General features: G+C 40.7%; 1 protein-coding gene across 1 annotated transcript; it reads right to left on the bottom strand.

Moving 5' to 3' along the window:
• Window positions 1-53,519: 53,519 nt before the first annotated feature.
• On the bottom strand, window positions 53,520-118,765 carry MACC1 (MET transcriptional regulator MACC1). The gene is made up of 5 exons (XM_082259642.1): window positions 118,675-118,765; window positions 74,942-75,051; window positions 57,935-59,976; window positions 56,501-56,689; window positions 53,520-54,431 (listed from the first exon to the last, which is right to left on the bottom strand). The coding sequence occupies exons 2-5, from the start codon at window positions 75,045-75,047 to the stop codon at window positions 54,216-54,218; spliced, it is 2,553 nt and encodes an 850-aa protein (XP_082115768.1). The 5' UTR covers window positions 75,048-75,051; window positions 118,675-118,765; the 3' UTR covers window positions 53,520-54,215.
• Window positions 118,766-144,179: the final 25,414 nt, after the last annotated feature.

Below are 144,179 nucleotides of genomic sequence, written 5' to 3'. Positions count from 1 at the left end.
TGTAGGGTACAGATCCTAGGTGGCATATTTGCGTTCCCGACTATCCTGAAGGATAAGCCTCTAGTTCCGGCTACCCTTTCCTGGTCCAAGTTTTCCATCGATACCCAGGCACTAATCAATTCTGGGGCTGCAAGCTTGTTCATAGATAGTGCTTTCGTGTCAAAGCACTCGATACTGCTGCAGCCTTGTGCCTCCTCAGTTGCTATTGAGGCTATAGATGGGAGACCTCTACAGCCTGCCCATCTGACCTAAAAAAAATGCTCCGTTGACCATGGCTGTAGGGGCTCTTCACCATGAGATAATCCAGTTCCAAGTAATTCCCTCACCTCATTACCCGGTTTTTATTGGTTATTCTTGGTTACAGAGGCACAATCCCTTTTTTGATTGGCATAGTGCCGAGGTTCTGTCATGGTCACCACTATGCATGTTTTCAGAAAGTTATTAAGGTCATGTGCACACCTTCACTCTCTTCATTGCCAGAGGAGTACCATGTATTCAGTGATGTCTTTGACAAACATCGGCCTTAAGATTGCCCAATTGACCTCCAACCTGGTGGCATTCCCCCTCCTGGCTGGGTTTACCCTTTGTCTGTCTCGGAAGATAAGGCTATGGAGGAGTATGTTACAGATTCACTTTCCCAGAGGTTCATCCACAAATCCTCTTCTCCTGCTGGTGCTGAACTCAGACCCGTATTGAATAAAGAGGTCTCAATCGCATTACAGTTAAGAATGTGTATCCGATCTCATTGATTGCAGAATTATTTGATCGCCTCAAGGGAGCAACGGTCTAACTAAGCTCAATTTTAGAGGGGCAAACAATCTCATGAGGATTAAACAGGGTGATGAATGGAAAACAGTGGGATTGGACACTGCGAATACCTCATAATGCCCTTTGGGATATGCTGCAGCAGTGTGTGGTAGCTTACCTTGATGATTTTCTCATATATTCTAAATCCCTAGAAAACCACCACACAGATGTCTTCCCTGTGCTAAATATGTTGAGAGAGAACAACCTGTATTGCAAGTTGGAGAAGTGCAAATTCCATCGTGAACAGGTTAAATTTTTGGGTTATGTAATTTCTACTGCCAGGTTTTCGATGGACCCAGAGAAACTATCTTCAGTTTTACAGTGGCCTAGACCTGTAGGTCTACGTCCTCTACGACGTTCTCCTGGCTTTGTCAATTATTATTGGAAATAATTTCTCTTCTCTGATCAATCCCCTGACTGATGTGACCAGGGAGGATCACAACCCACAGAATTGGTCCCTCTGATTCCATTAAAGCCTTTGAATCTCTCAAAGCTGCTTTTGCTACAGCTCCTGTGCTGGCACATCCTGATCCTACATTACCCTTCATTCTTGAGGTTGATGCGACTGAGACTGGTGTAGGTGCTCTCCTGTCTCAACATCCTACCTCTAAGAGCTCTATGCAACCCTGTGGCTATTTTTCTAAAAATTGTCTCCTGCAGAATTCAATTATGAGATTGGGGACAGAGAATTATTAGCCATCGTTTTAGCTCCTAAAGAATGGAGGCATCTCCTCAAGGGTACTTTGGTGTGGGTCCTCATTTTGACAGACCATAGGAATCTCACATTTTTTGTCTGAGGCAAAATGCTTATCTCCCAGAAGGGCACTGTGTGCCCTTTTTCTATCAAGTTTCAATTAAATAGTCTCATTCTTACCCAGTACGAAGAATATAAGGGCTGATGCATTGTTGCGGCAATTTTTCTCCTCTTCCAAGATGGAGTCTGTTCCTACTCCTGTCATACCTCCCCAGACCACATTTTGGCCACTATTCACACTAGTCTCACTTCACCTTTTGGGTGAGAGAATTCTGGCCTCTCAGATTCATTCTCCTCCAGAAAAACCTCATGACTACTGCTTTGTCCCCGAAAATCTCTGCACTCCTTTTCTCATGGCCTACCGGCCACCTAAAGCAGCTGGGCGCCCAGGGAAGAACAAACTCATATGGTCTGTGTCTCAATTATTCCGGTGGCATGATCCCTGCACTGACGTAACTGCCTTTGTAGCCGCTTGTCCCGTGGGTGCTTAGAGACGGGTCATTGAGGAGGGGGTACTGTCAGGGCTCCTGCTATTTATTGCAGCTTTTTTCTTTCAGGCTGCTTAGTTTTGGTTTATTACCAGCCATTCCTTGTTTCCACAGTGACTCCCCTGGTTACCATTACCTGCCTCTTTAGTCCAGCCTACAACCAGTCTCTTTTGGCTATTTAACCACTTCTGGACCAGAAGGTTTTACCCCCTTAATGACCAGGTCATTTTTTGCAATTTGGCACTGCAATACTTTACTGGACAATTGCACGGTTGTGCGACACTTTACCCAAATAAATTTGATGTCCTTTTTCCCCACAAATAGAGCTTTCTTTTGGTGGTATTTGATCACCTGTGCGATTTTTATTTTTTGCGCTATAAACAAAAAAAGAGCGACAATTCTGAAAAAAAATAAAAAACAATATTTTTTACTTTCTGCTATAGAAGTATTCCCAAAAAAATATAAATAAATAAATAAATCAAATGTTTTCATCATTTTGGGCCAATTTGTATTCTGCTACATATTTTTGGTAAAAAAAAAAATTCCAATAGGTGTATTTTGATTGGTTTGTGCAAAAGTTATTGCGCCTACAAACTAGGAGAAAGATTTATGTCATTATTATTATTTTGTTTTATACTAATGGTGGCGATCAGCAATTTTTAGCGGGACTGTGGCATTGCGGCGGAAAGATCAAACCCTTAACTGACATTTTTGACACTTTTTGGGGGACCAGTGACATTACTACAGTAATTAGTGTTAAAAATATGCACTGTTACTGTAATAATGACACTGGCATTGTTAATGTTAATTGTTAACTGGCATGGGTTAACCCAGGGGCAATAAAAGGGTTAAATGTCTCCCCAAGGAGTGCTTTCTAACTGTGTGGGGAATGGACTTATGGAATGAACACAGGGACCTGTGTTCCTAAATAGGAGGAACACAGGAGCCCTCTGTTCATTGCTCACAGAACAGCGGTCTGCCGTGTTCTGTCCACCGCAATGTCGCAGATCGCCTCCATTACTAGTAAAAAAAATAAATAAATAAAAATGACATAGAACAGTAGGGGGCGTGTCCTGGCCGCTGAGCAGTATGGCCGCTTAACTTACTGCTCCGTAGCCTCTCAGGGGGAAAAGCTTTGATCGCAGCGCCGCAGCCCGACAATCCCGCCCTGTCATCAGAGAGAAAGAAAGCCGCACTTACCCGGAGTATGACCCGCCGGCGATTGCCGTCCTCGGGTCCCTGCCGTCTCACGGAATTCTTCAAGATGCAGACGCAGCGCTCTGACAAAGATGGTGCTGGGGGGGCCGGGAGTCAAGGAGCAGAAAGGTCTGCTCAAGCAGTTTACCTCACAGACCCGGAGTCTGACATGGAGGAATCCTCCTCAGATACTAACCTCTCATCTTCGGCTGATAGATGTAAGAGAGCAGCGGTATCTCCAGCTTCCTCCCCCACTAAGACTCCCTCAGTGAAAAAACAACACGGAGCTAACAGCAATGAACAGGCCGCAGACTTATCAGAGCCCTGCATTAACCCTCTCTCTGCCTTTCCTGCGGGAGACGTCCCAGCCACTGAAGCTACACTGAAGGCAATGCTCCTCTCCCTTCAATCAGGCTTCCAAAGAGAGCTCCACTTATCTACAAACAAATTGTCAGTTAGAGTGGACAGCCTGGAGGAACGGGCACACAATATGGAGTTACAGTTCTCAGACATGGCAGCAGCGCACAATGAGGTGGTAGACATACATGAGTTTCAGGCTGAAGCGATTCAGAAATTGCAATTAAAAGTCGCAGACCTAGAGGATAGGTCGCGACGAAATAATATTAAATTTAGGGGTGTCCCTGAGACCGTTAAGCCACAGGAAATCGTCCCCTATTTGAAACAACTTATGCTGAAACTATCCCCAGACATATCGCCTAGAGACCTACTTATAGACCGTGCGCATAGAATCTCAAAACCACCACACCTCCCAGACTCAGTTCCGAGGGACATTCTGGCGAGAGTACACTACTATCATATCAAGGATCTCATTCTCAGGGCTGCCAGGAATGCCCGAGTGCTGCCGTCCCCGTACGCAGGTGTTTCCCTTTACCAAGATATATCGCCTGCAACAGCTCAGAGGAGGAGGGAATTTGGGCCGGTGACGAAAATACTGCAGGATAACAACCTAACAACCTTTGTGGGGTTTCCCCACAAAGCTTTTGGTCATGTATCAAGGCCAACAAGTTGCTATGACAACCCCAAAAGAGGGATACAAACAGCTGCACAACTGGGGATTGGTCCCCACCCCGGCATCGCACATGGGCGAGCAACAAGGTTCACATTCATCAAAGGACACCCGTGGGCCACCGGAGCGTGGTAAACAACTACCATTCCCCCCGTGATGAACCTAAATCCCATATTTTATCGGGCTTCCCCCAAGGGGGAAATAAGCCACACAATCCCCTCTGGAGGCTCGGTCACTCTCCTTTGTTTACACACCCCGTGTAAGAAGTGTGCCACGCACACTTGAAAACATTCCTACCTGTTTTCTTTTGTCTTTTTATTTTTATTTTATTTATTTTTTTTATTCTTATATCTGCCACCTACTACTCACACTTGTTGTTGTTTAGGCACGTTATACAATTTCTTGATTGTATTGGTTATCAGCGGGTACTACTTGTATATTGATACGAAAGATATCCTTTGTTGTCAGAATATAACTCTCTCCTACTCAACTCAGAGAACTCCTATCAGGGGCCACACAGGCAACGCCAGCTACTTCAGATATGTCCCTTAATATTACCACCATCAACGCGAAGGGGCTTAATAGCCCCTTCAAGGGTTCCAGACTATGGAGGGAGGCATTATCTCTCAACACGGACATATTATGCGTCCAGGAAACACATTTTGCACAGGATAAAGCCCCCTCATGCACTCACAGACTCTTCCCACACCAATTCTTTGCCTGTGCACCCAATAAGACGAAAGGTGTGATGATAGCTATACGTAATACTGTATACTCAACATGTAGAAACTGATCCCTTAGGCAGATATATTATTCTCTCTGCCTCGGTTAACAATTCTCCGTTGGTGATCGCTACTGTCTATGCTCCCAACACGAGACGTAAATCTTTTTTCAAAACTCTGCTATACAAATTACAGCCATTCCTCAAGGAACAAGTGATCCTTTGCGGAGATTTTAATGACATTCCTGACAACACTCTAGATACCTCTAATCCAACAAGACCTAGATCCTCGGCTCTCTCCAACATGATACATACAGAAAATTTTTATGACCCTTGGCGTTGCCTTCATGGCACTGAAAGAGACTATACTTATTTTTCAGCAGCACAAAAATCCTATTCCAGAATTGATCTCTTCCTGGTACATGCCCTCGCACTACAGTCTGTTTCCAAAGTGTCCATCGGATCCATCACATGGTCTGACCATGCACCGGTCACTTTAACCCTGGCACAGGGACACCATATCACGAGAAACTCTTTGTGGCATATGAATACCACCATTTTATCTAACCCACAGTACCAGGCGGAGATCAAGACGGCAATAGAGACCTATTTTGAAGTAAATGCTGGGTCGGTAGATGATGATTCATTATTATGGATGCGCATAAGGCCTTTATTCGAGGTTTGTTTATGAAGCTGGGAGCCCAGGAGAAACGTAAGAGATCGGAAAAGATCGTTGCCCTAATGGCACAGATTAAACAGGTAGAATGCTCTAATAAGATCAGCCCCTCTGACCACAATATTAATACACTGCGTCACCTTAGAGAAGACCTTAGCACCTTTTTACATGCGACATTTGATCACCATATTAAAAAACTCAGACTTGACTGGTACGTTCACAATAATAAACCGGGTGCCCTTTTAGCTAGGCAAGTCAAGCGAAAGGAAGCCCTTCACCGGATTCCCTATATGACTTCTTCCCAAGGACACAGACTGAGTAACCCTAAAGACATAGCGGATTGCTTTAGCGATTTTTACTCTAAATTATATAATTTAAAAGACGACCCTGCTGAACCTTCACCTACTGTAGACCGAATTAATGACTTTTTACAGTCCTTGCACTTGCCGACATTGACACTAGACCAAATCTCACAACTCAACACTCCCTTCTCGGAAGCAGAGGTATGTGAAGTGATACGTGACCTTCCCCTACATAAAGCCCCTGGCCCGGATGGATTCTGTAATGAATACTATCGTACCTTCTTCCCCCTCCTCAGCCCACATCTATGCAACATATTTAATTCCTATGTAGCATCGGGACATATGCCCAAGGAATCTCTTGAGGCATTGATTGTAACCATACCCAAACCCGGAAAACCCCAGGAGGATCCTGCAAATTATAGACCCATATCACTGCTCAATACGGACACCAAATTATATGCAAAAATCTTGGCCACGTGGTTGTCGCGCTACATCGCTGATCTGGTGCATCCGGACCAGGTTGGCTTCATACCACAGAGGCAGGCTCCGGATGGCACTAGGCGGATTATTAACCTCATACAGTGGGCTGAGCATCACCGAACGCCTTCTCTGCTCCTATCTTTGGACGCAGAGAAGGCGTTTGATAGGGTGCATTGGGGGTACCTCTCAACAGTTCTTCAAAGATTCGGTATACAGGGTCCCTTCTACGATGCAGTCATGAATCTATACTCCTGCCCCTCTGCCAGGGTTCGGACTTCAGGGCTTACTTCCAAACCATTTGGAATCACCAATGGGACCAGACAGGGTTGTCCATTGTCCCCCCTACTTTTCGCCTTAATAATGGAACCGTTAGCGACAGCAATTAGATCGCACCCCAATATCGAAGGGTTAACAGTTGGGAAATCCGTTCATAAAATCGGTCTTTACGCCGACGACACTATTATAGCACTTACAAATCCTACCCAATCACTCCCAGCACTCACTGACTTACTGACCCAATTTGGCATGGTTTCCATGTACAAACTCAATTGCTCCAAGTCTGTTATGTTAGGCATTTGCCTTGAAAACAGTTTAAAAAAACAAATTTCTGAGATCTCCCCTTTCCCTTGGGCCCCAGCTTCATCTCTGAAATACTTAGGAATTGACCTTACAGTGCCTTCAACCACCCAGGTGAGGTTCAATCTGGAAAGAGTACTTAAGAAGCTAGTGGAATTATCTCTGAGCCTCCGTACTGTCAAAGCATCCTGGGCAGGGAGAATTGCACTTGCTAAAATGTTTCTCATGCCACATATACTTTATTTATTTAGAGCTATCCCGCTGGCTTTTAGTCAAGATCAATTGAACAGATTCCAAAAAGCACTTAACTCATTTATATGGAATGGTAAACACCCGAGAGTCCACCGATCCACTTTGTATGCTCCAACGTCCTCAGCTGGTTTGGGTGCTCCTGACATAAAAAGGTATTACAAGGCCACTATTCTAGACCAATCCAAATATTGGTGGACTCATTCAAAGCAACATAGGTGGCTTCAGATCGAGCAAGAAGTACTGGATTGCCCACCCAAGCACATGCTTGCAGCTCTATAGCTACAATTACAGCGGTCAAAAGTTCCCCTATCCTCAGATAATGCGACTATCTGAGTCTGGCAATCCATTTCACAAATGTCTCAGGGCATCTCAGCAACAACTCTTAACCTACTACCACTGCAAGCTTTAACCTTATTGTGTCAGGACCTAGGGATCGACTCTTGGGTGACTATCGGTCTAACCTCGATTGGAGACTTATACAACCAAGGCCAGCTATTCACCTTCTCTGCACTACAAACCAGGTCTCATATACCAAATAAAGACTTCTTTAAATATCTGCGTATTCGGCACTCTTTGGAAAAAAACCTGTGGTCTTCCTCGCCACTTCCACTACAGATTATTCAAAATCATCTACAGCCGTCTAAATCCTGCAGAGGGATCTCCTTTTTTTATAAGCTGTTGGCAAATGGATCAGATCAGCAAAAGCTTCCTTCCATGGACAAATGGGAACACCATCTACATTTCACGGAAGACACCAAAGGGTGGCACCAAGCTATGAGATACCCTCTAAAATTCTCCAAATGTTTGTCACATTGGGAATCGGCTCTTAAAATTCTCAATTTTTGGTACTACACACCAGAAAAATTGTCACGCATCTTCCCAACACAATCGAATCGCTGCTGGAGGGAGTGTGGACAATTCGGCTCGGCATCGCATATTTGGTGGTACTGCCACGAGATCACTGCATTCTGGAGAGCAATTGACTCGCTCATCAAACAAATTACGGGACGACAGATTTCATTGGAGCCGCAGACTGCCCTACTGGGAGTGGGGCTTCATAACTGGCACATAGACTTCCACCCTGTCATCACACACATCTTGATAGCGGCACGATTGGCGATAGCCAGAAATTGGAAATCCCGCCACACGCCTACATTGCGACAGTGTATACTTATTCTAAACCAGAACATGCATATGGAATACATGTTTGCGAAAGCTCACTACAGCCTAACAAAATTCTTCACATGGTGGAGCCATTGGCTTATAAATCCTGATAGTAGTTTGGACATTACATAAACTTTATGGCTCTCCCTCCTGGCCCCTTGAACGGCAGGCACATGTAACTCATTAACCAATGCTCCCTACCTTCCCACTGTAGTTGTTTCCGAATCTATTGAGAATATAACAATCTTTATAACAAAGCTCCTGCCTATGATTTACTCATACCATACAAAGGATACCCTCGTCTGGGAGTGCTCTAACTTATCTTTTTTGGAGCTCATATGTGACTCTTCCATTACACCCACCGCTGAGACCATATTTTTCTTTTTTCCTTTTTCTGGTTTCTAGTTTAAACCAACACGCTTGCCAATGTATGTTATTATTCAATTGTTGTTGTACATGATCTTTATTGGACATGCTATGTAATTGTTTTATGCAGTCATGTTGACTTCTTGTTATACTCAGTTGTTATATGCTACTGAACTGATAAACAAAATAAAAATTACAAGTTGAAAAAAAAAAATGACATAGAACTTTCCCCTAGTTTGTAGACACGATAACTTTTGTGCAAACCAATCAATATACTCTTATTGGAATTTTTTTGTTCCAAAAATATGTAGCAGAATACAAATTGGCCTAAAATGATGAAAAAATGTGATTTTGATTTTTTTTTTTATTGGGAATGTTATATAGCAGAAATTAAAAAATATTGTTTTGTTTTCAGAATTGTCGCTATTTTTTTGTTTATAGCGCAAAAAATAAAAATTGCAGAGTTGATCAAATACCACCAAAAGAAAGCTCTATTTGTGGGGAAAAAAGGACATCAATTTTATTTGGGTACAGCGTCGCACAATGGCACAATTGTTAGTTAACCACTTGCCGACCGGTCACGTTGACCGTACTGCGGCAAAGTGCTTCGTTATCGTCCAGCGATGTAGTACTAAGTCGCTGGACTCCTCCCCCTGTAGGTGGCGCTCCCGCTGTTTTCAGTCACAGCGGGAGTCGGGCCAGGGGAGGAGCGGCGGCGATCGCCGCTGCTCTTCCCTGATCGTCTGGGAATCTAGTTTGGAGATCCGCCCGCTTATATAAACAGAGCGGGCGGATCTCCTAAGTGACAAGGAGTGACAGATTGCAGTGTTCAGCATAGCTGAACATGCGATCTGTCTCTGACTCACTCAGTCACCTCCCCCCACACACATTAGTAAGCACCAGGCATACATTAACCCCTCCCTCTCCAATAAAATGAACCCCTTCCCTGCCAGTGTCATTTTTACAGTAACAGTGCATATATATAGCACTGATTACTGCAGTAATGTCACTGGTACCCCCAAAAGTGTCAAAAATGTCAGTCAAGGGTCCGATCTGTCCGCCGCAATGTCGCAGTCCCGCAAAAAAAAACGCAGATCGCCGCCATTACTCGTTAAAAAAAAAACACCAAAAATTACAGAAATCTTTCCCTTAGTTAGTAAACGCAATAACTTTTGCGCAAACCGATCAAAATACACTTATTGTGATTTTTTTAACAAACATAGGTAGCAGAAAACAAATTGGCCAAAAATTTTAAAAAAATTCGATTTTTACATTTTGGGGGGGGGGGGGGGATTTCATATAAAAAATGTTAAAAATATTGTTATTTTTTCAAAATAAACGCTCTTTTTTTGTTTATAGCGCAAAAAGTAAAAAACGCACAGGTGATCAAATACCTTCAAAAGAAAGCTCTGTTTGTGGGAAAAAAGGACGTAAATTTTGTTTGGGTACGGTGTCGCACGGCCGCACAATTGTCATTCAAAGTCGCACAGTGCCGAATCGCAAAAAGTGGCCTGGACGTAAGACAGCAAAATCCTCCGGTGGTAAAGTGGTGGAATGGAGGATCAAGAATAGATTTTTTTTTCCCCACTGGAGCAAATAGGATCATGCTTTATTGGGGTTTTTTTTTGCCTTCCTCTCGATCAAGTGTGACTATATGGTAGCGTATATAGAGATTTTCTGTTTGTGTGTGGGTTTTATTTTTTTATTGGTTGCACGAGGTGGATTCTTTTTCAACCTAAATATGTAATTATTTAACTATGTAACTATGTAAGAGGTTGTTTTTTATATTTCTGTTCCAGTGACAACTCAGAATATTTGATGTTCTCACACTTTTAGTCCTGACAAAGGTAACAAGGAAAAAGACAGAGTGAAGCACCATAATGGGGAGACAGATACCAATTAAAATTGTACTCGTTCCTACTCTATGCAAAATGAAAAAAAAATAGCTTTAGATACACTAAGCTTTTCTCACAATGGAATCATATTTAGATTGTTTAAATTCTTTGCTCGTCAGGCATATCTTCTGGACTGACACTTCCTTTAGAAAACTGAGGTTTCCAAAAATTACAACCTGATCCATTGTGACGTAAAAAAGGACTAGTGATTGTAGAGTAGATGATCAAACTGAACATTACTAATCTACTGGGTGGAAATTAATCCTAAGGAATATGCAAAGTGCCCATCCTTCTTACAAAATCTGACAATAAATGACTAAGAGTATCAATCACAAATCAGTTTTGGTGAACGTTATGTGCTGTAATGAATGAATCATGCAAAAGTGGTTCATTAACTTTCTAATGACTACACTTCATTACTCATGCATGATAAATAACTATGGGATTTTGATCTTTTCCAGGTAAATGCGGAAAAGCTAAAGTAAAACTCCAGCTCTGTTAAAAAAAAAAAAAACCCTATTTAAAGTTTACTACCTATACTGTAAAGACTTTAAAGTGTAACTCCAGACTAAACATTTTTTTTTTTAAGATTCTCCTCAATTTCTGTCCAGGGAAAGCAGATGCGGAGAATTATCCAAACAGGAAGGTAGACATCACTTAGGCTCCTTTCACATAACAGAAGTGCAACCAAGCTTGTGTGCTTTTTTATATGTTTGTGCGCATTCTCTTGCTTCACATTTAGGGCAGCTTATTAATTTAAGAAACATGCAAAAAAGCTGCCTGCACCATCTTGTATGTTTGCAAGATGTGTGGGATGGGAAAGCGTGTTATTTTGTGCAATAACGCAAAGGTGTGAACAAAGCTGACCTTGTTTTTAATCATTACCCATTATATTAAAAATATGTGATTTTATTTTTTTGTTGTTAAGTACATCTCCAAAGAAGAGATATCCAGTCACTGGTCATATAACATCCATTCCATGCCTCACTATGTCCTCTGTGTTTGATCACAAATGTGTGAGTGCTAATGTGTTACTGTGTTTATTGCTCTGCCTGTGTCAGATCTACTTAAAGTGGAGTTCCAGCCTCAAAATAGAAAAAAACTATTTTGGGCCATCCGCTTGCTGAGGGTCACCTGAAAAAGAAATGGATGCTCCCGAATTTTTTTTTTTGTTCAATTACCTTATTTTTAAAGAAAATATACTCACCTTCCTTCCACGTCCTCCCTCTGCGGCCGCGGCCCGTGTCGTCACTTCCAGCTTGCGATGACTCCTGGGAGCTGAACGTCATCGCTACCAGGAGTCAATGCGCCTGCACCGGCCCCGCTCTTCACTTCCGGGGCAGGCGCGGCATTCCCTGCTAAACAGCTTCTGGGCATGCCCAGAAGCTGTGCAGGGATGCCAGTCCTGCACCGGAAGTGATGAGCGGGGCCGGTGCAGCGCATTTTGGGACTCCAACGTCACCGAAGAGGAGGCAGAAGAGGATGTGCTGGCTTCAGCTGCCCACACCTGAGATGGCAGCGCTGGAGAATAAATTTTAAAGGTAAGTATTTCTTCTAAAAGGTAAGTGCAACCCGGGACAGTACAGAAGCTATCCATTATGAAATGCACTAGCCCTGACTATCCCGGGGTATTTTTATCTAAAATTCACCCCCAAGGCCGGAATTCCGCCTAATTAGTTCTCACTGCCACAAGACTGAGAGACCCAGGGATTGTGATAAGGGATGGGCTTTATGTTTGATTCGAACGTACGTTTGACTTGAACATTGGGTGTTTGTGTGTTCACTGAACACACGAACACTCAGAGATCTCAGCGGCAAGTTCGCCAGGCTACAAGCACCCCATAATGCACTGCGATCTCGCAGTGCATTAATTGCTGGTAAATGGCCAAAGCATGCGACACAATGTACTGTCAAAGCCAAAACTGGCCAAAGGCAGAGTGTTTTTGGCCAATCGTGGCTCAAGGGTTAAGTCCATGCCCCACACTATATAAGGCTGCTTACATAGAAACCTGTGTAGTGTGTTAGTGGAGATTAGGCAGTCAGTGTAGTGTATTTCCGTGCTGTGATTTTTGTGTAACAAAAGTGTAGTGGTGCCACTGAAGTGTTGGTGTATACAACATGTCTGTGTCTTCTCACTGATCCCATTTTTCTTTCATTGATATTTTATTTTTATTTTGCTGCATCAGGTTCTGTTGCTGCATTATTAGTACTCCCCCTTCTGTGTTGCAGGTGCTATTCCTTCTGCGTCAGCAGGGATTGTCTTTTTTTTTTTCTTTGTGGCGCAGCAGCACTAATATTATTTAGAGCATACATTCTGTCCCCACTTCTGCGTTGCAGGTAATATTACTTCTGCATCAGCAGTGGTTTTATTTTTTGTGGCACAGCAGCACTAGTAACATGTAGGGCATAATTTCTGCCCCCTCCCCTTCTGCATCGCGGGTGCTATTCCTTCTGCGTCAGCAGCGTTTATTTTTGCCATGCAGTCCGTTGGCAAAAGCACCTGAAAGACCCACATTAACAGAAAATGCTGACTTCTCCTTGCTCCTCATCTGGGATTTCTACCCCTACTTTACCTCAAGTCTTCTCAAAAACCTGCACTGAGAGGGATAATGGTATAGCAATGGGGGCCACAGGCACTTGCACCCAATCTGCTAGCAGTACACCACCTGTTGATTTTGCCAGGCAAATTTCGCCACCCCAGTTGCTAAACCATAAAACAAAACAATATTGTCCCAGCCAACCACATGCTCAGCATCTAAATGCTAGCTTGCCCAAATTGGTAGCACTACAACTGCTGCCATTTCATCTGGTAGACTCTGCCCCCTTTTGTGAATTTGCAGAATAAGCTGTACAACAGTGGAAGGTTCCAAAAATAAATTTATTTTCACGTATTCCAGCTCTGTACCATCATGTGGAAGGCAATGTTTTGGCCTTCTTAGATAGAGCAGTCAGCAGCAAGGTTCACATTACTGCTGACTTGTGGTCCAGCAGGCATGGTCAGGGATGTTACATTTCCTTCACGGCACAATGGTTAACTCTGCTGGCAGCTGGGAAAGATGCAGGACAGGGTTTAGTGCTGGAGCTTGTACCCCCTCCACATCTCCAAAAAGCTGGTGGTGCTGTCTGCTCTACCCCTCCTCTTATTATTCCTATATGGCCTCTTCTGTTAAATTGTCCTCTGAACCAACAGTGCTCCCTAAGTGTTCAAGGGGCTACGCAAGCAGTCAGGCTAAAATATGCCATGCAGTGCTTCAGTTGGTCTGTCCAGGGAACAGGAGCCACACTGGGCCAGAAATTCTGTCAGCTCTGCAGGGGCAGGCTCAGAGGTAGTTGACGCCATGGCAGCTTGAGCCAGAAATGGTTGTATGCGACAATGGCACCAACCTTCTCTCTGCCCTCCAACAAGGACAATTGACACATGTTACATGGTTGCTAAGTGTCCTGAATTTGGTGATGCAGCATTTCTTGAACAGGTACCCGGGCTTACAAGATCTTCTGAGGCAGGCCAGAAAAGTCTGTGGCTATTTCTGGCGGTCATACAATGCCATTGCTCGGCTGGCTGACATTCAACCTGCCCAACACGTGACACGCCCCACTAAGTGGAACTCAACATTGGCAATCCTGCAGTGGCTGCACAGGCAGCAGAGGGCCATCAATGAGTACCTGTGTGAGTATGGCATAAAAACAGGCTCAGGGGAGCTTGGCTTCAATTCACCACGCCAGTGACTGCTGATAAAGGATGCATGCACTGTCCTGTCTCCATTTGAGGAGGCCACAAGAATTATGAACCCAGACAATGCATGCATCAGTGACACTATCCCTCTAGTCTTCCTGCTGGAGCTCACGCTTCATGGAATCATGGACTAGGCACTTGAGGCAGAACAGCAGGAGGAAGATACCGTTCCTGCAGGGTCGCAAAACACACAGGAGGAAGAGGAGGAGGATTGTGGCAGCATGGATGTAGACGATAACATACAGCAGTCTTCAAGGGATGGTTTTCATTCCCCAGAAACCCCAGAAGGTGTACGTGGCTTGGGAGAGGTAGTTTCTGACAATGTCATCCTTCGTGACCCAGAGGACTCAGAAACTCATGCCTCCTCAAACTTACGCTGCATTGGCTCCCTGATTCTGCAAAGCCTGTGAAAGGACCCAAGGATTCAAGGTATCAAGGAGAGGGATCATTATTGGTTGGCAACCCTTCTTGATCCACGTTACAAGGGTAAAGTTGCAGAACTCATCCTGCCTTCGCAGAGGGAGCAGAGGATGAAACATCCTGTGGACGCCTTAAAGAAAAATTTGTTTAACACCTTTCTTGACACTGGGAGGTTACCATTTCCTGGACAACGTGTTTCTGAGGCTTCGTTCAGGAGAGCAATGGAGAAGGCAGCCGGCTGACCGATGCCTTTAAACAATGTTTTAGTCCTCAACGCTGTTAGGTTTAAGCAACCATCGGCAGCGTCTGCATCATATGGTGCAGGATTATCTAGGGGCAAGAGCGGACTTGGAGACCTTTCCAACTGAGCATCCCCTGGGTTACTGGGTCTTGAGGATGGACCACTGGCAAGAACTTGCTCAATATGCAATCGAGCTCATGGCCTGTCCTGCTTCCAGCTTGCTTTTTCCGAATGGACATTTTTGAGGTTTTGTGACGGATAAAAGAGTGCGTCTGTTCACAGACTCTGTTGACCGGCTTACATTTATCAAAATGAGTCAGTCCTGGATCAGCAGCAGCTATCAAGCCTCTGATGCATATGTAACTGATTGAATTTGCTAGGGATTTGGGATCCCTTGAAGACTGGCTATGCTGCCAATCCTACTCATGAACCTTGATTATGCTAGCTTCCAATAATGTTTTTGATTTAGGGCACCACCAACACCCAAGGCCCAATTTTTCTGCACCTGTATCACAGGTGCATGTCATTTAAATTTTTCTTTCTTTTTTTTAACAGCAGGGCCGTTCCTGCACCCAGCAAGAGAAACTGTAAAGGGGTTATAGTGTTTAGGCACCACCAACACCCAAGGCCCAATTTTTCTGCACCTGTTTGAGAGGTGCATGTAATTTATATATTTTTTAAAACATTTTTTAACAGCAGTGCCCATTCCTGTGCCTAGCAAAAGTAACTGAGGGGTTACAGTGTTCAGGCACCACTAGGGATGGGCGAACGGTTTGGGCTGATCATAAGTTTGGCCTAAACATTGCCCATTCAGGTACTTACCTAACACCTGAACTTTCTCTGCACTTAGTGGGATGTTCGCCCGCCGAGTGCACAGTCAATAGGTTGTTAAGGATTCCCTGCTGAGAGTTGAATTTAAAAAATAATTGTAAAAAAAAAAATGTAAATTAAAGAAAATTGGGCTAAAACAGCTTGGGAGGGGGGACCCTTTGGGTCTGGTATAGATTTTAAAGGAACTCCATGCCAAAATTTAAAAAAAAAACGGCCCCCCCCAAAATCCATACCAGACCCTTATCTGAGCATGCAGCCTGGCAAGCCAGAAAAGGTGGGGACGAGTGAGTGCCCCCCTTCTGAACCATTGCCCTCAACATGGGGAGAGTGCTTTGGGGTACACCTCTTCCCAACAAACCTGGGCTGTGTTGTTGAGTTCTACAGGTGGGGGGCTTATCGAAATCTGGAAGCCCCCTTCAACATGGAGGCCCCCAGATCCTGCCCCCCCATGCGAATGGGTATTTCCCTACCCACTGCCAATACCGCTGGATCCCGAGTGCCAGTACCTTTTTGCTTTTTCATCCCAGGGTCAACAACTTACTTGGACACGTCTCCATCAGGGGTCAGTGACTAGTCCCTTGGAATACAGTTGCAAACTTAAGATCTTGTTAGATCAGTGGACCCCGATGGATCCAGGGGTGGTACTGCTGCAGTATGTGGATGATTTGCTGCTTTGTTGTCCCACGCGGGAAGCTTGTTATCAGCATACTGTATCATTGCTTAACCACCTGGCGTATACGGGTGATAAGGCTAGCAAGGAAAAATTGCAGTTCTGTAAGGAAAAGGTTATCTTTTTAGGACATTGCATATCTCAGGGTACCCAACATCTAACCACCCAGAGAGTATAGACCTTGAAATACATCCAGAGACCTTGGAACACTCGGCAATTGAGAGCCATTCTCAGACTTGTCAATTACTGCCTGATAGGCGAACCATCTGATCCATGGAACCTGGTTTATGCTGCCACGGAGATTCAGGATCACGTAAGGGTTATTTGTCTGATATGGGCAATGTATGGTTGTTCGTCAGTGGATGATGGAATTTTCATGGTCCGTATATAATGGTTTTACTGGTTTAGTTTAAATGTTTCTTATCTGGATGCTACTCTTGGTAGTTTACTGTGTATCTGATTTGTTTAAATCTATTTAAAAAAAATTAGTTTTTTCAATATGTAGGTTTCTATTGTTATTACTTATATTTTTGAAGACCTCTCCCCTTCCCCCCCCACCCCCTTTTTTTTTTTTTTTTTGACTTCTTGGGAAATTTTGTACTTGATGTTTTGATAATAATATCACAACGAGAGACCCTGTCTTTTTTTTTTCTCACAAGCTTTTCCTTCACAATAATCTTTTGACTTCTTGGGAAATTACTCACTTAATGTTTTTGATAATAATATCACAATGAGAAACCCTCTTTTTTTTTTTTTGTTTTTTTTTCTCTCACAAGTTTCTCCTTAACGATAATTTTTTGGGTTTCACTTAATGTTTTGATATTAACATCACAATGAGAGACCTCCTTACCCCCCCCCTTTTTTTTTTTCCTCTTTTACAAGTTTTTCCTTCACAATAATTTTTTGACTTCTTGGGAGATTCTTCATAAAATGTTTTGATAATAATATCACAAGAGAGACCCTCTTGGGGCCTTTTTTTTTCTTCCCTTTGGTTTAGGAACTATTAAGGTGCAGTAAAGCTGGTATTTGACACAGATGTATAGAGGTATAAACCTAATTTTACTTGTTATTTGTTGTTTCTTTTTTTTTTTCATTTCATGTATTGTCGAAAAAAATGTAATAAACAAAAAAATTACTACAGAGACTGGGTCCCTAATATATCATCGAAACTGTGACCCATTTACGAATTAACATCACAAACACCTTTTCAATTTTCTGATGACAATTGGTCAATACTACGGGATGTGACCCAGGAACTCTCCAAAACACCTGTTTTAGGTCTTACTAACTATGACCTCCCCTTTTATCTTTTTTGTCATGAAAGCAAGGGCCATGAAACTGGAGTATTGACCCAACTACACGAGTCTAGGTACCGACCCATCATGTACCTGTCAACTGACCTAGATCCAGTCATCCGAGGTGAGATGTTTACGAGCTGTGGCCACCAGCGCTGTATTGTTACAGAAAGTAGGTGACATCGTTTTCGATTCCTCATTGATTCTCTATACTTCCCATTCAGTGCAGGAGATCCTAAATCAAGCCCAGACAAAACCCCTTTCTGCTGCCAGATTAACTAAGTACAAAGTGGCTCTCCTAACAGGTTCTCTGACAGGTTCTTATTTTTTCTAATTTGATTCCTCCGCTTACAAGGTAATTCCTCCTAATGCGAGAGGTTTATATGTTTTAGTGAAGCTTGTACCAGCATCCTACATTGCAGCCGATTCTGAGGATCTGCTGGTGTGAAGGAAGGCAAGGATGTCAGGGAGAGATTGCAGGGAACTGTTCTCCAACCACGACCAGGCCTGGGCATGGTTCCCAGCTTGGACCGGGTGGGGGATTGAACTTATAAAATGATTGAACAATTTCTTGTCCATTGTGGATGAGATGTTCAATGAGACTGTTGAAGCAGTAAGGGAGATTACTCAGGAACAACGAAAAATGAAGACTCTCCTATTGCAGGAAAATATGGCACTTGATTATCTGTTAGCTTCCAAGGTGGGTTTCTGTGACATCCTAGGAGAAGACTGTTGTACCTGAAAGGCAGATACCAGTGACAAGCCTTGGGCCCATATGGATAAGGTTACTTACCTGCAAGACAGAGCCAGAGCTATAGCTAGTGAAGGTTGCAATCCTTTTAAGGCTTTGGGAAGTTTTGGGGATTTCTTGTTCTCCATTGGATCTTGGTTGAAGGAAATAGGAGCATATACAGTGGGTATGGAAAGTATTCAGACCCCCTTAAATGTTTCACTCTTTGTTATATTGCAGCCATTTGCTAAAATCATTTAAGTTCATTCTTCTTCCTCATGAATGTACACATAGCACCCCATACTGACAGAAAAACACAGAATTGTTGACATTGTTGCAGATTTATTAAAAAAGAAAAACTGAAATATCACATGGTCCTAAGTATTCAGACCCTTTGCTCAGTATTAATAGAAGCCCCCTTTTGATCTAATACAGCCAGGAGTCTTTTTGGGAAAGATGCAACAAGTCTTTCACACCTGGATTTGGGGATCCTCTGCCATTCCTCCTTGCAGATCCTCTCCATTTCTGTCAGGTTGGATGGTAAACGTTGGTGGACAGCCATTTTCCGGTCTCTCCAGAGATGCTCAATTGGGTTTAAGTCAGGGCTCTGGCTGGGCCATTCAAGATTAGTCACGGAGTTGTTGTGAAGCCACTCCTTCGTTATTTTAGCTGTGTGCTTAGGGTCATTGTCTTGTTGGAAGGTAAACCTTTGGCCCAGTCTAAGGTCCAGAGCACTCTGGAGAAGGTTTTTGTCCAGGATATCCCTGTACTTGGCCGCATTCATCTTTCCCTCGATTGCAACCAGTCGTCCTGTCCCTGCAGCTGAAAAACACCCCCACAGTATGATGCTGCCACCACCATGCTTCACTGTTGGGACTGTATTGGACAGGTGATGAGCAGTGCCTGGTTTTCTCCACACATACCGCTTAGAATTAAGGCCAAAAAGTTATATTTTGGTCTCATCAGACCAGAGAATCTTATTTATCACCATACTGGAGTCCTTCAGGTGTTTTTTTAGCAAACTCCATGCAGGCTTTCATGTGTCTTACACTGAGGAGAGGCTTCCGTCGGGCCACTCTGCCATAAAGCCCTGACTGGTGGAGGGCTGCAGTGATGGTTGACTTTCTACAACTTTCTCCCATCTCCTGACTGCATCTCTGGAGCTCAGCCACAGTGATCTTTGGGTTCTTCTTTACCTCTCTCACCAAGGCTCTTCTCCCCCGATAGCTCAGTTTGGCCGGACGGCCAGCTCTAGGAAGGGTTCTGGTTGTCCCAAACGTCTTCCATTTGAGGATTATGGAGGCCACTGTGCTCTTAGGAACCTTAAGTGCAGCAGAAATCTTTTTGTAACCTTGGCCAGATCTGTGCCTTGCCACAATTCTGTCTCTGAGCTCTTCAGGCAGTTCCTTTGACCTCATGATTCTCATTTGCTCTGACATGCATTGTGATCTGGAAGGTCTTATATAGACAGGTGTGTGGCTTTCCTAATCAAGTCCAATCAGTATAATCAAAAACAGCTGTACTCAAATGAAGGTGTAGAACCATCTCAAGGATGATCAGAAGAAATGGAAAGCACCTGAGTTAAATATATGAGTGTCACAGCAAAGGGTCTGAATACTTAGGACCATGTGATTTTTCAGTTTTTCTTTTTTAATAAATCTGCAACAATGTCAACAATTCTGTGTTTTTCTGTCAGTATGGGGTGCTATGTGTACATTCATGAGGAAGAAGAATGAACTTAAATTATTTTAGCAAATGGCTGCAATATAACAAAGAGTGAAAAATTTAAGGGGGTCTGAATACTTTCCGTACCCACTGTATACTTATGCTGTTTTTGTTTTTATTCCTTCTATACGCTGTGGTGAGATTTTCATTTTGTCTGATCGATCGAGTCACCAAAGCCCGAGCAGATGACCACATTGCTGAGACGAGACTCCCTGAAATCTAAACCACGCAGCAGATGCTGAGGATTCCAAACCGACCGGCAATCAATACGACCCACCACCTCATGTCTTCCCTCTGAGTCACCTCCTGTAAAACGTAACCTACATGTCAACATTCATTTTCTTTTGAGTCTACGTGTCAACACTGATTCCGTTATCTTTCTTTTTAACTTTTTGAAATGGATTGTTGTATGAGTAGAACTGTTCTGTTTTTTTTGGAAGAAGAAGATCAAGATTTATCGAGGGACACATGGGAGCATATGACAAAAAGGAGGGCCTGTTGTGGAAATTTTATTAGGACTAATGTGGACATTTTTCAGTATGTGTTTTATTTAGCTTGTCATTATGGATCCTGTTGTCGGTTTGCTTGGATTACACTTATTATAGCGTGTACGGGTGAACCAGCATTGAGAAAAGATTACTGACAGTGAAAATCTTCATTTAGATGTGTAGACGCGCTCGCTCTACAAATACATCTCCGCCAGTGAACACTCCATGTGCTATGCGCAGGTCTGTTTGCCGGTAGAAATCTATGTGTATTGTGGTGAGGAGTTCAAGGATCAAGCAGCAAGGATATGACCACCAGCAGGGGCCCCTGGATAATGTGCAGATTTGTTCGCTCGGCGGGGATATGCGTGCTCTGTGAAGTCAATATAGTTTTGATATCTATCTGCCTTTATGAAGGGATACACGTTCATGTCTTTCTACTGTGCCCGATCACCATAGTGGAAACAGCATGGCTCTTTCCCTCCAGATAGCCTCACGTCTATGGGAACAATAGTATAATCCTATTAGGCATTGTTCCCTGAGCCTTGCTGAGTGAGATTCATGCTAGTAGTAGTGGCGGGAGTGCATGCACGAGTTTGATCAGAGCAGCGTTCATGGTTCCACACATGGTTTCATTGTGTAGTGTTAGGCGTGAATTCCGTTACACGTGGGTTTTATTGTTAACTGTGGAGCGTGGATTTCCATGCACCAATGGCGGGAAGCCGTGCACACTGTTCTGCTCGTTCACAACGTATACTCCCCCTTTCTATTCTATTGTATATTAGAATTTATACAGGTGTAGTATGGATCAGGAGGGGGGGCACTCACTCATCCCCCTATTTCCAGACCTTTCAGGCTGCACGCTTGGATAATGGTCTGGTGTGCATTTTGGGGGGGCCCTATGCCATTTTTTTTTTGTTTTTGTTTTTTTGGAGTGGGGGCGACCCTACGCCTTTTTCTTTTATTTTATTTTTTTGTATTGCCAGGAGCCGGCAATACATTACAGCCACAAGTATGTTTAAATTAAATTTTTTCCTTTAGAAATGTCAGTACTGCTGCAGCAGGCTCTATACATCGTACAGATGTGCCAATTTACAGGCAGATTAAGAGGACTCCCCAGGCATTATATTTAAATGAATTTTTATTTTTTATTGTTTCACTTTAAGTATCATTAACCACTTAAGCCCCAGAGAATTTGGCTGCTCAAAGACCAGGCCCTATTTTGCGATTCGGCACTGCGTGAATTTAACGGACAATTGCGCGGTCGTGCGACGCTGTACCCAAATGAAATTGACGTCCTTTTTTCCCACAAATAAAGCTTTCTTTTGGTGGTATTTGATCACCTGTGTGATTTTCACTTTTTGCGCTATAAACAAAAACAGAGCGACAGTTTTGAAAAAAATAACAATATTTGAAATTCTCAAAAAAAATGTAAAAATCTAAATTTTTTAACATTTTATGCCAATTTGTTTTCTGCTACATTTTTTTGGTAAAAAAAATTGCAATAAGCGTATTTTGATTGGTTTGTGCAAAAGTTATTGCATTTACTAACTACGGGAAAGATTTATGTAATTTTTATTGTTTTTTTTTTAAACTAGTAATGGCGGCGATCTGCGATTTTTTTTCGGGACTGCGACATTGCGGTGGACAGATCAGACCCCTGACTGACCTTTTTGATACTTTTGAGAGTACCAGTGACATTACTACAGTAATCAGTGCTATAAATATGCACTGTTACTGTAAAAATGACACTGGCAGGGAAGGGGTTAACTTTATTGGCGATCAGTGGGTTAAATGTATCCCTAGGGGCGTGTTTACATCAGCCATCTGCCTTTCTCCCTCTCCTGTGGGAGATCGCGAGTGACCAGCGGACATCGGAGCCCTACGCCGGTTTGCCCAGGACTGACTGCCGCAGTAAATAGTCGTGCGGCGGTCGGCAATTGGTTAAAATAACTGCTCCTTTAAAATGATTGTTTTAAAAGCATTTTTTGCAATAATACATGTCCCCCAGGGTAGTACCCAGGTCTCCATACACTTTTCATGGCAATAACTTGTGTATAAGCCTTTAAAATGAGGACTTTTGATTTTTCATGTTCGTGTCCCATAAACTTTAATAGAGTTTGCATGTTCACTAGAACTTTTTCCCTGTTTGAGATATTCTGGCGCGAACCGAATAGGGGGGTGTTCGGCCCATCCCTAATTGTGAGATATACAGTTTCTTCGTGGGAAGTTTCAGTTACAAATAGTCATTAACCTGTGCAGTGTCAGCTTCTGACACTAGAATCTGAAGATTTACTCTACTATAAGCTGTGCATATAGGGCAAAAATAACACCTCCAAACTACTTAATCAATGCACATCTTGCACAGGTGAAAAAGAGACAAGGTTCAGGTACAAAGGTTTTTAATGCCTTTAAGAAATGTATACTAGACTCAGTCTGGAATCTGATGCTATTTAAATCCACTTACCTATTTAGTCCAGTAGAAAAGAACATTCATGCAAAGATGAGTGCACAAAATATTTGCATTTTTTGTTACATTTCCTGAAAGGTTACATTCTTGTGTTCTCTAATTATAATACATATTGTCAGCTATAAATCATACATTGTGGGTCATTAATGTGTTCAGAAACCTTTTATAGTGACTCAACAAGGAGACCCATAAAGTAACAAACAATGAAAGAAAGTAGTTTGTATTTTTGCATACAATTCCTACTAATGAAAGGTTGCTCATATAGTTTCCACTTGTTGAAAAGGGCATACATATTAGCAAATTTCAAATAATCCCAACTAAACTGTTCTAAGGGTGAAAATTGTTAAAGGTCAATGACAATATATAAGTCACATGGAAATTTTTTTCTATATAGATGCTTGAACTCTGAATAACGTAGCTCTTAGATTTGCTGGGTGGGGAGTGAGTTGTTGCCATAATGTGCATATATATATATATATATATATATATATATATATACACAGTATCTCACAAAAGGGAGTACACCCCTCACATTTTTGTAAATATTTTATCATATCTTTTCATGTGACAACACTGAAGAAATGACAATTTTCTACAATGTAAAGTAGTCAGGTGTACAGCTTGTACAACAGTGTAAATTAGCTGTCCCCTCAAAATAACTCAACACACAGCCATTAATGTCCAAATCACTGGCAACAAAAGTAGGTGCACCCCTAAGTGCAAATGTCCAAAATGGGCCCAAAGTGTCAATATTTTGTGTGGCCACCATTGTTTTCCAGAATTGCCTTGACCCTCTTGGGCATGGAGTTCACCAGAGCTTCACAGGTTGCCACTGGAGTCCTCTTCCACTCCTCCATGATGACATCACGGAGCTGGTGGATGTTAGAGACCTTGTGCTCCTCCACCTTACGTTTGAGGATGCCCCACAGATGCTCACTACAGTTTAGGTCTGGAGACATGCTTGGCCAGTCCATCACCTTTACCCTCAGCTTCTTTAGCAAGGCAGTGGTCATCTTGGAGGTGTGTTTGTGGTCGTTATCATGATGCAATACTGCTCTGCGGCCCAGTCTCTGAAGGGAGGGGATAATGCTCTGCTTCAGTATGTTACAGAACATGTTGGCATTCATGGTTCCCTCAATTAACTGTAGCTCCCCAGTGCCGGCAGCACTCATGCAGCCCCAGACCATGACACTCCCACCACCATGCTTGACTGTAGGCAAGACACACGTGTCTTTGCATGCCTCACCTGGTTGCCGCCACACAAGCTTGACACCATCTGAACCAAATAAGTTTATCTTGGACTCATCAGACTATGATTCCAGTAATCCATGTCCTTAGTCTGCTTGTCTTCAGCAAACTGTTTGCAGGCTTTCTTGTGCATCATCTTTAGATCTGGGATGACAGACATGCAGACCAATTTGATGCAGTGTGCGGCGTATGGTCTGAGCACAGACAGGCTGGCCCCCCCCATCTTTATGTAGAGCAGCAACTCTTTTTTTCAAATCCTCAGAGAGTTATTTGCCATGAGGTGCCATATTTAACTTCCAGTGACCAGTATGAGAGAGTGAGAGCCATAACACCAAGTTTAACACACCTGCTTCCCATTCACACCTGAGACCTTGTAACATTAACGTGTCACATGACACCAGGGAGAGAAAATGGCTAATTTGGCCCAATTTGGACATTTTCACCAGCGGTTTAAACATTAATGGCTTTGATTTGAGTTATTTTGAAGGGACAGCAAATTTACACTGTTATAGAAGCTGTACACTCACTACTTTACATTGTAGCAAAGTGTCATTTCTATCACATGAAAAGATAATTAAATATTTACAAAAATGTGAGGGGTGTACTCACTTTTGTGAGACACTGTATATATATATATATATATATATATATATATATATATATATATACTGTATATGTTATATGTTCATTATGTTATATGTTCATTACAACATACTTATCTCACACAGTGCCCTCCTTCTGCAATGGTGGGTCCAGGCTTCATCCTCCCCTGCCTCTATTTTCTCTGCCATTGCTTCTGGGTCTCACAACACTCTTCTTTAGCCACTGGGCAGTCACTGATGATTTAACTCTTGCATGTGCACAGTACTAACATGCCAGCATTGACATCTTGCTCCATTACCGGCATCTGACAGATGCTTAGCATGTGCCAAAATTGTAGAATGTATTGCACATGTGCCTCAGGCAGTGTACACATAATGAAAAATTGCTAGAAGTCAGTCACCCAAAGATCTGATAATAAGTATAAAACTCCCCACACATGTCACAATCTGATTGTACAATATTCTTTAGATCTACTAAAAACTGCAAGGACCTGCCTGGCTAGATACAATTTGATTGCTTAGATTAGGTAGGTGCTCATTTTATATATTTTTTTTTGGTAAATCTAAAGTTGATTGTACAAGGATTGTATGATCAGATTGTAACTTGTAAGCTGACGCTGAATGAGGGTTCGCATTACTGCTATGCAGGTGTGTAGTCTGTAGATTTACAGTTACCTCAAATGAGCCCCATTCTTCAAAAGGGCAAATCCATGGAGCTGTTGTTTACATTATGGCAGAGCCTATGGTCTGTCATTTAGGGGTGATAGTGCAGTGGGGCAATGTCTGGGAGGCAGGGCAACATCATCGGGTGGCTGGTCATTGTGACAGTAGAGAAAATATTGTTGGGTGTCTGGTAATCCCTATTGATGAAGGATCTACATTGCTGGACAATTAACAGCATGTGGAGACACTTGTTTACTTTTTATTTTGGCAAGAAAGGACTTTCTCATGATGTGGATGTCTGTATATTTTTCAAATTTTTGGGGAAATAGTAATACCAGGTTCTAATGTACCCTATGCTAATTGATCTAGATAGAGGGGTATCTGGGGGTTCCTTATTATAAAAGAGCCTTCCAGATTCCTATAGGTCATCACCTACATCCTCTTGGTGACCAGATGTGGAGAAGAGGCTATTGTCCCTAAACACTGGGACAAGGTGGGGAAGAGGCTTTGCCACTTTCCCTTGAAAGGTATCCCCCAAAAAGCCATGGGGTTCACCTGAGTATTCCAAGCAGACTCTTGTCTAAGCATGCAGCTTGGGAGTCAATAAAGGGAGGACAGTAAGTGTGTCCCTTCTGCCTTCCTGTGACATACCAAGCCAAATGCCTTTAAGCATTGGGAGAGTACCTTTATTGCCCCCCCCCCCCCCAACCTGCATGGAAGCTTGACCTCATGTTAAGGAACAGGGACCTTTTTCCCAGATTTGGGGGCTGATATTATAGCCATCTGGAAGCCCTCTTTTAAATAAGACTGTCCCCAGACCCACGGCCCCTCCCCTGGTCCCCCACTCACCACCACAGGGGAATGAGTACAGTGTACATTAAATACATTGTTCAGCATTGTAAATCCATTGTCAATCTCAACAATCTGCTGGCCAAAGATCTTTCCCCTCTACCACGATGACCCACTGTACAATAATTCCCTGTGCACTGTCTTTACAGGGAATCCTGGATGATATCTTTGATAAAACACGGCCATGATTTGGTCCATGATATCACCTGGGATCCTTGGCTGCTTTATTTACATTTTAGCAGCTGAGATTCAGGAGGGCAAACTAGCCAAATATGGCCAGGCTGAGTTTGGGTTGAGGTCAGAAACATCTCGAACTGATGTAAAATGCAAGCGGAATGTACCTGAATGCAAAATGCAAATGCCCATCCGCACCAGCCCTAAGCCCATTGACACAAAATCATAGCCTCATCGCTTCATAACAACCTTTGAATGTCAGTGAAGAGATGGCTTGCTCTGCTATTGTTTTATACCTTTACTGATATATATCAAGCATGACAAGTGTCCAGTTACACACCACATCAAATCAGAGGTGCCACAATTGCTACAGAAACAAACTAGTCTCATTTTTAACTTTTTAAACCCTAAACACCTTAAGAACCACACTGAGGCTGATCCACAGAAACACATCTGCGTGGAAAAAACTAAAATGTGTTGAAGAGACACCAACAACCAAGATGAAAAAAGCTCAATGCGCATTGTTCAGTGTTAGCTTGAGCTCAACATCACCTCACGGGACAGTCTCTTGATGTACAGTACGTCCATTCATAAACAGTGCAGTGCAGACACATGAAAAGAGAACTCATTATAAATAATTCAGCCCTTTAGGTACATTGTCAGCAGCATTTCCAAACACAGCAGCTCTTGTCAAAGTTAATCAAACACCTACAAGATTTCTTTGTTTATTTGAGATGTCAGCGTCCTACAGACATATTGACGTCACCAGCAACTGTGACAGTCCCTGAACTAAACTTTCACACAGAAAAGCACAATAAGGATGGAGGACAGCAATTTTTTTATATCACAGGGATGCTGAGCATACATGGCAGTGTATTCCAAAAAATATGTCCCAGTTTTACTCTCATGTCAATGACAGTGTCAGTCTTTTGTACAGCCAGCGTTCATTCATCATTTTGCTACAAATCCATTTCTGACCTATTAAAGTATAGATTTTTACCATGCATTTTTACCTATAATAAGTGCAAATAGAAGATGCCTTTTAAGTAAATGCTTTAAGCTGCCCTTTGCTAAATAATAGATCCGTAGCAAGTCTAGAACCCTAAGTTTAGATATGATTACATATATTTTCAAAAATTTATACACAGCACTTAGGCATATATTTCCTAGATTGTGCTTAAAGCGGTAGTATACTAAAAAAAAAAACCCCTGCAAGACAAAGGCATAATGAGCTAGTATGCATCGCAAATACTTACCTTAGAACGAAGCCCCGACACGGATCCCCGGACACCGCTGTGGGAGCTGACATGATCCCTCGGCGTCTCTTCCGGGTTCGGAGGCTCCGGCGCTGTGAGTGACCGGAGCCGCGATTACATCACTCCCACACATGCGCGCGGGAGTCATTTTCCGGCACTTCCCGGCAAGGAACTCTGAAGGTCCCCCCCAGACCTTCAGAGCGCATGCGCCACTCGCGTCAGCGGCTGCATGCAGTGCAAATATCTCCTAAACCGTGCAGGTTTAGGAGATATTAATTGTACCTACAGGTAAGCCTTATTATAGGCTTACCTGTAGTTAAAAGTCACAAAAAGCGGTATACTACCGCTTTAAAGTTATATGCAAGTAATTCTTCACTATTAGTAACTATGTTATCTAATCAAGTTAGTAATTTTGCATTATCAGTTGAATTGATGTTGAACTATTACTAAATATTAATATATACACTACAGTGCAAAATGTGTATGCAGGTGTGAAAAATGCTGTAAATTAGGAATGTTAATTTTAATAGTTTATTCTTATCAATTAACAAAATGGTAAGTAAATGAACAGAAGAGAAATCCAAATCAAATCAATATTTGTTGAAACCACCCTTTGCCATCAAAACAGCATCAATTCTTCTAGGTATACTTGCACACAGTTTTTGAAGGAACTTTGGCAGGTAGGTTGTTCCAAACATCTTCGAGAACTAACAACGGATCTTCTGCCGATGTAGGCGGCCCATAAATCCTTCAATCTCTTCATGTAATCCCAGACAGACTCAATGATTTTGTGATCAGGGCTCTGTGGGGGCCGAATCATCACTTCCAGAACTCCTTGTTTTTTTTTACAGTAATAGTTCCTAATGACATTGGCTGCAATTTGGGGCCAATCACACGCCACCCTGATGGTAAGAATGATGGATAAGTATCTGCCTATATTTCTTAGCATTGAGGACACAATTGATCCTGACCAAATCTCCAACTCCATTTGTAGAAATGCAGCCCCAACCTTTTTAAAGAACCCCAACCTTGCTCCACTTTTGCCTGCAGACAGACATTATTGTGCAGATCTCCATCCAGCAATGTGCATGAGAGCAGGGGCTCTCTCATCTCTCTCTCTCCTCATTGGCTTAGATACAGCAGCAATTGCCTGCTGCTGCTGTCAATTACAGCCACTGAAGAAGGAGCAGAAGCCGGGGCCCAAGCCCCACTCTGTGTGACTTATGGACACACAGAGCGGGGCTCGGGATCGAGCATACACAAGTGCCCCCATAGCATGTGGCTTGCTCTGGGAGCACTTAATAGGTGGGAGGAGCAAGGAGCGCCAGCAGGGGACCTGAGAAGAGGAGGATCAGGGCAAAACAATTGCACAGAGTAGGTAAGTAAGACATATTTGTTAGTTTAAAAAAAAAAAATGACCTTTAGACTGGGTTTGCATACAGTATATGCAAAATGAATGCGCTTTAGGCCACATCCAATTCGCATGATATGTGAATGTGACAAGCTCTCAATGAAGCCGGTTCACAAATGTCTGGGGCGGCCTCTGTGCAGTTTTTAAAAGGGTCCTGTGCAACTTCAGATGCCACTTTAGGGAAAAATTCAGCCGAGCACAAACGCACCTGAACCAGTGAACACAGACGCACCTGACTCCGGATTGCAACTCGCAGCCGGACATGTGTGAACCCAGCCTGAGTATCACTTTAGTGCAAAATGGTATTTGTTTTACTTTCCTAAATTCAGCTGAAAGAGTAAACAATTATAAACTGCCTGTACTTTTTCTAGTTTGTTTTAAACCACAGTACTTACTTCTCTATATCTACCATATGATTCCTTTGCAAAAAAAAAAAAAGTAAAATAAAATTTGAAGCAATCACTATTCTGTGACAACTAGTTCTGACTAGCTTTTCAAGAAAAACTGAAGCCAAAGATTGACTGCAATCACTTTACAGAATATCGTGTATCACTACAAGCATCAGGAAAATTCAGCAAATCTGAAAAAAAAAAGGGATTTGATCTAAATAGCCCCATTCCTTTCCACAGATAGAGTTACATATCCAGTTTATCATATATCTGAAAACAATGTTCTTTACAAAATATCACTGACTTTCCTTTACAATAATAACATATATATTACTTTGATGTAATACTACACAGTATGTTGTTGGCAAACAATTATAATCTATCTGGAGCTAATGTTTCATTTAGCTTTTTTTTTCGTTTGGTAAAAAAGAATTGACATTGACATTTACAACAGATGGAAATCAATATACAGTATATCATTTCCATAATAAACATTGTGGGGAATCAAGATATATGTTACAAATGAGACCAGTTGCACCATACGAACCAGTAATAGGGTCTTTGTTTCTGGACTCATTTATTAGTGGCTAAACAAGAACTGTCTGTGTTGCAATAACTATATAAAGCTTTAAAACCACTTTCAATCTACCTTTGTGTATATTAAAAATGTGAGAAAAAAATCTAATGGGATGGCACAAACAAAAATGGCACAGACACTTAGCTACCTTCTTCTGCAAGCTTTGTAATTATTTTGTGTCTAAAGGTTCAGATTAATCTAAGAGGTCTCCATATAAAACCTTGGTTGCACGAATGTCAGAAGCATTTGCGCAAATTGAATGTATTAAAGAAGTTGTAAACCCTGGGGAAACAAAAAAAAAAAAAACTGTAAGACAGGTATACATCGCATACTAGTTCATTATAAAATACTTACCTTATAACGAAGCCCACAAGCAGCCCCCCGCACAGCGCTGAGGTAGCTGAAATCTTTCCCGGTGTTTCTTCCGGGTTCGCAGGCTCCGGCTCTCTGAGTGGCTGGGGCCGCAATGACGTCATGGCACAGGGCTCTGAAGAAATGGTACAGGCGGTCGTTCCTTCAAAACGCATGCACCGATGACTTTATCAGCGGCGTATATAGTAAATATCGCCTAAACGGTGCAAGTTTAGAAGATATTTACAGTACCTATAGGTAAGCCTTATTATAGGCTTACCTACAGGTACAACCAAACCAGGGAAGTTTACTTCCTCTTTAATGCCTGATTAATGCCTGTATAGTCAGCTCCATATAGTCAGGCATTAATCTCTTAGAAAAAATAAAGAAAATTTCATTCAACTGGAACAAATGCTTCTGGCATTCATGCAACCAAGGTTTTATAAGGAGACCTCTTATATTAATCTGAACCTGTAGACTAAAAATAACTACAACATTTACAGCAGAAGGTAGCTGGCAGCTTTAGCCAGTATCACCTACCTGCCTGTTACTGTAGAAATGTTCACCCCCCAGCTTTATCATTTGCCCTCCCAACTTTGTTACACAAATAGCAGCTCTCTCAAAGTTATTATTTGTAAAGACATAGACTTACTCACTTCTGTTGTAACGCCTGTCCTGCATTTATATAGTTAAAGCACCAGCTATTGTATTGTGGAATGGAAGCTGGGATATAGGGGGTGGAGCCTACATGCTGACGTCACATCGTGGCCATCTCGATTGCAGATTCGAGAGCACTAGATTCTGTTGTTCTCTTGTTCCCTCATATACTGTTGATCGTTATCTAGGCTTACAGAGCTGACTGGAGGGAGAGTAAAGTCCCGTACACACGATAAGAAATTCGGCCGGGAAATTTCTTCCGACCTCCAATCTGCCAATTTTCGGCTTGTTAGTATGGTGCTTCTGACAACCGACTCTGACTTTTCGGCCGAAAAAATTCTGGTGTGCAGGCTATATAATTTTTGTTGTCCGTCAACACACGTCCGATTTTCGTATCATTAGTACAGATTTCAACGGGGAAAAATCTTATGAGCAAGACTAGGCATGCTCAGAGATGAAAGAACACATACAAAGCAATTCAACACATGACATCACTTCTAAAATAGAATTCTGTCGTATGGGAAAATTCGTGTGCAGTCTAGAGCACATTCCAACCAACAGACACGCAATCTGGACAAGATACGGACAACCGGTCGGCGGAAATTTGCTGCGTGTGTACGAGGCTTTAAGCTGGATACACACTGTACAATTGTCTTTAGATTTTTCAAAACCACATAATATGAGGTCAAATCTAAACACTTTCAATTTGTATGCAAGCAGGCAGGCCCTTGCACTACATAGTTGAAGGTAAATCTAAAGAAAATCCAACAACAAAAGTTGTATAGTGTGTATCCAGCTTAAGTTACAGAGGAATACCGGACCAATTACCAGTCCCCAGAGGGGAACTGCTGATTTTGACCTACTGGTAACACAGGGGTGAAAATATGAGATGAGCGGCCTGGTTACACAGGTGGAGACGAGCACCAACACAGTATTGTTTGTTTGCACTGCATGGTGGATCACTTTGCTGATTCACTCTATCAAGATACACCTATGTTATATGGACTTTTATTTTATTTTTTCACATGATTGTTTGATTTACATGGTTCTCACACTTTGAGTATCACTTTAATATCTAGATTGAGTATCATTGCACTATATGATATTTTTAGTTGTGACGCAGCACTGTTTTTAGTCGGATTTATAGAAGCTGGGATATACCTAAATTTCACAGCATGGGAGTACAGGTACTGCTGGATGCTAAAGGAGATAGCGGAGTAAAGGATTCTGCTGATATCTACCTTCCACTGCTATAAACTCTGTAATTCTCTTTTATTCATGAAATTGCTGGGAAGGATAGCTGTACCATCTAGACATACAACGTACATGGAAAATAGCCCCTGAAGTATAACTAAAGGCAAAACTTTTTTTTTTTTTATAGTTTTTGGATAGAGTAGAGAGGGGTTAGAATACTTGTCAGTTTTTTTATTGCTGTGCGTGCCCCTTCTATTTGTCCTGTTTACCATTATCATTGAAAGTGAAAGTAAAGGAAATTCCCAAATTTTGGGTTGTCCCCAGAAAAGTAATAGAGGGGAACTCTTCCAATGGGGACACTAGCTCTGCTGACCTGAGTGTCCCCAAGGAATTCCCTTAATTTGCAGGGATTTCCTCTCCCTTCCTGTTTGGCTATGGGACAGGAAGAGAAATCTCCACAATGATACACATATGGGGAAAAAAAATCTGACAGGAGTTATAACCAGAGATGTATAGTAACGAAGTAGAACTACTTAAGTACTGTACTTAAGTACCGAAATGCGGTATCTGTACTTTCCTAGAGTAGAATTTTTTTCTCCTACTTCTACTTTTACTTCACTACATTTTTTCGATGATTTTGATACTTCTACTCAAGTATTTTTTTTTTGTGCTGCATAGTTACTCGTTACTTTTAAAAAAATTACCACTGCCAGAACAGTAGATGGCAGGTTGCATAAAGCTCAAAAAAATGTGTATAATGTCATTTGTAAATCAGCGCATACGAAAATAAAGGCTGTGTATAATAAAAGCTGCTATACCAAATCTTTCTAATAAAAAGAAAATATGAAACAAACAAATAAATGGTGCTACAGCGCTTAAAGTGCATCAAGAAACTACTAACAAACACAGGTTAATCATTTGAATAAATCATTTGAAATAATAAAAAACAATATGATGTTCAAACTTTTGACTTCTTTCTTTAATAACTACATAACACAGTACTTGTACTTCTACTTTCAGTACTTGAGTATAATTTTTTTTTCAAAACTACTGGTACTTTTTACTTTTAGTACTTAAGTAGCAAATTTTTTGAAAAAACTACTTGCAATACTTAAGTAAAAAAAATGTTGAATACTTTAGTACTTCTACTTAAGTAACTTTTTCTGCGAGCACTTCCACTTCTACTCAAGTCTCTTTTTGATCGAGCACTTGTACTTTTACTCAAGTAGAAATTTCGAGTACTTTATACAAGTCTGGTTATAACCCTCCCTTACTCTATCCAAAATGAAAATAAAGTTTTTCCTATAGCTCTACTTAACCTCCCTGGCGGTATTCCCGAGTGTTGCTCGAGGTTAATATACAGTGCCAAAAGCGGTAACCCTGACCTCACTCGGGAATTACCCCACAATCAAACTTACCTTCCCCTGAGATCTCCCGCTGTCCTCCAGCCATCTTCCCGCAGTCCTTGCTATGTGATCTGGCCAATGCCGTCACCTGTCTTCCGGTTCCCTTCCCTGCAAGCACTGCGATGCAGGCGGGTGGAGCCTGCGGGAGATTAAAAAAATAAAAAAAACAAATGACATGATACAGTGTAATCTGTTAGGATTACAACTTTGTATCAAGCCATTTTACCACAGGTTTTCACCTAGTGGCTTTTCCAGTGCCCTGCCTGTACTTTTGTGGTTCTTTGTGCCTGGAAAATTGAGAACGTTCATGGCGTACAAAAGGCATTCTTTAAGCTCAAAAGCACTTTTAGACGAACTGAAAATTAGCGACAATGAATCAGAATTATTTGAAGAACTGAGCGAAAGTGATTAGTGGGAAAATTTGTCATCAGGTACTGAAAGTGAGGACAGCGACGATTCTGCGAATGAGCTCAGTAATGTCCGAACTTGGTGCTCTATTGACTGCTGTACGGATTAGGCGGCAACCCCAAGTTTCAATTTAATGGAGCATTTATTTTTGACCGATGAGGTTTTTGAAAAAAATAGTTACCGAGAAAAACCGGTACAAGAGCAACAATTGGCTACGCATTGGAAGTTTGCAAGATGCAGAAAGTGGGAACCAGTGACCAAAGATGACATTTGGAAATTTATGGGCCTAATAATTCTTCAGGGAGTGGTGGGGAAACCCCTGCAGAAGTGGTTTTGGACAACCAATACATTACTTGCCACTCAATTCTTTGGCACGGTCATGTCAGAGTACAGATTCTCCCTCATAATGAAATATCTCCACTTCGAAAACAATGAAGAATTTGATTAAATTTATTATTATTATATTATGATTTATAATTACGTGTTTCAAACTTTATCATACCCGGGTTGTCTACTAGACTCTAGTTTGGACAGAATTAAGTGAGTTATTCCTAAGAATTACAGGCCTAAAATATAAAACAACAGATTTTCATGCAAAACAATGTACCGCATTTAAATAAAAAATTCTGACCTAATCAGACCGCCAGGGAGGCTAACAAGTCTATGGGAGCCTACAACACAGGCAGAGTCAGTAGAAAAGATGATTGTGGCCTGGAAGGAATAAAACAAAAAAAAGATCAGGCTTTGGCTATCCTACTGACATAATCTGTGTCATCTGAGAATTTATGGTGGGGCAAATTCATAAATTATGTGAAATCAAGTACTTGAAAAACTTTTTGCTAATTGAGAGGCATGGATATCAAGCATGAATAATGGGTGGTTAAATGTAGAGCATTTCAGAATTAGAGGATAAAAATATCATATGGATCATAGGAATCTTAAGCCCCAAATACACAATCAGATTATCGAAAGATCGTCGTCCGTTTTTTGTGGCATGCTAGTCTGATGTGGAAAGTGAAGAGGTTTTTTTCATACGAATTTTCCCGTACGACAGAATTCTACTTTCGAAGTGATGTCATGTGTTGGATTGCTTTGTATGTGTTCTTTCGTCTCTGAGCATGCCTAGTCTTGCTCTTAAGATTTTTTTTCCGTCGAAATCTGTACTAATGAGATGAAAATCAGACGTTGTATTACGGACAACAAAAAATTTATAGCCTGCACATCAGCATTTTGTCAGCCAAAAAGTCGGAGCCGGCTGTCGAAAGCACCATACTAACAATCCGAAAATCGGCAGTTCGGTCGTCAGACGAAACTTCCCTTCAGATTTTCTTATCGTGTGTATGGGCCTTAAGGCTGGGTTCACACTAGAGCAAATTGGATGCGAGTTGCTGGCTGTTAATGGAGCCAGTTCACACATCTCGTGGCAGCTGGGGAGCAGATTGCACAGGGGTCCTGTGCGTCTTTGGCTCTTCAGGTCTGAATTTAGGCAATTTAGGGAAAAATTCGGCCCTGATTCATCCCTGAAACGGTGAACAGGGACGCACCAGACCCCTGCTGTGTGCCACGTCTGCAAGTGTGAATTCACTGCAAGCCCGGCAATGTGAAGCTTCTTATAATAAAATATTAAAATAAATATTAAAAGATGCTATAAATCTATTTTGTTGCAATTACCATTTTCTATGCAGGCTTTCACCATTTCCAGATTCTCTCTTGACTTTTAAAATGCTCTAATGTGTAAATGAAAAATGTGCTTGGAGGTTCCCCTGAGTACAATTTTTTCATAGGTAATAAACATATATAATGTGTTTACAATTATACTAAAGGAGAATCAATACATTATCAATACATTATCACACTAAGCAGAGATTTAACATTCTACACTATATAGTTATCTAATGGACATAGGTTACCAGAGAACCATATATGTGTCTCATGGCCATATTCCCAATAAATAATAAAAGGTGTAACCCTATTTTCAATGAAACCATGTCTATTATATAAATTACATTTTATTTATGTGTTGTCCTTTAAAGACTGTGTAAACCTGGAAGAAGACATCAGCACTGATAATGTTAAGAATGATTGCTGTGTCTGCTTATTCTTATTTCACTTTGTTAGTCTTCAGCATTAATAACAATAGCAATATGCTCAGTCTTGAAAACTTGCAAGCATATGGAATGTACCTACATAGCTTACAAAACTGAAATAAGCCTGACATTGTCGCTTTAGTTTGCAAATGAAGATGACACAATTATATGATAAAAGTTTTATATCTACTTTTTATAGTTATGAGGATCCAAGCCAAGACTGGTAAGAATCAGTGCCAGTGATCTGCCTGGGTTTGGGGTAAGTTCACTGAATGTTACTGAAGTTCAGGTGAAGAATTCAAATCCCTTTGAAAACAATGGAAATCAAATGTTTAAAAAAAATGGCCACTTTTTATGCTAATAGGGAATGGATTGTCAAACAAATGAAATGTGGGGGCTTGGCACTGCCCTGCGTGTGCAGAGGCCATAGACAGCCACAAAGGTGTGCTGGGATTAAGACTTTGAGGACCAGAATGCTGGAAAAAGCCTTTGAGGATGAGGGTACGGGGACTGAGAATTTGAGAGCCGGCTTGCTGAGGATTGAGCCACTGAGGATTGGGTTCTTGAAGACCAGAGACAGAAGAGGATCCAAGGGAAGGTTCACTGAGTGCTAGCACTGGTGAGCGGTTGAGGCTGTACTTACTTTACCACTGTTCAGCAGTTCAGGGCAGAAGGAGACCGCTTATTTGCCTAGTAGCTGCAAGAACATATCACTGCATGCAGATTTACAGGGATGGCACACCACTGTAAAGGCTGGATCCTACCGTTAGCCAGCTGAAGTTTGCTGATCAGGTGTCAGATACTGAACAACCGCCTCCCAGGTGTCCCCTTCTCATATGTAGACATATTCATACCCACACTCAGGGGGATATAGACAGAGTGGACTCTAAGACACATGTTGGTCATGTATTGCAGAGGAGCTACCTTGAGACTTGTCGTTACTGTTTACACTGTTCATTGCTTATATGGTTTACTATTTATAATGCTCATCACTAGTGCTGCTTTTACTAGTCGAATCACACTTGCCACTATAAAATAAACAAAATGATATGCTGTAACCTAGTATTTACATTAGTTATCTTACTGCATGCAAACAGATTATTTTACATGTTCATTAATATTTGTACATTGCCATTTACTTTACCTTGTGTCAATATACTTACTTTATTTACAATTAATTAGCAAGGTGCCTATTTCCTATACGCTAATATAATTGAGGGTAGGATACTAATACTTAACCAAGTTTGTCAGAGGCAGTTTCTTTTTAGCACATGGGACCATCTGTGGTAAGTCCTGTAGAACTAATTTGTGTTTGCAAGTTCAGGTCCAAGTTGCTCGGCATTGTAAACTTAGAACTCATACAAATTGAGTCAATAGACCCAGCGGTGGACAAATGGCTGGAAGGAAATCAAATATTCCATACTGCATCAGAATCCATAAAAACAAATCAGTTAGTCAAGTCATTTGAGTTTGAGTTACTGCAAAGACTTTGTACATGGATAAAGGTTTAATAGAAATGTGTCACCATCAGAAATAAATAAATGCTAATAAATCTTAGAAAGAAGATGAATGCTTAGCTATCCAGTGGGCTGTGTCTTAAAAGTTCCACTAGCCCCTACCTCACTACAGGACATAGGGGCTGGGGGGGTAATACCACTCAAGTACTTGAGCTGGCTATATGTGGCTACAAGTGCACGTTGAAAATCATTCCTTAGAACATTCTTTTTGCCAGCATTGAGTCAACTTTTATTTGAAAGCCTTTAAAATTTCATCCGGATCTTCTATTCGAATGGAATCCAAGGCATTTTAAACTGATTTCATTAAAATATATACCACATTTCCCAAACCAAAACTACATTCACAGTATGTGAAATTAATTTCCATTCTGCTCCTTTGAATTTTCTCACCACTATTGTTAAAAACAAATATCCATTTGACCCCACTAACTATTAGAATATTGAATAAATGTTCCAAAAAATATTTTTTTTTAGCAAAATGTTATTGGTGTATGGCAATGTATACTCCTTTTGGAAAGTGTTGCACACAACTTCTAGGAAGCATTGTCAGAAGTTTACAACTCTACCTACATGAAGTTTGGACTCCACATTATATCCTTGTAAGCACTGACTGGTTTACTGTAAAAAGAAAAATTAAAACTGCAATCACCACATTAAAGCAGCATCATCTTTTTTGCTCTAAGAAGGCATTAGTAAGCTTCCACCCAGCTGAACGCGGTGACAAGCTAAAGCAAACATAACACATAAGGTTTGCTATTTCATGCAAAGAGAAATCAAAATGAATCAGACCTAATAGTCACATAGTTCATATGTACAGACAATACATATCATATGACTATTTCCAGAAATATTTCTTGGTGACTATTCATAGTGCTATATCATATCAGGTGGCATAACCACTTCTTTAAATGTTAACTTCCTTCTGAGGGCAGCCAGAAGCCCTTTAACTGGTTTCTAGTGCTGGAAGGCAGAGTGGCTTTGTGATCACTTGACCACTATAATTGGTTCTCACAGCAGTCACATGATCAGGAGCTCTTCCTGCTGCCTCCCAATCAGAAGATGTCACCAAGATGTGTTGGAGACAGCTCAGTCAGTGTACTAGAAGCACAGAGTCAGCACACAACCTTAGACCACCATGGATACATACAGTATGTGCAGCAGTTGGGAGTTTAAGCCCACTTTTTATGCCGCTGCATATATGCTTTACACGGACAGGTTAAGAAGTCCTTTAGCCTTTAATCCAATAATCCAATTTAGTAAATAGTTAGTCAATAGAGTCCAGTTATAAATAGCCTCATTGATTTTATATTCTCATTCTATAGCCAAAAAATATGCATTTGATAACATATTCCTAAGTAAAAATGCCACTCTGTTCATCTGATTTCTGCATAGAAGTAATTACCAAGTCCAGTCCTCAGAGAAATGTAACTATACCTGTATCCCAAGGATTCAATAAAATCTCACAACCAAAGTTGAAAGAGCGTGATTTGTGAATATCAGGGTTCAGTGTATTACACTATTACCTATAGCATCTGTAGCACCCTACAGGTAGGTGCTAGGTAAATGTATAGTGGGTCTTGTCTGCCTAACAGCAGGGCTGTGATTTATTTAGCTAGGGTGTCAGGGCTTCCAGATGTGCCTGCTGAGGGGAGAAGTATCCCCACTGGCTCCTGTGAGAGGCTTCTCATAGGGCAGTGTGGGAAGCCCAATCAGTGGACACATCCCAGCTTGTAACTACCCCAGAAGGCAGATTTGGGGGAAAGTGCATGGCACAATGTCTTTGGCGGGAGCAGAGTCCCAGGAAGGAGAGTGCGGCTGTCTCTCCTCCTGTCAGAGGAAGGTAGATCTCGGGGTGTCGCCTGAGTATCCAGAGAGAGTGCTGAGTTGAGCTGAGGGGATCCGGTTTGCCGAGAGCCTGCGGAGAGCGAGAGGGGTCCAGTCTCAGGAAAGCCTACACAGGTTGTGAGTACTGTGGATTGCCCCTGGGGGTCTGCCTGAAGTTAGAGGGGACCACTCCGGAAGAGGTTCTGGGATCTGGTGTCAGCTAGCTGTAAAGGGGGTACCTAGGTTGAGGACCCTGAAGTTACAGAGAGGGTATATAGTTAGTGGACCCTGAAGAGTTCAAGGATAAAGGGGGCACCTGCAGTTGGGCCCTGAATTGTACAGAGAGTGTCAGTTAATGTTACAGCAATACAGAATTCTACATCATACTACCTCAAGCCGTGCCAGGCAGGGGAAAGTATTCAGTGACTTTTGCAGTACAGCAGTGTCAGAAGTTCTACAGTTCTCAGTCCTGGATCTTCTGGACTACAAGTCGAGGATTCAGCACTTCCATTGTTCTACAGAGAACACAGGAAAGATTCCCCTGGGTTCGGGATTTTTTAGGCACACCAATGTGAATGCAAAAGTTTATGCAAAAATTATAAAGTTTATTAACGTGTAGAACATATAAGTGTTGAAAAACATTAAAAACATTACAGGCATTTGAAAATCATCAAGAACATAACCAAGACCATGAGATGACTGGAACCAAATACCCAATATATTTCGGAAAATCAAGTTTCCTTCTTCAGGGGAGGTTCACACAGTAGAAAGTGTTCTAACAATAGAGAGTAACAAAAATGAAGTTATATCTCTGTACAATATGCAAATATATATATATACATACTGCAACATAAAGTCATTAGTACAGCACTACATGGGTATATTGTTGCTGTTTGTTTGTAAAGAAATTTTTGTATACCTATTTTGAGATAAACAACAAAGTAGAACACTTGCATGGTTGGTCTTGTGATAAATATAAAGCCTGTGGGGTGGCTAAAAACACAGCTGCTTCACCTCAGATGTGGGTTCACTATCATAGGCAGATATGTCCCAAAGGTTCAACCAAATCACTATAGTTAGATGGAATGTAGGATGATTCCGCATGCGGGCCCCCTATCTCCAAACATAGTGTGGCCACCTGAAGTCCCAACAGGAAGGCCGTGGTGCCAGGAGGCTGACCGTATGGACCAACTAGGGAAAGGAGATATATAATGTGGGAAGAATATGTTATTAAAAAGTAAATTTGTTTAGATGACTCCAAGGTCAGACAATTGGATTATCACAAGGATAAGGTCCAATATGTCTTAGGGGAAAGTTAATAAGAAATAGTACTACCTGTATGATGTTGAAAAGGTGAATGCCACACCTGGGGATCGGCCAGCGCAAAGCAAAGTAGCAGAGAAATAGCAAGTGTGGTAAATGGATTTATATATACCTACTAATGGGTCCAATGGTCATCAGCTGGCTTGAGGCCCGTGGGGCTTCCCGGACCGCGGACGCCAGGACCGCCCCGCCGTGTGTGGTGCGCATGACCGAAGCGTCATAGCGTCGGCGGAACTGGAGATGGCGTTCGCGCTCCACCGACACGGGTCGCGAAACCGGAAGCGGATGTCCGCATCCGGTTCACGTTTGGTCAGCCCAGCTTCTATTGTTCTACAGAGTGTTCTCAGTGTTAGTGAGCGTTGGCTGGCGCCGGCTGGCATCAAGCAAGCGCCAACGGGCATTTTCCAGAAGCAAAGTCCCAAATGTAATTAGTTGGAGCCTGAAGGAGTATCCCACTCATTCCCTTCTCCCATCCCCTTAAATTCAATAAAAACCACAAACAAAGATGCCTGAGTTGTCGCTGCTTCAGTTTTCACACCCAGGGTCACAGCTCACATGGGCTGGAGAGGTTACCGGTACTGATGGCAGACCCACATCAGGACATAGGCCTGGAAAACTTGCTACACATCATTTATACCTGGAGAGAAGGCAATGCATATCGACAAAAAGCAAACTAAAATATAGATTAACTGATGTCTTATTTCCCCAACCTGTACTAGAAATATAAAAGCTCGAATTTGATTGGTTAATGTGGACAACACATTCATTTTTAGTTTCTTCCAGTTCCTGTATTTTGCTGTAGCCCTTTGTTACTTATTGTAGTCTTTCTAGTGTCAGTGGGGTTGGTTTACCAAAGGAAAACTGAGTGTACACTTTGCAAGTGCAGTTGCTCCATAGCTTAGCGAATGAGGTGAAGCTCTGCTAACTTCCATTATTCAATCAGGTGCAAGCAATTATTTTCCTTACATGTGATTGGGTATTCTTTGCAAAGTGAAGCTTCCCCTCATTTGCTAAGCTCTGAAGCAACTGCATTTGCCAAAATTCACAGTCGATTTGCCTTTAGTACATCAACCTCAACACCCCAATGCATTTAGACTGGATCTGAAATTAACAAGTTAAGATTTGCTATCTAATAGGGAAGGTCTAAAAATGTTAATTGTGCCTAAGCAGTACCATGAACAATTTACTTTTTGAATGTAATTCCTCCTAAATAATAGCTGTGCATTTACTCGTATATGACAGGGCCTAGGCACGCCTGTGCCTTGAGTATTGTAGCTGTTTATCTGCAGTATTAGACCACATAAAGCACTGAGCCCCTGACTGCTAGTCTCAAGAGATTTGGAGTGAGATACAGTGATAATATTACTGTGATGCTTACTGTTCTCCTGAGAGCTTTTTGAAAGGAAGCTGTACATCAATACCTCCGGTACAAGTACAGTGTATCTGTCAGGACCTGGATCACATGCTGGTGGCTCTGTGGTTCCCAGAGTGGAAGGTTGTAGTTCTGGTGTCTACCAGCGGGTGTCTCTTCCACATTTCCCTCTTGTTTCAGTATTTTGCTTGATAGCCAGATTCATGCTTGCTGAGTTATCCTGAGTCTAAATCCTGCCTTTTTTGCTCCTGCCTTGCATCCTGTACCCTGCTGCCTCATATGCTTCTGTTGTTCATGATCTCAGTCTTGGTTCCCTCTTTCTGCCTGGTTCAGTTTCCTAAGTGCAGCTACATGGATTTGGTCATCCCTGCTGCTGGATGCCTGCATCTGTATCTCTGACACAACACTGTAGCCCACTAACAACCAGATCAGCTGTACTTGGGAACTGGGAGATATCTGCATTTAGTGTTTTTTCTCCTTTGTGTGAAGATGCATCCAGAGGAGGCTATTTGTCATGTGGGATCTGCATTAGAGAATAAAGATCTTTGCCACAATATTTTTCAAGATTGCACTGGTGAAAGACTATTGGAATATATAGTTACAGTACATAGTTAGTCTGTTAGAAAAAAGACACAGAGGAAGGCAAAAAAAACCCCAGCAAAGCATGCTCCAATTTGGTCCAATGGGGGAAAAAAATTCCTTCCTGATCCCCCGAGAGGCAATAGGATATTTCCTGGATCAACTTTACCTTAAAATGTTAGTATCCAATTATATTCAGGTAGTGCATACCTTAGTTGATCAGGGAAGATTTTCATGTAGCGAAATTGTCAGGACACCATGCAGGGCAGAGGTGGGCATGTGCTGAGAAAAAGACAGCAGAATAAAAATGAGCATGTGCTGAGGAAAAGAGCTGGCAAAGTTGCCAATACTATACATGGCCATGCTCATTTGCACAGAAATGCGTCGGGATTGGCACCAAACGCCCTTTATTAGGACAGTGGCTGCGCTCAGGGTTTGCTGGATGATCTTCAGCTACCAGTACTCCTTGCTCCTTGTATCCTGTATTCCTTGGACCTCCTGTTACCAACTTGGTTTATCTCTGGACGTTCCTGCAGCCTGATTCCTGGTTTGACCCTTGCTTGCTTTAAGGACTCTGCCTCTCCTGCCAAACTGTGCATGACACTGGTCTGTCACCTGATTACTCTTCTGCCTGCTCCTTTGGATTCCTGTGTATGACCTTGGCTATTGTTCCTGACTACATCCTGCCCTCTCTGGCTTGCCTCTTCGTGTATGACTTTGACTTCCATCCTGACAATGATTTTTCAGTTTGGTCCTGCCAGTCTGACGACGCCACCACCTTGGGTGCCGTCTTGCTTATGGCCGCTGCCTTGTTCCTGCTGCATCTCATAGGGCAACAGATTCCTGCCATCAGTCCTAACAGACCAGTTGACAATTATCCAGTGGACCCTTCTGCCAGCAACCACCATTAGAGCTACCATAAATGCACCAGTGCTTCTTTGGGCTTCGTACTCCCTGTTCTCACCTTCAGGGGTGTTCAGCACTCAGCCGCAAAGGGAAGCCCTCTCGCCAAGTTTGGTTCAGGTTTGATTTGAATTAGCTTCACCTGCTATATCTTCTGGCCATAATGTTTTACTCCTCCCTTTGTCTTTGGTATAGTTGCTGAAAGACGGCACAGCTTACTTAGTTGAGCACTACTCAACTTGTTCACAAAGGCTTCTGTTAGTTTGTATTACTGATGTGCTTTCCCTAGTCTAACAAGGGAACTGTAAACTAAATTTTGTTCAGTCTCTGCTCCAAGGCTGGTCAGAGATACTATCCCCAGTTTAATTTGATTAACACTAATTCAGACCTGCCTCTAAACATTATGAAATCTCTTCCTTCATTACCCTTAGCAACCACAGCTGCTACTAAGTGTTCCTTACCTCCTGTATATTAATAGGCCTTCTTCCATTTCCTGCACTGAGGGATCCCCCTACAGGTTACCCAGAGGCTGCTGCTTAATGGAGGGAACTGTCAGAACCTGGATCACCTGCAGGTGGTGCTGTGGTTTCTAGAACAGAAGGCTGTAGTTCTGGTCTCCCAGCAGTCAACAGATCCCAGAAATTAGTTTTCACCCGATGCTGGTTGCTGGAAGGGTATATAGTCCCTCCTCTACATTTCTCCCTTGCTCCAGTGTTTTGCTTGATAGCCATATTCATGCTTGCTGAGTTATTCTGAGACCAATTCCTGCCTGATCTTGCTCCTACCCTGCATCCTATACCCTGATGCCTCTTATCTGCTTCCCTTGTTCTTGTCCAAGCCCTGGTTTCCCCCTCCTGACTGTTCCTTACACCACCAGTTTTACCCTGTTCATCCATGTTCCCCATTTTGTATATAGTTAGTTTGCTAGTTAGTTATTTTGTCACTTATTGTTCACTTATATTTTCACATTTGCTGTGTATTCAGTTTGCTGGTGTTTGGATATGCTTTGCTTCACTTTTAATAAATTACCTTTATTATACAAAGTCTGCTTTCAGTTTTCTAAGTGCAGCTACATAGATCTGGTCATCCCTGCTGCCCGATGCCTGCTTTCCGTATCCCTTCCTTGACAGTATTTCTTTGTTTGTTTCATTCATCCTGTGGATCTTTGCTTCCTCCACCTCCCTTGATTCTTCTTGATCATTACCTCACCAGTCATAAGATCATTGGTTATCACAGGTGCGACTCTGAAATTAGGAAGTAAAGTCCTGCTCCTCCACCAGGATGCCTGATTTGATCCAGAGATGGTACAAAGCATGGTAAGTCAGAAGAAAGGAAAAAGATCACCTGCAGGGAGTCTACAGACAATAATGGCGACTAGTCCTTTGCCCTCTGCCTGCCTTTGTGGGTACACCTTTAGGCCCCGTTCACACTGGGGCGATCCGACTTCCCGGGGCGACCTCCGAGGCCGGTACGGACTTCATAACATTGAAGTCTATGACGGTCGCTCCGGGTCGCCCCAAAGAAGCTCCGGACCCTTTTTCTAAGTCGGAGTGACTTGTGTCGCTCCTATTAGAACGGGTCCGCAGCTTCCCTATGGAAGGCGACCTACGGCGACCTGTGAGGCGACCAGGTCGCTTCACAGGTCGCCCCAGTGTGAACGGGGACTTACACTACAGGTCCTCTTTAAAGAAATAAAATATTTTGCACTACCTATTTAAATATTGTAATCATAGATTCAAACACAAATAGAGATTACCAAAAATAATTATAGATGAAAATATATATATATAATTGTAATCATATTTATTTGTGAGTGTTCATAAAGAAACCTTTAAAAATTATACACTGTCATGTAAAATAGATCAAAGAATAAAATTGTCATTGACATGTTAACACAAGCCGACCTCACCCCTAGGAATTTGCAGTTTGAGAAGAACAACTAGGTGTGTCAGAGCCACCCATCCACAATATTTATACTGAATATTACCCAAGTATAATTTTCCGGTCTATAAATGTTTTTTTAACTTTGTGAAGGTTAAAAACAAATGTACAGCCTTGATATAAATATAAATATATAACATAATATAATATATGGTTTTAAATAACATAATTATATACAAATATGTACAGGAAATGTGTAAAACATATTAAGGCAGCTATGTATTATGACACTGATGGGATAAACCAAATATAAAAAACATTTATTGTAAAGATATAATTATGCAGAAAACATATGTCTTTTGTAAAGAAGTATGCAGAGAAAATAATAACATTAAAAGCACAGTAACACATTGAACCAATCTGATTTCAGGTTTCTCATTGCAGTGATAAATTATTTTTTGGTTGCGGTTAATGTACCCTGTATACATTCATTGCTCTTTACATGTCTTTTTTTGAATAAGCCCACAAGGTGACATTTGTATATCAAATGTGCCACCAGATACATGGCAATTACAAAGTAAATAGTGTTATGACCCCTATTTTCTGTGATTACTCACACAGCATTGATTTGATATACAATAGGAAAATCATTGTGCAGAAATTGCTGCAAGTAATACATTTATATTACAGTAGCTAATTTTTTGTAACAACATCATATTGACTGCAGTCAAATAATTGATGTTTATTTTCCACAAGAATGTAAGACCAGTTCACATTGTTTTACTAGCAGTCAAGATGCGCTTAAAAAAAAAAAAACCCTGTTGTATAGCTAGGACACTCTACTAACTTAAAGAGGAAGTAAACTCAAAAAAAAATCAGAGAAAAAAAAAGCCCTGTAAAGAGAAAGGCATAATGAGCTAGTATGCATCGCATACTAGCTCATTATGCAGTACTTACCTTAAAACGAAGCCCCCGCCTTGCCGCCACCTCAGCGACAGGACGGCGACATGTCCTGCCGTCCCGCTTCCGGGTTCGCGTCCTCCGGCCATCTGATTGGCCGGAGGCGCGATTACATCACTCCCGCGCATGCGCGCGGGAGCCGCCGTTCACGGCACTGAGCTCTGAAGGAACGGCACGGGTGGCCGTTCCCTCAGAGCGCCTGCGCCGATGACGTCATCGGCAGTTTGCGCTGTAAATATCTCCTAAACGGTGCTAGTTTGGGAGATATTTATAGCACCTATAGGTAAGCCTTAATATAGGCTTACCTATAGGTACAAGTTATACAAGAGGGTTTACAACCTCTTTAACTAAATAGCCTGATGACTAAATAGGCTGTTCGCTTTACAAACAAATTTGGACTTTGCAAGGACGTTTACCCTCAGCTTAGTGAATGAGAGGAAACTGCTGACTTTTATTATCCAATCATGTGCAAATAAAAATACATTTTTTTTCGTTATTCTTTTCCTTGCATGTAATTGGTTATTCTTTGCAAAGTGAATTTTTACCGCATTCACTAAGCTAGGGGAAAAATCCCTTGCAAAGCGGACCGCCTATTTGCCTTTAGCAAATCAACCCAATGGTCTCAATTTTCTTTCTGCATTCGTTAAATATAACTTAAATGAAAAGACCTTTTGAGGCAGGAAGCCTCCCTTATAATATTGAATATTTTTTTTCTACTGCATTCTCCAAGATATAAAGATAAAATTACATGTTAAGGGGGCCTTTAATATTCTGAATAAAATTTTAAACGCAACAATTGTTTTTGCCCACATTTTTCATGAGCTGAACTCAAAGATCTAAGAAAACTGGGATTCATCTGTGAAGAGAACACCTCTCCAAAGTGCCAGATGCCATTGAATGTGAGCATTTGCCCACTAAAGTCGGTTACGACAAACTGCAGTCAGGTCGAGACCCCGATAACAATGACGAGCATGCAGATGAGCTTCCCTGAGACAGTTTCTGACAGTTGTGCAGAAATTATTTGGTTAAGCAAACGGTTTGTTGCAGCAGCTTTCCGTGTGGCTGGTCTCAGATGATCTTGAAGGTGAAGATGCTGGATGTAGAGGTCCTGGGATGGTGTGGTTACACGTGGTCTGCGGTTGTGAGGCCGGTTGGATGTACTGCCAAATTCTCTGAAACGCCTTTGGAGACGGCTTATGGTAGAAAAATGAACATTCAATTTACTGGCAACAGCTCTGGTGGACATTCCTGCAGTCAGTATGCCAATTGCATGCTCCCTCAAAACTGGCGACATCTGTGGCATTGTGCTGTGTGATAAAACTGCACATTTTAGAGTGACCTTTTATTGTGGTCAGCCTAAGGCACACCTGTGCAATAATCATGCTGTCTAATCAGCATCTTGATATGCCACACCTGTGAGGTGTATGGATTATCTCGGCAAAGGAGAAGTGCTCACTAACACAGATTTAGACAGATTTGTGAACAATATTTGAGAGAAATAGGCCTTTTATGTGTATAGAAAAAGTCTTGGATCTTTGAGTTCAGCTCATGAAAACTGGGGGCAAAAACAAAAGTGTTGTGTTTATAATTTTGTTCAGTGTATATATATCACATATTCATAGGAACTACAGCATATTTAATGTGATGAAAGAATATGGAAATAAAGGCAGTTTAAGGTGAACCACCTTGGAATTTTAATCCTTACACAACATAACATGGAGATTCACATAGATTGTTCTTTAGATGCTGGAGGAAGTGATAATTAATGAATGGAGCCTTAAAAAATCATTTTATGATAATCTATAGCTAACCTCAGTCTATGTCAGTTTTCGGGATAGCTGGTGCTGTATGAGGATTCTAGGGGTCCATTAACGCAAACATTTACTCAAGCTGCGAATCCCAGCAGCAAGAATCTGCAGATACCTACAGCTGGGATTGACAGATGTGTGCAGATAGATGTGGCTGAGCCAGTAAAATGCAAGGGCTGTCAGCAGCCTCAGCTATTCGTGATTGTTTGCACAGGTAGCAATAACCTGTGTTGATCATGGCTGAATGCATACACAATGGGGTTGATTTACTAAAATGCCCCAGATTTTTCATTCCCTAGTTTTAGTAAATCAACCCTAATGTGTCTAGTCATGATTACCATAGGTATTGGCTGGCTGTGCGAACAGTCACAAAGAACTTCTGAAGTTCTGAGCCCACATGATGCAATTACAGGCTGTGGCGGCCACAGTTATCCACACTTAGCTTTTAATACTAGTCACAGGAATTCACAGATTAATCTGAGATTGACAGCATGTGTCTGTCTGGTGATAGGGTTATATTTGACAGAGCATCACTCAATACCAGCTGCAGCCTCCTTTTTAAAATGCACGCACAGTAAACCCTAACATTGAACTTCTCTTATTTGCTACATTTTGGTCTGTTTACACCAATTCACCATTGGAAGTGTTTTGTTATACAATACAATAAGCACAATAAAATATCCATTGATCCTGCTGCAAATCCTGTTAGCTGATCATTTTCTGTGCTCTCTGCTTGTGCTTACTGTTATCAGTTAGCATTGTTTCCAGCACTCTCTGTAAACTACAGAACATCCCACCCTTATGTATTGGAGCACCTAGGGCAGAGAGATGGCTGCTGTGAGGCCCAGGTACATCTAGCTGCAGGGTGTTGTGAAATTTAGGTGTGAACTGGGTCAAGTTCCCAGTGAATGCTGACTTGTCTGAGGCAGAGCATTCAGAGAAGATCAGTAATAAGAGATTTCCTTCTGCAAAGTGCTCTTGGCTGAGGTGGAGTGCTCTCTGCAGGTGTGCAAACATCTTGGTGCTACTCTGAAAGAGGTCTGAATGGAGATGGTGGGCAGCTTGCAGATTTACTAGTTGGGGGAGAGTGCTGCCTTTAGTGGGTCCAATTTGATAGAGTTCTAAAGTACAGTAGATACTATTGATTATGCTGGGACATGTAATTTCAGGGCATAGAAAATATGTATGGGTGTATGTAGGTATATGTATGTATAAACATGCCTGCACACACACACACACCTACCCTCTTTGCTTGTCGTTTATGGAGCTATATGTCCCATCATTTGCAGTTTATTATTATGTGAATTGCCAGATTCTGCCTACATATTGTCACCAGTTCCCTATTCATGCCCATGTATTGTTATGACAATTGTCTGGTTGTTGCCCACATATTGTCACAATTTCCCTGTTGCTGCCAACATTTTTTTTTTTTTTACACTTGGCTGTTTTTTTGCCCATAAACTATAACGATTGCCCACTTTTTACCCATGTATTGTATAAGAATGCTCATTTGTAGTCCATGGCATTCCAGGATTGCCATATTGTTCCTATGTATTGTCAAGTCACTGCTGTTAGGAGGCCATATTACTATAATCAAAAAGAGCTGTGGTGTTGGGAGACGAGCACTTGGAATTGTTTTGCATGCTACTACTACCACCAGCACTCGGGTTTCTTATTAGAGACTGCCCACACTGTCCTGTACCCTGCTATTGAAATTATCTTTTTCATATGGATATATGAACTATATTGGACATATGTGAAGTGTTTATGCACTACTATTTATTTCTAGAATATTAAAATTGCGCTGCACTTTGTTGTTTTATATTACTATAATCGCCTGTAGACCTGTCACTACCAAACCAGGTCACTCTCATCTCCATGTTGGAAGCAGTGCACTGCTATTACACCCTTAAAGCATTTGTAAAGATATATATATATATATATTTTTAAATTAAAATAACAAACATGTTATACTTACCTGCTCTGTGCAATGGTTTTGCACAGGGCGTCTCATCCCTGAGTCTCTTTTTCTAGGATACCCTGCCTGTTCTATCTGCTCTTCCTCTTATGTGTCTGCCCCTATTGCAAACCTTTTACTATGGGGGAAGACAAGTAAGCTCAATCCTGAGCCAGGCTTTGTCCATCTATTAACAAACAAAACATGGCTCAGCCCCACCTCCCGCCCTCTGCTAACAGGATTTGATTGACAGCAGCAGGAGCCACTATATATATATATATATAGATATATATATATATATATATCTATATATATTTATATATATAGATATAAAGATATATATATACTGTATAAATAAAAATCACCACCCCAGGGTATCAAATGTACTATGTGCGCCACTGCCCCTATGTAATAGGGATGAGGGGAGAGAAAGGTGTTGCTTGGTCCTAACACACTTCCTGTCCTAAGGTTGCAATGCTTTTCCTCTATAGGTACAGCATGGTGAGGCAGCGTTGGCACCCTAGGACATAAAGAGTACTACTGCCTGGATCATCAAATAAAAATAAAAGGGAAAGAACCTGAAAAAGAAATCTAATGCAGGTACCACATCTAAGGACTGACAAAATGCAATATATAAAATGTTTGTTCTTGGGTCTAAGTATATTTTTGATTCTGCACCATCAGTTATAAATACACACAGCCTCACTTATAACTGCCTATAAGAAGGCCACTTTGTGCTGCTCATAACAACCACCTATTATTCTGTCCAAATTAAAACCTGTTTTGGAGGTATAAAAATAAGAATGTGTATAAATGGTAGGCAATACAAAACATTTTGGAATAACGGGGCTTTTTGTTTTCAAAGCTCTTTTGCACTAACATATCAAATATCTGTATATGGCTGTACCCCAAAACTGTTCACCCTAAAACTATTTAAACCTGCAGGTTTCACACAATGAATACTGTACACACGGTCATATTGATTTAATCTGGAGCTCCAATATATTCCTTTTGTGCTGCATTAAACACACAATTCTTCTTTGGGCTGAATAACACAGATAGATATCCTTATTTACAATTCGTTCAGATTCTATCCCAAGAAACATAGACTTCTATTTACTTTCAATATACAATTTCTTGAACGGTTTGCAGAGACACTACCTGAATGCTGTAGCCACAAGAGAATTCAATTTTACAGCAATAAGTCATGTCCATTAACTTCTTCATCTGCTTACTGAAACTTTGGAGTCAATGCCACTGTGTTCTATATTTAGGTAACCTTTGGAAGTCTTGTGCTATGTTAGCACTCTTAAAATAAAAAAAAAATTAAAATTAAAAAAAAAAAAAAAGAATTATGTGAATAATTTTTAGCATTTTAGAATACAGCTGTGCATTGCAAATAATATCTGCAAATGTTAGCTCATAACAAATTCAAGAGATATATGAGATGTGTGAGATCAGCAGTCTATCTCCAGCGGTCTAATAAGCCCCCTGCATAGTTACAGCTATTGCTCTCCAACCAGCAACACTCTTGCTCCCTAAAAAGCAACCCCTATGCATTCTGTGTAACAAAAATTGAATACAAAAAACAAACAATGGGAGTCCCTCACAGTGATAATGCAGACCAGAGAACTTAAACCACAGATTTTATCAATAGAGGTATTTAAATGTAGCTTAAGGGGTAGCATTAAAAATACAAAATTACTTTAAATAACATGCTTGGGGCATGCCTTAAAGTAGAACTATAGGCAAAATGTTTTACATTTTGGATACAGTAAGGGAGGGTTATAACCCTTGTTGGTTTATTTTCCAGTCCATGCCCCATTGGGGAGATTTACCTTCACTTCCTGTCCCATAGCCAAAACAGAAAGTGAAAGGAAAATTCCTGCAAACTAAGGAAATTCCTTAAGGAGCCCCAGGCCGTCAGAATTAGTGTCCCCATTGGAAGATTTACCCTCTATTTCTATTCTAGGGACAACCCAAAATGTGGAATTTTCTTATACTTTCACTTTCAATGCTAATGGTAAACAGGACAAATAGAGAGGATGAATCTCCCTAATGGGGACACAAACATCAATAAAAAGTGACAGATGTTCTAATTCCTCTCCACGCTATCCAAAACTAAAGAAAACGTTTTGACTTTAGTTATACCTTAAACTCACATGTGAAGTCATACACCAGTACTATTTACTCCTATAAAAGTAAAAGAAAGAAAAAAAATATTTATTGTCAAACGTACTAGGTACACCTATGCCCCTATGTAATAGGAATCAGGAAGTGTTCTACAGTCCTGGCACACTTCCTGTCCTAGGGAAACAATGCTTATCCTCCATAGGTACAACATAATGAGTGAGCGTTGTTACCCTAGGACAGGAAGTGCTTTACTGGCAGGGCCTTTACCAGACCCATATCTAGTGACTTAGGGGGTAGTTTGGATCCTAAGGAAGAACAGGCACAAAAAAAAACATGGAGTCGCGAGAGGTTCATTTCGACTGGTGGGTGAACTGGCCAAATCTGGCCAATTAGACTCAATTAACTTATGGTCGACCTGAACCTGGAGCTCATCCCTAAAAAAAGCCAAGTCTAATAAATTTGGCCAATCAGGACCAATGTTCATCTGGCGAAGATAACAGGAGCAATAATTGCATATGCAACTGGAAAAACACACATACAGTACATGATAAATTACTATTGTCCTCAAATGTTGGCCAAACATTACCTAAATATCAGCACAGAGCTGCCCTGGTGTTAAAGTCAGAGCTGAGAATTACAATGCGATTTGAGAAGCAACACCAAACCCACCTCTAATTTACAATTTCTTTCTGTATTGATACTTATTTTCAGATAAAAAAAAAAAAAAAAAACACATGTATAATATGAATTATTACTGACACAGAACTTTTGATGAACATTTAAAGTCACTGAGGCAATACTAGCTGGACCGCATGTTATGTGCACGAGTAATCTCATAGTTCTGTAACAATAACTGGCTTCAAAAATAGAACAACTCATTTACAAGGGATTATCACAGTGTAAATGCTAAACATAAAATATAATGCACATGGTAACATCACAGTATCGATATCATTCAGGTATGTTGCAACTTTTAACTTTTGTAGTACATTATACATACTGACACAGAGCATATAAAAAGTTAAACATGATTAAAAACACTTTTCTTTAGAAACTAAAAATAAATATATAACTAGACAAAAGGACACTAAAAACATTGTGTACTTGGCATTCATATACAAAAGGCAAAGTATGTTGCCGCACTAGTCGCTCTGTAATTTTAGAACACTGTTTGAGTTGCTATGGCACCTGCCTGCTGGAATGTTGCTAATGACACTGATATTATACGGCAAAATCAAATTAGCCAAAACGCATATAGAAAAACCTAAGCAACTGCATAAATGACCAGTCTCACTGCACATGTATATAAAAATAAATGTACATATAAATCCAAAAAGGCCCATTTGTCTTTCAGGATAAATAAACATTAAATCGTCTGCATTCACAATTCATCTTCTAACTTGCTAAATGAAGTCATTCGGAATATCTCCAAACAGTTCACAAAGATGAGAACTCCTGTCAGCTCCCTCCACTGCCTGGTGATGGGATATTTCATCTTGTCCAATGCACAATGCAGGTCTTGTAGAACATCTCTGTAGCTCTCTCCATAGTGAGCTGCCCAGGTATAGAGAAAGTCAAAGGCAGGCTTCCACATCATCTGCAAATATATATCAAACTTAAAATAAGTGTCCAACATAGTAAACCTGTCATAAAAAAAAAAAATGCAAGAGCTGCCATTGCTGTTCTCCATGTAAAAAATCTGGTTTCCTTATTATGGCTTTTTACTATCTTAAGCCCCGTACACATGGGCCAAATATTGGGTGAAATCGGCTGGTTAAATGGAAACTGGTTGACATTCGGCCCGTGTGTACGGCAGTCGGTTCTATAGAAGCTGGCTGAACATCTGGCTTCTGTCGAAGGACTGAACATCTGGCTTCTGTCGAAGGACTGAACATCTGGCTTCTGTCGAAGGACTGAACATCTGGCTTCTGTCGAAGGAGCATGATCGCAAAAGGTCTGCCAATCAGCATCTGATCAGCGCTCTCAGCCAATGGCTGGAAGCTCCGCCCAGTGTGTTTTGGTGGGGTGACAGTTCCCCTGTCAGAACACAATAGCACAGCAGGGATGATTTCTGTACTAATATTGTATTACTAGTACAGGATCTCCTTCTGTGCTCTTTAGTTTTTTTTCGTTCAGTCCACTAGGTTGAACAAACAAAAAAAAACTAATAGTGTGTACTAGGCTTAAGTCACTGACCTGAAACAAGTAAACAGATCAGAAAAGTCAGAGGCAGTTTAATATGTCATATTTGTATGAGATCAGTGACTCAGACAGGGTCAGCATGGCAGCCAAGCAACTAGCAGTTTTAGGAGGTCAGTAGTTGCCCCTTGCATGACAAGTTTCCTTTAATAGAAAACATATTGCTCAATTCTACTTCACCTAACCATAGCTTTCTGCTGTACTATGTTGGTAGTAGGTGACGCAGTTGCAAAGTGTTTAAGAGCAGAAAGATTGAACCATTGTTAAAAGATTTTGTGAGCAATTCCTATCAAGCTGCCTTGTGTAGGAATTTATCTCCTCTCTCCTCTCTTTATCTCTTCTCAATGTAGGAACAGCCCTGCTGACTGGCAGGCCTCAAAAAATTTAGAACAAATGTAAAAGGTTTTGGTCAGTTTCATGAGATCATCATAGTTACAGCATTACACTCTCTCTGAGCCCACTGCAACTTTTCCCACAATGGTGATGGAGTGTGTGGGAGGATGGGCACAGGGAGCTGTTCATGCCAGGAGAACACTTTGATTATTTCTAGGGCCTATAGCTAAAAAATCAGACATGCTAGTGCTACCCAAGTCAATCTATGGATCAACTTGGGTACAATCAACCTGCCCATATGCCCATATATGGATCAAATGTTGGCCAGTCCCTGTTGAACTGGCCAAGATTCAAACTATGTATGGCTGGCTTTATTGAACTGTGCCATAAAATTCTTAGGTGTGAATAGGTGCTCCTGGTGATAGCAGTTTTACCAGACAGCAAGTATAGCCTAGGGGAAGACTAAAACCTTCATCCCTGTGTCCCTAGTGCAGATTTCCCTCACTGAAACCGTTGTCACCGTGACAGTAAGTGGGGGGAAAATCTCTCTAAAGGAGCCCCAAATAGCAGTAAAAATTCACAAGGGTGCTAGTCCTACCCTGCTATATCCAAGATAAAAATATTCGTTTTAGCTGGACTTACTGTACCCTGTAATGCAGATAGGCTGTACCATCTAAATTTAGTGCAGCTGCAATGTTTCCTGGACAATTCCCCAAAATAATTTAGTTATTACCTGGAATGTATTGCTATACCTTGTCCCTGTGCTTCCTAACACAGCACCATGTCCCTGTCTAATAGGGGAATTTCCATTAAAAGTGGAAATGTACTAAATGCTTATAGACAGGTCAGCAGTGAGGGGCCCTTGCTTTCTACAGCCCTACTGTGAGTATTAGTTTGAGCCCTGTACATTGCTTTACATCTTCCTGGAGTTCTTAGTTATGGTCATTAATAGGAGCTATGGGATGGGACTAGACTATGTTACCATGCAAATACGGAATCCACTCCAGTTAAAAACAGCAACCATGAGTTTCAGGTCACCCAATCTCTTCAATTCATGGATGTGAAAATGCAAACATTCCCTCTAATTACCTGCATAGTAAAAACATAAAACAGCATGCGATTTCCTTGGTGTACCTGTAAACTGACTTCTCCGCTTTTTCCTTGATGAGGGATTTCATAGGCTTCAATCTGTTGCTTTGTTAGTCGGGCTAGCTTCTCCGCCAGCTCCCTCCAACGTACGCCTAGCTGCACAGCGGCAGTCAGAATCACTGTGTCTTGTGTAAGACGAGCTACTAATGCTTGACAGTCCATCTTCAACAGACCCTACATACAGAATGTGAAAGTAAATATAACGTCAGCAGAAAGTAAATAGAGCCATGATGAATAGGATTACAGGATTGCAGAGCTGTGTATCACTAACATGTCTAGTAAATAAAAGCTATAGATCTCTTTTGCATGATGTAGAAAATCAGGCAGAAAACTAAAAGTGTGGGGGCAGTGTCATATTCTTGCTTTGATTTGCTAACTCCCAAAAAAATAACTAGTGTATTTCTTAGTAGCTATATATCCGAGTGCTTGTTGCTAGAGGATAGCTTTTGAAAATCCATCAAATGCAGATGTTAGGGATCGTATTGTTTTCCTGCACCTCTCCCCTGTGTGTGTAAAGGCTAGAGCAGTTGTCATATAAATAAGTCTGGGATGATACTGTATATAACTTACCGAATTGACAGCGGTTCAGTAAATAGCTTAGTTGCAACCAACAGCCAGGGAGTACACAGCTACCATCCCCAGTGGCTAATAGTCATAGTAGCCCATTGGCTACTATGGTGCCTGAGGGTGGAAGATGCCCTCTTGAGGTATTTAAAAAATAAAAAAAATATGTATGCATGTGAAGATAAACATATTCATTGCTTTTTTTTCTTTTTAGAGACTCCTACACAATCTTGCTGTGGTAGTGGAAAGGGGTTGGAATGATTAGCATTTACACTGAGTACCTGAGATCTGAAAAAGGTTAGGGTTATGTGGAAAGTAATGTTACAATAAAATTCCCTTTACTGATGCCCCCGCTTCCCTGACAACTCTGTCCACAGCTCTGGTCCCTACTAATGTACTGATGATGCTGGCAGCTTTTCTGCTACCTTTCCCTGATTTAGACTTAAAATCTCAAGAAATGTTATCTAATTTTCATATTCCTCCTATTACAGTCTGCCTGCAGAAAACTACACAGGGGAGACCAGTCAATTTGAAGAAGGACAGAAGCCAGCACTGACCGGTCTGTATTACCAGGATTTTCTTGCATAGAGGAAAATGCTGGAGTTGTTTCATGCTGGATTACTGCACAGATCAAGAAGAAATAAAGAAAGAATGCCAGAATGCAACTAAAACTACGCATATCTCATGTTTTCAGACAATATTTCTTTAGCTGCATCCTATTTTTTAGCCAAAAGTTCAACATGTGCAAGAGTGCAAGTTCTCCAAAGGGCATAGTTACTAATTTAATACATAAGCTGGAAATATTTTCAAATATCCAACTAATTTTACCTAAAATTGTAAGGCATGAAAACTTACCATAATAAGTTCATAATGAAATTTTCTCTTTTTAGAGTCAGCATGACAATCTTCTTTCAGCTTTTTCACCACAGCAGCAACTCTATCTGACTCTTTTGAAGGAAGAGTGTGAGCGATGTCATCTAGTGACAAATGGGAGTATCCAAGGGCTTCAGCTAAGTATCTCCAGTCATACACTTTGTCTGACACATTTGACAGAACTGATGAGTAGATGTATGTTAATTTTTTAAATGGCAGTGCTATCTGTTCCAAAAGCAACTTGGTTGAAAAATGAACATCTGAAAAGTCAATGACTTGCTCTTTGGAAATAATTTTTACATTTTTGCAATGAACAAGACCTACTTTCCCCCTTAAAACTCCAACGTACCACTCTTTGATTTTGGTCTGGCCAATGGCCTTAACTTTATCTTCACCAAGAAGTGCAATTGTGTCTCCTTTAAAATATTCCAAGAAGTAGTCAATCTTTTGCTGACGCAGAACAGTCTTTAAAGTCACTGCAAAGTTGTTGATCTTTAATGTTCTATCTTGGAACTTTGGATATTTGATAGTATGGATAGCTGGTAGAACAGGTGTAGACATTATTTCCTTTCGTTTTTGTATACGAGTCTGATTTTTTGGTGTGACGTGTATTTTGGGTGCAGGATTTGGAGTGCCAACTGTGAATTCTGATATAACCAATGACCTTTTAGAATCCTGGATCTGAACTAAAAAAACAAATGGGCAAACTTCTTGACCTCCTTCCAATGAAAAGGGAAATTGAGTCCGAACCATTTTGCCGGTCTTTAACTGTGGTTCCTTGATTTCGTTATTATTATCTACAGCTTTAACTGAAAAATTGGAACCGCTTGTATCAAGATTAATAAACATATCTTGCACAGGGTCAAGATGAAACTGATGTTTTCCCCAGAGCTGGAAAACTAGAGGTGGCATATTTTTTCCCCGTCTTTTGATGTCATCAACTTTAAGTTTTTCTGGAGTATAGTTGTGTCCAAAAACTGCTAAGACTGTAGTGAAGGCTGGATGGATATGTTTGGGCCCATACACTGCCACTGTTACACTTTTATGGATGTAATTAAATACAGATCTAGCTGGGCTCTGAGAAGATTTGACTACAGCTGCACATACTATGTATGTAACAGGACTCAGGATAGGTAACTTGTTTTGTAGCATGTTATTGTAAATGTAACCATTTGGAATTTTTTCAAATGGGCCATCTTTATTGTAGCTATAAAAGGTTGCAATCTCTGTCATGACTTGGCTGTACGGATCGTTCTTTACCTCAGCTGCAATTTTCATTTCCAGTAATAGAGCCTCAACTGTATTGATGTTGCTTAATGTTATTTCCAGAAAAGGACTAACAGTAGTTGACAGGTTACTGTTAAGAGAATCTGGTGGATCAAGAAAAGCTTTTAAGGAGATGTCCTGAAACTCACCAGGACCCACATGACCTTCAGGGACATGAATGGTAATGTCGGAGCTAGGAAGTTGCACAGAACCACCTTGGTGATCTACTTTGCAGACTATATGTGTGTCTGTAGCTTGTGTTTGTGCCCATCCTGGGCTTTGGCTTATAATGTCCAAATCAAGACATGATCGTGTCAGCTGCCTATGACTCAACCAGGCCATCTTATAGGCTTCCCGGTCATTTTGCAGCCATTCCAAGTCTGGAGCTAGAATCTGGTCATCAATTTTTGGTGCACTGAATTCCTTAGTATCTATGACATCCAAGTAGGAGACACTTTTAGATCTAACATATCTGATTGCTGGGGAATTTTCCAGGAAGTGATCTATATCAAGTTCATCCCCAGAACTTGATATTGAATGTTGTTTTCCTGAATGTCTAAACAGCATTAGTGGGTCCTCTTTAAGGATAGACACATTCGTTTTTGAAAATGTATTAGCTTGAACAACATCATCCAAGAAAGGGTTGGATTCAGAAAGTCCATTCCAAAAAGGGTTGGCATGCTTTGTTGTAGTCTGGGCATGGTCACTGAACACATCAGACCAGTCAATAAGAAGATCCAATTCCTTTCCTGGTTTTTCTGTACAATAAAAAATACAACAGTTAAATTACCAAACACAGAACTTTTTCAAAAATGAAAGTGTACATAAACAATGGACTCTCTTATTTGGTACTTTTTGGTCTGGTAAATATACCACTCAAAATATTGTGTTTGATAATTGCAATGAATTGATCTAGAAACCTATCAAGATAAGTTTCTGTGTTCTCTATCTATGCTGCAATGTTATCCGTCACATTGTTTCCAGGTTTCTCCTGGGAACTACAAAACACCTCTCTACTATGTTATTAGGAAGAAGATAGGGGGAGTTGTCCTTTAGTTCTGTCCTAGGATGACAACTCGTCTTCTCCATAGATACAGTATAATGAGTGAACATTGTTCCCTATGGACAGGAAGCTTGAAAAACAAACCAATGCAGCCACCACATCTAAGGACTGCTAAGCTAAATTATATTAGATTTTCTTCCTTTACTTAATTTTTAATTCATCATTTGTACTGTTTTCCTGGCATATAAATTGATCTTTATATTGGGATATACTGTATATGGGATATGCCACACCATTGTACCCTGCAAACAGTTTAAACCAAAATTACATTCCTAGGCACCAAGAGCTATTTCCCCCACATTCGAATTTCAATGTGGGCGTAGGTAGGTTGAGTTCAGAGCCAGATTATGACCAAACTGGGCCCTAGGCAGTATGACAATTCTGAGCGTGCTGCTTTAACCCTATATGCGGAAGTTTAAACTCTGTAAACCCAATTACTAAATCTTATATACTGTAAGATTTAAATATTTTTAAATCTAAAATTTTCTTCAAAGTAATGCTTGGGGATCCTGCATGAAGCTCCTTTTGCAGGCAGTTCCTGTTATGGGGCCAAACAAAGGAAAGCTGCTCAGGTGTGATGTTGAGCCTGGTGCAGGTCAAATCCATCATCCGTAGTAGTAAAACATCCAAAAGTAGGACCGCACTCAAGGCAAAATTTGAAATCAATAATATTCTTTATTCGTCATGGATAAATTCGTACAGACAGTGCATAACAGACATGTCAGGTTGACGTGTTTCACGATACAAATGATCGCTTACTCATATTGATTTCAAATTTTGCCTTGAGTGCGGTCCTACTTTTGGATATTTTTCCTGTTATGGGGCGCTCTGTCTCTGTCACACTGGCCTCAAGTGGAGATTGCAAGTGGCTGATGTGCAATATGCAGGAAAACCCTCCCTGACAAATGCAATGCAAGAATCACTGTAGTACAGGTAGACAGAAAGTGGCCACAGAACATCAGCAGGACTAAGATGCAACAAAGGATGAGAAAAAATAGAAGGCAGCAAGAATTGTATGAAAAAAGGCAGCTGTTTATAATTAACAGTGCTTTAGCCTACTTCATTAGGGTAATGCAGGAGGCAGCAGGTTGGAGTTATTGCAGAAAGAGTGACTGATAGGCTCATCAGCTATGTGCAGCGTCATTTCATGAAGGTAATTTCCTTCCATTGCGGCTTTCTTTTTGCAAGGCTCCTTTCTGCATGCTATATCATTCTGATGTTATTCCATGCTGACAGGTTGGTGTGATGAGTAGAGAATAAAACAGTGACTGCAGAGCCTCAGGTATCTAGCACTGATCTACCCAGCTACATCTTGGAGCTTCTGCACATTTATTTGAACATTCTCCTCTCAGCCTCCTCCAGAGCTTTGTCTGCATAGGTTTGAGATGTAGCATGTTCTATAGGTAATACTTAAGCCCCTTACCCACTGTTACATGCTATTACCCAATTGTACATAATATATTTTTTTGTCCCTACATTTTTAAAAAAGATGAACAATTAAAAGCTTTGGTATTTCAACAATGTTGTTATTTGTATTTACATATATATTCATCTCCAATGAAAGTATGGTGAATTCCTATTAACGACCAAATCAGTTCACCAGCTAATATTTTAAAATGTATATTTAATCAACATATTAGAGCTTTCCATTCCTATTAAACCCTAAATTGCACTTTAGATTCAATGTTCCTGACATCTTCGAGAGTTGAAGTGTGATTAGAATCTATTTTTATTGCCCCAAATGTCAGATTACCATTACAGCGGTTCCTAATCTTGGATGCCTGTACCCCCAGGGGTATGAACCAGGACATTTCGGGGTGCATGAAAAAATTAAGTAATGTTGGTAATGTGAATGTAAACAAATGTTGCTTGGATGCTAGGCCTCAAAGAGCAGGAACTGCAGTGACAACTGGACCAAGTAAAGTGGAACTTTAATCAAACCAATATGTCAGAGAACAATCCACAGAGGAACCGGCATATCTGCCAATAGCCATCAGAATCGCACATTGGTGAACATAAATTCGCCAATGCTAATGCGCATGTGCACACGGACAAGAACGGTAAAGAAGTTATAGATGCCAGTGCGCATTTAATGCGTGACAGATCCTGGTGCCCAGTGGCCTATTTAAAGCCAGCAGCAGCAACCAATAATTGTTGGATATCGTCAGCCCCCTGTGTTCCCTGTGCCTTGTATATTCGACCCAGATTGCCTTTGACCTGATTCATCTAGATTCCTGGCTCTGACCCTTGGCTTGAACTTCTGACTTGCCTCTGCTTCATCCACTGTGTTTGACCTCGGCTTGGCTCACCGACTCTATTACCAGCTTACCCTTGCATGACTTCAGCTTGTTCCAGTTCTGCTTCCTGTCTGTCTGGAACTGCTAAGGACACCTGCCCTACAGAGCATCCTACCTGTTCCTGTTGCCATCCGGTACTCAGTTCTGCAGACTATAACAACTGGTAACCTGTGCTTCTTTGGGCACTGCATCACCTGTACTAACTCCTGGGGTGTTCTGCACTTAGCCGCAAGGGGAGCCCTCTCAGCACTCTGGCCTCTGACCAGGTACGTGACACAATGAGCCGCAGAGTGTTCATTGGATCAAGTAACAAGGAACTTTACGTTAAGAAAAAAAAAAAAAGTTTGTGGCCAGGCAGGCTTAATGTACTATATGGGGTTTATTTACCAAGGGCAAATAGACTGCACTTTGCAAAGTGCAGCTGCGCTCTGCAAGTGTAGTTGCTTCAGAGCTTAGTATATTAGGTAAAGATTCTCTTTGCAAAGAATACCCAATTACATGCAAGGGAAATTTTAAAAATTGCATTTTTGCTTGCACATGATTGTATGATGGAAGTCAGTGGAGCCTCTGCTCATTTACTAAGATCAAGAGCAACTGCTCTTGCAGAGTGTAAATGCGCTTTGCAATGTGCACAGTCTATTTGCCCTTAGGAAATCAACCCTTATGTCTCTTCTGCATTTAAGTATTATTACTTGCCTGTTCATGCTGTACACTGCAGCTCAGTTCACACGTAGCTCATTGTATAACCTCAGCATCTGCCAAGATGGGTGAACTCATGAGTGCACATGTGCAAGAGTGACGTCATCTTGGCCAGGCCAAGTAGCAGAAGATTGTAACCTGGAAGAAGACCAGCCAGAGATGTCAGCTGCCATTTAGGGAGCTCCTACACTCTGCATCATCTACATCCTAACAAACAATGATCCTGGATTTCTGGCTGGAGGATAGAATTCTAATAGAACTGCTACTTATAATGATGAGAATACAGCAAGGTAAGAGGAAAGTAGGACAACATAGGTAACACTACCTTCATGGCAGCCTGATCACTCAGCCAGATGATCCCAGTGAAAGAATAAGAGATGAGGGTGGAGAGGAATGAAGAGGGAAAGAGTGGAACAGGGAAGGAGAAGGCTCACAGAAATGAGCGAGTAATGCCTCGTACACACGCATCAATAGTTGGCCGTGAATTTTCGGCCAACGTCCGATCGGCCGATTTTCGGCTTGTTAGTATGATGCTTTCGACAACCGACTCCAACTTTTCGGCCGAACAAAATCTGGTGTGCAGACTATAAAAGGCCGATTTTCCGTCAGTCAGTACAGTTTTCGGCAGACAAAAATCTGATGAGCAAGACTGGGCATGCTCAGAGAAGAAAAAACACACGGAAAGTAAACCATCACATGACATCACTTCTGAAGTTGGTTTTTGTTGGCCGAGAAAATTCGTGTGCAGTCTAGAGCACATTTCAACCAACAAAACAACACTGGACAAAAGACGGCCGATCGGTCGGCCGATAATCGTTGCGTGTGTACGAGGCATAAGAGTGCAGTTGAAGAAAAGGAGGAGATACATGCACATTGATGAGTGAGTGTAAGAGGCACATGCTCCAGATCACACACACTGGAGAAGGAATGGGACTCAGCATTAGTGCTGCACTCCAGTGCTGATCAGTACAGATTGCTTTCTCCTTCAGCCCATTAGCATGGTCAGCGTGCCACTATTAGCCATGCCCCCTACTCCACATTCTCAATGCAAATGTTTATAGCATTGTCAGTACGATACTGATTGTATATCTGTGGACATGTTTCTAGTGGTGTCAATAAGGTATTGACTTATTTGGAAGGAGAAGGGGTAAGATTTTTGTAAATGGGCTGCCAAGGGGTACGCAAGTGAAAAAAACAATGACCTAATACATTGTCAGTCTAAGAATTATCTATTTATAGTCTATTGCATTTTCTCTCTGTAATTGTGTTTCCTGCAGTTGTTCCAGTTTCCTCCCACATTTCAAAAATATTCTGGTAGGTTAATTGTCTCCTGTCTAAAGTGGCCCTAGCTTGTGTATGTATGCATGTGAGGTAGGGACCTTAGATTGTAAGCTCCATGATGGCAGGAACTGATGTGAATGTACAATATACGTATGTAAAGGACTGCAGAATTGTTGGCACTGTATAAACACCTATAATAAATAAATAAATATGCCTGGAACCTCCCCACTTTCATACCAGTGATTTTGCCCTGTGCATGCTCATCTCATCTGCCACTGACAGCAACCTGTGTTACTCTGTAGTAATCTACAAGCTTACAGAAACTTCAACGGTATAATTTAGAAGTTCATCTTTTTATCTTACTTACATTACAATATTCTTTGTTACCTGTGCTTTCCCACTATTGCAACAAGTAATAAAAATGGTTAGAAGATATTCCATAACAATATAAACATACTGTCCCAGAACAACAGGTGACATTTATTGTGGATGACCAGGTTCTATTCTGACAGATTTATAAAAAGGCCCCCTGCCATAGCCATGCCTTTACTGGCTTTATGGTGGCCCTCAATGCGGTAATAATGCTAGTTAATAGCTTTAATCTACTTTTCCAACCAAATAAATAGGCACTTTCATGAAAACCTGTAAAAGACATCTGTCTCTTAAAGTTTAAGGGGGTGAGGAAATTTGATTTGTGTGGCTTTTAATTATAAAAAAAATGGTGGAATTTATCAGTTCAGTAAATGCTATTTCGTATTCAGAAAAAAAAATGTTTCATTAAAAAGAGCAGAGTTCAAAATTGTATGCTTCCACAACTTGGCAGTCCCTACTATTCTGTACATGAAGCAATTACGTTTTGTTTCAAAGCAATTTTCTGCAAGTGTAGTTGACTTCCATGCACAAAAATTTGTCACTGACTGCAAGCTAAGCACAATCATTTTAGGCTCAATTAAGTAAACTTTAACGGTCATTAATTTCAGCAAAGAAAGCCAAAGAGATCTAAACATAACAATGATAAAGCTAAAAAAAAAAAAAAATAATCATTATGCCAAATAACACATTTTAACAAGGGGAATTCGATTTTCTGTCGGTGAAGTTGGTCATGGAAGCATGTAGAGTGATCCCTGTGTTGCCTAATTAAGACTGCTGATGAAGTTGTCTTGAGTGTAAAAATAGACCGTATATTAGGTGCCAGAAATGTATGTACTTTGTTGATTGTACTAGCACAGGAAGCCAGGCAATGCTGTGGGGTTCCTATGCCAATGCAAAAAAGATTTTTAAAAGTACAGCAGGGGGAGAAATTTTTCATAAAATGTCAAAGGAGCATGGAAAATACACAAAGTCCTTTAAAGTACAGTTTTTTTCTGGTGTGGTCTCAGATTCAGTGTATTTTTAATTTTGAATCTGTCTTTTAGACTAGGAGCATGGGTTCCTCAGACGTATTGTTAGATGCTGAACTACCACCATCGTGCTCGTTTTGTTCTTTTACAAAAAAAAAATAATAAATACGTAAAAATATCTTTTAATACCACCACGAAAGCACAAAAGCTCCAGCCCATTATTTTAGAAAAATGTCTTGCTGTGAAAAAAAAAAAAAAAAAATAACACATTAATTATTGACAGATCTGACAGCAAGTAGGGTCTGCTGCCCTCAAATCAAGACCCTAGTAATATAAAAAGTAATATGTATATAGTAATAGTAATATGAACATAACATATGGAGCACAAAAAATGTACCCCACCACTGCAGATCACAGAAATAAAGCATGGTTTTCTAACTGATCCTTTGACTACTCTCAACCCACTTTTTTATTTAGTCTCCTCCATCTCCCCATTATTGACTGTCATGTCCCTACTGGCCAGGGTTATAGAGTGCACGGAGCATTATGGGTGGGAGCAAAAAATTCACTCACTGCAAATTTACTCAAAATTCATGTTTGAGATGAATTTGAATACTGAAAATTCACAGCAAATGCATTTCCGGGGGAATTCAAATTTTATCCTTAATCACAAACATAAAAGTTTTTTTACAGTAAATACGAATAAATTAGATGCAAGAGCTCTGCATTGCAAGGGAACAAGTGACATCACACTCAAAAAAAAATAAAAATAAAATAGTACAGCAGTTCAGCTCAAGCTATTACTGCAAAGGTACCAAAGCTGTAACCTTGTATGTTGATTTCCTTACCAGTGTCCTTGAAGTGGTTACATATACCCAGAGAAGTGAATAGCCTCAGATGACGCACAGAGATTTATAAAATCCTCCTGCATATGTTGTACTTGTTTATCTGCAGTCTCCTCTTCTCTACATGGGTTCAAAGTGCAGAGGTCATAGAGTTTGTTTTAGATTTCAGAAAACAGGGAGGGGGGTGGGGTGTTAGTTACCCCGTGCAGAGCTCGGTGAGAAGAGATTAAAACTAGCTGGAGGGAAAACACATCCCCTTCACACAGCACACAGAGACAGAGCTAAGGCTGTCAATCACAGGCTGTATGCTGGAGCTCCCTCCCCTGTCACCTTTTTATCTCTTGGTGTCAGGAAAACGTGTCAGAAGTGACTCATGCTGAGGAACAAGGCATCAAAGACAAATGAGACTTATGGGGTTTATTTACTAAAGCTAGAGAGGGCAAAAATAGTCACCATTCTGCAGAGAAAACAACCAGGTTCCAGGTTTTACTGCTAAAGCTTCATTACACAAGGTGAGGTTAGAAGCTAATTGGTTTCTCTGCAGAATTGTGACACATTTTGCCCTCTCTAGCTTAAGAAAAAATAAACCCCTTAGCGTTCTGTATTTACAAAAGGAAAAGAAAATGTATAAAGGGGTATGCATTGTTCATATTTTATGTCTGAGGTTTACAACCACTTTAAAAAATGTAAGAAATCAACATATGATTGACTCCTACTCCTAGCTGCTACCCTTTAAAAATACTAAGCTGTAGTGAATGTCCTGTCAGCCATGTATCATGCTTAAAGAGATCCCATTGCCAGACCATTCATTTCAACAACAATTTTTGCATAAGTTTATATGTGCATTTAACATATTTTTGCATTTTATTGACCTGTAAAAGCCCAACAGCTATATAAAAGGCTATGCATGGAGGTGAAGGTAGGGGTGGAGAAGCTGGGCAAGCACAGAGAGTAATTTGTCACTCTCAAAGAGGAGAAGGCTATGACATGCAAGGAGAGATTATTCTGGATTTTTCTGGAGTAGTCATATTCCTTAGCAATTTCAACGTCACATTGCAAGCGAATAAAACCTATTTTATGGAAAGGAAAATGCTCAAATAAGCAATTAAAATACTCAAAGTTTCTATGTTTTTATCTGCACTTATTTTAAGTTGGTGACAGGCTGCCATTGAAACTCAACTCAAGTTTTAGAAACAATGGCACCATTGTTTTGTGACCACAGGGCAGGCATTTCACAGTTGTTTTTGTGTATATACCATGCTGATAGTAGAAGCCAAGATTAAACTGAAACTGCAGTGACACAACATAGCTTAAAAAACATCTGCATAGAACAGTAGGCACCATAAGGTGCCTGCATATTCATCTTATTTTACTAGCTGCTCCCCTAAATAATTTGAACATATGAATACCTTTTCACTTACCATGTGGCATTGACCAGGGCCTTTAATAGATCACAAATGCATCAAGAAGTTTACTGCAGGGTGTATGAGTAAATATAAACTCCTTCAACCAAAAAGCTGGTGCTTACTTTGGAGACACAATGGGGATCTAAAAGTTTTTCTTTGCAATGGTTGTCTATAGGGTGTCACTCCAAAACATGAAAAGTTTTATAAAAACATTCTTTAAAGGCAGCCTTTCTCAACCTTTTCAACACAGAGGAACTCTTGAAATAACTTTCTAGTTTCAGGGAACCCCTACTAAAATAATTTTATTTACTGTTCAACGCATGATACATTAGTGTGATAGTCATTGGGAAGAATTGCCCCCCTTACAGAGAGCTAAAAAGAACCATGGTGTCAGTGGGAACTTATTCGAGAGGCAAAAATTGCTCATTGCTCAAGGAACCCCTAGCAACCTCTGGAGAAACCATAGTTGAGAATCCCTGCCATAAAAGATTATTGGTGTAATGCCACCCCTAGCAACCTCTTGAGTAACCCTTGGTTTACACGGAACCCTGGTTGAGTAACTCTGTTTTAAGTTGTTACTAAAGCAAACATGGTTAAATTCAACTTTGTTGTTGACAGTAATAAATAACTACAGGCGGCTCCTGGGTTACAAAGAAGATAGGGTCTGTAGGTTGGTTAATATGTAAAATGTACAGTGCCTTGCGAAAGTATTCGGCCCCCTTAAACTTTGCGACCTTTTGCCACATTTCAGGCTTCAAACATAAAGATATAAAACTGTAATTTTTTTGTGAAGAATCAACAACAAGTGGGACACAATCATGAAGTGGAACGAAAATTATTGGATATTTCAAACTTTGTTAACAAATAAAAAACTGAAAAATTGGGCGTGCAAAATTATTCAGCCCCTTTACTTTCAGTGCAGAAAACTCTCTCCAGAAGTTCAGTGAGGATCTCTGAATGATCCAATGTTGACCTAAATGACTAATGATGATAAATAGAATCCACCTGTGTGTAATCAAGTCTCCGTATAAATGCACCTGCACTCTGATAGTCTCAGAGGTCTGTTTAAAGCGCAGAGAGCATCATGAAGAACAAGGAACACACCAGGCAGGTCCGAGATACTGTTGTGGAGAAGTTTAAAGCCAGGTTTGGATACAAAAAGATTTCCCAAGCTTTAAACATCCCATCTGTGGAAAGAACTGAAAACTGCTGTTCACAAACGCTCTCCATCCAACCTCACTGAGCTCGAGCTGTTTTGCAAGGAGGAATGGGCAAAAATTTCAGTCTCTCGATGTGCAAAACTGAAAGAGACATACCCCAAGCGACTTACTGCAGTAATCGCAGCAAAAGGTAGAGCTACAAAGTATTAACTTAAGGGGGCTGAATAATTTTGCACGCCCAATTTTTCCGTTTTTTATTTGTTAAAAAGTTTGAAATATCCAATAAATTTCGTTCCACTTCATGATTGTGTCCCACTTGTTTTATATCTTTATGTTTGAAGCCTGAAATGTGGCAAAAAGGTTGCAAAGTTCAAGGGGGTCAAATACTTTCGCAAGGCACTGTATATGTAAGTTGGAACAGGTAAATTTTTTAAGTATAACTCCAGCCAAAAAAAAATTTATATTTTTTTTTGGATAGCATATGGAAGGGTTAAATCCCTGTAACATGTGTTTTGCTATCTGAGCCCCTGTTCAGATTGCCCTTCACTTTCTGTCCCTGTGACAATTGGATTTTGAAAAATTTGGTTGTCGTGGAAACAAGGATTGGTGATAAAGCTTCAGAGGAGACACCTTTTTCCCATAATAACTCTTGCAGGAGTGAATTTCCCTTCCTAGGGGGAGATTTCCTCTCACTTCCTGTTGTCTCCCTCTGTTTGTATGTAGGAGTCATTTGAGGGTTGGATGTTTGTAACTCGGGGACTGCCTGTACACTGATTGTACCTGTATTTGTATATTACTTAACACATTATCCAATATAATGATTTGTTTCTTTAAAAGGAGCAAATCAGTTTTATAATATTACCAGCACTCTATTTTTACAAAGCTGCCAGTTGGTATAATTGTAAATGATGCATTTCCTACATTATGGTGAATTTTACGGCTGAGAACAGAACAGAACAGAACGGACAGAACCAATATAAAGGCAACTAATATAGAGTGGCATTGATGCAAGCAGTTTTCTATGTCACATTTTCACTAACTGTATCCAATCCATATTAAATTTTAGATTGTAGTATTATGGATGCTGGCAAAGAAAGAGCTGACAAAAGTTCTCTGCACTAAATAAATCATAAGGGCTGGAATGTTGTTATACTGCAGTGCAAATTCATTCCAACCTTTTTAGTTAATCATTTGTTAATAAGAACGCTCCAAGAAGAGGTTTGAAGTCCACTTACAAAAATATAATTGCGTTTAAATATATTTACTAAAAGAAGTTAATAATTAAAACACAGTGGGGAATGTTTATGAAACATAGGCTGTAGTTGGACATATTTGTACATTTAGACCCGGTCCACACCAGCGCGACTTATCAGGCGACTTGTCAGCCTGACAAGTCGCGCTTCCTCGCAGTCCATTGACCGCTACAGGACCCGTTCTAATAGGAGCAACACAAGTACTATTACTGTACTACTTCGGGGCGACTTCGGAGCGACTTGCATAGACTTCCATTATGTGAAGTCCATGCAAGTTGCTCCGAAGTCGTGGTGCATGGGTATGCACAAGTTGCCCCCGAAGTAGTACAGAGTCGTGTCGCCCCAGTGTGAACCGACTCTTAAAGTGAACATGTTGTCAAGTTATGGACAAAATGAAAAATCTCTACTTGACCACTGTAGCTGCAGGTACCTCTTCAGGTGGAGTGGGATGGTGGTTCATGCCGCCATGGGCTTTGGTATGGGATGTCTGATTATGTATGGTGGTTATGTAGTTTGGTCTGTGTGGGGGCATGGATCAGATGGTTTGGATTGTGTTGGGTATGTATATTGATTGTGGGGGTGACTCCTGGTTGGGGATGATTTATATGGGATGTGATTTAATGAGTTTTTGAAAGTTGGTATGCTAATTTTGATGGAGTTGGAGTGATGTGGAGGCTGTAGTTTGTGAGGTGGCCATTATTGGGCTGTATTAGATTGTGTTAGTGTGCTGCAAGGGAGGAGTAAAGTGGTGTGGATGTGAGTGTGAGTTTGTGCGTGTGTGGCTGTATGCATGGGGGTAGTTGTTGGGATATGGGATGCTATGGAAGGAGGGGTTTCAGGGTATGTATATTTGATGCAATGGCTGTGCAGATGCTTTATAGTGTTTAGTTAGTACACACTAGATACATATATATCTATATATGTGTATATTTTTCTATTTTAGTACTTTGGGTGTTGTAAATCATATCAGCCTGTTTCCTCGGGTGTGTGGTCCAATGTTCATCAGATTTGTCCTGCAACCTATACCGTGGGCCAAACGATAATTTCATAGTCCCTTTCTTTCCTCACACATTGGGAGGTCTAGACACCTGTACTGTGGTTGAAGTTGGTGAGCATATCCTTCTACTTGTTACAATGGTTGGAATATTATATGAAATTAGAAAAAAATTGTTGAGTGTATAATATTCTTTTTTTTCAAATCTGACAATCTTTTAGATATACAATGAAATTCCCTGAAGAAGCAGAGAAATAACAATATATTTACGCCAAAGGCGTTGGCCTGCAATGTACAAATGAAGCAAACTAATGTAGTCATTGTAACTCTGAATATGCAATAATACAAGCCGCTGTGCTATTGTCTGTATATTAGTGCAAGTTTTTATACTCAACCTTGGTTTTAAACTATTTTTGTGCAATAAAATTTGTCTTATATCTTAAATATTGTGTGCAGTATGTGCTCACCTTAGTCACAACTCCATATCCTTAAAAGTCCTGTTCTTTATGAAAGGGTTTCCCCTTTCTTGCATTTTCTTTGTCACTGAAGGTAATCAAATCTTCCCAGTGGCTCATTTCCCCTTGCCCCCAACTCCCAGAGTTTCTGACCTGTGTTTACATTGAAGATTGAATATCCATAGCCCGACCACAATTTTACTTTAAAGCTCAGAATTGCACCTTCTTAACCACTTCAGCTTCGGAAGGCTTACCCCCCCTCCCCCTTCATGACCAGGCCATTTTTTGCGATACAGCACTGAGTTACTTTAACTAACACTTGTGCAGTCATGCGACTCTGTACCCAAATATGAGCTATAAACAAATAAAGACCAACAATTATGGAAAAAAAAACTAATATTTCTTACTTTCTGCTATAAAAACATATACAATGAAAATGTAAAAAATCTATTTTCTTCATCAACATACATATTTTTGATAAAAAAAAAATCTCAATAAACGTATATTGATTGGTTTGTGCAAAAGTTATATTGTCTACAAACTATGGGATAGATTTATAGAATTTTATTTATTCACTAGTAATGGCAGCGATGAGCAACTTATAGCAGGACTCTGACATTGTGGTGGACTAATCAGACACTAGGTGACACTTTTTGGGGACCGGTGACATTATTACAGTGATCAGTGCTTAAAATATGCACTGTCACTGTACTAATGACACTGGCAGGGAAGGAATTAACATCAGAAGCTATCAAATGGTTAAATGTGTTCCTAGGGAGTGCTTGCTAATTGTGGGGGGTGCTATTACTGTGGGAAGGCAGAGATCCGTGTTCCTGCTTTTTAGGAACACAGGATCACAGCCTTCCCTTGTCCCAGAACAGCAATCTGCCTGTGTCCCGAATGATCACCGGGTGTCAGCGGACATCGAGTCTGCTGGACCCACTGATTGGCTCCCGCTGTGTCCAATCACAGCAGGAGTGGGTTGCCAGTGGCGTGCATGCCTGCCCCAGACCCAGAAGTGCAGAATATGTACAGGTATGTGATTCTGCGCACATTAGCCACTGCCTCGCAGTAAATGTACATGGTGTGGCCCACCACAGGTAAAATAATAAATCAACTTGTGTGATTTAACCACTTGCCCACTGCCAGCAGTACATACACTGTGGCAGGTCAGTTTTATTGTGCGAAACAATATATCTGTACGTCATTTCGTGGAATAGCCAGTAGGGGCGCAGACCACTGTTCTGTCACAGATGAACACAGGGATCTTGTGTTCCTGCTATTTAGGATTTTTAGGATATTTTCACAGATTTCTATGTTCATCTAGTGAGTCCATCCTCGACACAGTTAGAAAGCATCCCTAGAGACACACTTAACCCTTTGATCGCCCCTGGTGTTAACCCCTTCCCTGCCAGTGTCATTAGTACAGTACCAGTACATATTTTTAGCACTCATTACTGTAGTACTGTCGCTGGTCCCCTCAAAAGGGTCAAAAGTGTCAGTAGGTATATATTTTTTTTCAAAATTATCACTTTTTTTTTTTTTTTGCTTTATAGTGCAAAGAAAAAAAAAAAAAAAAACGCTGAGGTAATAAAATACCACCAAAAGAAAGCTCAATTTGTGGGAAAAAGAAGGACATCAATTTTATTTGGGTACAGTGTGGCAATTTGCAGTTAAAGTAACACAGTGCCGTATCCCCAAAAATGGCCTGTTCATTAAGGGGATAAAACCTTTTGGTCTAGAAGTGGTTAAATAAGATATAAATATACTCCTGAATGATCATTAAACATTTATAGAAGAAAATAGATTTAGCATTTTTCAGCATTAGAAAAGCCAAATAACCAGTGGCGGCCCGTCCATTGGGGGCGCAGGGGTGCCACCCCCCATCCAATCATCCGGCCCCCTAATCTACATTCAGGGCGCTGGATGCATGGGTTCCAGTTGTGTGACAATAGCGAATTAATATCCGCTATTGCCGCACTGATTCTCCTTCCAGCCAATCAGGAAGTGGGTCCTGAGACCTGTTTCCCGATTGGCCGAAAGGAGAAGGCATCCAATTGGCCAAGAAGGAGGGAGATTATGGCTGCTGAGAATGAACATGGAGACTGAGGGGGAAGCCGCCGCAGCCGCTGCCTGTCAGTCCTGCGGAGCAAGGTAAATAAACTGGTACGGGGGGTGATATGGTGGTGTGGGCTGGAGTGATTCTGGGTTTCCGTCTGCCAACCCCCCCCCCCCCCGACTGATGGAGCACTAGCCATCACTGCAAATAACACATCTCAAAAGCATAACAGTAACAGATCATGCAAGAGCTCATAAATAAACCTCACAAGGTTCTAAGCTACGAAAGAATTTAGGCAAAGGACACACTCCTACCAAGATCCCAATGACACAAACCACTATGGAAAATTAATTGATTAAACCAACAAGCTTGTAGGCAGGGGGTTAAGCCTCTGTATAATTTAGTACCACCTAGGGGTGTATCATGGGGGAGGGTCTCCCTGTAGTTCATATATTGTCCTCTAGGGAGCTAGTAAAATGTGTGGGAAGAGTTGGTCTCAGTTGGTGGCTACGTAGGGTGAAGGAAGATTAAGGAGAGGCCCATCCTGGGCAGGCCTGTGATCACTCCTGTGAGCAGGGACATACGGAAAGGATCAGTGAATAAATATAGTATTTATTAAAGACTAAACAAAGTAGTGTAGAACGGAACATTTTGGTATAGCTCAAGTAAAGAATTATAAAAGCAGCAGGTGTGAACAAACATTTATTTTGGTCTTTGGCCATGTGCTGATATGAAACAACTCTGAAATTATTTTACAAGGTCATTAAACTATGGTGCATTCAAAGTCAGCCTAACTTCTGATATGGAAAATGGCATAAATCTTCTGATATTTAAATATTAATTGGAAAAGATCATATAAAAGAGATTTCACCTGGTTTGCTTGTTGACACATTTTGTCCATCCAAATCAATTAATGTTCCCTCTGATTTACTTCTTGAAATGCCCGCAGAACGAAAAGAATGGAGTCGTCTTGACATAGTCCTGCTAAAATATAACAACAATTAGTATAAAAGCCACAGCTATTCTTATATATCAGTTTTGGTAAGATTGTCACCTCAAAGGAGCAAGGCTTATTATAATTATAGTGTGACTCCTTTAAATTAAGTGGCCTGTGGGCAAATTGGAATAGTGCTTACAATTGGCCCAAAGTTTACCTTTCGAGGTACCAACCACAAAATAACAATTAATAATCTTATATTTTTTCCAATGTTTACAGGTTAAAGATAAAATCATCATAATAAAACAGCAGCATAAACTGTTTATGTCTTTATATTCAAAGTCCCATCCATATAACTTCATCTACTGATTATTTAGATTGCTCAAAAATTATTACATGCAAAAAACATGCACACATTGCACATCCACAGTATGAGCCTGTATGGGGGGGGGGGGGGGGGGGTATGGTTGTCCTGAATGATATAAGAGAAATTCTGCATATAAGAGAAAGAAGATAAGTTTGGCCATATTTAGGAAATGTTTGTCCCTATGCTTGTTTTCTCCTAGTGTGCCCTACACTTCTCTATGGCATTATTAGCAGCTTGAAGCTTGGCAAAACTACGTATCAAATAAGCATTGGTATACATCTCTACTACACTCCTGCAAAATGCAATTTCTTTCCATATTACTGCATTCTCTGCACCTTACTGTGAAAATACTTCTATATCATATTATATGCATGCATTTTGCATCCAATAAGTTTTTAACATTTTAATTATTTAGTAGATAGTATATGGGATTATATGGATAGTGGGTTTGCCTATAATGGACCATTTATGCTACTGTAATTTTACAGTGGTTCTGTTTTTAACCTGTAAACACTGAATACATTATATACATTTTAATTATTATTATTTTATGGTGGGCATAGGGTAAGGGTAAGGCAGTTAAAATGTTTCACATGAAGTCTTCTGTACATTTGTATATGTAGTACCCTTAATTAGGAAATATTTTAGATACATAAATCTCAAAAATAACCTTACTGTTTTAAACCATTATTTATTTATTACAATCAACATAAATGGGTTACTTATTTAGCTTGTTTCTACTATTTAGCTTCCTTTTTCTTTCTCAGATTTTTTTTCCGGAATTCTCACACAGACTTCAATATCTACAAAGGTACATAGTTAATATATTGTAGTAAAAAAAAAAAAAGAGAAGTTCATCAAATCCCACTCCTCATAACTTCTGAAGCTCTGGTCCAGAGGGCGGTAAAACAAAAAGATGTGTAGCTGTTGCTAAATTTGGCAACATAAAAAAAAAAAAAAATCCTTTCTGACCCCAGTTCAAATTAATTCAATCAATTCAATTAATCAAAATTGTGCTCTCTTAGATGTAAAACACAAACCCAGTCATTTTTTTAAATTTCTTTATTGTTTTTGCCAGTAGTAATTTAAGCAGTGAAGAATTCTGCAGCTTAATGTGGAACCAAATTTGCAAACAAATGGCTAGCAGGTAGTGTTTTTGGTAGAAGTCTTCTTTCTTGCTACTGATTTTTAAAAATTGAACAGTGACTGACATACGTGCAGTGCCGTTTCACTTTTGGCCAGGTGGCATGAGTAAGAGCTGCCTGTACGATATTTATCGTTTTAGTGGCTATCCAACTACCAAAGAAAGAAGACACCAGGCCTGAAGAAGGATCTGAGAAGATGGCTATGGCGGCAATGGTACAGTGCAAACCTTGCATTGCCACAGGGGACCAGAATAAGAGGTACGTTAGCAAGAGCAAGTGCACTGTAAACTTGGACAATTTGGCAAATGTTCTTAGGCCCTCACATGACTTTACTTATGCTTTAACCACTCCTAGTTTTTTTTTTGCAAACTAAAAATACACTGCCTGGCCAAAAAAAAAAGTTGCCACCTGGAATTAACTAAGCAACTAGCTAAACTAAGCATGCAGTAACTATCCTATTGGATAGTTACTGCATGTGCCCCAAAGAATGAGGTCAGCTGACTACCTGACTGAATGACCAGGTTATTCCATCAATGGATTTTTTCTTCCCTGATGGCATGGGCATATTCCAAGATGACAATGCCAGGATTCATCGGGCTCAAATTGTGAAAGAGTGGTTCAGGGAGCATGGGACATCATTTTCACACATGGATTGGCCACCACAGAGTCCAGAACTTAACTCCATTGAGAATCTTTGGGATGTGCTGGAGAAGGCTTTGCACAGTGGTCTGACTCTCCCATCATCAATACAAGATCTTGGGGAAAAATGAATGAAACACTAGACGGAAATAAATCTTGTGACATTGCAGAAGCTTATCAAAACAATGCCACAGCAAATGCTGTGTGACCTTTTTCTGGTGGCAACTTTTTTTTTGGCCAGGCAGTGTAATTTTTTTTGTAATCTGTTGTTCCATATCTTAAATTCATTTAATTGTCCAGTCTCTCTGCAGTATTCAAATGTCCTTTTTACAATGTGGTGCCCAAAACTGTATTCCATAAGCTTTATATGGCTTTACACGTGATTTTTACAGAAGCAATACCATGCTGACATATGATCCTATCTCTGTTTTTGTACATTCCAAGAATTTGTTTTATCTAGCTCTAAATAATGCAGAGATCCATGATTACAAGCCCTTCAGTATACAGTAAAGGTACACTATAAATAATTATCAGATTTCCCAGAAGTCAGCTCTGCAGCATCTATAAGCAATCTATGCTATGGGATTGGCTGTAGTTTTAATGGCTTCCAGCATAGATGTACTCTCAAACAGCACAAATTCTGGGTTTTCAAAGCTTACCTTTGTGCTTTGCATCACAATATTCTTCCAGTGAACAGAAATGGTTACAGAATCCCTTGTAACTTTGAGGTAAATAGTTATTCATACTGTTTATGAGTTTTAAGTAGCGCAGTTATTAGGATGCAGTTGGGATGATCCATCAAATCCTAATTCATGCCACCGCTATGAAATTTAAATGAGAGTTTTTGCTGTAAAGGATGTATTAGTCACTATTTTAGGTACCTGAGAGAAATGATCATATGGTGGATCATATTAAATGGAAGCCAGAGAAAACATTACTCAGATTGATGTAAAAGGCAGCTATTAGAGCAGAGTTATATATTAAAAAAAATAACATCAGTTACCAAAGGCTTGTAAGCCTGAAGGTAAACCCTTATTGCACAAAACATTCACAGGTTTAAATAACTTTTTTTTTGTTTTGTGTTTTTGCGGGGCTAAACACTAATAGTGCTTGATCACAGATATAGTGATTGCAGTACTTTTATTGGCCACTAAAATATTGACAGAACTGTTATTAAAAACCATGCATAAAAGGATGAAGCTTTAGCCAGTACAAATATAAATTAGAAATCAAACTCGGGGCATGGCCAGAACAGGTATGTGAACGGACGTGTTTAACAGTGCTCCCACGATTGATCCTTAAATAATTCTCTCCCTAGCTGATATACTGCTGCCCAGAGGCTCAACATTGCCACACACCGTTGGCCAGCCCCCCTGGAGAGCTTTGGCAGCGTTATCCCACTCTGATAGCAGCGATGGTCTGGGGCACAAACCTAGAAGAGGCCGTGGCCGCAGATGGTCAAGATGGTGCCCAGACTCCTATGCCGCAGCGCGGTCCGAGGGACAAATCTAAAGACCCTGCAAGTAAGTCATCCACCAAGGCAGTGGGGAGAGAGCAACCGAGGGACATGTTATTCTATGCCCAAAAACTGTTAAGCTGTCCTGCTACCTCAGCAGACTCAGCTCCCTCACAGGCCACAGAGTTAGAAAATGAGAACAGCAATTCTTTAACACTTTTCCTCCAGCCCTCTGTGGATCTGAGGAGACAGAACAGGATATGAAGAAGGCATCACAGCCATCCCCAAGTATACCATTTAAAGCAGTACACGAGTGCACAGTATCTCTTGATAACCTTAAAGAACACATTGGGGGTCTGAAGGAGGAAGTATCACTGTTAAGACAGGATTTTAAAAATATCAAGGAACGGACCACTGCCACAGAGAGTCGCATTAGCGACCTGGAAGATTACCTCCCTCCTCTGACCAGGAACACTAAAATTGCAATCCAACAAGCAGTCACTTAGCAAGACAGATGACATTGAAAATAGGTTGCGTCGCAACAATGTGCGCATAGTGGGGATGCCGGAGAAAACTGAGGGTAGAGATCCCACTGCTTTTGTGGAATGCTGGCTACTGGACACCTTCGGGAAATAAAGTAATAAGCCTGAACTAACAATGAAGGAACTAAAAGATTTTTACTCTTCTCTTTACCAACTACAGAGGTTGCCCCTATCACCTTGGCGGAACTACAGAAGGTGGCCAATTCCTTTCCTACGTGTAAGACCCCTGGTGATGATGGCATCCCGATGGAACTATATATTAGATATGGAGAGCTGATTCTGCCACACCTGCTAAAGGTATTCAATGCTTTGTTGAAAGAGAGCCGGCAACCAACATCCATGTCCAGAGCCTCGCTCCAGGGCGATGCAAAACTTTTGGCAAAAGTTCTGGCCCTTAGGTTGAATGAGGTTGTACTGTCGATAGTACATCAGGATCAAGCAGGCTTCATGCCCCGAAAGTCAACAGCAGTTTACTTGCGAAGACTTTTTATCAATATTCAGATTTCAGCAGATAACATGGGTAACACAGCCTTACTATCCCTGGATGCCCACAAAGCATTTGATAGAGTTGCATGGGATTATCTCTGGTTGGTCCTGAATAAATTTGGTTTCGGACACAATTTATATCTTGGGTTTGGCTCTTATACAGCGCACCATCTGCATCCATAAGAGTTTTGGACAGGGTCTCCTATACATTTGCACTGGGCAGGGGTACTAGGCAGGGTTGTCCCCTGTTTCCTCTCCATAAGAGCCAACCCCCTAATCACAGGGTTTCATTACGACAAAATCCACTAAAAATTACTGCTACTAGGTGATACTAATTTATCTCTGCAAACTGTCATGACTACCATCCTTGACTTCGGCCAATACTCTGGCTTGACAATCAATTGGATCAAATTGGCGCTGCTCCTACTGGACGGTGATTCCACACAGTAAATAGCCCCCGCTTGTCCTATATACCCATCACAGATAATTTTAAGTATCTGGGGATGTATGTGACTATCTCTCCCTCAGATTATGGCTCACTAAATTTTGACCCAATAATAAACAAATTTTGAGATAAAATTTGAATTGGGAATAAACTGCCAATGTCGGTCGCAGGTAAGGCGAACCTAATCAAAATTATACTAATGCCCCAACTCTTTTATCCCTTACATAACTCCCCTATCGTTGTTCCTTTAAAAACATTTAGAACAGTGAACTCCATCTTTAGAACCCTTCTTTGGGGAAAACGCACACCAAAAATTAAATTGGACCAATTACAAAAGCCTAAGGATGGGGCGGGGGGGAGGGCTGGCCCTCCCTAATTCCTGGCTTTATTATGTAGCAGCACAATTGTAGCAGCTGATTGGCCCTAGATTTGATGCTGCACAGCCCATTGTGGATCATATTCCCTCCATGACCCGTATTATGCTTACCCATATCCAGAAAGACTCAGTCTCGTAGAGTCTTGAGGCCCTTAGCTTTGCCAAACCTAATAAACTCCTGCCAATGTACAGCCTCATTAAAAAATATGGAATAAGGCTAAATATCTGCAAAATGTCACTGGGTTTACGAATTATAGCCCAATTTTGAGTAATAATAATTACATAGAAATAGCCAAACTGGTGCATGGTGCTAAGTGGAAGGTATATGGAATTAAACAAATGTGCCAAATTTTTAGGGATAGGTTCCTGTTGCCTTTTTGCCTACCTGCAGGCTGAATACTTTTTACCTGATCATGTGCAGTTTTACTATCTACAACTAAGGCATGCAGTCAGGGCACAGGGGGACTTGCAGGAATGACATATAAATCCCACCCCTATTTTCAACCTCATACAAGTGGCTGAAAGCTCTAAAGGTTTTAGCTCCTGATGTTATAACATGTTACTGTCTGAATTTCTTAAAGGGAACCCTAATAAGGTAACTTCGAGCTGGGAGAGAGATCTGGGGCAGATGTTGGGTGACCAATGGGAGGAAGCATATCAGACTGTGGCAACCTGCTCTTTAAATACAGCCCAGAAGCTGTCTCTGCTTTTTATTCTTTTACCTTCTCATTACACTACTATGAAGCTTTATAATATGGTATAGTGGAAAATGCGCTACTTCTGGAACACCATAACTTTACAAGACGTGGCTGCCCGGGTAAATTTGAAAAGCCTTGGGGCTTGTGGTTAGATACCCCTGGACTCAGCTCCCGGGTATACCAAAGATTGTTTATGTGCCCAAATAGACCATAAAGATTTGAGGGTTATTTTAACCAGCTGTTTATAAACTACTATATCTTTAGTGGGATGGTGGCATGGCTGGACTGTGCTGGTATAATTTTTTTTTTATAGAACTGTATGGAAATGGAAATATATTGTTGGTATTGTCTCTGTCATCAAAAGTCTTGGATATGTAAATGAAAGCACTTTTTTATTTTACTGTATTGTGTTGGACTGCTATGTTACTTATTATTATTATTAGGACCTAGTTTCACCAATTCTTTACAATGTCTGGAAAGCTACATGTTTTTCCTTTACATGTACTGTATACTTAACTTCTCTGAGCAAGAGATTAGGAAAAATCTCCTTGCAAAGTTAACCACCGATTTGCTTTTAGTAAATCGACCCCCCATTAAATCAACTTGAGTAGGCTCTGCTGTGGCATGGTGTATGAACTCCCCCAGATGGATGATATCCCTGTCCCCACTCCCCTTGTGTCCTGCCAATTAGCTGATCAGGCCCAAGTACTGTCACATGGTGTAAGTCACATGGTTTCCTATTGCTCAAAGCCCACCCTAACAAACTCCTTTGGCAATCATAACTCTAAATGTGTGCTCCCTGAAAATATGCTTAGTTTCACTTTGAAGTTTATCTGTTATGATTGAAGTCCTGCTGCCATGTACACAATAGTAAGCAAGTTCAGAAAGCACACACCTTGCAGCTGTCCTATGACCATAAAAGTGCAGAAAATCAAGTCATTCCAGTTCATGGGCTAGACCAAATGATAGGAGGTCACACCTACCCTGCAAGGTGTCTTATCTTCAACAGATAAATGGCAAGACTGCCGGCATCTGTATTCTATATAATGATATGATCTACAAACTCATACCTTAATTCTACAATACTTATTAAAACAATATATCTTTACAGCCTCATAAAACTGAACAACAAATACAGGTACATATTTTACAGGGTCCACTTATATTTTATTGTTTTTAAAGCATTATTTTTAGTACAGGGACAGTACAGCAGATGCCATCCAAATGACATTTAAAGGAAATGTAAAGACTGTCATTTATAGGTAGAAAAATCAATGTGGGGAAGATCTTTGTTCAGTTCGAAAAGCTATTTACAAAACAGATTTGGCCAAGTAGTTTTTACATTCGTTGAGATGAAAATGGTCATAAAAGATTGCACCTGTAGTTTTATGCAGTCAGTGCGGAGAACACGTTCACTTTAAATTTTGGTTCTCAAAACAGGTTTACCTTAAAAACTTTCTACTTACTTTAACCTTACACAGCATAGGCCTGACTTCATATAGTACTTTCAAAGCATGACTTTAGGTTTAGCTAGAACTATAATTCATTTAACGTAAGTATCACACTTTATTGCTGTAAAAGCTTCTTTTTTTTTTTTTTAAGAAACTGGCATTGTATTTCTCAGCAGGAGGTTTGAAGACCATTTAACCAATCAGCTGGTGATAACTGAATATGCGTCACGATTTGCCTTCCATTTCACAAGTAGTAAGCACCGTACATCTGTTGCAGGGTAACATAAGTGTATCTGTGTGTAATTACTGAGAATGCTCATTTCCCCATTGTCAACCATAACATTCCAACTTTCAGACTCCAACTATTTTCTAGCGCAGATCTTATAACTGGCCGTACGCTATTAGAATTCTGTTCTAAATATTTTGTTTTAAGAAACTTCGCTTGAATTGTCTAATCCTTAGTGGGGTCAATTTGATATTTGGTTTCAAACACAGTAACAAGAAAAATCAAAGGAACAGTATAAAAATGATTTCTCTAATGAACACATTTCTAACAGTGTATGTGGTTTTCGTTATGAAAAAGTCCATCTGTTCCAAAGTCAAATGTCAAAAGCAAACAGAATTTTCAAGTGCTTTCAGATCGACATTTGTCAAAGAATAAAAACATATTAATGTATGTCCAGTTTAATCTGAATAGTGGTTGTGGGGATAGAATGACAGTTTTTGGCACTAACATTCATAATATTTCTCCAGTCTTATCAAAACCTTTCTACTCAGCTGTTTGGAATATAACGCATTAGCAATATTCTGAAACTGGAAGGGTAACATACAAAATGACACCCAGAAAAATTTGCCACCTATGTTCACCCTGCTTTACAGTGTATACAAGGTAAAAACTGTTGTTTAAGACTGGGTAAAGTAATGAGGGGTTAGAGTCATATCAGGTGTTTTTGATTCTTTTTTTGTAAATGTCTTTTTATTAATTATTCATTAAATAAAGAAGAAGAACAAAATTGTTTGTGACGCAGGGCTCAATACCAAGAAAAACACAAAGCATAATACAAATAATTCCCTGACTACTGAACAATGGCAAAAAAGTGTCCAAACGTAACTGGGGAGTGAGAGCAGTGTCAACACTCCGCGGAAATCACCGGGTGGATTCTAGCCAGTTTTGTCAGAATATAGTATATCCTATGTAGGAATTTGAAGTGAATTAACCTATCCCTCCCTGACACCAGATGAATAAAGGGGAAACTCCACATATCGTCCAAGACCTCCCCTTCTAGATCAGAACCCTCTTCCACCCATTGCTCTCTGCACTTGACTACCGAGGTGGGAGGAACAGGAAAGAGTTCTTTGTACAACTCGGAGAGCATTTTGTTCATGGACTCATCAGGTAAAATATTCTCTAAACTTGAGGGCTTGATTTCCACCTTGGTGGAGCCAAATAGGGAGATAAACGTGTTTTGCAATTGTAGATGTCTAAAGAAGTAAGGGTTGGGTAAAATAAATCCCTGTTTGAGGCCTGTGAAGGACAATAGTTCGCTCCCTCTAATGACATTCCCCATATGATGGGACCTGGAATAGTAAGGAAATTAGAGAAATGGGGGTTCATCCACAGCGGGGAGGTCAGTGAAAAGGTGTCAGAGGCAGACTTCAGCATGTCTTGAATACTCTCCCACACTTTGAGTGTGACTAGCATTGTTACCATCAGGGAAATAATAGCCTCTGATCCTCTATGTAAAAGAAGGTGCCATCTTTCATAAGAGCCCAAAATCGCTGTTTCCAACACCGTGGTGGAGTTCTCACCATCCCTAAGAAGCCATCTGCATGCAAATACACCCTGTCATGCCAAGAAATATTTGTACAGATGGGGGGCACTAAACCCTCTTTACCCCGTGGCTCTTGAAGGGCCCTAAGTCCAATTCCAGGAGGAAAAGACCCCCAAATGATTGAGCTGGAAAGGTTGTGTACCTTACGTAAAAAAGGAAAGTGGAACCTAAACAGGGGAATGGTTGAGAAAGTAAAGAAAAACCGGAAGGACTTTCATTTTAAGGAGGTTGATATGCACCAACACCAACAATGTAAGGTTCTTCCCCGCTTAAACCTTCCGTTTAAGGAAAGTCCAGCAGCGGTTGCAGATTTAGTGCGAAACTCTCGCTGACACTCGGACCCCAAATTGGGAGACCCACTGCAACTGCATTGTAGCGTCCGTGGTGACCTCAGTGCTAGGGTTTAATAGGAGAATAGTAGATTTGTCCCAATTCACCCGTAGGCCAGGGAAAACTGCAAATTTATCCAAAGTTTGGAAAACCGCTTGAAGGGACAGACCCAGATCTTTCAAAAATAACAATAAGTTATCCACACAGAGCGCTAGGCATTCTTTAACCCCTTCCATACCGGGTCATGTCAAATGACGTCGGCAGGAATCCTTTCTCGATCCGGGCGGACGTCATATGACGGCGCCCGGATCTCCCCGCTACTGCGCGCCCCTGGGGGTGAGGCTCGTCCCTCGGACTGAGCCCAACCCCGATCAAGGTAAACAGCCAATGAAATTGGCTGTTTACCACGTGATCGGCTGTGTCAATCACAGCCGATCACATGAGCGGCTCCAGCGCGAGCCGCTCGTTCCTTCCTTAATGCGTGCCTCCCTCGGACAGAGCCCATCCCCGATCTAGGTAAAGAGCCAATGAAATTGGCTCTTTACCACGTGACCGGCTGTGTCCAATCACAGCCGGTCACAAATGTCATCAGAGAACACGGTAACTAATTGTGGTAACAGCTAGTTACCAAGTACAGTGCACCCCAACCACACTGATTAACCCCCCCAATAAAAAGCACCTGTCACTAGCCCATCAAAGTACCCGAGTTCCTGTCATCAGCCCATCAGGTACTCTGATGACAGGTACTCGGGTACTCTGATGGGCTGATGACAGGTACTCTGATGGGCTGGTGACAGGTACTCGGGTACTCTGATGATGGGTACTTGGGTACTCTGATGACAGGTACTCGGGTACTCTGATGACAGGTACTCGGGTACTCTGATGATAGGTACTCGGGTACTCTGATGACAGGTACTCGGGTACTCTGATGACGGGTACTCGGGTACTCTGATGACAGGTACTCGGGTACTCTGATGACAGGTACTCTGGTACTTTGAGTACCCGTCACCGGAGTACCCGTCATCGGAGTACCCAAGTACCTGTCACCTACCCATCAGAGTACCCGAGTATCTGTCACCTACCCATCAGAGTACCCGAGTACCTTCCACCTGCTCATCAGTACCCATCACTACTCATCAGTACTCATCAGTACCCATCAGTACCTATCACCTATCAGTATCAGTACTGATCATCCGTACCCATCAGTACAGTATCAGTATCACCTATCAGTATCAGTACTACTCATCAGTACCTATCACCTGCCTGTCACCTGCCCATAAGAGTACCCGAGTACCTGTCACCTGCCTATCGGAGTACTCGAGTACCTGCCACTTGCTCATCAGTACCAGAGTACCTGTCACCTGCCCAGCAAAGTACCCGAGTACCTGTCATCCTTCATACAGCCACCATGTCTAAGTCCAAAAAGGTTTATATACGTCCTCCGTTTAAACCTAAATACCGGTGTTATGGCAGCAGATAGCTGCCATAACCCTGGTATTTTTTTAAACGGTGGATGGTTGGCTTTCCGATAAGGGTGGTCCCAGCGGCGGATTCGCCGCGGGATCACCCTTCCGGGGTGGCGGAAGAGGTGCCCCCCCCCCCTCCCGCCGCATTCTGGTCCTTTTCCCCGCTTACCGGACCCGTCGGCAGCGGGGAAAACGATCCGGTCCCGGATACTCACAGACAGGATGTCGAGTGAGGGCAAGCTTTTTTTTTTTTTTCTATCTTTTAGTGTACTTGTGAGATCTGAGGACTTTTTGACCCCAGATCTCACAAAAAAGAGGTCCTGTCGTGCCTTTTTCTATTACAAGTAATGTTTACATTTCTTGTAATAGAAATAAAAATGATCAATTTTTTTTTAAAAAAAACAGTGTAAAAATAAAAAATAATAAATAAAATAAATAGTAAAAAAAAAAAATTAAAGCGCCCTGTCCCCGTGAGCTCGCGCGCAGAAGCAAACGCATACAGAAACCCCGCCAACATATGTAAACAGTGTTCAAACTACACATGTGAGATATCATCGCAATCGTTAGAGCAAGAGCAATAATTTGAGCCCTAGACCTTCTCTGTAACTCTAAGATAGCAACCTGTAGAAATTTTTAAAATGTCGCCTATGGGGATTTTTAAGTACCAAAGTTTGTCACCATTCTGTGAGCGTGCGCAATTTTGAAGCATGACATGTTGGGTATCTATTTACTCGGCGTAACATTATCTTTCACATTATGGAAAACAATTGGGCTAACTTTACTGGTTTCTTATTTTTTTATTCAAAAAAGTGAATTTTTTCCCAAAAAATTGCGTTTGGAAGACCGCTGCGCAAATACGGTGTGATATAAAATATTGCAATAATCTCCATTTTATTCTCTAGGGTCTCTGCTAAAAAAAATATATAATGTTTTGGGGTTCTAAGTAGTTTTCTAGCAAAAACAACTGATTTTAGCGTGGAAAAAACACCAAATGTCAAAAATAGGCCTAGGCAAGTGGCTAGGATGCATGATGGTGCGCCTTGGATGTTGGGCCCCTCTATATGGCTAGGCTGTGAAAAAGTCTCACACATGTGGTATTGCCATACTCAGGAGGAGTGGCAGAATGTATTTTGGGGTGTCATTTTTGCTGTGTACATGCTATGTGTTAGGAATATCCTATAAATTGACAACTTTGTGTAAAAAAAAAAAAGTTTTCATTTTTTTCCCACATTTTCCAAAAACCTGTGGAAAAAAATGATATGTTCAAACGACCCATAATGCCTCATAGAATATACGTTGGAGTGTTTGCTTTCCAAAATGGGGTTATTTTGTGGACTTTTCCATTGTATTGGGCCTTGAAAAGTGTGATCGGTAGTAAGAAAGTTTTATGTGTATTTATGCTCCTAAAACGCCTTATGGTGCTACTTGGACGTGGAGTCTCTTTTTGTGGCCAGGCTGTGTAAAAGTCTCACACATGTGGTATCACCATACTCAGAAGGAGTAGCAGAATGAATTTTGGGGTGTCATTTTTGCTGTGTACATGCCATGTGTTAGAAATAGCTTATAAGTTGACAACGTTTTGGGAAAAAAAAGAAAAAAAAAATTTTTCTTCATTTTCCCAAGAATTGTGGGAAAAAATTATAACTTCAAAAAACTCACCATGCCTCTTACTAAATACCTTGGACTGTCTACTTTACAAAAAGGGGTCATTTGGGGGGTATTTGTACTGTCCTGACATTTCAGGGCCTCAAGAAAGGAGATAGGCCATCAGTACATCTGGTGTGATCAATTTTCAGTAATTGGTACCATAGCTTCTAGACTCAATAACTTTCACACAGACTAAATAATATATACACTAATTTGGGTTAATTTTACCAGAGATATGTAGCAGTATAAATTTTGGCCCAAATGTATGAAGAAAAATTATTTTTTTGCAAAATTTTATAATAGAAACTAAAAAAAAGTGTTTTTTTTGCAAAATTCTTGCTCTTTTTTTGCTTATATCACGGAAAAAAAAACCCAGTTGTGATCAAATACCACCAAAAGAAAGCTCTATTTGTGTGAAAAAAATGATAAAAATTTTGTTTGGTTACAGTGTAGCATGACTGAGCAATTGTCATTCAAAGTGTGAGAGTGCTGAAAGCTGAAAATTGGTCTGGGCAGGAAGGGGGTCTAACTGCTCTGTATGGAAGCGGTTAATGATGCCATCTTCTTAGGCACCCACTTTAGGAGATGAGCATAGCACCACTCAATCATCAGGGAGAACAAAAAGGAGGACAGCGGGCACCCCTGCCGTGTACCTCTGCCAATAGTAAAAAAGTGGGATATCGAGGACCCTATTTTTAACGCCATCCGGGGTTTAATGTACAATAGCAAGACCATTTGTGGTAGTGTGGCCCAAAACCCATATCCTCTAACTCTATTCTCATGTACCACTGCCTTGGTCTCAGTCATCTTATGGGAAATCTGTTGGTGTGTAAATAAATGACAGAGATTGGTATCAGTAGATTTCCCTGGCATGAAGCCAATTTGGTCAATATTGACCAGGGCAGGGAAAACCATAGATAACCTAGTGGCCAAAACCTTCGTAAGGATTTTGGATCAGCGTTAATGAGTGCTTTTGGTCTAAAGGATGAGCAAAAGGTTGGGTCCTTGCCAATTTAGGGATAGGAACCACATATACCTCTAGCATAGAAGGGGGCAAAACCTCATGTTTGAAAAAATAACATAGTTACATAGTTAGTCTGGTTGAAAAAAGAAGCAAATTCCATCTAGTTCAATCAATAGTAATAAGAATGTAGAGATTGTAGCCAGGGGCGAGCATGTCTCAGTACTGGCTATACCGCTCCACCGGAAATCCATATGGATATGGGGATTTGTGCAGGGAATGATTGAATAGCCGCCTCAAATAAAGGTAGTGTTAATGTCCCGATCAAAGCCAGGCCCTGTCATTTGCATCTAGAAAAGGTAGAGGTATATGGTAGAGAGAAGATCCACCAACTCTGTCTCCTCATAAGCTGGTATAGGGGCATACTGATGTATAATACTCTACTCTTCTTACCGCCTTATTAGCTGAAATGTATTGTCCCCACCTCCATCAGCTGTTTATTGCTTTCTGTGCCCTAGTTGAGGAGATTCCTCCTCTTTCTCTTTAGGAAGAAGTGATAGGAACCTCAAATCTAATTCTACAATTTTTACTGTATAAGAAACAGAAGGGAAATATTTCAATTTGGGCAACAGCTACGGTGACAACTGTCCAAGGGAGAGTTTCTCGATTAGTTAGCAGTGTTACTTGACCCATGCACCTAGGGCACATACTCTAGGTCTGCTACTAGGTCTCCTTTGCAGTAATTGCTGCTATCATTTTTGAGTTTGACAAACACTCTTCTTTTTTTTTAAACTTTGGTTTTGAGATTTTTCTTGTATCTTTTGCATCCATTCTCTCACTTCCACAAGTAGCAGCATTGTTTCTTCCAAAATTCCTTGGAATTAAATTGGGTGGATTAATTGGAGAATTGGAGAATCTGGATTTTTTTTTTTAATGATTGAGTTTCATGGTTTACCTCTACTGCATACTGTGAGCAAAGGGTCATAGTGCTAATGGCTCAGTACCAAGAGAATGCAGCAGGATTGGAGAAAGAATATAAAGACATGAAAGGTAGCAAACAGTAGAGGAGAGAAGAGATGACATAGGGATAAGAACCAACCACTTTTTATTGTACTATTGTACAACCCCACCACAAAATTTCAGTTTAGGTGCCTGCATTATCCATGGTCTTTTAAAACCTTAGCATCATTCCTCCCTTAAACTTTCTTTTGTGTCTGTAGAGCAGGAAATGATGATAAGTCTCTCCCCAATGGGGCACACACAAATAATAGGGTATTTAATCATTTCCTACACTATTCTAAATTTAAAAAAATAAAAATAATTATAAAACAGTTTTAAAATTACGCTGGGCATACATGGATTAAATGTATTTCATGGGGGGCCCTGTTGGCATCCTCCTGCCCAACATTCTTCGAACTGAAAATTGAAGGACTTGGATGGAAAATTGTCAGCCCAGCAGCAGCTGCATCATATCAGATGCGGCCCCCATTCATGGAATTCTTAAGACTGTCAAAATACAATAGCTGGCAGGAGAGATTAATTAATCTTCATGTGTCCTATAAAGCACAGAGGCATTGAACGAAGAAAAGATGTTGTTCTCTCAGCCTATATGATAACCTCCATTCAACTGATCTGCATACAGGTAACATTTAACCTAAACCATGTCATTCTTCTTGCTATCCCATTTAACATTATCTGTGCATAAAAGCTTTTGTAAGCTCTCTATTGCACCCTATCATCTGTCACAGCTCTGTAGCATAGTTGTCTTGCCAACATTTTAAAACTATTTGGAGGGACACCTTAAAGGAGTTGAGAAGAAAAATGCAGCTAACTGCTTGCCTAGAGTATGTGACCATGGCTAAAAAGTGGGTATGACCAATAACGTAGGTAATACTTCACAGTGTTTCATTTGTGATGTGACATCTTTCCCCCCTTTGCTTGTTTTAGACAAAATATGGCTTGGGGGGGGGGGGGGCAGTGTCGAGAAATTGGGAATAAAGTAAGCACCATTATTGTTAGTAGATCAATATTAACCCCCAGCATTGATGTCAGTGGCCACATCAAAATCCTACAACATTGGTGTCAGTGAGTGCAGTAATAATGCCCAGCACTGATGGCACCTCTACACTGCTCTTCCATTGCCCACCTATGCACTCTCATCCACAGCTCTCCTCTACACTCCTTATCCTCAGCTCAACCCACTAAGCACTGCTCACCTCTGCATGCCTTTTATATAGCTCCCTTCTACACCCCAGTTCCACCAGTTAACTCTACACAACTCATTCAGTGCTCTTCTCTGCACCCCCACTTTGCAACACCACTGTAGGTACAGCTCCCCTCTGCACCTCTAGTCTGTAGCTCTCAATATTCACCACTTGAGTCTGCATCCATCATCCACAGCTTAAATCTACACACCTTGTCCACAGTTCACATTTGCACCTATCATCAACAGCTCACCTGTACCTTTTATCCACAGTTTATTTACACCACCTACACCCCACATCAACTACCAGTCCTGATTGTTTACAGCACACCTGCACCCTGAAACCTATGTCCTTTACTTACCTGTGCACAGCTTTCCTGTAGCCTTTGTACAAATCTCAGCGGCTCCCCCCTACAGCTCACTTACACCCCTACACCCTTTGTCCATAACTACTGTATTCTAAACAGTTTTCCTGTTCCTCAACCTAGTTCACCTGCAACCCCTGTACCCCTTGTATGCGGCTCACCTGTAACCCCAATCTCAGCTCACCAGCAGCCCATTACACTGTCTCCAAACTCAATGGGGCAGCTATCCCAGAACACGGTCCTTTCCTTCTCTTTCCATGCTGATACCTGCACACATTTGCAATGCTGGCAGCAGCATAGAAAGTAAACATGGTGAGCAGCCAATGTGCAGCAGAGTCTAGTCGATGTACCTCCAGCATGGTAGACATTTCCCCATACAGCATACATCATTGCTAGGCAGCGGGCGTTGTTGAGTTGGATGCTGTGACACTTGGACATCACCCAGAATTCAGTATCTGTGGGACATATTGCCAAGATGTGGGACTGGCCCAACAAATGTGGGACAGTTGGCCTTCAGGCTCTAGCAATCCCTAGAGAGCATTTATACAAACTCGGCTGTTAATCAGATTTATGAAGGTAAAGTCAGTCTGTTCGGGTACAGTCAGATCATCCATCCTTTCCCAATTGTCTGGAACTTTTTTTTCCTATAGGCCAAGCCAAAAGAAAGATAAATAATAACAGCCAAACAAGGGATGATGATTTTTCATTTTTGGAGGTTTCCTTTATTTATAGTCTCAATGAAAAAAACAGGACAGTAAGTATTGAAAATCTCCCCAAAGAGGATTAAGACACTAATGCAAAACATTTATGAGGTTTTAACACTTCCCTATTTTTTTTCTAAACTAAAAACAAAAGTTTTAGATGGAGCTAAGCTTTTACCCATCGTGACAGTGCATGGCCCTGCCACTGTGAAAATGGAAGTAGAAGTGACACGGTGGTCACTTGTATGCAGAGTGTACGGGGCTCCAGATGATTCATTTAGAGCGGATCTTTTGGGTTTATCCAGGTTTTGGTATTCCTTCCTGGATTGGGTTCAAGTGTTTGGAGAATTCAATGAGGGAAGAGGTCTCCAACCCAGTGTCTAGGTCTTGCTGAAGACTAGCAGGCTAAGTGTGCAGGTGTGTATACCCATTATAATGACAGGTTGGGCATAGCTCACTCCTGTTAGGAGACAGGTGTGCTCCACTCAAGAGGCAGTATTCTAAACTGGAGGACTGAGCAAGATGAGATGACTAGGAGAATCAAGAGAACTGAGGGAATGTAGAGGTCTCAAGGGACTGGGAAAGCCAGGATGTTTGAGAGATTCCAGAGAGCCAGGAGAGCTGCGGGCCACAGGAAGACAAAGGCAAAGTGAAAGATGGTCTGAGGGACCAGTCAAATGCCAAAGGCCAAGGTGGGGTTCGAGCAGAGGCACTGCTGAAGAGAGAGGAAGTTGGTTCAGTATTACTTTTACTGTGCCTGTTTTGATGGTCAAAACTTCTGCGCGGGCAACTGCTTTTTGGTTGAACTTGGATTTTGTTTAATAAAAGTGGTCCAAGAAGCCCTAAAACACAGTTTGCAATGGTGTGGATTTACTAGAAATGCTTCTACCACTGAGCTAACAATTTCCCAAACATTATACTAGTCATGGTGCATGGCAGTGGGCTTTTTTCGTAAATTATATTAGGATAATATACAGGTCCCTCTCAAAAAATTAGCATATTGTGATAAAGTTCATTATTTTCTGTAATGTACTGATAAACATTAGACTTTCATATATTTTAGATTCATTACACACAACTGAAGTAGTGCAAGCCTTTTATTGTTTTAATATTGATGACTTTGGCATACAGCTCATGAAAACCCAAAATTCCTATCTCAAAAAATTAGCATATCAAGAAAAGGTTCTCTAAACGAGCTATTAACATAATCATCTGAATCAACTAATTAACTCTAAACACCTGAAAAAGATTCCTGAGGCTTTTAAAAACTCCCAGCCTGGTTCATTACTCAAAACCGCAATCATGGGTAAGACTGCCAACCTGACTGCTGTCCAGAAGGCCATCATTGACACCCTCAAGCAAGAGGGTAAGACACAGAAAGAAATTTCTGAACGAATAGGCTGTTCCCAGAGTGCTGTATCAAGGCACCTCAGTGGGAAGTCTGTGGGAAGGAAAAAGTGTGGCAGAAAACGCTGCACAACGAGAAGAGGTGACCAGACCCTGAGGAAGACTGGGGAGAGGGAAATGCCAAAATGCCTGAAGTCCAGTGTCAAGTACCCACAGTCAGTGATGGTCTGGGGTGCCATGTCAGCTGCTGGTGTTGGTCCACTGTGTTTTATCAAGGGCAGGGTCAATGCAGCTAGGTATCAGGATATTTTGGAGCACTTCATGCTTCCATCTGCTGAAAAGCTTTATGGAGATGAAGATTTTATTTTTCAGCACGACCTGGCACCTGCTCACAGTGCCAAAACCACTGGTAAATGGTTTACTGACTATGGTATTACTGTGCTCAATTGGCCTGCCAACTCTCCTGACCTGAACCCCATAGAGAATCTGTGGGATGTTGTGAAGAGAAATTTGAGAGACGCAAGACTCAACACTCTGGATGAGCTTAAGGCCGCCATCGAAGCATCCTGGGCCTCCATAACACCTCAGCAGTGCCACAGGCTGATTGTCTCCATGCCACGCCGCATTGAAGCAGTCATTTCTGCAAAAGGATTCCCGACCAAGTATTGAGTGCATAACTGAACATAATTTTTTGAAGGTTGACTTTTTTTGTATTAAAAACACTTTTCTTTTATTGGTCGGATGATATATGCTAATTTTTTGAGATAGGAATTTTGGGTTTTCATGAGCTGTATGCCAAAATCATCAATATTAAAACAATAAAAGGCTTGCACTACTTCAGTTGTGTATAATGAATCTAAAATATATGAAAGTCTAATGTTTATCAGTACATTACAGAAAATAATGAACTTTATCACAATATGCTATTTTTTTGAGAGGGACCTGTATACTAATAACAAAAAAAATGGAAGCTGATGGGTTGCTTCATTTTACACTTCGATGTTGGCACTTTGCACCTCCAAAATAAATAAAGCCATATACTGTATGTGACTCCAAAGAAGACTTGAAGATAAATGTAAACATTTGCTATTAATGCATCACTGGAGGGGTAAGTGAGTGATGGAAACAAGTGGCTCATTTGTACATTACTTGTAACATTGATATGCACAGCACAGTGTGCCTTTCTTAAAGACAAACATTTTGTTTGAGTGTCAGTTAGCCCCGAGGCAAGTGAGGCTCATGAAAGCATTTAGCAAAGTGGAATGCCTCTTCCCATCTCTGCTGCATAATTCATGAACATGACTTAGAAGTATATTAAATCCTTAGAGAAAAATACAGCATGGGCCTCCTTGTGAAAGTGTCACGAAACAAATTTACATTAGAAGAAAAAAGTCAAAAATGCTTGACAGTATACTTGTAACAGACTGCTCTTTAAAATAAAATATTAACATACAAATGCTTTATTCATTAATTACTTGATGCACACAGCTCATACTCTTCTTGAGGGAGTCTAGAAAACTACCAGCCATTATTTCTGCTATATACATAAATAACCTATTTGTTCACATGCTTCCATAATTGCCTTTTGTGCCATGGTTGTTTTTCCTGATATATTCCATTTAAAGGATTATAATTCTTTTTAAGGGATGTCAGAATTGATTAAAACAAACCTGATAATTCTTTCCCTGTGGCAGTGGATCAGTTCAGGTATCAATGGGATTTGAGGCATCAGCTGTGAACCTATACAAAGAAGCTATAATCCATATACAGCATGCCCAAGCAGACTGATAAAATGATGCAATAATGTCATTATAACTTCCTTCATATGCATAAGGAAATATATACTCCTTTCAATGTTTGTTTAGCTATACACATGGGAGAGATTAGCTTGATACCAATAATCTTATTTCATTGCATTAATTTGAACATGCAGGCAGCCACAATCGCTCATCAGATATGCAAGCTCTGCTTTCTGCTTTACAGTGGTGCGCAATGATTCACTTTAACCACTTTAAGACCGGAAGATTTTGCTGCTTAATGACCAGGCCCTATTTTGCGATTCGGCACTGCGTTATTTTAACAGACAATTGTGCGGTCATGCGACTCTGTACCCAAACAAAATTGACGTCCTTTTTTTCCCACAAATAGAGCTTTTTTTTGTTGGTATTTGATCACCTGTGCGATTTTTATTTTTTGCACTATAAACAAAAAAAGAGCGACAATTTTGAAAAAAAAAACAATATTTTTCACAGTCTGCTATATAACATTCCCCAAAAAAAAAAATTAAAATCAAAATGTTTTAACATTTTAGGCCAATTTTGTTTTCTGCTACATATTTTTGGTAAAAAAAAAATCGCAATATACGTATTTTGATTGGTTTGCGCAAAAGTTATTGCGTTTACTAAATACGGGAAAGATTTATGTCATTTCTATTGCTTTTTTTTTTTTACTAGTAATGGCGGCGATCTGCGATGTTTTACGGAACTGTGACATTGCGGTGGACAGATCGGACCCCTAACTGACATTTTTGACACTTTTGGGGGTACCAGTGACATTACTACAGTAATCAGTGCTAAAAATATACACTGTTACTGTAATAATGCCATTGGCAGGGAAGGGGTTAACCCTGTGGGCGATCAAGGGGTTAAATGTAAGCCTAGGGGAGTGATTCTAACTGTGGGGGCGTTGGGCTTTTGAAATTATGTGACATGTGATCCTATATAGCAGGATCGCAATGATCTCTGTGATCATGCCAGGGAGAATGACAGACGGCTGTGTTTACATCAGCCGTCCGTCCTTCTCTGTCCGGGGGGAGATCGCCGCTGTCAGGAGGCCCTCATAGCAGCCTGGCACCCGCACTGGCTTCCCCGCTGATGATCAGGGGCGGGAGCGCACCTCAGGCGGCGCGCACTCGCCCCCTAGTGGCCTCCCAGGCGGATGACGCCTATTAACGTGATTTTGCCTGGGAGAGCCACACTGCCGACGTAAAAAGGCAGTGCAGCAACGGCAAGTGGTTAAAGAGACACTGTCACCTTGTCCACTTAGGACAAAGTGACAGTGTTTTTGTAATCTTACTATGCAGCAACAGAAAACTGCCACGTTAAATGAGCATCAAAAGCTGATCAAATGGGTTGAAAAATATCCTGATACTTCCCTCTGTTGTTGAGCTTCCACACAATACACACCAATGTCGATCAATCCTAAATGTTCTTCATACTTCTTAGTGTGGACTATGCTGCAGATATAAACAATAGATAAAAAAAATGCAATAATTCTATAGTCTATTTGTTAATGATGAAATGATCTGAAGTTTTAGGACAAGCGTAAAGATAGATTGTTAAAGTGGTTTTAAGCCAAAAGCAATAATTTATTATATTGCAGCTTAACATTTCTTAGATGTGTTGGCTGCAATCTTTTTTTTTTAGGCTTTCTTTCTTCTATTTTCATGATCCAGCCAGTATGTCTGTTGTTTTTTTAAAAGAACAAGCTCTCCAGCAGAATGTATCAGTTACAGAGATAAGACAAACCATTTACCACTGACAGAGGTGCTTACAAGGATCAGCTTTTTTTTTGTTTATTTAAAACCTTTATCCAAAAAGGAAAAAACCTGTTGCTATAACTGCTTATAAATGTAAGCTGGGGTTTGGCTACAGTTTGTTAGTGTAGGTAAATCTGCTAGTACATCTAACACTCCCCTCCCTCCAAACTGGCAATGCTTCTGTCCAAATATGCCCCCTGTGCTTCTTCATCCAGAGTGGGGATACTCTAATACAGGAGGCTTGTCACTGGCCAGATGGCCAGGTGAAAACAGAGGGAAAAAGGCAAAGAAAAGAAAAAAACGGATGCAACCACCACATCTAATGATTGGTAAGCTGCAATATTTTATATTTTTGGCTTGGGGTTTAACACCACTTTAAGTTTTTATACCCCTTCTTACAGTTTATGTTTAGGTAGGCCAATTCAGGACAAAGTAGCAAGTTTACTTATTAACCATACCCCCCCCCCCCTCCCCTTGGTACTTACACTTCTAATTCTTCTCTTACCACTTTATTCAACTAATGGAGCAAAATGAATTAGCTTCAGAATGGAAGACACCAAGGAGTTGATTTATTAAAGGCAAATGGACCGTGCACTTTGCAAGCAAGTGCAGCTGCTTCAAAGCTTAGTAAATGAGCAGAAGCTCTGCTGCCTTCCATCATCCAATCATGGGCAATAAAAGATGTTGTTTTATTTTTTTTTCCTTTTCCTTGCATGTGATTGAGTACTTTTTACAAAGCTTTACCTCATTTACTAAGCTCTGGAGCAATTGCACTTGCAGAGTGCAACTGCACTTTGCAAAGTGCACAGTCTATTTGCCTTTAGTAAATCAACCCCCAAGTGTTATCACATGGTGGCAAGGTAATTAGTCCTGTGTAAGCTCTAGAATGACCTAGAGTATACACATTTATTTATTACAAGTATTTATATAGTGCCAACAACTTGCGCAACACTTTACAAATATGTTGTAAATCTGTACAATCACACCAGTCCCTGCCTTTAATGAGCTTACAATCTAATGTCCCTAATGCACACTCTCATATATACAGTATACTAGGGCCATTTTCGAAAGGAACCAATTGACCTACAAGCATGCCTTTGGAGTGTGGGAGGAAACCAGAGTATCTGGAGGAAACACATGGAGAACAAGCAAACACTGTGCAGATAGTTTTTAACCGAACACCCTAGTGCTGCCAGTCAGAAGTGCTAACCACTAAGCCACTGTGCTATCCACTGGGCTCAGTCTCCTTGGTGGGCCAACATGGAGGCAAGGGAGTAAACAATTGTTAGAAATAAGCAGAAGGGGGTGTTGAATGAATATACTACTTTGCGCTGAATGGACAAAGAACAGGATCACTTTAAGTGGTAATCAGTCACTTTGAGTATTTTTTACTAAAACCGGAGAGTGAAAAATCTGATACAGCTCTGCATCGAAACCAATCAGTTTCCTGGTTTTATTGTCAAAACTTAATTGAACAAGCTAAAGTTAGAACCCGGTTGGTTACCATGCACAACTGCACCAGATTCTGAGTACACCAGTTTTAGTAAATCTTCCCTATGTTATTGCAGTGTGAGAATTAGTTGGACCACAGGGAAGAAACCTGCTGTCCTGATTCTGGGCAAATTTGAAATTGTGGTTTGGTATTTGTATGTGTGCATTTTCCATACCTATGGGCTATTCTAGCAGACCATATCTCTTCCTTTTTTTTCTTATAGCTGTTTATTTGCAAGTGGCTTTGGTCTGTACCCTCACCTTCTCCACACCTTTACTATATTATCAAAAGTATTGGGACGCCTGCCTTTATACGGACATACTGTAAACTTTCATGGAATCTCATTCTTAGTCCATAGGGTTTACCCTTTGGAGCTATAGCAGCTTCAACTCCTCTGGGAAGGCTGGAAGGAGTGTGTGTATGGCAATGTTTGACCATTCTTCCAGAAGCACATGGACAGCCTCCCCAGAAGAGTTGAAGCTGTTATAGCTGCAAGGGGTGGGCCAACTCACTATTGAACCCTATGGACCAAGACTGGGATGCCATTAAAGTTCATGTATGTGTAAAGGCAGGCATCCCAATACTTTTGGTAATATAGTGCATGTCTTGTCTTCTGTTTGACTGTATCTACTTAGGGGGTCTGATCCCATCAGCCAGCACAGGTAAATTGTTTTTCTTGACTTTCCATCTGTTAGAATGCATTATTTTGACATCCCAACCCCCCTCTGGTTTCTGGTTTAACCTTGCATGATTCCTGACCTAACCTGTATTAACTTTCAGCTTCTCTTCCTGTCTGAATGTCTGGGTTTGCATTCTGTAATGTTTTACCCCTAATTCTTTGTCTACCTGATTCCCTGACTATGCTTGTTTGGTGCCTATCCGAACCTGTGGCCAGAACCTGACTACAGTACTACTTCACAGCCAATACAACATCTGATCAGGTCTGTACTGTCAGGTTTGGCATCCAGGCAGTCACCTGGGGCCTAACTCTGGGAATTTTACACCAAATTACATCTTCATCATCAAGAGTTTTGAAGACCAAGTCCCTCTAGAGACTGTTCCACAAGTCTTCAGACACCTACCGGCAACAACACCTACTGGGATTGATTTACTAATGCTACACAGACTGTTCACATTGCACTTTTCAAAGGAATTTTACCCAAAGCTTAGTGAATGAGGTGCAGCTCTGCTGACTATCCCCATCCAATCATGTGCAAGCAAAAATACTGTTTTTTTTTTTTTTTTCAATGTATTTGATTAGGTATCCTTTCTAAAGTGAAATTTCAGCACATTTACCAAGCTCTGGGAAAAGTTGTTTTTTAAAGTGCAGGACAACAGCCTATTTGCCTTTAGTAAACCAACCTCAAAGTATTGCAAGAGGTTGAATCTGACTGCATGCTAACCCCTGATTTGTCTGCTGCACCTGCACTCCCATGCCAGTTTGCCTATATGAATCCCTGAAATCTATGCCAGACCCTCTGCTGTCTTTCTGAATGCCATTAATCTGTTTCTGCTTTGCCCAGAATATCCATTATTAGCCTTTTATCCTGCAGTTCCCTACAATTAGTGACACCCAAATATAAGCAGTACACATGTTATGCAGGGAATGTGCTTGTAAAAATTCAAACACAAAATTTAAGGGTGAAAGTTTTAGCCACACTCACTTAATCACACATACATTGATAAAAATAATTATAGCTACAATTACACAACAGCAAGTAAAGTGAAAGCATTCCCCTGTCTGTCAGAACACATAATTGTCCTACAATATATAGGTTGGTATATTATGTTGTGTGCTGCAGAGTCACATTAAAAGGGTTATACATTACACCAACACTCATTCTTGTTTTTCTCAGTTAACCAATTTTATTTCACAACTGTTTAAAAAAAAAGAAAGGGCACAATTTGCTTTACTTTGCTTTACATTCAAGTATGGTGAGTCATTAGAAAAGAAGGATTAAATAAAAAGTTATGGAAATTGCTGAAATCACAATCTACAATGTCTCTCTGTGACTGTACTGCACCACAAATTCCAAGCTCAAAACATTGCATAAAGAAATCAAAAAGTTGAAACCGTATATAAAAAAGAGCTCATTCCACAGTGATGTCATTAGGTTACAATAGGCATATGACTGATACTTGGCAGCAAAATAACATATATATTTCTCAATATATATGGTAATTTTCAATGTGTTATAGAAGTATAGTTTTTTTAATATCCTTTATATAAGTCTTATTGTCATTCACAAATATCAACAAGACAGTGTATCTTCAAAAGCTTAATTACTGCTGCAGCAAATGGTCAATATGCTTCTGAGAACGTTCTATTGGTATTGGCACTAAAGCAATACCAATGGCATTGCATGGCTTTTCTCATAGTTGGAGAAATGGGGAGAAAATGCATAACTGTTGCATGACAGGCCCACTTTAAAAATATTTAAAATATGCTGGACTTTAAATTATGGCTGAAAACACACTATCCCCTATCAACGTGTGCAATTGTTTTGTATTACATCTTCTTATCAAAGAGGTGAGGCTCAGGCAGCATTCAGAGAAGTATAAAAGAGTAGGCGGTCATATAAAAATAATATACCAATTCAGCACCATAAGGCATCTTTGGTTTACTCTGAGTGCAGCTTCCCCCCTCCCGCAGGTTCATTAAGAATTGTTCATACTTTATTAGTGGGGCTTCCTAATTTTTTAAGGTACAGATGTGTTGGCTATTCCACCCATGGCCAGTTTAACTGGAGCTCACAAGCATCTGAACACAATAACACTGCTGTTGCTTTTCCATTCCCTGCTCTGGGGTTGTTCATCCCTGAGCTGGGGCTTCAAAAGGCTCATCTCCATCCAGCAATTCACTGTTAAAGTGCTACGCCCAAAAGAATAGAAGGTCTTTGACCTCCAACTCAATATCACCCAGATAACTTCTTAAACATGGTTGGATTCGATGCAAACAGAACAGCCTGTTTTTAACCAGATCGGCAGCTACATTATGTTCTTCTATAACAACACAAATAATACAAAGAATTTATAGGATGTTTGTAAGTTGTGTAGCTCATAAAGAATGCCACTCCTAGAATTGGAACAATGGCACCATACGGACTTCACCTGTAAAAGGCCTATTCAATGATACATAAGATAAAGGCATGTTTACATTAACTGCCAGTTGACTTTTGTTTTGTTTGCAGTTTTTCCTTAACATATGTTCTCGTAAAATAGCAGCTGTAATGTACATTCAGCCTTGCTGTACAAAACAAGTTATTATAGCTGTTACTACACAGTTCATAATGGTGGTTAGTAAAGACATAACAAATAAAATGCTACAGTTTCTCTCTAACTCAAATTTTACCTATAGATGATTTACCATAACTAAGACGTGTGCCTATGGGCAAATGTGCCAAAGCAGTAGCTCTTTCATGTATGGTTATCGGTCACACGTGTTTTCCTAATGTCATCTCATATAAGCTTATTTAAACAGTGTGGGGATTTGCTTTAGATGCTAAGGCTTATGTGTCTACAGGCCCCAGTAACGTAAATCCAATAGTTTATGTATAAATAGGAAACGTTAAAGCAGAGTTCCACCCAAAAGTGGAACTTCCGCTTTAAGGCCCCATCCCCAGCTCCTGTTTGTGAAACTGAGCTTTTGGGGAGGAGGGGGGAGCAGGTACCCAATTTTGCCAGGTACCTGCTCCCACTTCCGTTCTGGTCACCTTAGGCAATCGGAAATGGAAGTTTTCTTCCCCGAAATCTCCTGGGACACATGACAGGTCCTAGAAGGCTTCAGGACCAGTCACAGAGTGCAGCGCCGCTCACGCATTCGCAGTGGGCACCCGGCTGTGAAGCAGCAAGCTGCCAGGTGTCCATTGAAGACATGCCTGAGCCACCAGGGGAGGACACCAGGAGAACATGGCTAGGATGAGTACACTGATTGGATCCTGGGACAGGTGAGTGGCTGTTTATTAAAAGTCAGAAGCTACACTTTTTGTAGCTGCTGACTTTGAATAAAAAAATAAAATAACGGGAACTCTGTTTAATCTCTCTACCCTACTTAGGTATTAGGTCAATGAACTGTACCATTCTGCTTGGCCAAACATTCCTGTCAATTGAGAGGAGAGAAGATGAGCAACACTGGTAAACACTGGTATCATACTTTGCAGGGGCAACCACAGAGGCTAAGAAAGGTTTTTGACTTCCTCAGAGAGCAGCTGGCATGACTTTGTTATGACTTTTAGCTGATCTGATCAAAAATAGCCACGATGGAGAATTATCATATTATGTCTATGGTTATCCTAATGGTGCCTGCTCATTAATGTCAGTAGTTCTAGTCTCTGGCTTAGCAGTCCTGTTTAGTGAGAATGATGAATATATATGTCTCCATAGAGATACTTATCTTGAGTAATAAAAGCATGCATATACTGTACTTTTAGATATTTATCATTGAATGTTATTAACATTTCTTTTAATTTAACTTGGATTTAAAAAATTACTAAGGCAGGTGAACTTTCAGGGAATTTTCAATGTAAATTTCTGAAATCTGTTCTTAAATTGACCTTGTGAATGTAAAGCCTCGTACATACTATCCGCTTTTTTCCATTTAACCTAGCAGGTGGAGCGAAAAAAAAAAAAAAAAACTGGCAGCTCCAGTCGAAGCCGCTGTGCTAGCGACGTTTCTACTAAGTTCCAACGTTAGTATAGCGATCTCCTCCATTGAGCTGTTGTGTTCCCCCACCGGAACACTACAGTCAGGGCTCTAAGCCATTGGCTTAGAGTGCTGTTTGGGAGTGTCAGTTGCTGGTTTTCCATCATGCACGTCCGACAGAAGCTGGACGAATAGCCGGATTCTGTTGGACCATCTGCCATACACACAGTGATGTTTCCCAGACTTTGGCCCATGTGTATGGGGCTTAAGTGACCAACTTGCAAGCTTAAAGCTTACTTGACTTCTCTAAACAAAAGAAAATTAGGTGGGCTTATGGGAGTGTCTCAAGAGTGTTGATGTTCCATGGTAGCCCAAGGGCATTTAGCCTACAGACTACTTTAACCTTTCTTATAAAAATCAGCTATATTGCCCAATAAGAGTGGCTAGGACACATGGGCCGTGTGTGTGTGTGTGTGTGTGTGTGTGTGTGTGTGTGTATGATTTTTAAATGTTTATTTAGCCATTTGGTTCAAATGGTTGAACACAGTCTGCATATACTTTTTAACCATCAAACCACCTTAAAGGTCAACAATTCTCTGAAAAAAATGTTTTCTTGTAGACTTTTGTACCACCATATACTGTAGCTACAGGGAATATAAAAGCTATAGCACTGCTAATAAGGACATAGAAGGGGAGTTACAAAGAGGTCGCTGGAATAATAAGCACAATCTGTTTAAAGTATAACTCCAGCGAAAACAATTTTCTTAGTTTGCATTAAGTAGGAAAGTATCGGAATCTCTGTCAGGATATTATCATTGTCTTAAGCCCCGTACACACGTACCGATTGTCGGCCGTAAATATTCGGCCGACGACCGATCGGCCGATTGTAGGCTTCTTAGTATGATGCTTCCGACAGCGCATTTTTGGCCGAACAGAATCTGTCGTGCAGGCATTAAAATTTTTGTTGGCCAACACCAGAACGGCAGATTGTTCGCCAGTCAGTACAGATTTCTGCCGACAGACAGCAGATTAGCAAGACTGGGCATGCTCAGAAAAGAAAAAAGACAAGGAAAGTTAACCATCACATGACATCACTTCTGCAGTCGGCTGTTGTTGGCCGACAAAATTCGTGTGCAGTCTTTTGCAGTTTTCAACAGACACGACAGCCCTGGACAAAAGACGGCCGATCGTTCAGCCGACGATCAGTACGTGTGTACGGGGCTTAAGTCACAGTTGGGGAGATTCCCTCTACTTTTGGTCCTGATGACCATTATCACCTGTAGACAAGTGAGGACAAATGTACTTTACAGCCGTCACCAGAACATAAAAAAACAGGATATATTCCTATATTCCAGTGGGGACAGTTGTCGAATTGATCCTAATTTTGTGACAATTTCCAATCACTTCCTTGTGTGTCCCTGAGGACAGAAAGTACAGGGAAATCTCATTGATGGGAACATAAACAGCAATTAAAATATCACAGAGATTTTAACTGTTCCAAAAAACAATAAAAAATAAAAGCATTGCCTAGAGTTACATTTTACTCATTTTAATTATTAATTGTTAACATCAATGATTTACATGAGAAAAAAGTGCACATTTCCCATTACTGCTAAACAGAAAATTGCTAATTGTGAAATAAATTTACACCCCGTGAATTACATGCTGTAAATTTGTATGCATTTAGTATACTGTATTTTCCCCAGTAAGGACAGTTAATCATTTAGGGACAAAGATAAACTTTAACAAACTTCTAAATATTTGTTTCTTGTTTAAACTGAATGTGCACAAGCATGTTTTCAAGCTCCAGCATGCACAATGGAATGTGCTTAATCAATATGTTTTATTTGCCAAAAGGGTCTGGCTATCAAGAAGACACAAACTTGCATATCCAGAGATGAGCAAATCATTTTGTCTAAACTTAGATCTGACCCAGATTAAGATGATTGGCAGGTATCAAAATAAACCACTTCCCTGGAGGTTTATTCACACTATTTTGGATGTCATTATGTTTCTTACCCAACAAGGAAATATACATCTTTAATACTAGGTGTAAAGCATAACATAGCAGAATACTACCTGCCATTTACAGAAGAAATATTGTTGTTTTCTGAGGTAGACGAGAGACTTACAGCAGTTCACTTCTGGGAAAGCAATTATAAATGTAAAGAAAAACACAATTTTTTTAAAATATCCAACTCCTCAAAATGAATTGCAAGGCCGTGTTTGTGTGGACCAGTGGCAGAGTAGATTTCGACACAGATTTGTTTACCTCTACTCTATTAGATTTTAAGCAAAATAGGCTTTGTGACAATCCACCTGAAAGTGTAAGCATTATTGAAAGAGAAAAAGCTGCAAGAGAGGAGGGACTCAGAAAATAATATCCCTCTATGTTGTTTGAGACACAATTAGGGTTTTCCAAACTATGCCACTACACAGGAAAACCTGGCCTAGACAAAAGCACTAACAACTATGATATGTAATTATATTAGGCTGGAACAGGTTATTATTTACAGTACAATTGTAAGGCAATGTCTACATTATGAATACAATTAATGGGGATCTCCTAGTAGCAGTAGTCCATCATATCTATATGATAATGACATTTACAATGAATAAGGTACCAGCTGACCACAGGCATATCTGCACTTATTCCTATTCCAATTTTAATCTCAGCGCTGTCCTAGAGTTCTTTCAAGCAACTTCCAAAAAAATTGTGTAATGTGCAAAATGAATCGGTGTGACCTATAGTGCATAGTATAAGACACCAAACAACCGTACTTATGTAGCCGGGATTGGACTATCATATATATATATATGTGCTTATCATTATTGTTGATGTTGCCAGAGTGTCTCTTTAAGGCTGCTTTCAGAGGAAGATCGACCTTGTACAGGAAGTGGAAGAACTGGATTGTGGGAGATGTATTTCCATACTGGACGTAGACTGTTATCTGGATTGCTGAAGGAACTATACTCCCAGGAAGCATTGGGGAAGTGAAGGACCATGGGGGAGCCTATAAATCGGTTTTACAGTGCGAGTGCTCTCTTGCTTTCGAGATGAACGGGAAGCGAGGGTGGCCAAAAAGACTGACTGGGGCAGCAGAGTATTGATCACTCCAAGATGCAGGAGCGTGGGAGGGCGCATTGCCTGTGTTTCGGGATCATCACATGTGGACATCAGAGAACAGAAGGGTGCCTGTGTGAAATCCTAATTGCAAGTATAATTCTTATTCATTAACCCACTGACCGCAGACAGTATTGCACATATCACTTCTTTGGGATTACAAATATCACATTGGACAGTGATAAGAGCTCCAACTGCCAGTGAAGACTTAGCAAGGTCTTGCTAGGAGAAGGGGTTTAATATTTGCTTTGCCTTAAAGGGGACAAGTTCAAGTTATTTTAACTGCTATTAGTTAGAACAAATCGCAGTCTCAATGTGATTCTAAGTTATTTTTTTTTCCTAGGCCATAGTCATAGCAGTGCTATAAGGGCTAACAGTTATTGTTCATTATTCTATTCAACTGTGTTGCCATTGATCTTTGATATCCTCTAGCACCTATTTACATTCATATTTGTATCATTCTGTTTAATCTCTCTGGTTTTAGTGGGATTAGACCGAATGATATTGGTTTATCTGCTCACCACAAAGTCATACATATTCATCTTAAAGTTATATCTGTTCATCATTTAAGTAAAAAAGCAAAACGTTATTTCAATTGTGTCATTGTGTTTTTGCTAGGACTACTTACCATGTCAGAACCTAGAGTGTCAGGTGGGTTGGACTGTTTGCAGGGTCATGGGAGTGCTGAGGAACACCCGTTAACCAGCAGCCCCTTAAGGGGGCAGTGCTACACTTATTACAGTTCAAAGACATGTCCATATACAAATTGATCCTTATGCATCAGGTAAGTTCATCATGTGTGCACTTATACACATATATATGAAAAACAAACATAGACCTAACCGATTTTTCTTCTAAGTTCCATTTTGTTGCATGGCTTTATAGAGATTTTCAGTCAATAGCCTTTGTTCATCAAAGTGTCTGAAATCAGTTGTTTACAATAAGAAAATACATGCATTTTATTTTAGAAGCCTTAAAGAGACTCACTGTGAAGTGGGGATGGGCGGCGGTAAACTGCTGCAGGCATGAAGTGTATGCTCCAAGAGTTGCTCATACCTTCAGCATACTCCTAAAGCACCCAGTCATGACATATTGCCAGGCCAGATTCCTGACCAGCAAAGCTTTGATGATCAAAGGTAGTGTCAGAGCTAGAGACTAGCAAACTAGGCCGGGTGCAGTTTTCGAGAGGTTTTTGGACCAAAGAGGTAATTTGCAAAGCCTGAGTATGGGGCCATTGGAAGCAAATCTTGGAGCAGCTATAGGAGGCGAATCTTCCCTCATCTTGCAAGGAACCATGTCCCAATGTTGGGGGGCAAGGACATCTCCACCACAAATTGTCCCCAAAATGGATATAGGGTTTTGGGGGGTATAGGAAGCCTTTTTTTATAAAGATAGCTATCCTGCTACTGCTACACAAGGAAAGAAATATAGGTGTTAATTGGAACCCCTTTAAATGTAATTGCCCAAAAAAGTAAAATGTAAACACAGATACTGAAAAAATCCTTAGAATTTTAAATTTAAAAAAATGTAAACAGTTTTACCAGATGTAACTCATGTTTGACCCGAACCTGAAACGTATTACTGGTTAAGGCTTGCCGCTAAGCTACATATCCACGCACGCTCCTTTTTACCCATCACTATGATAGACTGGATAACTGGCTTATAGGAATGAGTACGAAGTAGAAGTGGCTGGCAAACATTGGCACTACTGAGTAATGCTGAAGTTGTACCCATCTAATATTTGGCTGGATGGTTTTCCCCAGCCTCTTTAGAGGGACTTTTCATTTTACCTGTATATTCAATTCTCTCAATGAGAGAGATGTATTAAAACTGATGTACTCAGAATCTGGTGCAGTCGTTAACGGTAGCCAATCAGCTTCTAACATCAGTTTATTCAATTAGGCTTTGGCAATAAAACCTGGAGGCTGATTGGTCTTTATGCAGAGCTGCATTAGATTTTGCAGTTTTAATAAATAATCCCCAATATTTGAAAGGAGTCTACAACCTGAGGAAAGCAGGTGTCATTTTATAACATTTCTGTCATCAATCCCTCTGAATTGTGTACATAATTCCTGCATGCTAATTGGCTGGCAGCTTAAGTGGAGTAGTGTTTCTTTCACCTTTATTCCTGAGAGCTTAGATCTCTAAACACTTCCCAAATCATAATGTCATTTCTCACACAACAGGAATCAATCAGTGTGGCAGCTATAGTAAGCAAATGGCTTTTGAAAAGCTGATTGCTAGGGATGGAGTGGATAGCTTACAGCAATAGCAAACTGAGGAAGCCTAAAAGTTGATAAAATGCTTAGCACTGAGCTGCTGACATTTAGTGAGAATATAAGGACTATACTGATACCATACTGATTCTGCTGACAGGTATTGTCCTGCAATTGGTAATATAGTATCCCAGCTGGAGCATATTTTTGTGAGTCATTTACACACATACACACAAATACACAGGTGTGGTTTCTGCTTCACATCCTAATAAACACAGTGACATCACTCACTCTGAGCATGGAAAATGTCAAAGCTGTTGATTCACAAGTACTTTATTAGAAATAACCAAAAATGTGTTTACTAAAAATATACTATACATTGGGGTCAATGCTATGTTCATGCAAATCTGCCATCTATGTGGCCATATCGATGTCTTGCTGACCAGTTTGGAGCAATCGAATAATGAAAGATGATTGTTAAATGGTTACGACCAAATACATGAATAGATGAATATGGTAGCACTGCTCAAAAAAAAGGGGGAAAAAGACAGTGTAAAAAAAATATAAATGTACCATACATAAAATATAGTGCCAAATAAGGTAAGTATCTAATAAAGTGCAATATTGTGCAGAGACGCCATCACTGATTAAGTAAAGAGCAAACAAGGGGAATAAATGAATTGATGAATGAATGAATGAGGTATCGCTGCTAAAAAGGAATCAGTATGTAAAAAAGGCAGTGTAAAAACATACTTTAAGTGCCATAAAAATATAAATTGTGCCAAAAAAGGTGAATCTCTAATAAAGTGCAATGTAGTGCAGAGACACCATCTCTGATGGAATAAAGTGCAAACAAGGGGAATAGATCCATAGTAAAAAAGCAGATAAATAACCACCCCGAAAGTGCAAATGTGTAATAAATAAAGTCCAAAAGAGTCTCTATCAAAAAAGCAGGCAGTGATTAAAGAAGTCCTTTCTGATTACAGTAAAACCTTGGATTGCGAGCATGATTCCTTCCAGAAACATGCTTGTAATCTAAAGCACTCTTATATCAAAGCGAATTTCCCCATAGGAAATAATGGAAATTCAGATGATTTGTTCCACAACCATTTATTCATATGTCCTTCAGTTTATAGTTCATATAAAAACATTATAGCAATTTGATGGGTTGTGTAACCATAAAATGTCCATCCACAATTGGCAGCCTCCACAAGGGGATTAGAAGCAAAATCCAGCAGAAGCTACAGAGTATAAAAGAGAGGAGAGGCGCCTCGAAGTGTAGCAATATGGTTACATTTAACAAAGGTTCAACATTTAGCAACTCACATGGTTGAGTTTGAGGTTGAGGAAGAAGCTCCATTTGAAGCCATGATGGATATGGCGTAATGCGTAGAGGTACCAAGCGGTGGGCAGGTTTGATGTTTCTAAAGTGACCTTTTGGATTTGTGATTTTAAAGCTGTCTTTTAATTTATTAAATGTGAGTTTAATATTTGAAGTTGGTATCTGAGTTTATTTCTCCTGAACATGTTGATACTGCACCATTGGAGATTGTATTCTTTTTTCACATGTGTAACAAATTTCTTTGGAGTAACACCAAGTATAGTGGAATGACCTAGTGAACGGAGGGCATTATTCCATCTACCTTATAATTGCCTGAGACCCATAGTGTGTGAATTGTGGAGGTGAGCAGACATTTCACCTGGTGATAGCAGCACATTATAAAAGGAGCGGACACACACGGAATGATTCACTGGCTGCTTTTTTGATAGAGACTCTTTTGGACTTTATTTATTACACATTTGCACTTTCGGAGTAGTTATTTATTTGCTTTTTTACTTTGGATCTATTCGCATTGTTTGCACTTTATTCCATCAGAGATGGTGTCTCTGCACTACATTGCACTTTATTAGAGATTCACCTTTTTTGGCACAATTTATATTTTATTTTTATGGTACTTAATCTATGTTTTTTACACTGCCTTTTTACCTATTGATTCCTTTTTAGCAGCGATACCTCATTCATTCATTCATCGATTCATTTATTCCCTTGTTTGCACTTTATTTAATCAGAGACGGTGTCTCTGCACAATATTGCACTTTATTAGATACTTACCTTATTTGGCACTATATTTTATGTATGGTACATTTATATTTTTTTACACTGTCTTTTTTCCCCTTTTTTTGAGCAGTGCTACCATATTCATTTATTCATTTTTTTTTTTGTATGTGGGAACACATTCGGGTGGTAGCAGCAGCTTATATCTATTTTACCACATTTTGGCTTTTTCAAGGGTAGTGCACAATTATATTTGATTTTAATATACTACCAAATACAGTAATATCTATTGAAGTACAGAAATATCTGGGACTTTAATTGGACCTCCTTGAGTATAATAAACACTAACCAAATTAAATGTACATCCTTAGGTATAATAAACACTAACCACTAGATTATTAAAATTAAACACTTTTTAATCTTAAAATGGTTTGTTTAAAAACATATCCACAAAACAGTCATCCAGGGTGATGTTTGTCCTGGCCTTGGGATCCAATTTAATGGGCAATTTCAATAAAAGTGTTACATTTTTTATAATCTAGTGGTTAGTGTTTATTATACCCAAGGAGGTACATTTAAATTTCGAGATATTTCTGTATTTCAAAAGATATTTACTAGGGGATGGTACCTCCTTAGGTTAGGAATTTTATAATGCTCTACCCCCACACAAAAAAATGTACCAAATACAATAAGTGTATATGTAAAACAACTAGAGACTTGAGATACTCCCTGCAATATCTGTCACAAGTATAGAAAATGCAAACCAAGAAAACCCAGCGAATAATCAGTGAAGACCACAAGTCAACAAAATGATACTACATCTAAATATCTAAAGTTACAACTGTTTTCTGGTTTTGGAGTAAGGGAGGGATAAAGCGTATCATTCTTTTTTCTGTGTCCCCCTTTAGTTCCTGTTTTGGTGACAACTGTAAAATCAGATATTTTCCAACGCTTTCTATCCTTCTGGCAATTGTCACCTTAACAAATGGAAAGGTAGAATCTTCCCAGTGGGAATACAGACAGCAATAAAATACTGGCAGGGATTCTAATCATCCCCCACTCTATTCAACTTGAAAAATACATTCAATATGCAAATCTCATACCTTAACATAAAAATAATTCTTAGCACTGACCATTCCACATCCCAATTTTAACTATTACATGTGAAAGGCAGTATGACTGGCCAATAATAGGGTTCATAACCACTTTCCCTGGATGATTTACCCTCCTTCATAGCCAGGCCATTTTTTGCTTTTTGGCACTGCGTTATTTTAATTGACAATTGCTCGGTCATTTAACGCTGCACCCAAATAAAATTTATGTAACTATTTTCTCATAAATAGAGCTTTCTTTTGGTATTTGATCACCACTGCATATTTCATTTTTGTGCTATAAACAAAAAATACTGACTATTTTGAAAAAAACAAAATGCTATAAAACATATCCAATTAAAAAAATCGAATTTCTTCAAAAATTTAAGCCAATATGTACATATTATTGCTATTGACCTGAGCCACTGTGCACAGGAAATCATAGAGAGACCAGTCATCATGCTCACAGATGTAAACAATGTAGTGTTTGCATCTGTGAGCCCATCCCTTCCAATTACAACAGAAGAAGAGGCAGAAACAAGAACTGATGAATGAATCATACATTAGTGCCTAAGCAGTGTAGCGATCATGGCAGCAGTTGCAAATTAAGGTAAACCCTTCTCCCTACCCTTTTCTTCTACACTCCTGATCTGCATAGTAACCCGTCTACTTCCCTTACCCTGCACAATAACTCCTTCATCTCCAAACTCCCACTGTATGTACCCTGTACATTAAAGAAAAAGTTTGAGTTTTATTTTTTGAGCTATAAACAAAAAAAAAAAAAAAAAAACGTTTGACAAAAAAAAACAATATTTTTTATTTTCTTCTATGAAACATAGCTAATAAAAAAATTAATAAAAATCTAATCTGATTTATAAATGTAGGCCAAAATGTATTCTGCTACATATTTTTGGTAAAAAGAATCCCAATAAGCGTATACTGATTGGTTTACATGAGCATTATAGTGTCTACAAACTATAGTATATATACTGTAAACTGGAATTTTTTTTATACTAGTAATAGTGGTGATCAACGATTTATAGCAGGACTGTGATAGTAATGCGGGCGGTCTGACACTAACTGACGCTTTGTGGGAATGTGTGGCACTAATACAGTGATCAGTGCTAAAAATATGCACTGTCACTGTACTAATGACACTAGCTGGGAGGGGGTTAACATCTAGGGCAATTCATGGGTTAAATGTGTGCCTAACAGTGCTTAGTGTGTTTACTGTGAGGTGCTTTTACTAAGAGATGTGCTGGTTTTAATTCCCTGCTTTGCAGGGAAACAAAAACAGCACATCACCGCTGACAAGACAGAGCTCTGTATTGTCCTGTCTTTCTCCTCGCTGATCAGTGGGTGCCGGCGTTCATCCATTGGCCGGCATCTGCTGATTGTCTTCTGCTGTGACTAATCACAGCACAGCCGGCATGCTACTGGTACCGTGATCTGCCACTTTGCCACCGTACTCATACATGAGGTGGTCAGCAAGTGGTTAAAAACCTCTTACAGAAAATATCAAAATATGCAAATAATTTCAGTTGTCTAGAATCTACTTCAGTTTAAATTACCCAGGTTTGTGGCAATTTTTCTTCAAATAAATCACTTACCATGTTACTAAATCCACAATAGTAAAATCAGTGTGTATATGCAGCAATGCATGCTTGTTATACTCATTGTGGAACCTAAGGGATTAATCCTGTGCATTGTGTAAAAAGAACAGAGAACAGAGCATTGGAGGCACTCTGCACATGCTCAGTTTGGTGTGTATTGTCAGAGAGTTTTTTTTTTTGTTTTTTTTTTTTGTTTTTTTTTTACTTGGGAGAGTGCATGTGATCATTCAGCACAAGGCTAATCAGCACTGTCTAGACACAAGGTCAGGGGTCCTGCAGTCTTATATGGCAGTCAGAGCAGAATGAAAACTCCTCCTGCAGGCTTTAACCAGAAACGGATAGAAGTCACAAGACTGCTATATACTGCTGATGAAAAAAGGTATTTAGCAGTTTATATTTACTAAAACTATTGCCTTTCAATGATCTGTGTACTGTGGGAGACCAGATATGGTGAATACAGGGTCCTGGGTAAGTAACACTTTAAGTGTAATATTTTATTCTAGCAACAGAATCACTTTAACCACTTTAAGACCGGAAGAATTTGCCCCCTTAATGACCAGGCCCTATTTTGCGATTTGGCACTGCGTTACTTTAACGGACAATTGCGCGGTGGTGCGACGCTGTACCCAAATAAAATTGACGTCCTTATTTTCCCACAAATAGAGCTTTCTTTTGGTTGAATTTGATCACCTGTGCAATTTTTATTTTTTGCGCTATGAACAAAAAAAGACAATATTTTTCACATTCTGCTATAGGACATTCTCAAAAAAAAAATAAAAAATACATTGTTTTTTTTTAACATTTTAGGCCAATTTGTTTTCTGCTATATATTTTTGGTAAAAAAAAAACGCATTTTTTGCGGGACTGCGACATTGCGGTGGACAGATCGGACCCCTAAGTGACATTTTTGACGCTTTTTGGGGTACTAGTGACATTACTACAGTAATCAGTGCTAGAAATATACACTGTTACTGTAATAATGACACTGGCAGGGAAGGGGTTAACCCTGTGGTCCTAGGGGAGTGATTCTAACTGTGGGGGGGGGGCGTGGCTTCTGAAATAACCATAGAGACATGTGATCCTATATAGAAGGATCACATGGGCTCTATGACCATTCCAGGGAGACGAACGGTCGGCAGTGTTTACAACAGCTGACCATCCTTCTCTCCCAGCAGGGAGCGATCGTGGGTGTCAGACGGCAATCGGACCAGCCTGAAACACACATCGGCTTCCCCACTGACGATCGGCTGGGGAGTGCGCCGCTGGCAGCACGCGCTTGCCCCCTAGCTGCCACCAGGCGAGCAACGTATCCATATGTTGTTTTCCCTGTACGAGCCACCCTGCCACCGTATATATATATATATATATAGTAAGCGGTCGGCAAGTGGTTAAAGTATCTATAACCAGAATGTTTTCATTTGGATAGAGTAAGGAGTTGTAAAATTCCCATCAGGCTATTTTGTGTGTATGTGTGTGCATCTTGCTGGGGAGATTTCCCTTCACTTCCTGTTTTTGAAAAGCAACAGGACGTGAGAGAATTTTTATCTCCTAATGTCTTAGTGAAAGTGGTCACTAGAACAAAGAATAACTAAATAATTAAATACATATAAATAAATAAATAAAAAAGGAATAAATCTCCCAAGTTGCAGACCATAGTAAAGATCTAACCCCTCCCAACCCTATCCAAAATCAAGAAAAAAATGTATGTGTTTACATTAAACGCTTTACTATCCACTATTGCCCCACTAATACCCCTTTATGGCCAGGCCATTTGTTTGCAATTTGGCACTGCATTACTTTAACATACAATTGCCCGGCCATGCAATGCTGTACCCAAATACCTTTCATTCGGTAATATTTGATCCCCACTTTTTTATGTTTTGCGCTATAAACAAAAAATCCTGACAGTTTTGAAAAACAAAATATACACTGCTCACAAAAATTAAAGGAATGCTTTTAAAATACATTAGATCTCAATGGGAAAAAATGTATTGCTGGATATCTATACTGATATGGACTGGGTAATGTGTTAGGAACTAAATTGTTTGATGGAAATGAAAATTATCATTCTACAGAGGACTGAATTCAAAGACACCCTGAAAATCAAAGTGAAAAAAATGATGCAGCAGGCTAATCTATTTTGCTGAAATTTCATTGCAGCAACTCAAAATGGTACTCAGTAGTTTGTATGGCCCACACGTGCTTGTATGCATGCCTGACAACATCGGGGCATGCTCCTAATGAGATGACAGATGATGTCCTGGGGTATTTCCTTCCAAATCTGTATCACTGAACTCCTAAACAGACTGAGGTGCAAACTGGCAGCGTCAGATATACCGAAACATAATGTCCCAGAGATGTTCTATTGGTTTTAGGTCAGACGAGCATGGGGGCCATTCCGTGGTATCAATTCCTTCATCCTCCAAGAACTGATTGCATACTCTCATACATGAGGCAAGCCATTGTCGTGCACCAGGAGGAACCCAGGAACCCTGCACCAGTGTAGGATCTGACAATAAGTCCAAGGATTTCAGCCTGATACCTAATGGTAGTAAGGGTGCCATTTTCTAGCTTGTAGAGGTCTGTGCGCCCCCCATGGATATGCCTCCCCAGACCATCACACCATCACTAACCCACCACCAAACCCGTCATGCTGAACGATGTTACAGGCATGATGTTCTCCATGGCTTCTCCAGACCCTTTAATGTCTGTCACATGTGCTCAGGGTGAATCTGCTCTCACCTGTAAAAAGCACAGGGTGCCAGTGGTGGACCTGCTAATTCTGGTTTTCAATGAAAAAGCCAATCGAGCTCCATGGAGCCGGACAGTGAGCAAAAGGCCCACTAGAGGATGTCGGGCCCTCAGGCCACCCTCCTTAAGTCTATTTCTGATTGTTTGGTCAGAGACAATCACACCGGTGGCCTGCTGGAGCTGGAGCTCATTGTGTAGGGCTCTGGCAGTGCTGATCCTGTTCCTCCTTGCACAAATGTGCAGATGCCAGTCCTGCTGATGGGTTAAGGACCTTCTACAGCCCTGTCCAGCTCTCCTAGAGTAACTGCCTGTCTCCGGGAATCTCCTCCATGCTCCTTTGACTGTGCTGGGAGACACAGCAAACCTTCTGGCAATGGCACATATTGATGTACCATCCAGGAGGAGTTGGACTGCCTGTGCAACCTCTGTAGGGTCCAGGTATTGCCTCATACTACCATTAGTGACACTGACCCTAGCCAAATGCAAAACTAGTGAAAAACTGTCAGAAAAGATGAGAAGGAAAAAAAATGTCAGTGGCCGTCACCTGTTAAACCATTCCTGTTTTGTAGGTTGTCTCATTGTTGCCCATCTAGTGCACCTGTTGTTAATTTAATTAACACCAAAGCAGCTGAAACTGATTAACAACCCCCTTCGCTACTTAACTGTCCAGATCAATATCCCAAGAGTTCAATTGACTTGATGCTATACTCTGATTAAAAAGTGTTCCTGTAATTTTCTTAGCAGTTTACTTTGCTGCCTTTCACATACAGGAAGCCAGATGTAATAAAATATGTCAGTTTGAGGATGTTTTCCATGACCCCTAATTAAATTTTACTTGTCTTGCAATCCTGAATGTGGTTGGTTAAGAAGAAAACAAAAAGACAAAGACACAGTTGCACTTCCAAAGCTCCCAAAAGTCTGCTGCAAAGAAAAACAAATAACTCAGATTAAAGTGGACCTTCACCCCAAACTAAGTGTCATATTGCCCTGTATCCTACCGCTCCATCTTTCACAGCTGGATATGTATATATATATATATATATATATATATATATATATATATATATATATATTTTTTTTTTTTTTTTTTTTGTTATTTGTGCTGCAAAACAGCACTTACGCATTTCTCACCTGGATGAGAAGGACGTTTGTGTACCATTCAGTTTGTGCACTGATGTCTGCAGAGATTTGGGTCCTGAATGAGAGCACATGCAAAGATGGCTATTTTGGAAGCCCCACGTCTACATATGCCATCTTTGTACATGCACGTAAAATCTGCACGTAAAATATCCCGCTCTTGTGCTGATGTGCCAAAGGGCTCTGGCATAGCTCTTTGGCACATCTCTGCACGTGCCATAATGGCTAAATCAGAGGGGGGCGGCTGAGCCACTAAAAAGGGGACTTACGGAGTTCACTTCATAACATTATTAATTCACCTGTCTCCCACAATTCATCTTTAACTAAGCCTATGGGTTTTATTAAGTAAAGTCTACAATATATTTTTGTGGTTATAAGCATTCGCACAGTACACCAGCATAGCCTCATATTATTAGTACAAGCAATGCTAAGAAGACACAGCTACCACATGTCGTTTTTTCCAGTACGGTAAGTAATGTAAGTCTGAATACACCCATAGTATGGTCAAGACTTAGAACCCCATGAATGCATATACATTATACATTTGAAAACAATAGGCTACAGTTTCCTAAATAACCCAGTTGCAGTCACCAGTCATATCATCACAAATATTTTGCATGATAACTGCATGTTTTTTTTTTTTACACCATTACAAAAGAAAAATTATTTAACTACTTTCAGGCATTTCCTAATTTTGGCCAAATTACATGAATAAAAAAAGATTTCTAGGATTAGGATATATGTAACTCAATCTCTTCAAATTCTGTCTTTTCTACAGAAACATCTACCCAAACTAGAGGTTGTTGTACCCCATAGACAGCCTGATGGCCATGTGATCTAACCCAACTACAGTTCTTGAGTTCAAAAGTATTGTACACTACTTAAATCGTAAGCATGTGCAGCACATAAACAAATGTGAATTTTATTTTCGCCAGCCAGTATAGAAAATTATTAAAGACACAGTGACCGCTAGCAATTTTTTAAAAAATACTGTAAAAACGTATTATTGGCGTCACGGAATCCTTATCCCAAGATGATCTTTTCTTTTGAAGTCATTCTTATTGCATATTTATTATTTTCAATGTATAATTGTTTCCTTTAAACACTACGATGTAAATTAGACATATCTCAGTCAGCAGATGACCACACCACTCTCAATCAGTAGGGTACTAATACATTCTATCTGTATGATTTTTTTGGCTGTATATAGGGCAGCTATTGTTTCTCTGCTTACTGTATTGATTAAGATTTTGTATTTGTGTAACTTTTATCTAAATTACACATAACCTCATTAAAAGCTTTATATGTTGTGATTTGTCTGAAATAAAGTCAATGCAAGTAATATTAAGACTACACCAAAATTCTAAAGGTCCCTGTAAATGAACGTCACTGGCAAATCAAACTACATTCATTTCTTACTCTGTCCCTACTTTATAATCACCAAGATTTTAGTAAATATGTCTATATTTATAAATACAATATTACTAAAATGATTGAAAAAGTTATTTTCTTGGTAAGATAAAATTCATTTTACAAAAAAAAAAACTCACGTTCTGTAGAAGATCAGCTCAGATGAATAAATTCATGGTGCTCTCCCCATGCTCAATTACTCCTGTTTGTTTACCTAGTCAAGCAGCTAACTACAGAGAGTAATGATTACCTTGTTGAGCAAGACTAGGCAAACTGACACACCTTGTCCTATCCCTCGAGCCCAGCTCACTGACATACCAAAGAACAAAGGCTCTTGGGACTTGAAGTTCTTTTTTGAGACGGTAATACTAGATGATAGGTATGCAGAACTCATTACCCAGAATCCCTTGATGTGAACCTGATTTTACACCTGAAACTACATTAGTAGTTTCGGTTGAAGGAGGAACCAGAGAAGAAAGTGAAAAGTGTCTTGTCTCTGCAGTGTGTCACGTTTGCATTGAAAAGGGACTGTACTGTGAAGCCATAGTCTTAGTATAAAGTTTGCAATGATTGTTGCATGAGTCTTTCTAGGCTTATTAAATAAAGCAAGGGAAACAAACGTAATCACGCAGAAAGAGAATTAACCCAAAGCAACTAATCAAATTTCATTATAGTGTATTCAAATAAGATAAAATTCTCTTTGCCTATATATATTTTAATATATATATATATATTACATTCCTTGAGAGATGTGTGTTATGCACATCTCATTTTCTTCTCAATGTGGGTTTTGTACGTCTCCTGATAAATGTTGCAGTTTATGGAAAGCAGCATTTTAATAGCCCTTTTCTGAATTATTTCTATTTTACTCATTTATTTTCTGGAGGATAGCCCTCTATGCAGTAATTGAATGCAGTCTTCTGGGCAAACCTGTGTGCTTATATGGTATACATTAATCTTCATCTGCAATTATATACCTTCATCATTTGTAATGAAGGAATATTTCAACTTTATTATTCTGTAATGGATGAAACAAATATTGAAAATTAACTTAACTCTTTGCAGCAATATTTTGTTTTCCAGTAAAATTTCTCTGTAGGTAACTTTTGGCAAAATGGTCAGTGAGACATTGAGGAAGATTGATTAAAAAATTAGGATTTTTTTTTTTTTAGACTTGTCAAACAGATCAGCGCAAAGTAAAACATTTTTTTATCAATCTGTGTTAATGTTTTAAAAACCTTTTTTTATGTATTTTTTATGTATAATTTGTAATTGCATATGAATGTAGCCAGGTGCTAGGCTACGGCAATATGGAGAGAACACTACTAAAATACTGCATGAGTTACAATAAAAATAAACGGTCCGGTAACACTTAGGTCAGGTTCACACTTATTCACACTTATGCGATGCGGGAAGGCTGCGAATCCGCAGCCTGTTCCCGCATCGCACACGCACCCCCGGCAGTTCACACTGCCATATGCGATACGCTCGGGGTGTCAATGTACTCTTAACGACACCCCCAGTTTAATCGCATATTGCAGTGGCTTATAGTGATAACGCCTCCATCCGTAAATCACTGGATGTCAGTGTCTCTTCGCTGTCCAGGCCCGGCCAACTTGTAAGTATGGGTCCCTGACTCGGGACCCTTCATGGTTTTTGTACCCTGCAAACATCATCAATAACTAATTTTTGGATTGTTGTTACAATACTATTTCTGCATATGTGTTTTCACAGATATGCATGTGTGCATCCATTTCTGAAGAAGAGAGCAGTTTGCTCGGGAAACGCGTCAAAGTTATTAAGATGCCTGTTTACAACCATGCAACAATATGGTTACTAACGTCAAGCATGTACTATATTTGTGTCTATACCTTTGTTTGGCTTGGTTAACGTTTTATGTACCATGTTACATGATGTAATGTTTTACACTAATCATTAAATTGAGATAACATTTACTCTATTGAGTGGCCACCTGTGTATTTTATGAAGTCATGGTATTTTAGTAGTAAAAGCTTGCAGTAATTTACCATCAGTGGTAGCCCTCAACCTTAACACAGACTGTAAATAGCTGGTTGTTAAGAAGCGGGTGGCCATTAGTTTCCAACAACCAGCAACCATCATGCTAGTTAAAGAGCAGACGGCCACTGTATCCTTAACAATCAATGAGTCATCAGCTGTCAGCTGAATTCCCCGCTGACAGCTGAATGTAAAAAATAAATGCTGGCAATAAAAAATAAAAATAAAATGGTCTGGGGTCCACACCCAATTTTATTACCCTGCCCTTCTGGTCTAGTATGGATTTTGAAGGGAACCCCCCCATCAAAATTTAAAAAAAATCCATATAAGACCCTTATCTGAGCATGCAGCCTGGCAGGTCAGGAAAGGGGGGGATGAGCGAGCCCCCCCACTTCTTAACCATACCAGGCTGTATGCCTTCAGCATGGGGGCTTGCTTCTGGGCTGAGGGAGCTCTGTCCCCCCAAAGCACCTTGTTCCCATGTTGATGGGGACAAGGGCCTCTCCCCCACAACTCTGCCAGATGGTTGTTGGCATCTGTGGGCAGGGAGATTATTGGATTCTGGAAGACCCCTTTAATAAAGGAGCCCCCAGATCCCAGCCCCCCTATATATGAATGAGTATTGGGCACACACTGCCACTACTCATTCACCAAAAAAAGGAGTGTAGAGTAAAAAAAGACAGGAGGCAGTTTTTGACAAGTCCTTTATAAAAAAAAAAAATCCCCCGTTGTAAATCCATCGCCATCACAATGCCTGCCACTACCGCCCACCTGAAAATAAAAATGCTACGCTCCCGTCGAAGGCTAGCCAGCTCTGCCATCTGACAGTTCTTAAATAACTAAGGGGCAATGCCACCTGGTGACATCACCAGGTGGTACCGCCCCTTGTGACATCAAAGACTGGAGCATTCTAGGTCAGTGACCCCCCTGCCCCAAAGTACCCCCCCATGTTGAGGGCATGTGGCCTGATATGGTTTAGTAGGGGGGAGCTCACTCTTCCCCCTTCTTTCCTGACCTGCCAGACTGCATGCTCAGATAAGGGTCTTGTATGGATTTTGGGGGGACCCACACCATTTGTTTTAAATTTTGGAGTGGCGTCCCCCTCAAAATCCATACCAGACCTAAATTTTTCATTGCTGGCATCTTTTTTTTAACATACAGCTGTCTGCGAGAAACCCTGCTGACAGCTGATGACTCATCAGTTATTAAGGATGTGGCAGCCACCTACTCCTTAACAACCATGTTGTTTACTAGTTGTTAAGGATGCCAGCGGCTGCCAATTCCATAAATATTGCATGCCAGGATATTTCCTTTTGTGAAATGACTTTCATTCCTGTTTCATACGGTATTTGCCAAGTGTTTTTGTTTTATGCGGTAAATACCGCATAAAGCAATAGTGAATTGATATTTTCAGGATCGCATGCGGTATTTGGGAACCTAAAAAACGCATGAGATCTGGTTCTGTGACTGGAGCCCATTGCTTTTTATTCTTCTCTACCTCTACTGAAATACTGATGTTATGCTGCAACATCCTCATCCAACTTCTTCTCTGTCTCTCCACAGGTATGTGTAAGCTGCTAAAAGACATCCACCCTTAACTGCAACTGGAACCTGTTTACTCTCTCTGTGTATCTGTGCTTTTTGGTATGTTCACATTGCTGCAACTCCACCCAAAGCTGTAATACTGAAAGCTGCTCTCTTTATGTTCTGTCTTTTAAATGTGGTATGTTTAATTTGCTTAACCATCTGTAGACTGCTGTCATTGCAATGCTTTATTGTCTCACCTTTTAACTTATAGCCTGTTCTTATCTATTAGCTATCCTCTTATAAATTTGTTTCTGAAGTGAAAATGTTGCTCTGTTTATCCAGGCATACTTTATTAACTCCTGATTAGTTTATTGGAAAGCACCCACCCCCACGTCTAACAGTATATAACTAAGCATCACTTGGGGAAGGCATGTTTGCAAAGGGGGCAAGTTTGCTTTTGGGGCTCTTTGTCAAAGTGGGGGTATTTCTATAAGTGGGGGCACTTCTGACTCTGCACTTCAGTGAATGCACAAAGTGAATGAACACAGGAAAGGCTGAGATAAACACCACACAAACTGCAGGTGACCTTGTTTACCCCTTCAGCTCTCTCTTCTTGCAACATGCACTCTCTACCATTCCTTCTGACAGCCATGCCCTTTATCCTTAAACTCTCTCTCCTTCACCCCTCTTCTCCACCCCACAGCTTATACATATCACCCTCACTTTTATCCTCTCCTTATTACTGCACTCACCATCTCCTGCTATTTCTAAATCCACATGCACACAAAACCTCCAGGACACTGGGGCATGTCCCTTCATATAAATCACACTCTCATATTACCTCCCTCACCTTTCTGCTTCTGCTAACCTCTGGAGACACACTGTATCCCCAAACCCTGGGCCTCCATAATTTACCTATAATCAACACACCCATCACCCTGCACCCTCTGGCTGCAGTCGCATTTAGCACAATTTAGTTCCCATCTCTCTTCTTCTCAAGACCAGACTCCCTCTCTCTTGCACCCTTTGGAATGCCCGCTCTGTCTGTAATAAACTCACCTCTCTCCATGACCTTTGTATCGCTAACTCATTTAATCTACTCGCCATTACCAAAACCTGGCTTCATGAATCCCACACTGCGTCTTCTTCTACCCTATCGCAAGGTGGTCTTCTCTGGACTCACTCCTCCAGACCCAGTGGATGCAAGGGAGGGGGTGTCGGGATCCTTCTAGCCCCACATAGCACCTTTCAGGTACTTCACCCACCTCCCTCTCTGTCACGCTCCTCATTTGAGGCACACTGCATTTTTCTTTTCTCTCCTGTTTCTCTAAGGATAGCTGTGATCTACCGCCCCCCTGGACCAGTATCGACCTTTCTTGACGACTTCTCTGCCTGGCTACCCTACTTTCTCTCTTTCGAAATCCCCACAATCATTCTCTGTGACTTCAACATCCCTATTAATACTAACACTCCTGCCACTTCCAAACTTCTCAGTCTAACCTGCTCCTTTGACCTGAAGCAATGGATACATGCTTCTACTTACTCTGAAGGCAATATCCTTGACCTTGTTTTCTCCCACCTATGCACTCCGTACAACCTCTCAAACTATCCTTTTCCCCTCTCTGATCACTACCTTATTAGTTTTACTCTCTCCCTCTCCTCCACCTCCTCTCCCTCCAACTGCCTTACAGTTACCCGTAGAAACCTACGCCATCTCAACCCTTCTCTTCTCTACTCTGCTACCGACCACCTCGATGACAAAATCGCACTCCTGTCCTGCACCAACCTAGCCACTTCTGTCTACAACGCTTCACTTTTAGCCTCCCTGGACACACTGGCCCCCCTCACTACACATCGAATCAGGCCCCGACCCTTCAACCTTGGCAAACAGATAACACTAGAAGTCTGAAAAAGCATAGCTGTGCTCCTGAACGCCTATGGCGTAAGACTAGGTCTCAGAAATATTTCAACCAATATAAATCTGTCCTCCAAAAATACAACTCCAGTCTCCACACTGCCAAGCAGACCATTTTTATCACGCTCATTAACAACTTGTGATCCCTCCCCCTGCAACTCTTTGCTACCTTTAATTCTCTACTTCGTCCTACACTGCCTCCACCCACTGACTCACTCACTGTCCAGGAGATCGCCAACCACTTCAAACAGAAGAGTGATACAATTCCTGAGGAGATCACTGCTGTTCAGATACCTTCCATGCTTTATGCTTCATGCCCACAGGTGCAATCACTACTTTCCTCATTCAACCTCACCACTATAGACGAGGTTGCTAAACTACTTGCTAACATCCACTAAACCACCTGCCCTCTGGATCCTGTTCCCTCGCAAATGCTACGTTCACCCTCTGGCCCTATTCTACGCTCTCTAACCCACACCTTCAGTCTCTCCCTCTTCTGGCATCTTCCCCAACTCTCTAAAACATGCACTAGTCAGCCCCATACTTAAAAAGCCCTCACTGGACCCAACCAATCTAAACAACCTACGCCCTATTTCCTTGCTCCCTTTTTTATCCAAACTCCTTGAATGTCTGGTCTACAACCGACTGTGTGACCACCTTGCCGAGCATAGCCTTCTTGATCCCCTTCAGTCTAGATTTCGGCCTCAACAATCCACAGAAACTGCTCTCCTAAAACTAACAAACGATCTGCTAATGGTCAAAACCAATGGACACTATTTTGTTCTTCTACTCCTGGACCTTTCTGCTGCATTTGATACGGTTGACCATCCCCTCCTCTTCAAAAAAACTCCACACCTTTGGTCTCCATGACTGTACTCTTCACTGGTTCTCTTCCTACTTATCCAACCGCACCTTTAGCGTTACTTACAATTCTACTTCCTCCTCTCCTCTTTCTTTCTCTGTTGGGGTCCCCCCAGGTTTTGTTCTTGGACCTCTCCTATTTTCAATCTACACCTCCTCTCTGGGTCAGCTGATAGCCTCCCACGGCTTTCAATACCATCTCTACGCTGATGATACCCAAAACTATTTATCCACCCCTCAGCTCACTCCCTCAGTCTCCTCACATATCACTAATTTACTATCAGATATATCACTCTGGATATCACACCACTTCCTCAAACTCAATCTATCCAAAACCAAACCTATAATTTTTCCTCCACAAGTGCCCCTTCCCCCGATCTCTCTGTCAATATCGATGGCACAGCTATCAGCCCATCCCCGCATGCCAAGGTCCTAGGTATAGTCCTGGACTCTGAACTCTCCTTCAAGCCCCGCATCCAAACACTGTCCAAATCTTGCCGCCTCACTCTCCGCAACATCTCCAAAATACGCCCCTTTCTAACCAGTGACACAACAAAGCTCCAAGTTCACTCCCTGGTCATCTTGCGCCTCGACTACTGCAATTCCCTTCTCACTGGCTTACCTCTTCATAGGTATTTTGCTTGCGTTTCTAGCAAGGGTTACTTTGCGGTACAACCAAGGAAGCTCAGACCTCTGCAGGGTATAAATGTACTTTTACTAAAGAAAAGCATGCTGTACATACAAACTATTGCAATATTAGGAACATATCACAAGACTGGCAGATATAACAATGCCTAACACATGAACAGCCTATGGTCTGTAAACAGCAGAAATATGCTTCTTAATCAAATACAACCCTTGTCCCAAGAATATTGAATAAATACTTAGCACTGGTGGTGGGTTCAGCAGCTCTTCCAATAGATGTCTGCAGCAACAGGACAAAGAGGTCCTCGCCGCATGTTTTCTCCAACTACAAACAAACAAACAAGCCAGGCTGCATCCTGGATGTTTAAGGGCCAAAAGGTGAGGTAGAAACAGGGCTTTTCTCATGCAAATTGACCCTTTTATAATCCTATACACAGAAAGACCCCCCACAGGATGTGGTCATATCTTTTGACCACTCCCAGGTCACTTTGAGTGAGGTCATCCACACATGGCTGCACCTCCCCCCTACAAGCACATGGTTCATTAAATATGCGGCAGCCATTTTAAAACTACCTGTGGGTGAGAGAAATTTTTTACACATGGATGGGAACATTTGTAAAAAATCCACAACTGATACAATCCACCTCTTGATCCCATACATTGGCAATAATTACCAACATTACAAACATTTCTACTTCTTTACAAAAAATATGCCTACAACATGCACAAGCTAATTATCTTAAGCATGTACAATGTGTATGCAATACAAACTTCAACATCTCTTAAAGACTTTGCCAGAAAAGGGCAAAAATAAACCCCCCGTTCAATGGGAGGAAAAAATTCCCTTTCGACCCCCGTATCATCTGAGCGGTCAGACCAAGTCCCTGGCAGCTACAACATTACTTTAAACAGGGTTAGCAATGTCCTTGGCAGTCTGTGGATGAAAATCCTAAATGATGAAAGTTCTTTGTCCTCCTCCTGGTAAATGCTCAGATGTAAGTCCACTCCAATTAAGCCACCATCAGGAAATCATCTGCATCTTCCTCGGGCTCTCATCTTCTGGTCTGTCCCATCCCATCCGGTTTTGTCATTTGCTCTGCCCGGTCCACCTCTCGGTGCTCGGTACCTTAAAATTAGAGACAAAGCAGATTATATGTTTCTTCCACCTGTGCCAAAAAACATAGCTCACTGCTCACATTTAACTGCAAAACTGTTATAGGGTGCCCACTGTTGCCTGGTTACATTTTCACTGAAAGGCTTTGACTTCCAACGAAAGGAATAAACTTGCATGTCTCTCTGTGCTGTCCTGCGAATACTGGCCTGCTGTTGTCCAATCGTCACAGCATGGCAGTATCTAGCAAAATGCCCCATTCTATGACAGCAGAAACACTTAATGTGGCTGAATAAACCATTCCCATTCACTTGTTCCCACTTCTCAAACAAAGCTGGTGTGGGGATCCCCTCTATTTCCTCTTTAGGGACCCCTGCCTTAAGTAAATCAGTCCACATGTTTCTTCTGAAGACCATAGGCCTTGTCTTCCTTGCAGGCTTAGGGCCTTTGTCCTTTGTTACATCATTAGAAATGCTTATGAGGGCTGCACACCGCTCATTCAAATCTTCAGCTCTGCCTACAGAAGTTTGAACACACTTCAAAGCCACTGCAGGTTTAACTTTACCTAAATACTTTACCTCGCTTGCAGTTTCTTCGGTCACCACTGCAAGCTGCTCCTTGGGCTCAATTTGAATAGGCCCCTTTTCAACTTCATTCAGTTCATCACAAGCACTATTCCGCATTATTGGACTTGCATGAAACTCATTCAGATCATCACTATCATCAGACTAAGATACATAGTCATCATCTGAAACATCAAACTCTATCTCCTCATCCTCATTGGAGGAGACATCCTCACAATCCCAGTTTTGGGATGTGACAATGGCACGTACCCTGGCTTTACTAATAGGTTTTCGGCCCTTCCTTTCCCTTAAGGCATTAATTGATTTGGTCATGAGGGCTGCACACCGCTCTTGCAAATCATCAGCCCGACTAGCAGTTGAACGCACACACTCTGAAGCAACTGCTAGTTGGCCTTTTAATACCTTAAGTTCATCCTCTGCCTTCTCCCTTCTCTGTGATTCTATATAGAGAGTATGTAGAAAGTACCAACCCAATGTGGACACTGTCCTCTTCTCTGCTTTACTTAAACCAAACCCCTTAAGGCTAAAATCTACAAAATGATCTGAGACTTTATCACGCCAAGTTTTATTCAAGGGAGAAGCATACTTTGCAAATACTTTAGCAAGAGGCTCCCACTCATTGTTTCTGGCCCAGATATGTAAGCTGCACACTTCCTTCTGGACACCAGACCTCTCTGCAGCCTTGCTTTTCCTAAACAGCTTACACAGCATTTTTACCCAGCACAAACTACACAATACACCACAGAAAACAGGTATCCCCCCTTCAGTCCATCATGAATGCTGCTGCCAGACTCATCCACCTTACCAATCGTTCAGTGTCCGCTACTCCTCAAGTCCTCCACTGGATTCCGCTCACCCAACAAATTAAATTCAAAATACTAACAACATCTTACAAAGCCATCCACAGTTTAGCCCCAATCTACATCACTAATCTAGTCTCTAAATACCAATCTAATCGCTCTCTTCGTTCCTCTCAAAACCTCCTGCTCTCTATAGCTCCCTCGTCGCCTCCCCCCATGCTCGCCTCCAGGACTTTTCCAGAGTGTCTCCAATCTTATGGAACTCCTTACCCCAATCTGTCCGATTATCTCCTACTCTATTAGCTTTTAGACGATCTCTGAGAACCCTCCTCTTCAGAGAAGCCTATTCTACCCACACTTAACCACTATACTTCCATTTTCTCCATAAGCTCATCAACCACAGTTATTGCCTTTTGTTTCACTTGACTCTCCCTTCTAGATTGTAAGCTCTAATAAGCAGGGCCATATAATTCCTCCTGTATTGAATTGTAATGTAACTGTATTTTATTGTATATAAATCCTGTATAATAATAATAATAATACTAATAATAATAATAATGCTATACCTCTACTGAAATACTGATGTTATGCTGCAACATCCTCTTCAGCAGCCAGCAGGGGTGAGCTAAAGCCAGGCAAGCCTATTTATTTCCATGCAGAGTGCTGAGAATCCTAGGAGTGTTAGTTTGAGAGGGCAACCATATAATGGGAAAAATAGACTCCTAACAATTAAAATCCCAATATGCACTGTGCAGTAGGAGGAATGGAGAGATAATATTTATTAAACTATCCAGAAAAATGTTTCCTCTTGGCACTGAGGGAGTTAGAGAGAGGGCACCTCTGTCTGGGTATTCGCCTGGCAGTAGGACACCATACCATTGGGGATATGAGCCTGAGACTGGGACTGAGGACACCAGGGGTAGTGCAGCACCACCCACATCACAGCATCTGCATTGCTGCAGCAGGGAGATTGGAGCATCCACTTACCCTCTGCTTTCCACCGCTAATCACGGGAAGCTTCTAGGTAAGGAACCGAGGTCCCAACCCCCTTCTACAGTGAGAGGCAACCGCAGAATCCCAAGGACTGGTGAGAGGGCTATTCACCTATTGCTGATACAGTTAACTGAGCCGCTCAGAGCAGGAACCAAGTGTACCCAATCCATGCCACACCCATACTGCACTTTCTAAAACACCTATTCCAAACCTAGACTGCAGCTATACCAACCCTACTGCGCAATATACAGAACCTTTTCTACATCTGAACCATATCTAGCTTGCGCCTGTGCCGAGACTATACTGTACCTATGCTGTATCTGTACAACATGCAGGTTATCCCTTTTGTTCCCCTGCCCCCTCCACTACTATCCTCCACTACCATCCTCCTTTTCTTTTGGACAGTGCATAGTTGGTCTAGGACTAGCATTGCTGCCATAAATGCTCTCTAGCAGTATAGTTCCAGCATTCGGTAGATTAACCTTTACTACTTCTCATTGGTGCATCTGAAGTGGCCTCGCTACTGTTTATTCTGATCTGGATGCCAAATGTCATCTTATGCCTAGTCTTTACTGTTAATAACATTGTATGTTAAATTGTGTTATTATTATTTTTAATCCATTTTATGCTTGCCTAGTTACCAAACATTTTGGTTGACAGTTTTTTAGGGTTCACCTTTACTACCTGGTTTGGTGCCTGTTTTCTTTGATATAGCACTACTATTGGATACTATGTTTTACTTTCAGTGATTTTTGTGATATTGTATGAGGGATTGAAGGTTCTTGAGATAGTGGAAGCAAAGAACAGAGGACCCATTCTATCCAGCAGCTCTTACCAGGATAGCACTGTATTAACATCGGAGTAATCATATTTGATTCCTGTGTCCCAGTGCTACACAATGTATATCTTTTCTCAGCATCAATGATGGGTTTAGACATATTTGGACTAGGATCTAATACTAGTATTATGGACTAATCATCTGTGGCCAGGGAATTCCCTGTCCCTCAGCTGAACACATACACACCACTTGTATGTGCAGCTGTAGGGCAGAGAATGCCTGAGTCCCAGATGATTGGCCACTATGGGTACAGCTCCTTGGCAGGCTTGCACATGTGGGTTTGAATCCTAGTTTGAACACACTGAGCTCATCACCCCCCACCAGATACAAGCGAGCTTGACCCTAGACTGAAAAGCTGAGGGTCCATATTCTCTGATGAGTAGGGGAAACGAGAGGGGTGTGTGCCATACTTCATGGCATGTTTATGTGGAGCACTTCAGCACTTTGGGAATGAACCATTGAGCACTGAGCACTTTATTGATAGATGAATGATCATAGAATGGATCACTTTTGAGTTTGGAATATTTTCTGTTGGACTAATTAGTTTACTGTATACATTTATTTAGCACTTTATTTTTTTTTGGTTTGTTATATGATATGGGACACACTGTATGCACTGTGGTAATGTTTAAGATTTATATTATTATATATATTATAAGTGGTTTAACACTTGTTGGGCAGCAACTACAGAAGATTAGATACCCTGAGTTTAACACATAGCGTGAGTATTTGAATTTTGTTAATGTTCCTGTTCAGGCTACTAGAAATTGCCTGTATTGACACCAAGTGGGCTATTTAAACTGAGCCTGTGCTATGCTTTAGTACTGTCTTGTCTACAGCGCTCCTGTGAATACCTGCAACCTGTAAATCTGCATCTGACTACAGTTATCGACTCAGCCTGTTTTGACTACTCCTGAATTCTGCTTGCAGTGATCCCAGCTTGCCTTTGACCACTTTTCAGCCTGTTCCCCTCAAAAAAAGGCTTTTAAAAGTGGTAGTAAAGTCATATTAATTAAAAAAAAAAAAAAAAAAAAACGGTCCCTGCAAGATAATGTCATATTGTGCTATTATGCATCACAAACTAGCACTTTATGAAAGACTTACCTTAAAACAAAGCCCCCCAAGGCTCACTGTCATCGCTAACAAGACTTCTATCTTCATTCTGTCTTCCTACCAGGTTCGTTGGCTCCAGACTTTTGATTGATGACGTTACTCTTGCGCATATAACATGCAACTAAAGTAAATATCTCCTAAACAAAGCATATTTAGGAAATATTTACTGTACTTGCAAGTAAGCCTGTACATATAACTCAAAAAACAGAATTTACTACCACCTAAATAAAGTAAAAAAAATCCTGTTTTTTTTATTGTTTATTAGGGTACACTGGTATAATATTCCATGATGTAGGGAAGTCCCATAGCAATCTAACTGAGGGATGGGCAACAGAGCAAACAAAGTGCTAACACACCCACAATCAACCACATATTAACAAACGACAAAAACTGGAATCAGAGGTGGTCTGAACATCCACCTGGTAAAGCCTAGCAAACGTGCTAATGGGCAGCCTTGCAAATCTAAATCTGTGGAAAAGGCCAAGAAGAACTAACTGATCCAATGAAGTGCAGTTGGGCAGGCAAAGGTGAAACTGTGTCCCTAAATTCAAAGGCTTGAATTATGAGTTGTCAAATCCACCTTGCTCTAATAGAACCAGATTGCATTCGGTATGTAGGTGTTCAGACATATTTTCCCTAAATATCACATGCGATCCTGTAACTGTCAATTCGCTATACACTTTTTTTGGTATTCACTGCAAAACGCTGAAAGCATTCAGTAAATACCACAGGCATTGTAGGAGCGTGGGACATGCTCCTCCATCTTTAGTATCCATTTAGTATCCATTTTTTATCTATGTGTTTAAACTTCATTTAAGACAAAGATTTCTGCACCTATCTCGCAATTGACGCATTATAGCCTGTTCTAATTATACTATCTGTTTCCTGTAGAATACCGTCGCCTTCTAGTTCCTCTTTCTTAGGATGAGATCAGAAATGTCTAAGATTTCTTGTTCAACCAATAGAATCCACTAAATAAGTTAATCTCCGTAAATGGAGCGCTCCCTAAAGCTTGAAATTGATCAGTTTATAACCCCTTATAAGGAATGTACCCTAGGCCAATCCCTTTTGATGATGCATGTATATATAGTTTTGAAACGTAATAAACTGGCGAGTAAGCCTTTGTATGAGACTCTGACTAGTTGATTTATTCCAGAGGCAGAGGTTTCCTCCCAGGGACTCCGCCCTTACACAGAACCGATTAGACTCCTTATAGTCTGGGACTATCAGGGAACTTTCGAGGTCGAATTGAGTCATTCCACCTTCAGGCGTTAAACTCAATTCACAGAAAGAAAGAAATAATTAAATACATGCGGTAATTAAGTAGTGCTTGAGGCATGTGGTATTTGAGTATTTTAATGTCTACTGGTCGTGAATGAGCGGGCGGCCGCTGGCGGCCTTAACAACCAGTAACTGTCATGGTTGTTATGGTTGTTAAAAGGGTCCTCCAGATTCTTATAAGCCTCCCATCCACAGACCCCCACAACCACTGGCCAGGGTTGTGGGGATGAAGCCCTGGTCTCCATCAATATGGAGACAAGGTGCTTTGGGGGGACAGAGCCCCCCCAGCCCCAAAGCCACCTTCCTTGTTAAGGGCATGTGACCCCGTATGGTTTGGGAGGGGGAGACACTCACTCCTTCCCCTCCTTTCTTGACCTGCCAGGCTGCATGCTCAGGTAAGGGTTTAATATGGATTTTGGGGTACCCCACATTGTTTTTTTTTCCTATTTTTAAATTTCTAGCAATTCTTTTTTCATTGCTCATTGACAGCTAATAACTCAACGGTTGTTAAGGATGTGGTGACCGCCCGCTCCTTAACAACCATGTTGTTTACTGGTTGTTAAGGACACCAGCGGCCACCCACTCCATAACAACCAGCTGTTTACACTGTTTGTTAAGGACACCAGCTGTCACAGGATTTTGCTACTAAAATACAACATGACTTCATAGAATAAAGTATGCGGTATTTTAGTAGAGTTTTTTAGTAAATGACAAAGAATTTAATAAAAAAAACACTATGCAGTATCCGAACGCATACTCTGATGCGGGATGAGAGTCCAGGACTCTCCTTCTTGATAGGCTGACACACAGCAGCGGCACCATTGGCTCCCGCTGCTGTCAATCAAAGTCAGTTAGTCAATCAGGAGAGAGAGGGGGCATGGCCGAACCACAGCTTCCTGTCTAAATGGACACACAGAGCTGGGGCTCGGTTCTGGTGCCCCCATAGCAAGCTGCTTTCTGTGGGGGTACTCGACAGGAGGGAGGGACCAGGAGCACCAAAGAGGGACCTGAGAAGAGGAGGATCTGGGATGATCTGTGCAAAACCAACTGCACAGAGCAGGTAAGTATAACATGTTTGTTATTTTTAGAGGAAAAATATAAAAAGACTTTAGTATCACTTTAACCAAGAAAATAATTAACACAACCAGCACAGTATTATCTCATTAAGTACCTGTTTACACCCATCTATCAGAACTTCTGGATTCCCATATTTTCTTCTCACACATTGTGCATGCCTAGAGTTGTCTTAGAATCTTTTGGATCTTGGGCATTCTATTATGTAGCACACAAAATATGAAACTTCCTACCAACCATTGTGTGGAAAGCACCCTCTTTGGATGTTCTTAAAAATAGACTTCAGACAAATTCACCCTGATTTAAGGGCAGTTCACACCAGGATCGCACAGAAATGTGTGCTTTCATCCCGTATAATTCCCCCACGCACCCGTGTGGTGCTATTTTTCAGCCGGTGCGTTTGAATGGGCTGAAAATCACTCCAGAACGCAGACAAAAAAGAAGTGTAAGCACTAATTTTAAAAATGTGCCACACTAAATTGCATGGTACTGCATGGTACTGTGGTATTATGCGATTTGGCGCCTGCAAACGCACTGCATTTGCAATCTGTCTTTTGGGTGCTATTAACATTAGATTGGCATCTGCATGCAGATCACAAGGGCTGTACATTTGAACACGAATCAGGAAATGCGCACAGAATGTGCTCTGGTGTGAACCTGCCCTAAAAGCAACAACTGACAAATCCTTCTATTCAAAGATCCTAACATCAGTTTGATAAGCATCTTAGTGCTTATTAGACATGTGCGGTTCTTTTCACTCCGATTAAATATTCGGGCAAATTTTTCATTATTTCGAGATTCGGATATATCTAAATATCTAAATTAAGTTTACAGAATTTTGGAAATTAAAATTAAAATTCTAATCAAATTTAACATCGAACTCCAGTCAAATTTGAACTGTAAACATATTTCTGAAATCAAAGACAGTGTGTTAGTAAAGTACTATTTCAAAATAATGCTGTTTTTGTTAAGCCAAAGGTGATCTAAAGAGTCACTGTATTAATTTGATGAGAATTCTTCTTTTGTTTGTTCACTTTGCCACATTCAAATCGAAAAAATAAACCCTAAGTTTTGGATTCGACCGATTCCAAAGTTATCGATTTGAACGTTTTGAATAGAAAAAAATCGGTAAATTCAAAGAAAATTTGAACAAGACATAAAATTAATTCTGAATATGAATTGAACGAATCAAACAAATTTAACGAAACAAAATAACTAGATTACCTAATCTAAACTAAACGAAACAAAACACATTTTTTAGTCATGCACATGGAGAAAAGTGCTAAATAAATATTATTAAATATTATTATTATTCAATAAGGTAGTTGATATGCTACTGAATTGTAAAAATAAAATCAGTGCTTATATAGCAAACCTTTTTCCATCAGCATGGCCTATACAGAAGCAGTATTTACATACTCTGGCACAGTGTCAAGTAAGCACAGTGGTTAAGCAAGCGTACACTTTGGCAAAAAGACTAAAAGCAGGGTCTCTGTCAACGATTTTAAAGTATAGTCAGAGAGCAAAAATCTCCCGCAAAAGTTGTTGAAGCAGCATAATAGTATTTGGTACAGAAAACTCCATAAAAGGACTGATACATTTCAAACTGTAACCTGTTTTTTAGTCATAGTAAGAGTTATAAAAACAAGACTAGGATTAACCAATGACAAGTGTAGATTAAGCAAACAGCATGGAATGCAACAACATGTTCAATATATAGATTACTGATGTAAACTTGTACAGATAGCAGGGTCTGTGTCAGCCTCACCTTTATTCACTATGAGAAAGCCTGACACAGGTTCCACTACTATCCCCCATCATGGATAATAAAAAGGCACACCTTATATCTGCACTTTGGCAATGAATTGACTGCCTTTGGAAGCCTGGCAAATGCACTATAAAATAACAATCAATTATACAATTAAAATGTATTTATATTTGTACAGCCAGTATTATGATCCCGACATCTTTGCCAGACTCTGGACTCACGCAAACCTCTTTGTAGACTACACTATTTGAGCAATATGGAATGGTCTAGCAGTTGCCCTACCTTGTGATTGGACAGTGAAGAGGCAGCAGTACACTAATGAGTAGGGATTCTGCTTGATTATCAGTTTGACCTGAACCCAATCTCTTTGAATTTCAGCCATATTTGGCCAGCTCATCTGCTTGATCCTCAACTCATGTATGTAAACAAACAGCAGTCAGATGTCTGTCATTAGGGCCCCTTTCACACTTGTACAACCTGAAAGTCACGCGACTTTGACGCGACTTTGACAGGACTTGAAGCAATGTCTGCGTAATCTTGAGATCTATAGACCTTAAATTGCATCAAAGTTGGACCAAAGTAGGACAGGGACTACTTTGAAGTCGCTGCGACTTGAAGTCACATAGATATGAATGGTACCCATTGGAAATCATGTAGTATGACTTGTCATGCCACTTTGCAGTCACAGAACAAGTCGTACAAGTGTGAATTGAGCCTTAGTGGTGGAAGTGCTACCACAGTTAAATGACAAGATAAATACTGAGGAATCCTAAGTAATATGGTCAATGACGTCACACAGGATCCCCAGAAACATTATTTACATTCCAGAAGTGTTAAGAATATCTCATTTGCAATTGTGGTAGGGGCATGGCCACATCATTAACAACATTTAGGTGGGTGGGGTCAGAGTAAAATGACAAAATGGCCCCATCCCTATACAGGAAAGTATAAATGCAAAAAAGTATATCTCAACTGCTCAACACATGGCTGCATCATTGGTCAGCAGGTCTTACCAGTGGTGAGTCAGTATCATCAGGCAGTACTCATTGAGCTTCACGTGTATCTATAACATCAAATGATGTGATTGACATTGGCTTTACATTGCAAGAAATTGTTTATTTCAAATTGGCTTTAGCACAGTGGTTTTTTTTTATTTATCTTTTTTTTAAATAGGTAACAAGGGGTACTTGAACTTAGGGTGGGGAGCAGATATCTGGGGCTCCTTATTTTAAAAGGGACTTCCAAGTCCACCCATAACTTTGGGGGGGGGGGGGGGGGCAAGATGTGGGGAAGAAGCCCTTATTCTCTCAACATAGGAACAAAGTGCCTTTCAAGGGGGAAGGCTTGGTGTCCCCCTGTTTGCAAGGTACCCTTCTAGCGTGTGGTATACTGGCATTTTAAGGACAAGAAAAAGCTGCCCATACATATCCTTTTTAAATGAAAGCTTGTACATTAGCCTTGAGAAATGCCCATAGACCTCAGTGGGGTCCGGCAATATGTTTGGTATTTGCAAACTTCCTGGCGGGTTCAGTGAACATGCAATGAACTGAATTTTCCTCAGTTCTTTCATCACTACTGATAACACTATCATTCTCTACTATCCTGTCAGGAAGCTTCCAGTGTTAAATAGATAGCATTCTGCAATAAACAATTATACATAAAAAAAAATTCAGGTAAATATTTTATTCATTATTAAACACAATTTTATTTGTTTTATTAATAAGTACAATAATTATATGCTAACCTTTATATCTGCCTTGAGTTCAGCTTTAATTCCTATTAGGGGAATTCATAACAGCCCTTATGGCACCTTTCTGTTCATAGTTCCCTTCAGAACTAATTCAGGAATGCATTTTCCCCAATGCCAGTAACATTATCGACATGTGTGGCAAATTTAGGTAGTTCTTACTACTGCCACTTTAAGATCTTTTTAACTATGGCGGCAACAAATTCTTATAGAATTATCTCCTGTTCTCAGATTAGGGAACTGGGGTAATAAAGACTACACAGGGGGGTACAACAGTGCTCAGAGTGGGACATGTCTGTGCTGGGAGGCTGTATCCCTGTCCCCATTCAGCTATTGGCTGTGAGATTCCCTGGCCGAAAGCTAAATGTAAACGGGGATATAGGTAATGCCATTACCCAAATATAGGAAATTTTTTTTTTTTTAAAGCCCGTGGTGTGTGAAACACACTCAAAAGACTTAACACCCGGTGCATAAAAAAGTGCACACACGCAAACGTGAGACACACAAAAAGTGCACAAGGCGTACACACATGGCCCTCCTCCGAAGAGGAAGGGCCCTGACCCTGATCCCCCGGGGCGCGAAGCTCCTGACCGGGACTGAGGTACTCACTTAGGTCCACCCAGCCGAAGCCGGGCAGACCCCATTCTTCAGGGGGACTGCCGAAACAGCCCACCCCGAGTACTAGGTAGGGCTCCCCCGAAGGGAGACCCCATGGGAGAGGGCGAACTAAGCCAAAAGGCCATATCCACCCCCTCCCAAGACTTTCAGGGCAGGCCCGAGGACCTACGCCATCCAAGTCGTGCAAGTGCTCAACCAAAAGGGACAAACGTGACACACAACAAAGAAAAACAGAGTGGGGAAAAGGGAAGTGGAGAAGTGCAGGGTAGTGCCAAAGTGAAAAACTTTGGCAGGCCCCCCGGCCAGGAATAAAAAATTCCTCTGGTGTTGGCCAAAAGGCCCACCCCAAGAGGCAGGTGCTTGAAAAAGTGTGATGGTGCAGTGACCAAGGTGCCACAAAAACTCAGGTGAGCTGCCCCTCACCAGTGAGATTGAGGCACCCCTGGGCTGCCACCCCAGGGGCACGTACACCACGGGCTTTTTCGGTCTCAGCCCCCGGCCAGACCCAGTGTAGCCCTATCCCATCAGGAGGCATCAGAATTTTAGACAGCTTAGGGAGAACCTGCCTTCAACTGGGGACAAGCCTTTTGCAAGGCCAGATTCAACCCAGGAGGAAAGGTTCCCCCACCACCATCCGCCATTCCTTACCAATCACATCCAGGAGCAGTACTAACCGGAAAATTGGCGAAACCGGCTTTCCCGCTCCCTTCAAACTGACAGGGGCGGACCCATTCAAATCAGGAAGGCATTGGAACCCTCCGGCTTTCTCTGGTTTGGCCTACTCCGGTCCTCCAGTTACGCCCAGAGCCCCCCGGTTAACTTCGGCCACCACCGATACTAACCTTCAGGTTCCATTCCAACACTGATAAGAACAGATATTACACTTGATCTTAGCCAAAAGGCCGAGAAGCGAATATAGGAAATGCCACTGGAATGGCTTTATTTTTAATCGACAGTGCACAGCAGTGGGTGGATTCGAAAGCTATGGCTATTGGTCTACGATACCCTATATCAGTGATGGCAAACCTTGGCATCCCAGATGTTTTGGAACTACATTTCCCAGGATGCTCCACTATGCTGCAGAGTGCATGAGCATCATGGAAAATGTAGTTCCAAAACATCTCGGGTGCCAAGGTTCGTCATCCCTGCCCTATATGTTGTCCCCTATATGTGTCCTAGACCTGGAACTGAAAAGCTGCTCTACTTATTTTCTCAAAACCTCCTCAAAACCACGAGTTCTTGTCATTTTGTGTTATTTACTCTTAGTTGTTTTGGATATATATTTCTAGTACATGAAGCATATAGTAATTATTTTATCGTGTAGTACTGTACTGTACTGTACTGTACTGTAACAAAACATTAACAAATCTATTGTTGTCACAATGATAGAACAACAATAGAATAGTGAATAGTTTGCAGAAGCCCATTATGACAAGCAGTGAGTAAGTGGTATCAACTGTCACATTCTCCACATAATTATCTACTGAACAAGGTAAGGGATTCTTGCTGCATTAGCAATTTTAAATTAAAAGTACCAGAAATACAAGAAGCAATAGCAACTGACTGTCAATCATAAGGAAATATGTTAAGAGACATTATTTATGTCTATACTAATAATCACCCATTAAATCAATACCTGTTCCCACAATGTTGTACTTAGCTGTTATCCCGCTGTTTAAGCTAGTATATTTTTTCTTAGCTCTATATTTTCAAAATTGCTTATTGTTTAAACGCGCCTTAAAACGGAAGTAAACCCATCTATTTAACAGTTTCAAAAACCAGTTACATTTCTGGGATGTGCCAGGAATGTAACGGACACATTGGTTGTGCTCTCAGCCAGACTGTCAAACCGTCCAATGGTTGGTGTCATAATTGATCACATGTGCAGCATCATGGCAGTTGAAGATCAAACAGAGGCTAAAATGGCAGGTTCCTTAGCTAAAAATGATAGGAGGATTTACTTCCGCTTTAAGTATATATCACATATACTGTATATAAAGTTCAAATAATAATTGCATTTTTTGGTGAGGCACTGATTGCAGTTTAGGACTTAAAAAAGGCAAACTCATGTCATGATTGTGCAGTGCATTAATGAACATTAAAGAGGACTTCTGCCTGGGAAAAAAAATGATAAGTCAACAACTAAATGTAAAAAAAAAAAAAATGGCCAGCAAAAAGAAATCGGGAAAAAAAATGACGTAGGTTCCCTTTCAATCCATACCAGGCTTGGAGGGGAACTCCACGCCACAATAAAAAAAAATAGGGTGGCGGGGAGTTCCCCCAAAACCAATACCAGTTCCTTATCTGAGCATGCAACCTGGCAGGTCAGAAAAGGGAGACGAAGAGCGAGTGCCCCACCTTCTTAACCATACTGCGCCACATGTCCTCAACATTGGGGGGGTGATTTTGAACAGGGGCTCTGCCCTTTCACCCCAAAGCACCTTATCCACATATAGATGGAATAGATGGAATATAGATCGGAATCTGGAAGTCACCTTTAACAAGGAGGCCCCCAGATTCCACCCCCCTCCCTATGTGAATGAGTATGGGGTGCACAATGCCCGCCGCCACTGCTGGACCCGAAAAAGGAAAAAAAAAAGCTCTGTTCACAACCAATGCTCCCCAGGTCTGCCTGCCCGGCCGTGTGACATTTCTTAAATAGCTAAGGGTCAGGGCTACCGATGTTACAGGGGAGGGGTGCCACCATGTGATGCTGCCAGGTGGCCCCGAGCCTTCGATTTTTAAAAAATGACACATGACAAGGTAGCGTCAGTGGAACTTTTTTTGTTTTGTTTTTTACATTTTCCGTGTCTGGTGGTGGTGGCGGGTGTCATAATTGACGATGGATCTACATTGGGGAACACTGTTTTTTTAATTTTTAATAAAGGACTAAAAAAACACTTGTACTGCCTTTATTCACTTTTACACTTCTTTGGTGAATAAATAGGGGTACTATGTACCCCGTACTCATTCGCATAGGGGTCAGAATCTGGGGGCCGCCTTGCTAACCACTTGCCGACCGCCCTCTGCAGTTGTACTGTGGCAGGCTGGCTCGGCTGCACAAATCGTTGTAGGGGTACAAGCTCACGCTGCGATTGCTGCCGGGCACCCGCGATCGCTCCCTGCTGAGAGAGGACGGTCAGCTGTCGTAAACACAGCTGACTGTTATTCTCTCTGAAATTATCACAGAGCCCCGGTGATCCTTCTATATAGGATCACAGGTCTCTATGATCATTTCACAAGTCCCTCCCCCACAGTTATAAAACCCTCCCTTAGGCTCACAATTAACCCTTTACTCACCCCTAGGTTAACCCCTTCCCTGCCAGTGTCATTATTACAGTAACAGTGCATATTTTTAGCACTGATTACTGTAATAATGTCACTGATCCCCCCAAAAGTATCAAAAAAGTCAGTTAGGGGTCCGATCTGTCTGTTGCAATGTCGCAGTCCCACTAAAAATCGAAGATCGCTGCCATTACTAGTAAATAAATAAAAAATAAATAAAAATGACATAAATCTTTCCCCTAGTTTGTAGACGTGATAGCTTTTGCGCAAACCAATCAAAGTACACTTATTGCATTTTTTTTTTTTACCAAAAATGTGTAGCAGAATACAAATTGGCCTAAAAAGATGAAAAATTTAGATTTTTACATTTTTTTTCTGGGAATGTTATATAGCAAAATGTGAAAAATACAGTCAGGTCCATGAATATTGGAACATCGACACAATTCTAATCTTTTTGGCTCTATACACCACCACAATGGATTTGAAATAAAACAAACAAGATGTGCTTTAACTGCAGATTTGCAGCTTTAATTTGAGGGTATTTACATCTAAATCAGGTGAACGGTGAATTACAACAGTTTGTGCCTCCCACTTTTTAAGGGACCAATAAAGTAATGGGATAATTGGCTGCTCATCTGTTCCATGGCCAGGTGTATAGAGCCAAAAAGATTAGAATTGTGTTGATGTCCCAATATTTATGGACCTGACTGTATAAATATACATATATATATATATATATTTTTTTTTTTTTTTTCAGAATTGTTGCTCTTTTTTTGTTTATAGCGCAAAAAATAAAAATTGCAGACGTGATCAAATACCACCAAAAGAAAGCTCTATTTGTTGGGAAAAAAGAACATCAATTTTATTTAGGTACAGTGTCGCACCACCACGGAATTTTCAGTTAAAGTAACGAAGTGTTGAATTGCAAAAAATGGCCTGGTCATTAAGGGGGCAAATCCTTGTGGTCCAGAACTGGTTAAAGGGGAATTTCAGATTCTGATAAGCCTGCAGACCCCCCACAACTACAGCGCAGGGTTGTGGGGAAGAGGCCCTTGTGTCCATCAATATGAGGACAAGGTGCTTTGGAGTGGGTGGGGCATGTTGAGGGTATGTGGCCTGTTATGGTTCCTGACCTACCGGGCTGAATGCTTGGATAAGGGTCTGGTATGGATTTTTGGGGGGACCCCACAGCATTTTTTAAAAACATTTTGGCATGGGGTTCCCCTCCAAATCAATACCAGAACCGATTTTAATTTTTTTTGGCTGGCAACTTTTTTTTACATTCAACTGCCAGTGGGGAACCGCTTTTTTTACATTCAACTGTCAGTGGGGAACAACTGTCAGTGGGAAACCCTGCTGACAGCTCATAACTCATCAGTTGTTAAGAATGTGGCAGCCGGTTGCTCCTTAGCAACCAGCTATACACAGTGTGTTAAATAGAAAAAAAAAGTATGCATCAAAAACACAGGTTTCAAACCGAACCGCAAAATGCACTGGAAAAACTAATCAAGCGCAGCCACATAGATGTAAACCTAGACCAAATCAATCAAACAGGAAATCTCCTTCTTTATGTCTTTCACAGATGCCGTATACAACCTGAAAGATTGTTTGGAGGCGGTGGCAGTAGGGCTTACCAGGCGACTGTGATTTTTACCTTTATGCCAGTTTAGACTCGCATGAGTCTTCCTTTGAGGTGAGCTGCTAATCTTACCATTTTCACGTGGATCACTTGAAGTGAAGCATGCAGCACTTTAATCATAGATGAAGATTTGTTTATTCATTTACCACTGTGTCATTTTAGTTGCACTGTGTATTGGGACTTATCTATCACAGCATTATTGTGTCACTTTACTTGCACTGTGTTATTGGGACTTTCAATATCATATGTTTTAAGTTTTTTTGATTTATATCAATTAATGTTTATTGCACTAGTTTAGTATATGGTCACAATATTATTTTACACCAAGCGATTTATTTTTGATATTTTGATGTTCATTCACTTAGCGCAGCAATATTATTTATTCATTATCATAGGTGTTTTGTGTTTGGCACTGATTGCTTGCAGCTTTGTGTTCACCACTTATATTATTTATACAGGGATTGTGCTGATTATTTTTATTCTTTATAATCAAACAGGAAAGTTCTGAATATTTGATTGTTTAGAGATTTGATTGTTTTGTTCATATTGCACATCATTTCACATATCAAAGCATTTATGGCCACAATTAGTTGTCACCATAACAAGCCTTCCCTTTGGAAGACTTGATTTCTGTTCCAGAGACAACTCGAAATTTAGAATTTTCTTTCACTTTTGTTCCTGGTGATCATATTCATTAGAACAAACAGAGGAGTAGAATTTCTGCAGCTGGTACACAGATGGCAGTGAAAACATCAAAGGTAACCCTTTCCTACTATAAAACTATATAAAAGAGAAAGCTTTGGCTTAAAGTGTATGTAAGAGCTAAAAGTAAATTTCTCCTTTTTGGTCCTTTTGGTCTATATTCTCAAAATACTGTATATCTGTTGATCTTGCTGAAAATCTTGTGAGAAGATAACTTCCTGTGATCCATGCCTGTGTTGACTGCTATCAATTACATTGTTTTCTGAGGATTACAGAACCATACCCCTCTATGCTATGGACAATAGAAAAGGGAAACGTTTTGTAGTTTCTGTGGTCCTGATTCTTAACCTCCCTGGCGGTATGATTATGTCAGGAATTACATACCAAAAGCGGTACAATTCTTTTCATGGAAATTTGGCGTTATGTATTATAGGCCTACAATTCTTAGTAATTACTGACTTAAACCTGACCAAAACAAGAGTCTAGTAGACATCCCAGATGTGATAAATTTTAAACACAAACACGTGAATTATAATCGAATCAATAATATTATTTTATTATTTAATATATAATATATATAATAAAATTATATTATTGATTAGATTATAATTCATGCATTATATATTATATATAGATATATGTGTGTGTGCATATATATATGCATACATATATATATATATATATATATATATATATATATATATGCATATATATATATATACCGGTATATATATATATATATATATATATATATATATATATGCATATATATATATATATATATATATGCATATATATATATATATATATATATATATATATATATATATATATATGCATATATATATATATATATATATATATATATATATAATATAAAATGTGTTTTGTGTTTTGTGCAACGTTTTGTTTTTTTTATGAATTTCCCTCTCTAGTTCCGCTCCAAATGCAGCATTGCTGCTGCAGGGAACGGAACTAGGAAGTGATCACACCGACGGAGGGACGGAGGAGCTGCGGGACTCTCGGCTGGCGATCTCAGCAATGAGAGATCATCGCTGGATCGCCAGGATAAGGTAAGAGAACACCGCTGCGCTCTCTGCAATCCACCCCGAGCGTGACTCGGGGTTA

This window comes from Pelophylax lessonae (assembly GCF_965119305.1).
Source record: "Pelophylax lessonae genome assembly, chromosome: 5".
NCBI lineage: Eukaryota > Metazoa > Chordata > Amphibia > Anura > Ranidae > Pelophylax > Pelophylax lessonae.
The sequence above is the reverse complement of the archived record's forward strand: the minus strand, read 5'-3'. Positions and strand labels throughout refer to the sequence as shown.

What these genes read in the sequence shown, in the direction of transcription:
- MACC1 (XM_082259642.1), bottom strand. Translation starts at nt 75,047, where the DNA reads ATGTCAAGACGACTCCATTCTTTTCGTTCTGCGGGCATTTCAAGAAGT. An exon ending in TGTGTCAACAAGCAAACCAG is followed by an intron (nt 59,977 to 74,941) that starts GTGAAATCTCTT and finishes TTTATTGTACAG; the next exon opens with AAAAACCAGGAAAGGAATTG. An exon ending in TTCATTATGAACTTATTATG is followed by an intron (nt 56,690 to 57,934) that starts GTAAGTTTTCAT and finishes TTCTGTATGTAG; the next exon opens with GGTCTGTTGAAGATGGACTG.